Raw genomic sequence first — 126,932 nt, forward strand, 5'->3', positions numbered from 1 at the left:
CTCCATTTCTTTTATTTCCAGTCTAATCTTAATTACTTTCTTCTGTTAATTTTGGGCTCAGTCTGTCCTTCTTTTTCTAGTTTGTTGACCAAAGAGATAGTATGTTTATTTGACATCTTTCTTATTTCTTAATGCAAATGTTTATTGCTGTAAATGTCCCTCTTAGGACTACTTTTGTTTCATTCCATAAGTTTTGGTATATTGTGTTCCATTTTTGTGGAAGCAAAACATTCCATTGTGTGTCTCAATATAGTTTTGTAGTTCCTTTTAATTTCTTCTCTAGTCTATTGATTTTTCAGAAGTGTTGCTGTGAATTTTCCAGTTTTCTTTCTTTCTTTTTTTTTAATTGATTTCTGGTTTATTTCATTGTGGTCAGAGTATACATAAGGTATGATTTCAATCTTCTTGAATTTGCTAAGACTTGTTTTGTGTACTATCATATGAATTATCATAGAAAATGTTCCATGTGCAGGTGAAAAGAATGTATTCTGTTGTTATCATATGGGATATTCTGTGTATGTCTGTTGGCCTACTTAGTCTAGAGTATTTTCAAATCTGCTGTTCTTTATTGATTCTCAATCTGAATGATCAATCCATTCTTGAAAATGGGTACCCAGCTATTATAGCATTTCTGCTTATTTCTCTTTTTAGCACTCTTACTTTTTGCTTTATATACTTAGGTGCTCCAGGGTTAAGTGCATAAATACTTGCAGATGTATATATTTTTGATAAATTGACCCTTTTTTTCATTGTATAGTGATCTTTGTCTTTTTTGTTGTTGTTATCAGTTTTTAGTTTAGTATGTTTCATATGATATAAGTATTGCTACCATGCTTTTTGGTTGATTTGTTTCCATTTTCTTAAAATATTTTCATGTATCCTCTCACTCTGTTTATGTATTTCTTAGCTAAAGTTAGTCTCTTGTGGGCAGTATAACAATGGATCCTGGTTTGTTGGTTTTTTTTTAATCTGCTCAGCCCTTTGATGTCTTTTCTATGGATAATTTTCTCCACTTTACATTAAAATAATTATTGAGAGGTAAGGACTTACAATTGTCATTTTGTACATTATTTTCTGGCTAATTTGTAGATCCAATGTTTCTTGCTCCTTATCATGCTCTATTTTCTTGTGTTTTGATATCTTTTGGTATCAGTATGATCTCTTTTATCAAGTACTTTTGTAAACTTTCTGTTTGTTTTTATTCTGCCCATAAATATTTCTGTTCCTTTGGAAATAACTTGCTATACATAAAACTAACCCTTGCACCAAAGACATTGAACACACAGTCTACACAAGGATGCCTGCATGTAAAACACTCCTTCATAACTACAATAGATAACTGTTTCTCCTAAATTCAGATGCAAAGAAATTTAAGTCAAATGAAAAGGTAGAGAACTACTTGCAATTAAAAGAGCAAGACAAAACTCCTGAGAGAATAAAAGTGAAACAGAGGTCACTAGTCTAGAAGATCCTGAGTTCAAAAGCTGGTAATAAAAATACTAACTAAATTAATAAAGAATACTGATATAAATGCAGCACTGTAACAAGGACTTAGAAAGTACAAAGATAACCGCCCCCAAAAATAGATTATTCAGTTTCTTAGATAAAAAGAAACCTAACCAATGAATAGCAGACTAAATGAAACAGGAAAATGAATAAGTGATTGGAAGTTAGAATAATGGAAACCACCCAATCAGAACAGCACGCTTTCTATTAAAAACATGAAAGCAACATAGGATATCTACAGGGCAATATAAAATGTGCCAATTTATGCATAATAGCAATTCCAGAAAAGAGGAGAGAAAGAGAAGGAGATAGAAAATGTATCTGAAGAATTGTGGCTAAAACCATTTCAGACCTAAAGGAGGAGACATTCTGGTACAAAAAGCACAAAGTGTCCCAGTCAAAATGAACCCAAACAGACACAATGCAAAACATACCACAATTAAAATGGGAAAAGATAAAGAATTTCAAAAGCAAGAAAAGAAAAACAAAGAGTCATTTAAAAGGGAACCCCTAAAATGCTTATTTTTCTACCGAAAACCCCTTATTTCTCTATGGAAACTTTGCACACCAGAAAGGAGTGGTATAACATATTTAAGGTCCTGAAAGGGGAAAACCTCCAATCTAGTGTACTATACCTAGCAAGATTATCATTCAGAATTGAAGGAGAGAGATTTTCTCTGATAAGCAAAAAATGAAGAATTTAGCATTACTAAAAACTACCACAAAAAATATTGAAGTGTGTTCCTAATTGGAAGAGAAATATGAATCTATGTGAAAGGGAGAATCACAATAGGAAGGAAAATATATAGGAAGGATTAAAGATCACTTAAATAAGCTAGTATGCAGATGAAAAAAAGAACAAAAAATTGTAAAAATTGAAAATAACTACAATAAACAGTAAAAGGATAACCATGAAAATGCAAAATATAACATCAAAAAAAAACAAAAACAAAAACAAAAAAAAACACAAAAAACAAACCCTCAAAATGGAGGGGAGGAAAGTAAAAATGTAGATATTTTAGAATGAGTCCTAACTTGAATGACTAGTTTCTTAAGCATATATAGTTGTGGATCAGCATACATGAACCCCATTGTAACCACAAATCAAAATCATAACAAAAGATTCACAAAAACCAGAGACAAATTCAAGCATACTACAAAAGAAACCTTCAAACACAAAAGGAACAACAAAAAGAAGTGAACAAAAAATAATTACAAAAGCAACTGGAAAAAGGGAATAAGATGGCAATGAGCGCAAACCTATCACTCATTACCTTATATATCAATAAATTAAATGCTCTGATCAAAGGACAGAGTGGCTGATAGAATTTTTTAAAAAAGCAATGACTTTTAATATGCTGTCTACTAGAGACTCACTTCAGGGTTAAAGACACACACATACCTAAAGTGAGACAATGGGAAAAGATATTTCATGCAAATGGAAATTGCAAGGAACAGGGGAAGCATATCAGACAATATAGACTTTAAAACAAAGACTATGACAAAAGACAAAGTAAGACATTAGACAATTTTAAAGGACTAAGTTCAAGAAGATGATGTTACACTCACAACAAATATGCACCCAATACAGAAGCACCTAAATATAACTGCAAATGCTAATAGACATAAAGAAATAAAATAACAGTAATACAATAATAGTAGGAATATTCAATACTCCACTGATATCAATGAACATATCTTCCAGACATAAAATTACTAAGGCAACAGAGGTCCTAAATGACACAATAAATCAGTTAAGCTTAATTGGTACCTGCAGAACACTACATTGAAAAGAGCAAAATACACATTCTTCTCAGGTGCACATGAAATGTTCTCTAGGATAGACCACAAGCTAGACAACAAAACAAGCTTCAACAAGTTTACGAGCACAGAAATTTCATCAAGCGTCTTTTCTGACCAAAATGGTATGAAACTAGAAGTCAACCACAGAAAGAAAAATTGGAAGATAACTGGATACCTAAGAACACAATACTTAAAATAAAATTAATCAATGATGAAATCAAAGAAGAAATCAGAAAATATCTCCAAACAAATGAATGCAAAAATACAATGACCCAGAAATCTATGCTAGAGAAGTCTCAAATAAACAACCTAACTTTATTCCAAAGGAACCAGAAAAAGAACAAACAAAACACAAAGTGAATAGAAGGAAAGAAATTATAAATATCAGAGCAGAAATAAATGAACTAGAGACTAAATTAAAAAAAATCAAACTAAAAGTTAGTCCTTTGAAAAGATAAACAAAATTGATAAATATTTAATGAGATTCATCTAGGGGAAAAGAGACAGGACCTAAATCAATAAAATCAGAAACAAGAAGCTACAGCCAACAGGACAGAAAAATAAAGAATCTAAAGAAACTCCTATAAAAACTATATGTCAATAAAATGGATAACCTAGAGGAAACTGATAAATTCTTAGAAAGGTAAAAATCTCCCAAGATTTAACCAGGAAAAAATAGAATATATGAACAGATATATTATCAATAATGAAATTGAAACAGTAATTTTAAAACTCCTAACAAACAAAAGTCCAAGATCCAATGGCTTCTCAGGTAAATTCTACCAAACATTTAGAAAAGAGTTAACACCTAGACTTCTCAAACTATACCAAAAAACTGCAGAGAAATGAACACTTCCAAACTAATTCTAAGAGGCCACCATCACCCCAATATCAAAACCAGATAAAGATATCCTTCTAAAATGAGGAAATTATAAGCCAAGGTCACTGTTAAGCATAGATGCAAAAATCCTCAACGAAATACTAGCAATCAAATCCAACAATACATCAAAAAGTTCATAGAACATGATCAAGTGGGACTTATTCCAGGGATGCAAGACTTTTTCAATAACTACAAATCATTCAATATGATACACTAAATTAACAAATTGAAAAATAAAAACCGTAATATCATCTCAATAGATGCGGAAAAAGCTTTTGATAAAATTCAACACCCACTTACAAAAACTCTTCTAAAAGTGGTGATAGAGGATGATATCAACATGATAAAGTCTATAAATGACAAAGTCACAGTTAACATCATACTTAATAGGGAAAAGCTGATAGCATTTCCTCTAAGATCAGGAACAAGACAAGGATGACCACTCTCACCACTTTTATTCCAAACTAAAACTAGTTTTGGAAATCCTAGCCATAGCAATCAGAGAAGAAAAAGAAACAAAAGGAATCCAAATTGGAAAAGATGAAGTAAAATTATCATTGTTTGCAGATGACATCCTATTCATAGAAAATCCTGTAGAGGCTACCAGAAAACTACGAGAACTCACCAATAAAGTCAGTAAATTTGCAGGATACAAAATTAATATACAGAAATCAGGTGCATTTCTATACACTAAAAATTAACTATCAGAAAGAGAAATTAAGAAAAGAGTACTATTTACCATTGCATCAAAAAGAATAAAATACCAAGGAATAAACCTACCTAGGGAGGTAAAACACCTGTACTCTGAAAACTATACAACACTGATGAAATAAATTAAACACATCAAAAACAGATTAAGAGGTATATTGTGTTCATGGATTGGAAGAATCAATATTGTTAAAATGGCTATACTACCCAAGGCAATATACAAAGTCAATGCAATCCCTATTAAACTAGCAGTGGCATTTTTTTGAGAACTGGAACACATAATTTTAAATTTTGTATGGAAAAACAAAAGACCCCCAAAAGCAAAACAATCTTGAGAAAGAGAATGGAGCTGAAGGAATCATCCCTCCTGAATTCAGACTAAACTGCAAAGCTACAATAATCAAAACAGTATGATACTATCACAAAAACAGACATATAGGTTAATGTACCAGAAAAAAGAGCCCAGAAATAAACACTCACACCTAAGATCAATTAATCTGCCAATGGAGGCAAGAAGATACAACAGAGGAAAGACAGTCTCTTCAATAAGTGGTGCTGGGAAAAGTGGACAGCTACAAATGAAAGAATGAATGAAATTAGAACATTATTTAACACCATATACAGAAATAAACTCAAAATGGATTAAAGACCTAAATGTAAGACTGGAAACCATAAACTCCTAGAGATTAACATAGGCAGAACACTCCTGGAAATAAATCATGGAATGTTTTTATCTCTTCCTAAAGCAAGGGTAATAAAAGAATAATGAACAAATGGGACCTAATTAAAGTTAAAAGCTTTGGCACAGCAAATGAAACTATTGATAAAATGAAATGAAAACCTACTTATTGGAATAAAATATTTCCAGATGATAGGACTGATAAGGAGTTAATATCCAATACATTGAGCAGCTCATACAACTTAACATCAAAACAAAAACCGGACAAATTGATTAAAAAAATGAAGACTCAATAGACATTTTTCCAAGGAGAAAATGCAAATGAACAACAGTCACATGAAAAGATGATCAACATCACTAAACATGAGGGAAATGCAAATCAAAACCAAAATGAGGTATCAGCTCACACCTATCAGGATATGTATCATCAAAAAGAACACAAATGTTTACAAGGATGTGGAGAAATGGCAACACTAGTATAATGTAGTTTAGTGCAACCACTGTGGAAAACATTATGGAGTTTCCATGAAAAACTAAATATAGAACTATCATATAATTCATTTCCACTCCAGGGTATATATCCAAAACCAAAAATAAGAACACTAATTCAAAAAGAACATGCACCCTGATGTTCACAGCAGCACTATTTTCAACAGCCGAGGCATGGAAGCAGTCAAAGTATCCATCAACAAAGTAGTGGATAAAGAATACACTATACACACACACACACACACATATATACACACACACTATATATATATATATATATAGAGTGAGAGAGAGAGAGAGAGAGAGAGCAAGTATAGTACCTAGCCATAAAAAAATGAAATTTTGCTATTTGCAGCAACATGTTTGGACTTGGCGGGTACTATGCAAAGTAAAATAACTGAGATAAAAAGAAAAATACTATACATGTGGAATATAAAAAAATACAAGTAGTGAGCAAAACAAAAAAGAATCAGACTCACAACAATTTAGTGGTTACAAGTGGGCAGATGGAAAAGGGGAAAGGCAACATAAGGATAGGGAATTAAGAGGTACAAACTATAGTGTATAAAATAAGCTATAAGGACACAACAGGGGGAACATGGCCAATATTTTATGATAATAACAAACGGGGTATAACTTTAAAAATCTTTGAGTCACCATATGTACACCTGCTAGTTTTGTAATAGTGTAATCAAGTATACTTTAATTAAAAAATTTTTTTTCAGAGGAAGCAACATGGCGGAGTAGAAGGACGCTTGTAGCTCACCTTCTCCCACAAATACACCAAAACTCATATCTATGGGCCTACTCAGCCAACCAGAGCACCAGCTGAATTCCAACACAACATCACCCTCTTGGAAAGACAGATGCCAAAAATCTGGTAGGCGAAAAGGTCCCGTGGGGAAAGAATGGCAAAGGAGGACTGGCGCTCGTTTGCTGGGTCTCTGCTCTCCAATGGGGAGGCCAACGGGACAGAAGGGGAGCCTCCGAGGCTTGGATTTGCAAGGAGCACCCCTTGACTGAGAGAACTAAGTTAAACGGGCACAGAGGGTCCCCATGACACCCAGCCCAAGTCACGAGACATCAGCTGGGGCCGGGAGAGGCCTCCTGAGCAGGGTGGAGGACGGAGGCAGCTGCACTGAGGTAGCCCTTGGTAACTACAGGGTGCTGCATGCTGTAGCTGGGAGGGGATATGGAGCAGAACCACCTCGTTCCCCCATAAATTGAAAAAAAAAAAAGCAAATCAACAGTGCTGGTGTGCCCTGGGGGAAAGGACACCGTAGCCTTTGTCTCCTCAGACCTGTGCCACCATTAATGGCGCTTCTCATGAGAAGAGAGGTGGGCACAGCCACAGCTGCCATCTCTTCCTGCACCCAGCGCCCAAGCAGCTGCAGGGCCGAGCCCTGAATCTGCACCTGGGAGCTCCGCAACTTCCTAGGCAGGACTGAGTCTTGTTTACAGCCCGAGTCAGATAGGATCTTTCTGCCCTAGCACCTCAGAGAACTCGCGCTGCTAAGACAAACAAGGAGCTGTGTTTTGGTACAGAGCAGAGGCAGGGCCATTTCGCGGTCTTCCCCAAGACCACCTTTGGAGCACCAACCTGAGGTGGAGCAGGCAGCTGCACAGAGCAGCAGGGCAACTGGCACCCAAAAAGGGCGGGCAGCCACCTGCCTTCCTGGCAGGAACACAGCACCTGACCATGGTGCTGGGAGGGGGCGTGATCTGCCCAACTGCTTCCCCTGAGCGCAGCATCTGACTGTGGCATTGGGAGGGGAGTGACCCACCGCACACATGGTAAGAGGTCAGCACCTGATCCAGAGTTGGGAGGGGATGCGATCTGCTGGCGAACAGCCACTGGGAGCAGCACAGTAGAGGGCCTCTGGAAAAGCAAGCTAAGTTCGCAAAACAGGGCAAAGACACAAAGACCTCTCCATAAAATCATTAAGAGCGCACAGTCTCCAGGAGAACTAGATAACTGACACTCCTTAAGCCACAGTGCCAGAGAGATATGAGCAATATGAAGAAGCAGAGGAACCACTCCCAACTAAAAGATCAAGAGAAATCCCCTGAAGGAATGATCAAGAAAATAGACATTGATGGCCTACTAGATCAAGATTTCAAAAAAGGAGTGGTCAAAGTACTGAAGGAACTAAAAGAGAGAGTGTTTAGAGATATAAAATATGTCAAAAATGAAATAGAAGCTATAGAGAAGAACCAAGTAGAATTAGTAACTCACTTGCTGAGATGAGAGCTGACCTAAAGGCTGTACAAAGCAGGCTAGATAATGCAGAGGAAGGAATAAGTGACCTAGAAGACAGGACAACAGAAAGCACCCAATCAGAACAGCTGAGAGAAAAACAAATAAAAACAATGAAAACAATATAAGGGGCCTATGGGATAATATAAAGCATGCCAATCTACACATAATAGGGGTTCCAGAAGGGGAAGAAAGAACAAAAGGGATTGAAAAGGTCTTTGAAGAAATCATGACTGAAAACTTCCCAAACCTAAAGGAGGAATCAGATATCCAAGTACAGGAGGCTCAGAAGGTCCCAAACAGGAAGAACCCAAATAGGCCCACACCAAGACATATCATAATCAAGATGGCCAGAGTCAAGGATAAAGAAATGATTCTAAAGGCAGCAAGAGAAAAACAAAGAGTGAGTTACAAGGGAACCCCCATAAGACTCTCAGCTGATTTCTCTACACAAACACTACAGGCCAGAAGGGAGTGGCAAGATATATTCAAAGTCCTGAGTGAAAAAGAGATGCAGCCTAGGATACTCTATCCAGCAAGGCTATCCTTTAGAATAGAAGGAGAGATAAAGAACTTCACAGACAAGCAAAAACTAAGAGTTTAGCAACACTAAACCCATGCTAAAAAAATACTGACAGGTCTACTCTAAATAGAAAAGCAGCAGAATGCTGCAGAAATGAGAAACTCATAACTGGAAAGGAGATAACTGCCATGAATTCCAAACAGAATAAACACAAAATTGTCAAAGAAGACATCGAAATCATTAAGAGTGGGAGAGGGAAGCAAGGAAAACAGTATGGAGATTCCTCAAAAGACCAGGAATAGACTTACCATATGAGCCAGGAATCCTGCTCCTGGGCATATATCCAGAAGGAACTCTACTTCAGGATGACACCTGCACCCCAGTGTTCATAGCAGCACTATTTACAACAGCCAAGACATGGAAACAGCCTAAATGTCCATCAACAGATGACTGAGTAAAGAACAAGTGATATATTTATACGATGGAATACTATTCAGCCACAAAAAACTGACAACATAATGCCATTTGCAGCAACATGGATGTTCCTGGAGAATGTCATTCTAAGTGAAGTAAGCCAGAAAGAGAAAGAAAAATACCATATGAGATCGCTCATATGAGGAATCTAAAAAAAAAAACCCCATAAATAAAAAACAGAAATGGACTCATAGACATAGAATACAAACTTGTGGTTGACAGCGGGGCAGGGGTAGGAAGGGACAGACTGGAATTTTAAAATGCAGAATAGATAAAGAAGATTATACTGTACAGCAGAGGGAAATATATACAAGATCTTGTGGCAGCTCATAGCGAAAAAAAATGTGAGAATGAATATGTATATGTTCATGTATAACTGAAAAATTGTGCTCTACACTAGAACTTGACACAACATTGTAAAATGACTATTACTCAATAAAAAAATGTAAAAAAAATTTTTTTCAAAGGCATAGCTTTCTTGAGAAAGATCCTCTAGGTTATAGGAGATACAAATACATCTCAAAGAGGCAGAAGAAAGATTCACAAATAAATAAATCCTTTTCAGTAAATGCTCTAAGAAAGTGAGTTGTTTTCAGTTTGCTGTTCTGTTCCTTCATTCTCTTTGAGGTAGGCTAGTTGCTGTATTGTCTGTTGCCTTATAACATGTAACACATATTTTTTGTTTGTTTATAAGAGATATTTATTTGAAGAAATAGTTAAGTCTTAATTTCTATTTACACAGTTTAAATTGCTCACCTAGGGGAAGATCCAACCAGCTGATACTTAACTACTACTATAAAAAATGAATAAAGGAAACTTCATTTAAAATAGAGCTGATAAGTTCTTAAAGGGGGATATATCACTGACCACAACTTAAAGACTCCAACAGAAAAAGAGAAGATTTCCTCTGATCCATCACCAACAAGCTGTCTACTACCTGCAATAAAGAAACACTATAGCCTTCCCCAATTCTCTCCTTTCCTTTATAAAAGTACCCCTCAATCCTCCTCTGTTATTTGCATTTTCCTATAGTGTGCCATAATTTCCTTATCCATAATTGTAATTATCTGCTATTCCCAAATAAACTCAGTTTGGTGGTAAAAAAAAACCAAAACCTGGCTTTTATTTTTAAGGTCAATGTAACAAAATGATCAAAGTGGAATCCAAAGACAAACCCCTGAGGAACTGAAGATCTCCAATACCATATGAGTTACCCACCAGAGTCCTTTGTGCTGTCTGCTTCCATAAGTAATCTTCTTTTCAACTTAGTAACTATCCTCTTGGATTTGAACTCCCTCCTTTTGGGTGAGCTTTCTGACTTTATCCAGGATCTGTTTAAAGGCTTTGTTCTTTCTGGTAAATCCTCATTTAGTTTTATTGTTTGTTTGCGTGTGTGTGTGCGTGTGCGTGTGTGTATGTGTGTTTTAATTCTTTTTGAATAATGGGATCCCTATCTGCTGAATTCTCTCTGGAGGATCCTCTTTCTGGGAGTGTTACATTTAACCTTGTCAGTATTGTATTTAAAAACAATTGTCCCTCCTCACATATACTTATAACTAACTGGACCAACTTAACAAAAAACAATTTAGAACTCTAATGTCCATTATGAGAATCTTTTGATCTCCCTAAAGTTGCTTTTCTTGGAACAAAATTAGGAGACTGCATCTCTAAAATAAAATAACTGAATGGGATGTGTATTTCAATCAGTGTATGGAGACTTCCAAGCATATTCAGGACTCTAAAACTGCATTTTTGACAAAATACCACTTCTAAATTAACCAAACTACACAACTGAAAGACAAAAAAGCTTCTGAGACCAATTACTTCCTCCTCCTCCTGTCATCTTGATCTCTATAACTTTCCTTTTCTCCAAGTTACTCCACTAATTCTTCCTCATCCTAACCCATTAGAAAACCTGTCCCCTTAAAACTAACCCTAATGCTAAGTTTCTACTTTCCTATCTTCTCTAGGCTAAGACCAAACTGTAACCCATGGACAAAGATATTCCTAGAATCACTGAATATTGTCATAGATTTGCCAAGAAATTTAATATACCAACCAGTCTTCTCAGATTTCAACCATCTAGTTCAAATGCTGGCAAAGGCCAGGCCCAAAACTGTTTGAAACAGCTAACTTGGATTATCAGGAAAAATCTCTAGAACTTCAAAAGAAAGTAATGATCAGGCTCAGGCAATCACTGAATGGCTTCACCTGGCATTCCCTCAGGCTTTCCTCAAATCTTCTGATTAAAAGTAAGATTCATGCTTGTACTCAGGAAGACAGACAGCCCACTCGTGATTACTGTAGCTGGCTCTAGTATGATATTTACAGAAAATCCTGACCTTCCCTATATGTTGAATGTATGTATGATTACCTTTATGAATCCATTCAAGCAGCCTTCAACTTATGTCCATTAGTAGGCTGAAATGGGCTCTTTCTAATTAAAGGGACCAAGATGGAATGGGAAATTATGTTCACTTCAGATTTAGCTAACTTAGCAAATCAGCTCACCTTCACCTTATAGAATTCACTTAAAAGAAAAACCACTAAAATTCACAATTTTCAACTCCCAACAAGTAGAGGCCCCTAAACAAAATCAAATCCCTCCTTGTTTCTGACATTACTACAAAAAGCCAAGACATTGGAAGAAAAATTCACACATACTTAAGCACTCCAGTTGTTTTCAGCCCTCTACCCAGCCTTTCCAAATGCCTTCCTAACTCAAAATTTCAGAACTCCAAGGAACTGTAGGGGCTTTTCAATTCTGCTATTACTAAATAGTCCCTGCCTTGGAGTATGAAAATGGGTGAAATATCAAGATTTTAATAAGCCTTAACAGGTTTCTGTCTCTGAACCTGTTTTGTTTAGGCCTTTTGAGAGACACATACCCTTTTCTCATTAGTTCACCTGCCCCTTTCCATTGGAAGAAAGCACCAAACCCTGACTAAACCTGCACACCAACTGATTACCTGGAAAGGATTTCCAGAGATTGAAGCAGATGACAGCCAAATGATGACCAGAACAATCCTGTGTACTTTCTCTTGATGTTGTTCCTTACCTTATTTCCAAAAAGGGGAATATTTATGACTGTTGGATCAGTTACAAAAAAATTCTGATCTGTTCATCATGTAATAATTCCCTTGGTCTTAGGGAATAACCAATTTCTCTTTGATCCCAAATGCCATAATCAATTATACGTGCAAGCTTACGGTTATAACCCACTGGATCGCATTGTTACATCTAGGTGACAAACTTTCTCTAGTCATAAATACATGATTTCAACTGAAACACCTCCAGCTTTGCCAGTCATCATTTAAAATCTATGGTGTTTTGATCTCTTTAGCTGATTGCCTTCAGGTTTGGTCTCCTGGCTTAAGACTATAATGCAAATTGTGGTCATTATTCTGCTTCTCATCTAATTCATTTTAATATAATATTTTAAGCTGTTGTTAAATCTCTGCAAAAGTGACACAACTAACAGGGTGATATTAGTTCTGTGCTTTGAGATGACCTTCAATACTCATGATCTTGATAAGGTACAGACCTAATAAGGGAAATGCCTGAGGGTTCTCCCTTTTACCCATCTTTGTAACTCACATGTGACCTCAGTAGTTTCTAATGTGTACACTCCATCCACTCTGGGACATAATATCCTAGAAAGGTCCTTCCTCATTCCTAGGGAGAAAACATAATTCCATTAAAACTGTATTATATGACTCTTGATCAGCAGTGCTTGTTAAAGGAGATCTTAATCAAAGGAGAAAAATGTGAAAACGAATAAAAGAAATCTCATTTAAAGTGGCATAGGGGATTCCAGAAGTGGGAGCTCTCATGCACATATCACTCACTGCAGTTTACAGACCCTAACAGGAAGAAAGATTTCCTTTTGGCCCATCATCAAGCTGCCCAGTGGAATGAGACCAGAATCTTGGTAGTGTGAAATACTCCTTTTGTCTCTTCTCTTCAATCTGTAACCAGTAAAACAACTATCACTCAACAAAGATGCCTCTGCCCAACAGACCAGTATGCTAGAGAATTCTGCACTTATGTATATATAAAGATGGGTGGATAGTAACACACATAGGAAGCAAAACCAGGACAACAGTGAAAGCATTGCCAGCAGTCTCAGCTTCCCCAGCCACAGAAGCACCCAAAACCCTGCCTGCCCAGAACAATTTCTCCCACCCTCCCACGCTACCCACTCCCACCTCTGGTGGAAGTCTGTGACTCAGAATATCCCAGACTCCCTAAAAGAGTTCATCACCATGGTGTCCCAGGCAGTGATGCAGGCGCCGGCGGCGGCGGCGGCGGCGGCGGCGGCGGCGGCCCTGAAGGAGCAAGCAGTGATAATGAGGGTGCTGAGTGACCCCTCTTTACATAGGCAGTGAAGGGTGGAAAGTGCAAAGGCAACTCAGGTAAGAGAAATGATAAATTTGTACTATAGGGCCTCCCATTGGGAAATAAAAGATGGGCTGTAATATCTAACATGTTGAACTGTTAGAATTTTTTTTAAAGTGTTACCTAAAGAAACAGGTTATGTATTACTACACAGCCACAAAACAGAATGAAACAATGCTATTTGCAACAACATGGATGGAATTAGAGATTATCATACTAAGTAAAGTAAGTCAGACAGAGAAAGACAACAATACATGATGTCACTTATGGGTGAAATTTTTTAAAAAATGACACAAATGAACTTATCTACAAAACAGAAAGAGACTCATAGACATAGAAAAGAAATTATGGTTACCAGGGAAAGTGGGAGGGAGGGATAAATTGGGAGTTTGGGATTGTTTGATACAAAATACTAAGCACAGAATAGACAAACAATAAGGTCCTACTACATAGAACAAGTAACTATATTCAATGGCTTCTAGTAACCTGTAATGAAAAAGAATATGAAAAGAATGTGTATGTATGTATATATATATATATATATACGTATAATTATGTACAAATATATATAATTAATTTCTGTATGTATGTATAACTGTAATATGGCATTGTAAATCAAAAAATAAAAATATAAAGGGAAAATAATTGGCCATAATAAACAAGCATGCTCTACATTATAAGCCAAAAAAAAAAAAAAGGTGTTCACAACTTTAAATATGCCAGCAAATGAACAACTCATGAAGAATCATGAAGAAGCAAGGTAACACTATACCACAAACACAAAATAACAATTCTCCAGATACTTATAGTCATGGAATATTGCAATCCAACTGACTGAGAATTCAGAATAGCTGTCGTGAATTCAAAGAGTTACAAGAAAATCCAGAAAGGCAGTTCAGTAAGCTCAAGAGTAAAATTAATGAACAGAAGGATTATTTGCCAAAGATACTGAAACAATAAAAAAAGAACCAACCAGAAATTCTAGAGCTGAAGAACTCAATAAATGAGCTAATGCCTAAGAAAGCAGAAGAAGTAGAACAGGCCTATGGAAGAGAAAGTTAGCAAGCTCTAAGACATGACACAAGAAATAACACAAGTAGAAGGGAAAGAGACAGTATTTTGTAAATGAGGAAACATGACAAGGACTATCTGACTGATTTACAAAAGCAACCTTACGGTAATGGGTATCATAGAAGAAGAGATGGACAAGGAAGCAGAGAATTTATTTAAAGAAATAATAGCTGAGTACTTCTGAAACTTGGGGAAGGAACTGGATGTACAAGTCCATGAAGTTAAAAGAACACCTCACAGCAGAAAGACCCCCAGAACACATTATATTAAAACTGTCAAAGTCAATGACAAAGAATTTTAAAGGCAGCCAGTGAAAGGATGGTAATCTATTAAGGAACCCCCACTAAACTATCGCAGATTGCTCAGCAGAAATGCTACAGACCAGGAGGGAGTGGAATAACATTCTCAAAATGCTGAGAGATAAAAACTGTCAGCCAAGAATACCCTGCCCAGGAAGGTTATCATTTAGAGACAATAAAAGAGAAGTAAAGGCTTTCCCAAACAAACACAAAAGATGAAGGGGTTCATTAGCACTATTCTTGCCTTCAAGAGATGTTGAAATGAGCTCTTCTACCAGAAACAAAAGGGCAAAAGTACACAAAGCTTTGAGTAAGATGATAAATAAACAGACAGAATCAGAAAATTGCAATTCTGTATTAGACAGACTTTTAAACATTTTATAATAGCATAAAGGTTAAAGGGAGGAAGGGCAGGGAAAAAAACTAAAGCTACTTCAATTTGGTAATAAAAATTAAAAGAAATAATCTGAGACAATAAAAACACACAGGGATAAGAGGAAAATGATGGAACCCCTATAGGTAGATCAAGATAAGACTCTATCAGCAGAAAAGACTGTCCTATCTAAGAGACATTTTATAGAAATTTCATGGTAACTAGAAAACATAAGTCAAAGGCAGAAGCACAAAATGTTAAAAGAAAAAAAGAAACTGAGAAAACCCATCAAAATCATAGAAAACTACCAAACTAAAATGGCAGGAGAAATACAAGGAAAAAGAAACAAGGGAGATATACAGCAATGAAAAACAAAAAATATATGGCAGTACTAAATCCTCATTTATCAATGAGGACTGATGTCACCAATTGGAGACAAAAAGGGCCTGAATAGTTTGAAAAGCAAGACCCAACTACATGCTGCCTCTAAGAGACTAACTCTAAAGGTAAATGTAAGAGAAGGAAGGTGATAACCAATGTCAGTCAAAAGAAAGAGGGTACAGTTATACCCATATCAGACAAAAATAGACTTCAAGTCCAAAAAAAAAAAAAACAACCAAAAAACCAAGAAATAAAATTAGCATTATGTAAAGGTAAAGAAGATAATTCATCAAGAAGACATAACAGTTAGCAATATATATGCACCTGACATGAGAGCATCAAAACATATAAAGCAATTACTAACAGATCTAAATACAATGACAGCAATACAATGATAATAGGAAATTTCAACACCCCATTCACATCAATGGATAGATACAGATTATCCAGAAAGAAAGCCAACAAAAAACAGTGGCCTTAAATGAAACATTAGACAGGTGGACTTCATAATTCATACAGAACATTCTGTTCAAATGCAGCAGAAAACATATTATTCTCAAGTTCATATGAAACTTTCTCAAGAATAGACTCTCTTTTGGGAGAAAAAAAACCCAAGTCTCAATAAATATAAGACTGAAATCATATCAAGCATATATTCCAGTCACAAAGGTATCAAATAAGAAATCAATTACAAGAAGAAAACTGGAAATATATGAAGAATGAGTCACATGCTCCTGAATATCTATTGGGTCAATAAAATACTCAAGGAGGAAATTTAAAAATACCAGAAGACAAATGAAAATGAAAATACAACATGCCAAAATGCATTGGATACAGCAAAAGCAGAACTAAGAGAGACATTTATGGCAATACAGGCCCACCTCAAGAAACAAGAAAAATCTCAGACAAACAAGCTAAACTTAAACCTAATGCAAGTACTTAAACTCCTGGAAAACTGAAGAGGAGGGGATGCTTCTTAACTCATTTTATAAGGTCATTATCACATTAACACCAAAATGGACAAACAGAATACCAAAAAACAAAACAAAACAAAACAAAACAAAACAAAACAAAAATACAGGCCAATGTCTCTGATGAACATAGTTTAAAAAATCCTCAATATTAGCAAATCAAGTACAAAAGTACAGTAGAAAGCTTATATACCATGATCATATGGGATTTGCTCCAGGGATGAAAGGACGGTTCAATATCCACAAATCAACCAAGATACACCTCATTAACAAAATTACTGATAAAAACCACTTGATCCCAGTAAACACAGAAAAAAAATTTGATGAGATTCAATACCCATTTACAATTTTAAAAAATCTCAATAAAATGGGTACTGAAGAAAGCACCGAAACATAATAAAGGCTATATATGGCAAACCCACAGTGAACATCATACACTATAGAATCTACCCCTCTACAATAAAGAAAAGGATAAAAATGTCCATTTTTGCATTACCATTCAATATAGTCTGGGAATTTCTACAGAGCAATTAGGCACAAAAAATAAACAAAAGTTATCCAAATTGGAAGGGAAGAGGTAAAACAATCGCTGTTTGTGGAGGACATGATTTCATATATGAAAAATCTACAGACTCCACCAAAAGATTATTAGAATAAAAATAAATATAGTAATGTTTCCGGGCACATAATCAACTTATAAAAAAGTCTATTGCATTTCTAAAGGTTAATACTAAGTAAGCAGAGAGAGAAACACAATCCCATTTATGACTGGACAAGAAGAATAAAACACTCAAGAATAAATATAACCAAACAGGTGAAAAGACCTACACTCTGAAATTGAAAAAGACACAAATAAATGGAAATATACTCCTTTCTTAAGGACTGGAAACACTGTTAAATTATCCATATTGTCTAAAGCAACATGCAGATTTAATCCAATCCCCATTAAAATCCCAAGGATGTTTTTCAGAGAAATAGAACAAATTTTTTTTCAGTTTACATGAAACCACAGAAGACCCTGAATAGCCAAAGCAACCTTGAGGAAAAGAACAAAGCTAGATTAAGATTCCCTCTGGATATATGCCCAGGAGTGTGAATGCTGGATCATGTGGTAAGTCTACTTTCAGTCTTTTCAGGAATTTCTATACTGTTTTCCTATAATAGCTGCACCAAACTACATTCTCACCAACAGTGTAGGAGGGTACACTTTTTTCCACACATTCTATAGCATTTATCATTTGTGGACTTTCAAATGGTGGCCATTCTGACTGGTGTGAGGTGATAACCTCATTGTAGTTTTGATTTGCATTTCTCTGATAATTAGTGATATTGAGCACTTTTTCTTGTGCCTGTTGGCCATTTATATGTCTTCATTGAAGAATTGCTTGTTTAGGTCATCTGCCCATTTTTGGATTGGGTTGTTTTTTCTTATTAAGTTATAGAAGCTGTTTATACATCCTGGAAATTAAGCCCTTGTCAGTCTCATCTTTTGCAAAAATTTTCTCCCATTCTGCAGGTTGTCTTTTTGTTTTATTTATTATTTCCTTAATTGTGCAAAAACTTTTAAGTTTAATTAGGTCCCACTTGTTTATTTTTGCTTTTATTTCCATTGCCTGAGTAGACTGCCCTAGGAGAACACTGCTAATATTTATGTCAGATGTTTTGCCTATGTTTTCTTCTAAGAGGTTTTTAGTGTCTTGTTTATGTTTAAGTCTTTAAGTCATTTGGAGTTTATTTCTGTGGGTGGTGTGAGGGAGTGTTCTAACTTCATTGATTTAGCTGTCCAGCTGTCCAGTTACCTCCACCCCAATGCTTATAGCAGCACTCTTTACAATAGCCAAGACATTAAAACAAATGTCTATTGACAGATGACTGGATAAAGATGTTGTGGTATATTTATACAATGGAATACTACTCAGCCATAAAAAGAACAAAATAATGCCATTTGCAGCAACATGGATGGATCTGGATATTGTCATTCTAAGTACAGTAAGCCAGAAAGGGAAAAATACCATATGATATCACTTACATGTGGAATCTAATAAAAAGACAGGAGAACTTCTTTATAAAACAGAAACAGGCCCACAAACATAAAAATAAACTTACGGTTAGCAGGGGGAGAAGAAAGTGAGAAGGGATAAACTGGGACTTCAAGATTTGCAGATACTAACTAATATATATATATAAAATAGATAAACAACAAATTCAGTTCAGGGCAGAGATCAGAAATGAGGTACTCTGTGCACTGGGGAAAACTGGCAGAACTGGATAGTTATTTTCAGCAGATTTTATAAGGCCAATTTCTTGTATCCTATGATATCTATAAAAGGACCAAAATCACTAACAGTGACATGCGCAGCAATATGACTAGCAGCAAACTTCTCATGACTAGCAGCAAGCCTCTGCCAAATGTGTGCTTGATTAGACTTACTTCACCAAAATCACATATATACTGACCTGCCAACTACCTCTTCAGAGTTTCTCAGTCAACAAAGTGAAATTTATTTATCAGATGATTAAGGCTTTACTCTTTGAAGACAAGACATTTAAGGTTATTTTTGTCCTTGATAAATCCCTTAAGGAGGCTACACATCAGATTTGGGTGATGGAGACTTTCCTGTGGTTTGGGTTTACAAGGTCTTTTTCTTTTGTTTTATTTATTTATTTACTTATTTTTGTTTCAGGCTTTACTTGGTTGAGCTAATTAGGCTCAGTCTTAGGTCACTGTGGGCTGTATTTACATTTGTGATTTGGAGAAATCTGCAAGACAAAGACAATTGCTTTTAATTCTCCAAAGAACTGGTCTGTCACCTAAATCATATTAAATGATTGATTTGCTGAACTACATTGACTTTAATTTGCTTTTCTAAGCAATGGGATTTCCAACTAAACTGAAAATTAAGAGCTATATGTTCTAGAACTTTGAGTTCAATTTATCAGGCCTTCAAAAGTTTTCACAAATCATTCAACATAGGCCTGCTTTCTGAGTGTACAGGTTAAATCCAGAGCAAAATATCTATTATTGTTTTAGTTAACCCCTGAAATATTAACTATCTTCTTTTCCTTATATTTCGTGGGCTACGGTAACCCTACTGATTTCCTTTAGTATGTTTAATTAATGTCATCTGAGGGGCAGATTCATATTCCCTGTCTTATTATACCAGGCAAGGGAAGCATTCCCCAGCGAGACTAATGTCTATCCCAAACATAATTAGGCATGAGATATAAACATCTTATATAAAGCCTATTTAAATACACCAATTTATATGTGCTTTAATCTCAATTCTACCAACTTAAAACTTATAGTTTCTATTAGGACTCCATCAACAAGCCTGAGTTTTACAAGGAGTCCAAAAATCTATCTTTCTTTTTTTATTCCCCCATCTTTAATGTCTTTTGTATAAAAGGCTCTAGAGTCCCCAGTATGAGGCTGAACCAATGAAATCAGGCCCTTTTGTCAGTATTTTAACTTGTTTAATTGCCCTAGCTGTTGTCCCAAGCAATTGGTGGTAAGATATGAGAATGTAATTTTCTTCAGCCTTTTAAATATATATATTTAAACAGGGATAGACTTGACTTGTTTTGGGCCCTTCAATGTTAGGGACCAACATCAGGTCCCTTTGGCCCACCCAGCTTTACTGTTGTAACAAAATCTTTTGTTTTAAGATCAGTAATATCCATTTTATTTTTCCTTTTATTAATAAGCACCTAAAGATTTTCTTATCCATTAGGAATAAGCCCATTTAAAATTTCTACCTTGTTGGGAAGAAGTCTCCAAATTTTTCTTCAGTTGTTTTCTTAACATTAACTATCCTAAATGTGTTTACTGTCATCTCTTCAGCATAGACCCCAAATAATGCTTCCCAAATCAGGAAGTCTTACTTGGTTTGTTTTAAATTAAGGTAATTCTTTGTCAACCACTATATACATAGTTTATTCTACATTCTAGTTTGATTTTTTCATAACTACCAGTAAAAAAGCTGTTTATAGTTAAAGTTCTCTAAATATTTACCAGTTTAGGAGTTTCACCAATTTAAAGAATCCATCATCTGACTATTAACAAGATGTACTTTAATTGTGACTCAAACCAATAAGACATAAGAGGCATCCCCATAGAGAGTGTCAAGGATATAGATCATACAAGCTCTAGAAAGTTCACTCTCAAAAACTGTCTAAGAAAATAAAGGCCTTCATTATACAAGTTAATGCCAGGAAAGTTAAGTTGGCAAAACCCCCTATGAGTTGGAATACTCAAACAAAAGACTCCTCAGATCCCAGTCTATTCTACTGGCTGTCAGAGATACACCATATGTGTACTTTCTGGATGGCAAAGACCAAGCTCTCAAAACATACACACTCCTAAGTAAGATCATATACAACATTTACATCTCAAAGACACAAGGAGAGAAATGCAAGGTCCCCACCAGAAGAGCTTTTCTCTCTCTTAAGATCAGAAATCTGAGAAAATATTTTATCAAGACAGTTTTCTCTAATTTAACTACATATGCAATAAGAGAGCCCTTATTGATCATTTTTAGGGCAAGATTTTCTTTAATTCCCAGTTAAGGAAGTGCTTGTAAGTATAAGTCATGTTCAGACATAAATCTGGCTGGGGTATTAATGGGGCCTGGCAAACTGCCGTTCCTTTTCTTTTGTTTTGAACGCTTTGTTCCTTATCCCAAAGTCAGTTTGTTGGAATAAAAATCACTCCTCAATTGTGTGATGGGCCAAGTTGTCTGTGAGCTTAACTCCTCTAGGTTTTTCCCTAGAGTTATTTCAGTTCTCTCACGTGTCTTAGTTTCTCCCTCTGGTAGTGTAAGACCACTGTGGATGATCTGATCATTGAGCAACTAATTCTTGGGCATATCCCCAGCAGAGTAAGTTTTTAATTAAAATGAGTAGGTTTTCCTATGGGGATGGCTGCACAGTACAAAGACTTGCCTCCATGACTCCTGCAAGTTTCTCAGATACCTGAGAAAGACACTGCCAGCCTGGAGAAGATGTCCCTTCTTCAGAGCTGAAACCTCTCATGAGATACATTCACTTTTATTCCGAAAAACTCCATTAAAGTAGTCAGTTTAAGGGGAAAATGACATCTCCCACCCAGTCTAATCCTACTTAATGTCTTTGAATTGAGAGAAGTCTTCTGAACCTTTTAACAAGGATAAATCACTCAAGAGTCTAAACTGAGCACAGTATTTCCCAGCATCTTTCAACTAAGGATAACTGAGGTACCTCTTGAAACTAAGTTGCAAAGATAACCTATCCCTCCCAGGAGGAGTTTATCAATAAAACTTAGGATCAATTGCCAATAATAGGAGATCCAAAAACCAGTAAAGTTTATTTGGACTCTCTGAGGAGGCAGGCAGGCCTCCAGTGATACTAAGGCTCCATCTCCTCAAAAGTTCTGGGAAAGAGAGAAGTCTGCTCTGGGGCCTTTCATGGGTCCACAAAACCGGGGGTGGGCGGGGGGGAAGGAAGGAATGAAGAAAGAAAGAAAACCATTACTTTAAAGTTAAGAATTATGTTTTATTCAGCAGGCTTACTGGTGACTTAAATAGGGAAGATAGCTTCTCAGATTGCTCTGAGGTATTACTAGGAAGAAGTAAGAAGGAGCCACCATATACAGTTTTTTTGGGAAAAAAAATCAGAGAGTAGAACATCAAAAGATTACTACTAATTAAGAAAAAGCTCTCTCAAGTTTGTAATGCTTTTCTTTCAGGAGATATGAGTCTAGGCTTATTGAAATCATCCCTTTGATATGCACTTTAATTACTTAGGGTAAGTATCCTGTTTTCCTCCCACCTGAATGCTTTCAGTGTGCCAAAAAAGGGGAAGAGGGGATGGGGAGAGAGTGGCTGCACTGGCTGATTGCTTGCTTGCCTCAACATCTGATATGGATATGGTTAAGTCATGTTCTTCTTCCACATTTCCTTTATTTAAAAAAAATTTTTTTTTCCTTTTAATTTGGGAGACTAATTTCCCTCACCTAATTTTTTTTTTTTTAATTTTTGCGGGGAGGCAATTAGGTTTATTTATGTTTTTCACGGAGGTGCTGTGGATTGAACCCAGGACCTCCTGCATGCTAAGCAGCTCTATTACTGAGCTATATCCTACTCCCCCTATTTCTTTTAAATAAATGCATTTTCTTATATCTGCTTTTCAAAAACTTACTCAGGGCACTGTGGTAACACTCCGAGCGCACTCTAAGACCACAGCCTTGTCCTAAAATTCTGAGAGCTACGGTAAGAACTTTGCTTTTGCCAAACCTGGGCCACTAAGCCCTTCCTTCACCCTTTTCCTGGAAGGCGTCTTTCCGTCGCCCCATAAGCCTCCCAGCAAATGAACAGTGCCTTAAGAATGGCTAGCAACTTAGCTGGCAGCCTCCTCACATCAAGAACGATGGGGCTCCACCCAACCTCACCTCATTAAATCATCGAAATTGGTAATAAAGAACATTCCCTTTATGCTGGTTTCCATACTCAAAACAGGATTCCTAAATTCTAGAAAACGATCACGACCAACAACACACAAGCAAATAAAGCAACTCTCTTTGCAGTGCCCTCTTCCGGGTTGCCCCATCCGCCCAACAAAGGGTCTTTTTGGGGATGCCCTCAATATTGCCTGCACAAATGTCTAAGAAGTCGGCTACGAATAGATCCCTAAACTTTGCCTCACGTTTTACTTTCATCCTATCTGTAGGTATTGTGTAAGCTGAAGTGGAAAGAAGTCCATGCGGCGAGCCCGGTGCTGTTACTGTAATTCTCCTCTTCCCGGCCTGTGTCCTAGTCGGCCGCCTGTCTCCGCAGCCCCGCCCCGCACGAGGGGGCCTGCGTACGGTCAGGCAACCGCCCAGACGACTTCCTTTCTCTCCGGGCAAGATGGCGGGAGGTGAAGCTGCCGTGACTTTGGGCCAGCCGCATCTTTCTCGCCAGGATCTTGCCACCTTGGTAAGGTTTCGTTCGACTATTGGCGTTAACTCAGGAGTTAAATGAGCCTTCAGTGAGCCATTGAGTCGTGGCAGTGACAGGCTATCTTCATCCGGGGTTAGAAGGGAGCCCCGGAGTTAGGTGGTATAAGCAGTGAATGTGCGAGATCTGCGTTGTGCGTGAGGATGTGAAACCTTGGGACTTCGAATCCTCTGAAGGTTTTGGCTGAGAAGCTATTGAGTTAAGTGCTATTAGGGCCTTTTCCTCTGAATAGAAGCGCGTGTTGGCACCCTTCAGTCTGGGAAGGGACTTTTTCCACTGTCCTCGGTATTAATTTTAAGAATTGGGACCCTGGCCTTCCAGATCTTCTAGAGTTACTGGAAATGGTTGTTGTCTCTTTTGTTAAGTATAAAGGGCTTTTGGAACAAATTATCCTCAAGATTCAGATTCAGGAATACTTTCTACAAGAAAGATACTTTTTTGAAAACCGTGGAGAGCTGAATAGATGGTGACAAGCTGTAGATAAAAAACGTGAAATCAGAGTTATGATTTGTGGTATCTGGTGTGATTTCAACTAAAACGTTTCATTTCAGGATGTAACCAGGTTGACTCCACTTTCACACGAAGTTATCAGTAGGCAAGCCACAATTAATATAGGTAAGAATAAATGCATAAACTGGTATCTCTTTGGAGGTTTTATTTGGCTACTCTACAATGATGATTTTTAATCTTTTTGTGCTGTTAACCGAATTAAAGGAAGATTCAGATATGTGAGGAATAGATTTGAGCCCTTATGAGCAAAGCATTTTCTCGATTTGTTGGAAAACAAAGAATGCTGTCCATTCCCGTATGGAGTAGGTGGTTAGAAAGACTTAGATACGTGAAAACATTGTAGTATGCTATATGCATATGTATTCTATAACCTCGAACAAAGTACTGGAAAGTTGCTTATAGTGTACAAAATTTTGTGTGTTTTTCAATTAATGTTTAGAATGAACTTATCTTTTTTAAGATTAATAAAAAGTTGAATAGCTTATGTTAGACTAAATATGGTTTCTGAAAGTCTTAAGGTACATGGTAAGTTATCTTTGATTATGTTTCAGAAAAAGTTTTGTGTTGAAAAGGATATGTGGAGGGAAAAAATGAAATTACTATTGGTTGTAGGTTGGAATATTTACAGTGAGTTATGCCTTTGGTATTTTTAATTGTACTTAAAAGTTTGGTGTAATAGGATGCAAATAAGTTAAACTTTTTGTTCTTTGCAGGAACAATTGGTCATGTTGCCCATGGAAAATCTACTGTGGTAAAAGCTATTTCTGGAGTTCACACTGTCAGATTCAAAAATGAACTAGAAAGAAATATTACAATCAAGCTTGGATATGCAAATGCTAAGGTACAGAGTATTTTGTGGAAGAAGAAACCATTTTCCTTGAATTGTCAAATGTATGGATGAGAATGTTAAATATGCAAATAAATATGAATGTCAAAATCGATCTTTTCCTTGAAACTTTAGATTTACAAACTTGATGATGCAAGTTGTCCTCGGCCAGAATGCTACAGATCCTGTGGAAGTAGTACACCTGATGAGTTTCCCACAGACATTCCAGGAACCAAAGGGAACTTCAAACTAGTCAGGTGATCTTTTTTGTGCCAAACACACTGTTTTGTCTTAAGCTTGTTGAGCTACGTAATTGAAATATTGAACAGTGATTTAAACCTAAGTATGATGTGGGTACATTTTTGCCAAAATGTGGGTAAGAAACCTTGAACATTTTCTAGCTAAGAGATTTACAGTTTACAATAGTTGGTAATAACTTTTTTGAGTGTGTTATTGAATAGTGAAAGATACAAAGATAAATTGAAAGGTCAGTTACTTAAATTTAAGCTAAATCATGTACAGATGTAAAATGATTTAATGTTCCAGAATTAAATCATTATATTTAGTGTCCCTCCCTCCCTGTGTTGCCCCCAGGATTCTTTCGTTTCTTTTCCTTAGAAGCCAAAGATACTCTCTTTAATAGGAGAGAAGCAAAGACATTCTTTTTAATAGGAGAAGAACAAAAAGAAACTCTTTTTCTTATGAGAAGAGCAAAGATATTCTTTTTCTTAGGAGAAGAGCAAAGATACTGTTTTTAACACTTTGGCTTCTCTCCGCCCATCTTTGGAATGTCATGCATGTCTTGATTCTTCGTAAGAAAACCCTGATATCCATCGTCTAACATATATAGATATTAGGATTACCCTAAGAAAGTTTGGATTATGAGGACATGAACATTCAGATTTTGAAAGTGTTAGTAACAGCTCTTAAGGCATAGTGTGTGTGTGGGTATGGGTGTGTGTGGGTCTGAGTGGTTTAAGTGCTAGATTTTCTGCATTAGGTAGGCAATTTCACTTAGTTTTTCAAGGTGCTGGAGATCCTTCAGCAAATTTCTTTTTTAGATGACAATTCTCATTCTGATAACACAGTTGTGGTTTGTTACTAACATTACTCAAAATCTGTTCATTGCTAATACATTGCTCCATACTTTTTTGTTGTAAGCATCCTGTAACTAGAATTATTTATCTTTTTACATGTAATATTATCTTTCATTTTCCAACAGCCATGCTCTATGTTTTTCAGTTTTAATTTTGAAATTACAGAGTCACAAAGTTGGAAAGATAAAATAGAGGACCTATATGCTCTTAACCCATTTTTCCTGCTAGTTACATCAAACTACAGTATAACATCAAAACAAGGAACTCAGAATTGATATGAAGTGCAAGTATGCATGTGTCTTATTTTATCACATGCCGATGCCGATTTCCATAAACATCACTGTTTTCCTGTTACAGAAATACATCACCTCAAAAATGTCTCCATTCTCCTCCTCTATCCCTAACCCCTGGCAAACACTAGTGTGGTATCCTACTATAAGCTTTTTGTTAAATGCACAATATATTGCCTGTTGAAGTTGACTTTTTCCATTCAGTATAACGTGTTTGAGCTCTATCCAGGTTCGTGAGCATTCAGTATTCTTTTTTTTTTTTTTCGATATGCTATTAGCCTACACACAGAGCCGCCTTTTTTTTTTTTTTTTTTTCAGTATATGTGCTGCCGAAGCTAGCACTTTCTTATTTTTAACATACCCTACTACAGTGGTACATTGTTAAGATTGATGAACCTACTTTGACACATCACTGTCATCCATCGTCTCTGGTTGACTTTCAGGTTCACTGTTGATGTTGTACATTGTATTAATTTGCAGAAGGTTGTATGACATGTGTTCATGATTATACAGTGATAGTGGTTTGCTCTAAAAATCCTCCGTATTTCCTGTATTCATCTTTTCCTCTGTAACTCCTGGCAGCTGATTTTTTTTTTTTTTTTTTTTTTGGTCTCCATAGTTTTGGCTTTTCCAGGCTAATAAATTGTTGCAGTCATACAGTATTTAGCCTTCTTAGATTGTCTTATTTTGCTTAGTAATATGCATTTAAATTTCCTCTAGGTCTTTTCAAGTTTTAATGAGCTCATTTCTTCTTAGCACTGAATAGTATTTCAGTGTCTGGATGGATGTATATCACAGCATATTTATTCATTCAGTGACTTAAGGACATATTGGATGCTTTTAAGTTTTGATAGTTATGAGTAAAGCTGCTATAAATATCTGCATGCAGGTTTTTTTAAATATATGGACATAAATCTTGAACTGATTTGAGTAAATAAATACTAAGGAGTGCATTTGCTGGGTCATATAGTAAGAGCATAGATTGATTTTGTAAGAAATCATCAAACGCTTTCAAAATGGCTGTATCTTTTTGCTTTCCCACCAGTAATGTATGAGAGTTCCTCTTGTTCCATATCCTGCAGCATTTGGTGATGTCTCTTTAGAATTTTAGCTATTATAATAGAGTTTTTTGTTTTTTAATTTGCATTTCCTTGATGATGTACAATGTGAGATATCTTTTTATATGATTATTTTCTGTTCGTTTATCTTTGGTTGGGTGTCTGTTTAGGTCTTGGACCTATGTTTAAACTAGGTTAGTTTCTTACGGTTTAATTTTGAGAATGCTTTGTATCTTTTGTATATATAAACTCTTGTTGGCTCAATTGAATGCCCAAAGGCAAGAAAAAAAGAGCCTAGTTTTAAACCTAATACCTTGCATTCAGAAATGTATACTTTTTAAACATTTGTGTATTCTCATTTTAAAATTTTGGAAGCATCAAGTTTTTAGCCATTTGCAGCAACAATTTCTTTCAACAACATTTAACTTTTAGGAAGTCTGACTTGTGTGGTAAGTACTAATTCATCTTAAAGTTGGTTGTTTTTTCTTGACTGTTAGACATGTTTCCTTTGTTGACTGCCCTGGCCATGATATTTTGATGGCTACTATGCTGAATGGTGCAGCAGTGATGGATGCAGCTCTTCTATTAATAGGTAAATAACATCAGAATTGGTTTGAAAAATACTTCTATGGAGCCAGTCCAGGGTGGAATATCTAAAGGAGAACTAGGGTCTCTAATGGCTGTAAAAGAGAACTAACAGATCATCCAAGTTAATACACGTGCTCACCTTCCAGCTATCATGAAATACTAAATAAAGGTGAACCTGGGGCTGGTATCTTGTGAAAATTCTTATAAAGGTATTGGGAAATTTTATTTTTAAGAGAACAGTGCATTTTTTCTTACTGTCTTACTCAGAATTATTTTGTATAGGACTATGTGTTGGGGGGGTGGTATTTTTCAAATGTTTCTGTGCTGTACACTGCAGCTTTGACATAATGAGCTGTTTTTAGATCCACATGTCATTTGTGTGAAATGCTGAAGTCAAGAGCTGTGTGGAAATTTTCAAAGCTAGGATTGTGCTTGCTTTTGTGAGCTGTTGAGATTCTGTTTTTAGAAACAACATGAATTTTAGGGCCAAATGTAAAGCTGGAGAGCAATCTTTCCACACAAGATCACTTTGCTTCTGATAGCAACTGCAAATTCAGGATGCTCCTTAAATCATCCTTAAGGTTCATAACTTACAAGACTTACAGATCTTACTGGGAAAATGTTAAACTCACAGTTGTAATTTATTACAGGAAAAGATATAAAATTAAGGTCAGCCAGAGGAAGAGACATATACATATAAGGTAGAGTCCAAGAGAATTCCAGACATGAACCGTCCATTGTCGTCTTGAAGGCAGGGATTACTGTCGTGGTATAACTGTAACTTTACATGTGAAATTCTGCTAACAAGGAAGCTTGCCTTAGTTTCGTTGTACAGGGGTTTTTTTAAATTGAGGTTCCATTCATAGGTATGAGTGATTAATTACCCATGTGGTTGATTTTAGTCTCCAAACAGAGACCTCATCTCCCCAATCCTCCACTGTAAATCACATGGTTGGTCTTTCTGGCATGGCCAGCCTCTCGAAGACTATCAAGAGGAACAGCCTCACTCTAAAGTAAAGATTTTCTGTAGTTACCTCCTGCCCTGAATAAAGATATTAATATCAAAGATGATGAGAAGGTTTCAAGATACTATATATAAAAGATACAAGAATATATCTTAAATAAGGAATGGGTTCTAGAAGCCTAAGGCAAGGACTAGACTTCTTCTGAGGCAAGGCAAAATGCTTTACTGTATAAGGCTATACTTTTCAATTCAGCAAACATGCCAAGTAGGTATGGTATAAGGCAGCAGCATCATAACTTGGGGGAGATGATTATTGGGGACCTAGACAAAACATACTTCTTTATGAAACATTGTTATTTTGGCAGATAGTGTTTTTACATTTTGTTAATGAATAGCTATGTTTGTTATCTGTTACTATGTAACAACATACCTCAAAATGCAGTAGCTAGAGTAACAAACATTCAATTGCTGTTTGTGTGGCTAAGGAGTTTTTTTGTCTCTTGCTTAGGTCTCATGAAGTTATAGTCATCTGTCAACAGGGACTGCAGTTACCAGGACTTGTCTGGGACTGGAGAGTTTGGTTTTTAAAGTTCACTCAGATCTTGATTTCTCCTCATAGGAGCCTCTTCTTGTTTCCTGTCTCTCCTTTATGACATGAAATCTGTTGTTTTGAGAGAGACATAGAGCTTCCAGGTTGGAAGCCAGAGTATTTGTAACCTTAAATTGAGAACAATATTCTTTTCATTACAAGTAAATCATTAGATGCGTTCCACATTTAAAGGAAAGGATTTCATAAGAATGTGAATGCCAGAATATGGGGTTCATTGAACCATTTTTGTGCTTAGGGCCAGAAATAGAGGTTAAAAATCTGGGAATATCCAGAGAAGTCTGTCATAGAGTTAAAACAGGTACGCAAAGACATTTAGCAATGGTATCCAGCAGTTTGCTTTAATACACCCAGAGGTCTCTTTATTAGGACCCAGCTAATTCTTACTACTCATCTTGTTTGTGTTTTATTCATCATCATTTATTTAGCTGGTAATGAATCCTGTCCTCAACCTCAGACTTCTGAACACCTGGCTGCCATTGAAATTATGAAGCTAAAACATATTTTGATTCTACAAAATAAAATTGATTTGGTTAAAGAAAGTCAGGCTAAGGAACAGTGTGAACAGATCCTTGCATTTGTACAAGGTAAGAATGTGGTAATAGTAAATATTGGGAAGCATTTAATCCAGTTATCTTAATGCAATTCACTTTGAGAAGCATTTAATCCAGTTATCTTAATGTAATTTTCAAAAACAATGTGAATTTATGAGTTACAAGTCCTCTCTCTCCGTACTGCTTAGTGTCTTTGTTGCTTTTAGCCAGCTATCTGATAGAAGCAACGAATTTGTCCCTAAGTTTGATGTACAAACATACATGTTAGGTAGAAGTTATCGTCTATGAATGTTACCAATTGGGTTTCCTTTCTTTTCTAAATGTAAACACATTGTATTTTCAAAATTTTAAACAATATAACAGCTTTTTTTATAGTGATAATGAAAATATGGAACACCATATTTTCGTGTCATTGAAATTAGGGCCATGTTAATATTCTCTGTCTTATTCTAGTTTTAGTATATGTGTTGCCACAGTGAGCGTATGTTTTAAAAACTCTTTCCCAGTGGTAGTAAAATGAATGAGTGTCTTTACTTGTTGATTTGTTTTGTAATTATTCTAACTCTTATCGTTGAGTATCTGTTTCCAGAAATGCAGGTGACAGTGATTTCTTTAATATTTAGTGTTCCTTTATCTAAACGTTATGTTTTCATTTTGGGCAAGACCTGATTGATGCATGTTATTTTTGATGCATGTTATTGTCTTTTTTACTTGTTAGAAAGGCTGACTTTATTAGCTAGATTAAACAATAAAGAAAGGGAGAAGTTATGCTTGTAAAATTTATTTGGTCTGTTCCATTAACATCTTACTTGATACTTAATTGAGGGAAAAACAAACAAAATGTTGTGATCTTTTTAAGCAGGATGATAATTTTCCATTTGTTGCTTACATTTGTAAACAGTTGTCTGGATAAGTACTTTAGTAATCTACTGTAATCTATTTATAAAACATTCTGTAAAACTGATAAATTTTCATCTTTCTGAATTTTGTCTTACAGGTACAGTAGCAGAAGGAGCACCTATTATTCCAATTTCTGCTCAGCTGAAATACAATATTGAAGTTGTCTGTGAGTATATTGTAAAGAAAATTCCAGTACCTCTAAGAGACTTTACTTCAGACCCACGACTTATTGGTAAGGACTTAACCTGTTGGACTTTTAACTATTGACTCAGCATTTCCACATTGTTTATTTGCTTTTTAGGGTATTTGTTATTAATTGATCTTTACACAGAGATGATAATAAATTACAATTTTCATGTACTTTTTTGAATTTTAAAATAGGAAATGAGTTTATGAAAAACAAGAATAGCATTCCATTTTAAACTCATTGCAGTGAAATGAAAATTGATGTATTTTATCAAGATAGATTGATTCTGATATTGTATTTGCAATGACAAATAAAATAGGAAGTTTAACTTTTTTGCTGTATATATGGTATATTACAATATTGAGTAAAACAGTATTCTTTATGGGAAAATAATGTTTTAACAAGAACAGGATGTTAGAACTCCCGTACAAATGATTTCAAGGTACTATTGAAGATTTTCATGTTCCTTTTACGTTAAGTTTATAGTATCAATATTGATGGAATTTCATTAAGTCTGTGCTTCTTAAAAACAAGTTTGTAGAAGACTTCAGCCTTTCTGGGAATTCACTGGAGCTTTCTGTATGTTTATGGACAGTGTTCTGTTTTTTTTAATACTTTTTTCATTGAAGTATATTCAGTATACAATATGTGTCAGTTTGTGTTGTACAGCATAATGCTTCAGTCATACATGAACATACATATAATCATTTTCATGTACTTTTTCACTGTAAGTTATTACAAGATACTGAATGTAGTTTCCTGTGCCTATATAGTGTGAACTTGTTATTTTGTTATGTGTATTAGTTAGGATCTGCAAATCTAGAAGTCCCACTTTATCCCTTAACATTCCTACCCCCACTGGTGACCATAAGTTTGTTTTCTATGTCTGTGAGTCTGTTTCTCTTTTGTAAATAAGTTCATCTTTTTTTTTTGATTCCACATATAGGTCATTTTATATGGAATTTATCTTTCTCTTTCTTGCTTGCTTCACTTAGAGTGACAAACTCCAGGTCCATCCATGTTGCTGCAAATGGCATTGTTTTATTATTTTTATACTTGAGTAGTATTCCATTGTATAAACATACTATAACTTCTTTATCCATTCCTCTGCTGATGGACATTTAGGCTGTTTCCATGTCTTGGCTATTGTAAATAGTGCTGCTGTGAACATTGGGGCACAGGTGTCTGTTTGAATTAGGGTTCCTTCTGGATATATGCGCAGAAGTGGAATCCCTGGATCATATGGTAGATTTATTTTTAGTCTTTTGAGGAATCTCCATATTGTTTTCCACAGTGTCTACACCAAACTGCATTCCCACCAGCAGTGTAGGAGGGTTCCCTTTTCTCCACACCCTCTCCAGAATTTATCATTTGTGGGCTTTTGAGTGATGGCCATTCTGACTGATGTGAGGTGATACCTCATTGTATTTGCATTTCTCTGATAATTAGTGATATTGAGCTTTTTCTCATGTGCCTATTGGTCATTCATATGTCTTCATTGCAGAATTGCTTGTTTAGGTCTTCTGCCATTCACACATATCCTTGGTCAGATTTGTTCCTAGGTATTTTATATTTTTGGATGCAATTTTAAAAGGGATTGTTTCTTTACTTTCCTTTTCTGATACATCGTTGTTAGCGTAAAGAAATGCAGTTGATTTCCTTATGTTATTGTATCCTGCTACCTTGCCGAATTCTTTTGTTAGCTCTAGTAGTTATTATGTGGAGCCTTTAGGGTTTTCTATATGTAGTACCATGTCATTGGCATATAGTGACAGTTTTACCTCTTTTTCAACTTGGATCCCTTTTATTTCTCTCTCTTGCCTGATTGCTGTGGCCAGGACTTCCAAGACTGTGTTGAATAAGAGTCGTGATAGTGGGCAGCCTTGTCTTGTCCCAGATTTTAGTGGGAAGATTTTGAGTTTTTCACTGTTGAATACTGTGCTTATGTAGGTTTGTCATATATAGCATTTATTATGTTGAAATATGTTCCCTCTGTACCAACTTTGGTGAGTTTTTATCATAAATGGGTGTTCAATTTTATCAAAAGCATTTTCTACATCTATTGAGATGATCATGTGGTTTTTGTCCTTTCTTTGTTGATGTGATGTATTACATTGATTGATTTGTGTATGTTGAACCATCCTTGTGTCCCTGGGATGAACCCCACTTGATCATGGTGTACGATGTTTTTTATGTGCTGTATGATTCTGTTTGCTAATATTTTGTTGAGAATTTTTACGTCTGTGTTCATCAGTAATATTGCCCTGTTGTTTTCTTTTTTTTTGATAGTGTCTTTGGCTTTGGTATCAGAGTGATGGTGGCTTCATAGAATGAGTTTGGGGAGAATTCCCTCCTCTTCAGTCTTTTGGAATAATTTGTGAAGGATCGATGTGAGTTGTTTGTATGTTTGATAGAATTCCACAGTGAAGACTTCTGGTCCTGGACTTTTGTTTACAGGGAGGTTTTTCATTACTGATTCTATTTCTCGTGATTAGTCTGTTCAAATGAACTGTTTCTTCTGGATTCAGTGTTTTGTATTATATTTTTCTAGAAACTTGTCCATTTCTTCTAAGTTGTTGAATTTATTTCCATGTAGTTGTTCATAGTATTCTTTTATTTTTTTATTTATTTATTTTTTTTTTGTATTTCTGTGGTTTTGGTTGTGTCTCTCCATTTTCATTTCTTATTTTGTTTGTGTCTTCTCTCTTTTCTCTTCTTGATGAGCCTGGTCAGAGGTTTGTCAGTTTTATTTACTCTTTCAAAAAACCGTCTCAGTTTGATTTTTTTTTCTATTTTTTTAATCTCTATTTTATTTATTTCCTGTCTGATCTTTATTACTTGTTCTCTTCTGCTGACTTTAGATTTTTTTTGTTCTTTTTCTAATTCTTCTAGTTGTCAAGTTAGGTTGGTTATTTGAGATTGTTCTTGTTTTTTGAGGTAGGCCTATATCGTAGTGAACTTCCCTGTTGGAACTGCTTTTGCTCTATCCCTAGATTTTGTGTGGTTCTGTTTTCATTGTCATTTGTCTCAAGGTATTTTTTAAGTCCTTCTTTGATTTCATCATTGACCCCCCCCCTTTTTTTTTTGAAATAGTAGCATGTTGTTTAGTTTATTTCCTCACTTGTTTTTCTGTGGTTCATTTCTATTATCATTCTAGTATCGTGGCATTGTGGTCAGAGAAGATGCTTGAAGTAATTTCTATCCTCTTAAAATTTGTTGAGACTTCTTTTGTGCCTGAGTATGTGGTCTGTCCTAGAGAATGTTCTATGTACACTTGAAAAAAATGTGTAATATGGTTTTTTGGGGTTATAAAGTCCTAAAAGTATCAGTCAAGACCAACTGTTCTATTGTGTCACTTAGTATCTCCGTTGCCTTATGATTTCTTTTGGAAGATCTGTGCAAGGATGTTAATGGAGTGTTTAAGTCTCCTAGTATAATTATGTTCCCATCAATTTCTCCCTTTATGTCTGTTAGTATTTGCTTAATGTATTTAGGTGCTCCTATATTGGGTGCATATTTGTTAACTGCTGTAGTAACCTCGTCTTGTATTGCTCTTTGATCATTATATAGTGTCCTTTACTTTTCTTTATGACTTCTTTTTTAAAGTTTATTTTGTCTGATACGAGTATTGCTCCTCCTACCTTGTCATTTCCATTTGCATAAAATATCCTTTTCCATCCTCTCACTTTGAATCCCTCATTCTGAAGTGGGTCTCTTGTAGGCAGCATATTGTAGGCTTGTATTGTATTATCCAGTCTCCTACTATTGTCTTTTGATTGCAGCATTTGGTTCATTGACAATTATAGTAATAATTGATAGATGTATGTTTATTGCCATTTTCAACTTTACTTTCCAGTTGATTTAATACTTCATCTTAGTTCTTTTGCTTTTTGTTATTCTTTTGTGATTTCATAATTTTCTTTTGTATTATCTTCATTTCTTTTTTTTTTTTTAACTATTGTATGCTTTTGATTTGTGGTTACCTGGTTTTTCAAGTATGTTAACCCCTTACAGTATCTGTTTGCTTTAAACTGATAATTGTGTAGACTCAAACACATCATAAAAAGAATGAAAAAAAATCCTACATTTTCTTGCTACCCTCTCCCACATTTTATGATTTTGATGATCTCTTTTACATCTTCGTGTTTATCTCTTGCAACTCATGGTAGTTATTACCTTTCCAATTATGGTTTTCTTCTTTCTATTGCATCCTACTTCTTTTCCGTTTAGAGTAGAACTTTCAATATTTCTTCTAACGTAAGCTTAGTATTGCTGAATTCTTTCAGTTTTTTCTTCTGTGTGAAATTATTTATCTCTTCTTCTATTCTAAAGGATAGCCTTGCTTGATAAAATATCCTAGGTTGCAGCTTTTTCTCATTCAGAATTTTGAATATATCTTGCCACTCCCTTCTGGCTTGCAGTGTTTATGTGGAGCAATCAGTTGAAAACCTTATGTGGGTTCCCTTGTAGCCAATTCTTTATTTTTCTCTTGCTGCCTTTAGAATAGTTTCTTTATCTTTAACCTTGGCCATCTTAATTATAGTATGTCCTGTTGTAGGTCTATTTAGGATCTTCTTCTTGGGGACCCTATGGGATTCCTGTAGTTGAATATCTGTCTCTTTCTTTAGGTTTGGGAAATTTTTAGTCATCATTTCTTCCAGTGTGTACCTTTTCAATCACCTTTTCTCTTTCTTTTCCTTCTCGGACTCACACCTATTATGTGCAGGTTGGTACCCTCTATATTATGTCATAGGTCCCTTATATTGCTTTCATTAGTTTTTATTTGCTTTTCTGTCTGCTGTTCTGTTGGATGACTTCTGTTATCCTGTCTTCTGTGTCACTTATTTTTTTCTCTGCATTGTCTAGTCTGCTTTTGACTGCCTTTAGCTTGGCTCTTACCAGCCATTGAGTTTTCTGTTTTTAATTGTCTCCTCTTTATAGTTTGTATTTCCTTTTTATAGTATTCTCTGTCTCTACTCATAGTCTCTCTGATTTCCTTCAGTGCTTTTATCACCCCCTTCTTGAAATCATTATTATAGTAGATTGTCAAGGTCTATCTCATTTTTCTTTCTTTCATGAGACTTCTCTTGTTCTTTTAATTGGGAGTGGTTCCTCTGCTTCTTCACTTTACTTTTATTTCTCTGGCTCTATGGATTTAAATGTATCAGTTATCTACTGTGGTCTTGAAGGGCTATTTTAGTTTTTGTTTTGTTTTTATTTAAAGTGGGAGTGTTCCTGTGTAGACTGTATATGTCTAATAGCTTTGTTGGAAGGCTGTTCTTAGTATGGATGGATGATATGTCTTTCTGCATTGGGTGTCATCTCTTTGATTGGGGGTGTGGTTGGTGTTGTTCAGAGCCTGACCTGATTGTTGCTGTTGACCCAGTTTTTGTTCTGTGGTTGTCACAACCTTTACAGGGGCTGGGTCAGCTTCCCTGTTGCTGGAATAGAGGCTTTTAGACCCATTTCTAAGCTGTGGTGTTTAGTAGGCAGGGTTGGAGCGCTTCAGCTGGGAAGAAGAGTCACTGAGTATACCTCTGCAGATGTCCACTGGAAAGTGCCCTCGGTGGTGTTGTCTGTCACTTGTTATGCAGGCTTATAAAGCACTCTTTTTTGATGCTGCCTTTGTCCCTGCCTTATCTATGGGAATGTCTGCATCTGCTCTGGTGTCCCCCAGGTTCCAAGCCCCAGGAACTACCAGTGCAGATCTGCCAAAATCAGGCGTTTAGACCCACCATAGCAAGCATGCAGTCACACACCTGAATCCATGGTAGACCACAGGGTCAGTACAAACCCCAGCCCGCCTCCACGTACGATATGGTACGGTACACCAGCCTGCTATAAATACCTTTACTTGCCCCCATGGTAGGCCATAACTCTGCTTACTGTCTGTTAGTCCCAGAGGTACAGATTCACAAATGCACCAGTGGAGTAAATCCACCCTCTCTCTGTGGGGCTGTATGTATGATGCTTTCTCCTCAGATTATATTCCTCAGTTTGTATGCACCTCTGGTATCTTTTGTGTGTCCAAATTTCCTTTTTTTTAATAAGGACACCAGTCAGATTGGATTAGGGCTCACTTAGTGGCCTCATTTTATGAATTACCTCTTTTAAAGCCCTGTTTCCAAATACAGTAACATTCTGATGTACCAAGTCTACAAGGATTAGACTTCAGTATGAATTGCAGGGAAGGAGGCAATAATTCAGCCTAGAATGGATAGCTTCACTTCAAAACAGGGTTTCTTTTTCTTTTCTTTGTAATAGTTAAAATTGTAATCCCTAGTATATACTTAAAGCTTAACATAATCACAAAACTGATGTAGTTACTTTTATTTTTCCAGTAATGAAGACCACGGTAAGTATTGGAATAATACTTTTCCCTAAGTCTAAGGTATACATTTTAACTGGCTACTTCTGTTAAGGAATAAAAGTTAACTTGGATAAATATATAATTAAAATAATAGGATGAGCTTTATGGTTTCTTTTCTTCCTTGTCCCCTTCCCAGTTATTAGGTCCTTTGATGTCAACAAACCTGGCTGTGAGGTTGATGACCTTAAAGGTGGTGTGGCTGGTGGTAGTATTTTAAAAGGTGTATTAAAGGTGAACTTGATTTTGAACTCTTCTTAACCAGAAAATAAAATACGCTAAAAATTAAATCTAAAAATTAATTTTAAAAATCAGTATTGTTTTGTTTATTATTTTGTATTGTAAGTGTCTTATGTTTAAGTCATACATATCTTATAAGTAATTGCTAGTTGAGTGGGTGTTGTGTTTAGCAATCTGCCAGTTAGGACTTGACATAAATGATAACTGTTTTGATTTTGATTTTTGATTACTCATTTACATGTTTCAGGTGGGCCAGGAGATAGAAGTCAGACCTGGTATTGTTTCCAAAGATAGTGAAGGAAAACTAATGTGTAAACCAATCTTTTCCAAAATTGTGTCACTTTTTGCGGAACACAATGACCTTCAGTACGCTGCTCCTGGGGGTCTTATTGGTAAGGATTTCACTTACATCCATGAACTTTTGTTAGTAGCTATTTATGTTACTTTTTGTAGTGAAATGGATTATCTAAGAGTTTGTATCTCTGCTTAGATATTTTAACTGAATATAGAGAAGCTAGATTGACCTGGAGACAAGTAGTTGAATTGTTGGTTCTAGATTGTAAAATGACTTTTATGTTTGTTAAAAAGAATACGTTTGTATGTAAAGAATACATTTTGGTTTCATGCATAGGTTAACAATAACAAAGTTTTCTGATTTAACATTTAAAATATATCATTATACTCTTTTTATTTACATTGTTCTTTGTTGCTTTTCCTTTAAATTCTTACAAATGAAAAGTTGCCTAAAGTTTGCTTTTCTACCTATTATTGTGGGTGGTTTTTTTTGCTTTGTTTAAATGTGTTGATTTATTGAACAAAAAAATTCGGAGAACATTTTCTTGTAACTTTTTACTGCATGAATGTACAAACAGCTAGGTAGAATGGTGTAATTATAACCCTGAATATCTGCCAGTCGGCGTTAAAAATTATCCATTATATTTCTGTAAAGTAAACACTACAGACTGCGCTTTTCAGTATTTATTAAGACCGAGTATCTTATTAAATGAAATTCATTTTGAGCTAAGCAGGTATCTCATTTTCCTTTATTTATAACTTAAATCAAGAGGATCTTTTTATTATTTAATTTTCCACAACACTTAACTTGTTTCCATTGTTTCTGTAGTTTTTGATAAAGCAGGGATTTTAATTAGGAATTTTATGGAATTTTGATTGTGTAGCTGATACATGGTATGAGTTAACTGGGTTGAAATATATAGATATAGTATGATTTGACTAATTTTACATCTGTGGACATTTTAGAAAATACCAGTTTTGGAGTATGTATTAATATCTTATTGTATATTAGGAGTTGGAACCAAAATTGACCCCACTTTGTGCCGGGCTGATCGAATGGTGGGGCAGGTGCTTGGTGCAGTTGGAGCTTTACCAGAGATCTTTACAGAATTGGAAATTTCCTATTTCCTACTCAGACGGCTTCTTGGCGTACGCACAGAAGGAGACAAAAAAGCAGCAAAAGTAAATACTGTTTATAATTCAGAAACGCAGACAAATCATGATGTTTCAAACCAGTTTTATTTCATTCCTTTGTCGTCACAACAGAATTACCAAAAAAAAAAAAAAAAAAAGTGAATACTTTGGAATATTCTGTGTAATAGCAAGCTGTAAACCAAGGCAGAGTTGGGTTTTTCTCAACAGAAAAAAGTTTTATGTCACATATTACAAAGGCTTACTCTTTCTAGTGTATGTGTAACTTAAAAAAAAAAAGTATGATTTTATTAGCAAAGTTGCATGGAAATAAACATTTACAATTTAGAGAAAGTTTACATTTCATATTTACGTGTGCAAACCATCCTAGCAATTTCACTTCAGAGTTACTATTTTAAACAGCTCTAGGGAAAATGCCATTTAAAAAGGAATGAGATGCGTAATACGTATTTTGACATTAAAAGAGCTAAAGATATACTGGTTAGGGAGAAAGAGATACTAGTTGGCAAAAGAATGATACACTGGGATTTTTATAGTAACAGTCTCTTCTGTATCACATGTTTACTGTCAGATTCCATTCTTCAGTTTTCCTTAGGCTTTTCTACTGGTTGATAACAGTGCTTAAATTTTTACCTTTCTTTCATGTATGCAACCTTGGAATGATTATATTCTTCTCATTACATTATTGAAAATTCTGTGTGTATATGGTCATAAAGTCTCCTTTATACTAGCAAAAAATTGTCATGAAAAAGCAATAGGAAAGAAATTATTTTGAATGTGACTTTTGTGCTTATAAAACTTAATGTTCATTATTTGGAGTTCTTTGAACACTTATTTTTCTTACTATCTGACTTTTTTTAATGAAACATGAATCCCTTAAAAATACTGATGTGAATTTTATCAGAAGGCTGTAAATGTAAGCAACAACAACAGACAGTATGATAGCTAATAATCATATAGTACATGTTATCCAGTTTTACAGAGGCCAGGAACTGTAAGTGCCTAGTTAGTTTACATGAATGGAATTAGAGCTTCATAACCCACTTAATTATATAGTGTGTATGTGTTCTTCTCTTATTGCCCTTTACAGGAGATTTTGTCAATTCTTTTTGCCATAAATCTCTTCAAAATTTTGAGTTTCATTGATTAATCTATACTGTACTACATGGTTTAGAGTTAGACCTTGTGTGTATTCAGTATGTGCTAAATAATGTTTTATTTTGACATCTGTAGGGTATATATGCTACAAATTCTATTATAATGTAATCCTTGGAGAATTTTTTTTCTTCATAGTTTACTTATTTCCAGCATTATTTGGTAAATTCTCACTTTATTTTGGAAAGCATGTGCTTGATTTAAGAGTTTATTCTTTTCTTAATTTACTTCCTTAGGTGCAAAAGCTATCTAAGAATGAGGTGCTTATGGTGAACATAGGATCCCTTTCAACAGGAGGAAGAGTTAGTGCAGTCAAGGCTGATTTGGGTAAAATAGTTCTCACTAATCCTGTGTGCACAGAAGTAGGAGAAAAGATTGCCCTTAGCCGAAGAGTTGAGAAACACTGGCGGTAAGTTTGTCAGTTTTGCCACTTAGTAGTCAGGAAAACAGCACATTTTCTTGTAGTGTTAGTTCGTGATGGTAGATCTACACACAAAAATATACTTTTCCTTGAATTCAGGCGGTTCTAATGATTTTAATTCTCAGCTATCTATTTGGATCAGTGAAATCTATACTCTAACATTGACCTGTAAAGCTACAGATCACTTTTAGTTAAGGTACTGCACCTTGCTTTCCTTTAGTCTCAGACAGAATACATGTAAAATCAAACAATTCAGACACAATATTTTAGTTTCCTTTAACTTTTCATAAACATTCAGTGTTCATATTATTACATGAGCACATGTATAATCATACATCTTAGTTTTTCCTAGACAGCCGAGTAGGTTGCATAACTGGAGTTTTAATATTTCAGTATGAAATATATTTCCTAAGAATAAGGATATTCTTTAAGACAGCTAGTGTAAGAATTTTAACATTGATAAAATACAAAAACCTGCATTACTTCTTTTAATTTGTCACCTCTCTGAACAGTGTTGTTTTTGCATTTTTCTTGCTCCAACCCAGGATTACCTTTCCTTTTCATGATCCCATGGCCTCTTTAATATGGAACTTTTAAAAGTTTTTTTTATTTTAACATGAAATGATACTTAAATAATGCAAGTTAGTTATTGTATAGAATTTCCCCCAATTTAAATTTCGTCTTATTAGAGTTAGGTTGTGTATTATAGGCCAGAATGCTGTGTGTTTCTGTTTTGTCCTTACCAGAAATCACAAAGGCACACAATATCTGGCTGCACCTAATTGGTGAGGTTAATTTTGGTTTATGCAATTGAGGCACCTGATTTTTTTGTTAAAAGTTTCTCTTTTTATGCTTGCACCCTAACAAATAGACTATGGGAGGACCCTTAAGACTGTACAAATACCATGCTTCTCATCAAGTTGTCTCCCTTTTCCTCACTTGACTGTTCCTCCTTGAACTGACAATGATCTTAACTCTGGGGATATCATAATTCTGTACTACTTCTTTATGTTTATCATTTGGCATTTCCTCTCTTCTATTTATTTGCTTATTTAGATACTGTAACGTGGACTCAGAGATGTCTGTTTTGGTCAGTAGGTTATGATCCATTACTGCTTGTTTTTATTTTGATGCTCCTTACCCACAGTGGCCAATGGAATTCTCTTCAACTTTGTTGCTGTATTATTTGGAAATAACCTGACTGTTACTTTTTTGTGTATATTCTTTAGGTTTGTTGTGGTGGTGGTGGTGGTTGTAACCATTGGATTACATATAACATTTTAACATTAAACTATTTTATTCAGAACTAATAACAGCTTAACTTCAGTCACATACAATAGATTACTCTTTAAACATCTGTTCATGTACTTACAGCTATTGATGTGACACATTATATCTTTGCATATTATATGTTCATTTTCATGAATTTATCATTACCTTTTTATGTTTTTGTTATTTAGATTCTGTGCACCAAAATTAAATAATACAGGTTACTTTATTTGTATATTTGTCTTTATTTTCATAGCTTTCTATTGCTGTATGTTATCTTTTAAGTTCAACTTGAAGGACTTTCTTTAGCATTTTTTTAAAAGCAGCTACAGCGATAATGAATTTGCTCAGCTTTTGTCTGTGATAGTCTCAATTTCTTCATTTTGAAAGCAGTTTTTCAAGACAGTATTCTTGGCTGATAGTTATTTTGGTAGTTTTTTTTTTTTTCCTTCAGCACTTTTGAGTATGTCATCCTACTATCCTCTTACCTGCAAAGTATGTACTAAGAAGTCCACTGATAATTCTTATGGAAGCTCCTATATATAGAGAGTCTCTTTTACCTTTGTCTTTGACTTAGGCAGATCACTATGTATCTTAATACTGTTCTCTATGGTTAATGTAGTTGTAGTGTTCAGAGCTTTGTAAATTTATTCATGAGCTTTTTTTCTCGGTTTTGTTAATATTTCTTTAGATAAGCTGTCTGCCACTCTCTCCTCCTGGGACACCTGTGTTGCATCCTCCCAGTGTCCATAAGTCCTTCAGTTGATGTTTTTTTACGTTTAACTGTTTTGTTTTCCTTCTTAGACTCAGTTTCAGATGACCTATCTTCAAGATACATTATCTATTTTCTGATAGTGTTTCAATCTGCTATTATTAAACTAGTGAATTTTTTAATTGTCCTTGTTTTTTTAACTTCAGCGTTTCTATTTAGTTTTTTCTAATGAATTCTCTTTAATTCTCACTTAGTTCATAAATCATTTTGTTTTCTTTAGATATCTGTCATCCTTTAGCTCTTTGAAAATGTTTAAGAGAGTTGTTTTAAAGTGAACCCAAGACCTGTATATCTTTATGATTGGTATCTAGGGATTTACTTTGTTCTCTTGTATGGGACATGTTCATGTTTCCCCATGTCTTTGTGTGCTTTGTATTCTTTTACTTAAAGTTGGGCATTAAAAAAAAACCGCCTCTCCCCTTCTTTGAAAACTGACTTCATGAAGGAGAAGACCTTCAATAACCAACCCAGTTTGAAGGCTTATGATCTTCTCAGGCCTTTCTGGGCATGCATCTTCCCTGGAGATGTATTCTTTTTTCCAGGTTTTCCATTTACACAACTATTTTATATGTCTTAGTTTTCCTTGAGCAGCCCCTAGAGAAGCCAGAACTTTGAAAACAAGTTCTCTTTCCCTTCTGTCTTACAAGAGGAACTGGGAATTGGTTGGCCTCCTCTTGGCTGTGCTGCACTAGATGAGTGAAATGCCGCAAAATTTCCTTTCCATTTGAGTGTAGCTTTTTTTGTTGGACATTTGCTTGGTTGCTGCAGGTTCTCAAAACTCTTTGGTCAATATATTGTTTATTTGTTGGTTCTGTAGAACAAGGTTCTGCAGACTCAAGTCCTCTGTTTTAGCTAACTGTTCTTCTATTATATTCTTTAGAATTGTTTTTATCCCTTTTTGTGGGGTGAGTGGTGGCTTTTGTTCTAGAAGGTAAAATTGAGGTATCAATCCAGTCTGGTCATTGATTCCAGGGAACTTTGGTCCCTCTCCTGTTGAGACTATTATGTTTGTAGATTATCTGTTCTAGTTCTTCCTTTCTTTCTCTTCTCTTATTTCCCTTTAAAGCCATTATAATCTGATAAGGTGCTATGAAAGAGGCATTTTTCAAGAGTAAATGATTGATAATGAGATTTTTTAAATTAAGTTGATGTGTCCATTGGCATCATTCCTTGTCAGAACCTGAAGTGCTCTTGTTTCCTCATTTTGAATAAGTAGGTATTTTTAAAGAAAATATGAGCATTATTTATGATAGCACCTCCTTGTTTGCTTCTCTGTCATTCATCTTGGCCAAAACCCATATATAAGGCTCTAAGAATCTAAGAAGGTAATATGGATCCTTTTTTATAGAACAACATCTCATGGGAATAAGTTTGAATTTAGGAAGAGTAGAGTAAGATCAGTTATATCAGGATTTTGTATTAGATTTTGTATTAATTGTACTGAAACGTATTTAAAATTCACATCTTCTTTTATTTTCACTTTACAGTTTAATTGGTTGGGGTCAAATAAGAAGAGGAGTAACCATCAAGCCAACAGTAGATGATGACTGAAGATTGTCAGTTAAATAATACATTTGGAAGAATTTTCCTTAACAACCTAGGAGTATAATTTCAAAGCAATACTGGGGAATTACTTTAGTAAAAGCTGTAAGGTTATTTTCAACTTCCTGTTCTGAACATAGCCTCAACTAGTTAAATAATAGGATATACAGTAAATGTCGGAATTGGCATATTGGTAAGATTTAATCCACATTTTAGCAGAATTGATTATTGCTAAGTAGTCAAATCTTGCATCTGTTGAAATAAAATTGCTATTAAAGCCAGCTTTTGCTATAGCATACATACCACTGAACCTGTTTGTAATATAATTTTTCTCTTATTTTTTCATGATTCATCTTTGAATTTGTCTGAGCCTGAATGGCTGTTGCACCAGTCAAAACTGGAAGACACAAAATGTCCTTGAAACTAGGTCCCTTTTTTTTTTTCCATACTTCTTATTGCCTTCACTTTAAAATTTAGAATAAAAATCAGTAAGTTTAGAGTAAATTGTCCCTTTAGAGTGTAAGTACTTATTTACATAGACAAACCTTTTCTTCCTTTTACTCTGTTCCTAGACGGGAACACAGGAAGCTTAAACCAGTTTTACCTAACCCTTGCACTGTGATATGCTGTTCTCACTTGTTAATCCTGAAAGTCTTTCCAAATTGAAAAGACACTTTTATGAAATAATCTTAGATAAGTAACAGAGAACCTTTTGTTTCTTATTTTATATTTTATCCTAATGTTCAGTTGATATGGTTAGAAAAATGTATTCTCATATTAGTAATTATTTTCTAACAAGTAGCAAGAATTTTTTATTCTTAAAATATTCACTTGAAGTTACTGATAGTTATCAAAATGGGTATGTTATTTTAATCCACATTTGAAAAAAAAAAGAGCAAGGTACTGATAAAGTAAGCAATTTGCCAAAGGAAGTATTTAGTGATTTATTTTTCTTGGCTCACATACACTGAATTGTTCACTAGTCTGTCATGTTTAAAAACTGAAAATTTGAGATATTATAGATTGAGAGTCTTAAATGTTTTGCAATATTGATTATATTTTTTAAAAAATGTAAATGCAGTATTAACATTTACTCTATTGGGACATAGTCCTACCATAAATTTTGTGTTAAGAATTCCCATAATCTAACCTATGACTGCAAAAAAACCCACCTCGACTATTACACATTTATTGAGTAGTTTGGTTGTGCTTTGCAGTGTTCTGTTAATTTATAGATAGTAATTTGTCACAAAATCTCATTAAGGAAACTATTGTCATCGCTTTTTACCATTGAAGGAGCTGAGGCACAAGGAAGATAAGTTTGTTCAAGTCTGACAGCTAATAAGTAACAGAATTGGAATTAACCGTGAACTCACATGCCTTTCTTGGACTATATATTTTCCAGTTATTGGATGACATGATTTTATATTTGCTAGTGAGATAAAGCTTCATAATGTGTCATTCAAAAGCTTTTTGTTTTTTCAGACTTTTTTCCTGTACTTGTTGTATTACTTGTTCTTTTACTATATTTTACCTTCTTGTTATGTTAATACTTATTTTATTACTGTAAGAATTTCCCTCTGTGATGGAGGATACCTCAGTTTCCCTTTATGGTTAACAGTCTTTGCCTTACACATTTGAGAGTAAATACAGGCAAAATGGACAAAGTGCATCTTTCAGTTTAATGAAATAAATATCTATAATACTGTTTTTGGCTAATAATATCTGTTATTAGTATAGCTACATAGCATAATGTTGGTTAGTACCTCCTTAGCTTACCTTTTAATCTTTGGCCTTTGGTTTCAACTGTAATTTTAGGCAGAAGTAAAATAAACCATTTGGGAGTAGAAATTTATTATTTCCATAGAAGATCAGAGTATTTTTATTTGTGTGAGCACACGGATACCATGAGCAAAAGCACTTTTAAGTTTGGTTTCTAAAGCATAACTGGGACATAACCAATGATGTTTTGTTGGTTCTTTACTAACAAATCACTTTAAGATCTGCTACAGATCATAAGCTCCATGTTTAGAGTAGTGCTTGGCCCATAGTAAGGTCACTGGGAAAGAATGTAGAGTTCTTTTAACATAATCTTTTCTAAAAATTCAGTAATACTGAGTTTTTGAATTATTTTTATATGAAAGACATGCAATTGAAGCATAGGGAGTAAAACTTTGACTGCTTATTCTGTGATTATTCATGGGTATGGAAGGATCTAAATATGGGAATATGGACTGGGTTGGGATGATTTAGTTATTTCAGAAGATAATCATGAAAGGAAAAAAAAAGCATTTACTATCATTTCTTATTACTTTCTCTGAAAAGTCATGAATAGTGAAAATAGTACTTAGGATGGTGATTTCTTGTGTATTTGTCAATGGCCTCTTTCTGTCCGAAGTACAGCCAACTTTTATGTGGGTAACAGTTGAACTAAAGGTCCCCAAACAAAATTAAGTAAAAGGAAAATGGTAACATATGAAGTATATTAGTACTAGTAATGGTAACAGTGGGTGATCAATTATTTGGATTCTACGTTATGTTTCACAAAGAGGGGTCTCTAAATTTCAGTTTGCTTCTAAATGGTGCACAAATAAGTCCAAGACATGGTAGATTTTAGATTTTGAAGTGGAAAAAGTGAAGATGAGAAGTTTATGTACTCTTGTCAACCTTCCTCTCTCACTCCACACTTCAGAGAGACAGTTTTTAAAATGCTTATTTGTATGTGTGCCCAAACTATGGTTAGTATTTCTGCTCTTTTACAAAAAAAAGATGGTATCATCTAAAAAACTAACCATCTCTTATGGAAATATATTGATTAAATGTCCTTCCATTGTTCAAAGAACAGGATGTTAGAAATAAATTCTTACTGGAAAAATTTGAAGTATTGAGAGGAGGAAAGAGCTCAGAAGTTTTTTTTTTTTTTTTTGTAGCAGATTTTATTCTTACAGTGTTGTTACTATTTTCTGACTTCAATGTAACCCTTATTTTCTCAACTTTTTTTTTTATTGAGTTATACTCATTTTACAGTGTTGTGTCAAATTCCAGTATAGAGCACAATTTTTCAGTTATACATGAATATACATATATTCATTGTCATTTTTTTTTTCACTGTGAGCTACCACAAGATCTTGTATATATTTCTGTTTTATACGGTATAATCTTGTTTATCTATTCTACCTTTTGAAATCCCAGTCTGTTCCTCCCCACCCTCTGCCCCTTTGGCAACCACAAGTTTGTATTCAGTGTAAGTCTGATTTTGTTTTGCATTTATGTTTTTGTTTGTTTTTTTATATTCCCTATATAAGCGATCTCATACGGTATTTTTCTTTCTCTTTCTGGTTTACTTCAGTTAAAATGACATTCTCCAGGAACATCTATGTTGCTGCAAATGGCGTTATGTTGTCAGTTTTTATTGCTGAATAGTATGCCTTTGTATAAATATACCACCTCTTCTTTATTAATGGACATTTAGGCTGTTTCCATGTCTTGGCTATTGTAAGTAGTGCTGCTGTGAGCTTTGGGATGCAGGTGTCTTTTTGAAATAGGTTCCTTTTGGATATGTGCCCAGGAGTGGGATTCTTGGGTCATATGGTAAGTCTATGCCTAATGTTGAGGAATTTCCGTACTATTTTCCACGTGGCTGCACCAAACTGCATTCCAACCGGCAGTGTAGGAGGGTTTGCTTTTCTCCACACCCTCTCCAGCATTTGTCATTTGTGGACTTTTAAATGATGGTCAGGAGTAGTTTTTGTAAATTAAATAATTATTTAGACCAAATTTAGGTTAAGTTTATTTTTATTTCTAGTTTGTTGAGGGTTTTCATCTATTAGATTTTTTTTTCCAGTTAATTAAAAAGAAATTAGGTATACTAACTTCTTAGAATAAAGTATTCTCTCTTCAGCATTTTGAATGAATTTTTGTAGAACTGCTTTTATTTTTTGCTGAAATGAAGGAATTCAATCAAAGCCATACATATCATTTGAGTCTTTTTTTTTTCTCTTGCATTTTGTGGAAATGTTTTTACCAGCAATTTAAATTCCTTTCATAGGTGTAAACCTTTCAGATTATGTCTTTCTTCATGGGTGAGTTATGGTAGTTGCATCTCAAAAATTTGTCCATTTAATGTAACTTGTGATTTATTGGTATAAAGTTATTTATGAGCTTCCATCATTATCTTGCTGCATTTGAGCCTGTATTATTATAATCTGTTTCATTCCTGATATTGTTAATTTGTATTTTCTCTTTATTTTTCCTATTCTACTAGGCTAGAGGTTTATGAATTTATTCATGTTATCAAAGAACGAGCTTTTGTTTTTTCTTTATTGTTTTCCTTCTTCATTGTTAATCTGTGCATTAAAAAAAAATTCCCATCCATCTACTTTCTGTAAATCTAATTTGCTCTTCTCTTTTGTTCCCTCAGCTAAGAACTTTGTTTTTTCCATAATGTAAGCATGTAGTGTTACAAATTTCTATGTACTGCTTTAGTTGCATCCCACAGATTTGAAATGTGTAATTTTTTATGTTTTACCTATATAAATTTTTCCCTTTGAGACTTTCTCTTTGATCAGTGTATATTTAGAAGTATTTTTGAGTTTCCAAATATTTGGGATTTTTCCAGGTTTTTTTGTGTTACTGGGTTCTCATTTGATTTCTTTTAATGCAGAAAAGTACATTTTGTGATTTTTATTTTTAAATTTTGTTAAGTTTTGTTTTATGACTCAGTGTGACATATTTGAATGTATTACATGCTTGTGGTGTCATATCTAAGAATATTTTGCTAAATACAAGATCATAAAGACTCATCTTTATAAAGAGTTTTACAGTTTTGGCTCTTATATTTAGATTTTTGACCCATCTGAGTTAATTTTTATGTGTAATATTTCTTTTAATTTGGATATCCAGGTATGCTAGCATCATTGGTTGAAAAGTCTTTGTGTAGTCCTGGTACCCTTGTCAAAAGTCTGTTGATGATATATGCATGGCTTTATTTCTGTACTTTCAATTCTGTTCCATTCCTTAAGAATACAGAAATAAAGCCATATATCTAAAAATTATAGATTTTTCCTTATGCCTTTACCACAGTCTTAATTACTGTTGCTTGTAGTAATTTTTGAAATCATGAATGTCTGTCGTCCTACTTTCTTCATTTTCAAGATAGTTTCGGCTACTCTGTTCCCTGCAGTTCCAGTTTAAAGTACACTTGTCAATTTCTTCAACAAAGTCAGCTTGTATTGTAAGGATTGCACTTACTTACTATGTAAATGAATTTGTAAAGTATTATTATCTTAACAATATTAAGTTTTCCTATCAGAACATAGAATTTTTTTCAGTTGTTTAGATCTTTAATTATTTTCAGAAATTATTGGTGGTTTTCAGAGTACAAGTTTTGTGCTTTTGTTAAATGTATTTAAAACTTTTAAAATTAGTAATGACTATTGTAAATGGAATTGTTTTCTTAATTTCATAATTGGATTTTTTGTAAGTCAGTAGAAATACAATTGACTATTATATATTGATCCTGTATTCTGCAAGTTTACTGAGCTCATTTGTGAATTCTAATAGATTTTTAGTGCATTCCTTAGGATTTTCTAAATACAAGAGTATGTCATCTTCTAATAAAGTTTTACTTCATCCTTTCCAATCTGAGTATCTTTTTGACTAATGCTAGAATTTTTTCATGCCTAACTACATAGAAATACCAGTACAATACTGAATAGTAGTAGCAAGAGGAAATGTTCTTTTCTTATGCTTAATCTTAAGAGAAAATTATCCAGTATTTTTCTATTAAGTAAAATGTTAATGTTGTCTTTTGCTAGATGTTCTTTATCATGTTTAGGAAATTCTTTTTTATTCCTTGTCTTGAAGTGTTTCTATCTTGAAAGGGCATTGGATTTTGTTATGTGTTTTTCCTGCATCTGTCTAGATATTTCCTGCATCTATTTTGATTTTTATTATCTTGATGTATTTCTTTGATTGAATTAAGATTGTACAATTGACCCTTGAACAGCATGGGTTTGGACTGTGCAAAATCACTTATATGCAGATTTTCATCAATGAATATATATATAGTCAGCCTACTGTGTTCACAGGTTTCAAAACCCATGGATACAAAGTGCTGATTATACTATACCATTTTATATAAAGAACTTAAGCATTCAGAATTTGGGGATCTTCAGGGGGTCCTGGAACTTATCCATGGAGCCAATCTCTGGTTGTACACATAGAACTATTTATTTGCTGAGGCTGTCATATAAAGTATCATAGATGAGATGGCTTAACAGAAATTTATTTCTTCATAGGTGTGGAGACCAGAAGTCTGAAATCATGTGTTGGCAGACTTGTTTTCTTCTGAGGTCTCTCTTTGACTTACAGAGGGCCATATGATGCTTTGTCTTCAGACCTTATTTCTGTGTGTGTGCATCCCTGGTATCTCCTTGTCTTAAGTTCCCTGTTCTTAGAACACCAGTCAGATTGGCCACCCAGTTGCCTCATTTTGCTTTAGTTACATCTTTAGAGGCCTTTCTCCAAATTCAGTTACATTCAGAGATTGAGGGTTGGGATATTTCACCTCAGAACAATGTGGTATGTTATATTGATTGATTGTTGAATTTTGATCCATCCTTGTGTTCCTTGGATAAACAGAAGTTGACTGTATTATGTAATCATTTTAATATACTACTAGATTAGGTTTATTGGGGGGTTTACATCTATATTCCTGAGGGCTATTGATTTGTCATTTTCTTGTTTATGTTTGTCTGCTTTGGTATTAAGGGAATGATGACATTATGGTATGAGTTATGAAATGTTTTCTTATCAGTATTTTTGAAAAGTTTAAGGAGGCTTTCTATACTGTCCCCCTTTCATTTTCTGTTGTAGTTATTTGAGTTTTTTTTTTTTTAATCAGTCTCCCTAAAATTTTATAAATTTTACTGAATGTTCAAAGAAATAGCATCTGATTTCACTGGTTTTCTATATTGTTTTTGTATTCTCTGTTCCAGATATTCTGCTCTACCGTGTTACTTTCTTTGTGTTGCAAGCTTTGGGTTTAGTTTGCTTTTTTTTTCCAATTTCTGAATTTTATTGAAGTATAGTCAGTTTACAATGTGTCATTTTCTGGTATATATACAGTATAATGTTTTGCTCACACATGAACATATGTATATCATTTTCATATTTTTGGTCACCGTAAGTCATTACAAGATATTGGATATAGTTCCTGTGCTATGCAGTGTGAACTTGTTTATTTATTTATTTAATATATATTTGTTAATATCTGCAAATCTCTAACTCCCACTTTATCCTTTCTATCCCTTTCCCATACTGGTAACCAAATTTTTATGGAATTTATTGATGAGTTCTACTAGTTTTCCAGTGGCCTCTTCAGGGTTTATAGTATCATGTCATCGGCAAACAGTGACAGTTTTACTTCTTCATTTCTAATTTGCATTCCTTATATTTCTTTTTCTTCCCTGGTTGCTTTTGCTAGGACTTCTAAAACTATGTCGAATAAAAATGGTGAGAGTGGGAATCCTTGTCTTGTTCCTGTTCTTAGAGGAAATGCTTTCAGCTTTTACCGATTAAGTCTGTGGGTCTGTCATATATGGCCTTTGTTATATTGAAGTATGCTTTGTCTATGCCCACTTTTCTGGAGAGTTTTTATCACAAATGGATGTTGGATTGTACCAAAAGCTTTCCCTGCATCTATTGAGATGATCATATGGTTTTTATTTTTCAGTTTGTTAATGTCATGTATCATATATCGATTGATTAGTGGATATTGAAAACTCCCTGAATCCTTGTGATAAATCCCACTTGTTCACAGTGTGTGATCCTTTGAGTGCATTGTTGGAGTTGATTTCCTACTATTTTGTTGAGGATTTTTGCATTTATATTCATAAGTGATATTGGCCAGTAGTTTTCTTTTTTTCTGATATCTTTGTCTGGTTTTGGTATCAGGGTGATGATGGCCTCATAGAATGAGTTTGGAGGTATTCCTTCCTCTGAAATTTTTTGGAATAGATTCAGAAGGTTAGGTGTTAACTCTTCTCTAAATGTTTGGTAGAATTCATCTGTGAAGCCGTATTGTCCTGGATTTTTGTTTGTTGGGAGATTTTTAATAACTGATTCAATTTCAGTACTGGTAATAGGTCTATTTACATTTTCTATTTCTTCTTTATTCAGTCTTGACAGATTGTATCTTTCTAACAAATTGTCCATTTCTTCTGAGCTGTCTTTTCTATTGGTGTATAGTTGCTCTTAGTGGCCTCTTAATGATCCCTTGTATTTCTGTGGTGTTCAGTTGTAACTTCTTTTTCATTTCTGATTCTATTAATATGGGCCTTCTTCCTTTTTTTCTTAATGAGTGTGATTGGAGGCTTATCAATTTTGTCTTTTCAAAGAATCAGCTTTTAGTTTCATTGATCCTTTCTATATTTTTTAGTCTCTTTCATTAATTTCTGCTCTAATCTTAACGTTTCTTGTCTTCTACTAACTTTGGGGTTCGTTCTTCTTTCTCCAGCTGCTTTAAGTGTAAGGTTAGGTTGTTAATTTGAGATTTTTCTTGTTTCCTGAGGTAGGCTTGTATTGCTACAAACTTCCCTCTTAGAACTGCTTTTGTTGTGTCCCAGAGGATTTGGATCCTTGTGGTTTTTTTATTTGTTTGAAAATAATTTTTGATTTCCTCTTTGGTTTCTTCAGTGTTCCATTGATTGTTTAATAGTATATTGTTTAGCCTTGAAGTGTTTGCAGTTTTTGCAGTTTTTTTCTTGTAGTTGATTTCTAACCTTACAGCTTTGTGGTCAGGAAAGATGCTTGGTATGATTTCAGTTTTCTTAAATTTGCAGAGGCTTGCTTTGTGGGCCAGCATGTGGTTGTATGGAGAATGTGCCATTTGCACCTGAGAAGAATGTATATACTGCTGCTTCCAGATAAAATGCTTTATAGATATCAATTAGGTCCATCTGGTCTAATGTGTCCTTTGGACTGTATCTCCTTACTGATTTTCTATCTGGATGATCTGTCCATTGATGTAGGTGGGGTGTTAAGATCCCCCACATTATTGTGTTATTGTCCATTTCTCCTTTTATGTCTGTTAACAGTTGCCTTATATATTGAGGTGATCCTATGTTGGCTGCATATATATTTACAATTGTTATATCTTCCTTTTGGATTGACTCCTTGAGCATTATATGTCCTTCTTTGTCTCTTGTAACAGTCTTTATTTTAAAATCTATTTTCTTTGATAGAAGTATTGCTACTCCAGCTTTCTTTTGCTTTCTGTTTGCATAGAATGTCTTTTACCATCCCCTCATTTTTAACTTGCACGTGTCTCTAGCTCTGAAGTGGTTCTCTTGTAGACAGCATTTATATAGACAGCATTTATGTGGGTCTTGTTTTTGTGTCCATTCAGCCAGTCTGTCTTTTGGTTGGAGCGTTTAATCCATTGACATTTAAGGTAGTAAGTGACAAGTGTGTTCTTACTGCCAACTTGTTAATTGCTTTGGATTTGTTTTTGTCTCTTTTCCCCTTCTTTTTGTTCTTTTCTCTTGTGAGTGATGATTATAGCATTACATTTGGATTCCTTTCTTTTTTGTGTGTATCTGTTTGAGATTTTTGGTTTGCAGTTACCATGAGGTTTTGATATATAGTCTATGTATATACATGATTGTTTTAAATTAATGATCTCTTAATTTCAAATGCATTTTAGATACCTTGCATTCATACTCTCCTTCCCTCACAATTACTGGTTTTACTGTCATATTTTACATCTAATTGTCTTGTGTATCCTTTACCTGCTTATTGTGGATACAGAGAATTTTACTACCTTTGTCTTTTAACTTCCCAATTAGTTTTTGTGCCGATTTCCTGCCTTTACTGTATGTTTGCCTTTACTGGTGAGCTTTCTTTCCCATTTGTAATTTTCTTATATCTAGTTGTGTCCCTTTCTTTTCTACCTGGAGAAATTTCTTTAACATTTGTTGTAAAGCTGATTTGGTAGTGCTGAAGTCTTTTAGCTTTTGTTTATCTGTGAAGGTTTTGATTTCTTCATCAAAAGTGAATGAGAGCCTTGCTGGATAGTGTATTCTTGCTTGTAAGTTCTCCCTTTTCATCACTTTATATATATCGTGGGACTCCCTTCTGGCCTGTAGAGTTTCTGCTGAAAAATTAGCTGATAACCTTATGGGAGTTCCCTTGTATGTTATTTGTTGCTTTTGTCTGCTGCCACTCTTTTCTAATTCCTTAAGGTATAAAGTTAGATTACTGACTTGAGATTTTTTTAATGTAAGCTTTTAAAGGTATAAATTTCACTTGATCATTGCCTTTGCTGCATTCTAATAATTCTTTTCTAATAACAGAACATGAAAATACATGAAGCAGAAGTGACAGTAATGAGGGAAGAAATCATTCAACGTAACATTTGGAGACATTGGTGCCTTACTTCAGCAAAGAGTATAATGACTAGACAGAAGGTCACTAAGGAAATAGAAGATTTGAACACTATGATAAACCTATTAGCTTGACACATATCTCTGGAAACAATCTGGAATCTCAGCAGCAACAGGATATTCTTTTCTTGTCAGGTACATTTGGAACATTCTCTAGGGCAAAACTTAAGCTATTCCATTAAAACAAAATAAAATAATAAAAAAAAAATAAAATATAATATAAATAAAATAGAAAATAAATGAAATAGTAAAGTAAAATTTAAAAAAATACATTAAAAAGGATGGAAACTAAACAATATGTTCTTTTTGCCACAATAGAATGAATGTATTCTAGTTTCTCTGTATTATAGTTCAAGAAAATTTTTTATTCCTTTTCATACTTTTTATTACAGATTACTGCAAGATAGTGAATATAGTTCTTTGTGCTATACAGTATAAACTTGTTCATCTGGTTTAGATGTACTAAAGCAGTATTTGCAGACTTCAGGCTCCCAATATATCCATCCCTACCCCATAAGAAAAATTTTTATGATTGTAGTATTTTTTAAAATTTTGATAGTTTTATTGTTGTCTATTATGTATTCCATCCCAGAGAATATTTCTCATGGTATTGAGAAGACTGTTGCGATGTTTAAAGTCGTGTGTTCTATATGTAGCTTTAGGTCTTACTGGTTTATAGTTTTGTTTAGGGCTGTTTCTTTGGTGATTTTTCTGTTGAGTGTTCAGTTCACTATAGGAAGTAGGATATTGAAGTCACCAACTACTATTGTAGTTCCCCTCAGTTCTACCATTTTGCTTCATCTGTGTGGTAGCTTTATCTGTTATATGTATGTATAAGTTAATAATTGTTACATATCTTTGCCTTATTAACTCATCTCCATATGTAATGTTCTTTGACTCATGTAACAGTTTTTCATATGGTCTCTTATCTGGTGTTAGTATCACCATCCCAATTCTCTTTTGTTTACCATTGACATGGGATATTTTCTTCTTTTTATGCTACACCTGTTGGTGTGTTTAGATCTAATGTGAGTCTCTGATAGACAGGATTATATATATTCTACTTATCTCTGCCTTTTAGTTAGAATTCTAATTCATCTACACTTAAGTTAATTACCAATTAAAAAGGGCTTACCTTTGCCATTCTATTTGTTTTCCATATGTCTTATTATCATTTTTTTGTTCCTCAGAACTGTTACTCAGTTTCCCAAATACTGCCTTTGTTTACTTTAGTTTTTATAGTGTTCTAATTTTAATTTATATATAAATTTTTGTGATGATTTCCCTGGGGATTAAAATTAATATGTTAAATTTAAAACATTCTTACTCAATTTAATTTCATTTTAGGATAAATAGTTTACAAAACTTCTTTTTATAAACAGCCGCATTTCTTCTCTGCCATTATGTTATTGTCACAAATTGCATCTTTATATAATGTGTGCCCTTTAACACAGATTTATAATAAATGTTTTATGCACATGTTTTTAAATTCTATATGGAAAAAAGGGAAGAATAACAAATATACCATACTACTGGTATGATACATTGAGGTACTTACATTTTACCAGTGTTCTTCATTTAAATTTATGACTTTCGTGGGATAAGTCTAACAGCATTCAGCTTTCAGTTTTTATTTGGGAATGTCTTAATTTCTCTTTCAGTTTCCACAGTAGCTGCTCATTATAAAGTTCATCATTCACTGTTTTTTTTCTTTCAACAGTTTAACTATGTTATCCTGCCACCTTGTAACCTAAAGTTTTTCTGAATAGAAGATGGGTGTTAACCTTACTGGGAATTCTTATACGTGAGGAACTGCTCCTCTTTCTCTACTTTGAAAATCTGCTTTGGCTTTGTTAGAACTTGATTATAATATACCTTGTGAGGATCTCTGCATATATTCAGTCTGATGTTTTTTGAGCTTGTATAGATTCCTGTTTTTAATCAAATTGTGGATTTTTTTCATCCTACTTCTTCAAATATGAATAAAATTGAGAAGAAGGTCCAGAGATTTTCCAAGTATCTCCTGCCTCCACACATACACAGCCTCACACATTACTGACATTCCCTACACAGAGGGAACATATATTACAATTGATGAGCCTACATTGATGCATTACCACCTGAAGTCTACATTTTTTTATCAGGGTTAACTCTTGGTGTTTTGCATTCTATATGGGTTTTACAAACATACACTGACATCTATTAACTATTATACTATCATATAGAGTAATATCACTTCCCTAAAAATTGTCTATGCTCCATCTGCTTCTCCCTTCACCATCCTCCCTGGCTAAGAGCAATCTGTTTACTATCTTATTCATAGTTTTTCATTTTCCACAGTATCATAGAGTATCATAGAGTCATATGTAGAGCTAATCATACAGCTTGTAGGCTTTTCTGATTGGCTTCTTTCACTTAGTAATATTCATTTAAGGTTCCTCCATGTTTTTTCATAGCTTAATAGCTAATTTCACTTTAGTGCTGAATGGATAAGTTAACTGAGCCTCATTCACTTACTGAAGGATGTCTTTGTTCTCTCCAAGTATTGGCAATTGTGAATAAAGCTGCTGTAAACATTTGCTTGCAGGTTTTAGTGTGGACATAAGGTTTCAGCTTCTTTGAGTAAGTACTGAGGAGCACAATTGCTGGATCATATGGTAAGAGTGTGTTTAGTTCTCTGAGAAACCACTAATCTTCCTAGCACAGTGGCTGTACCATCCTGTATTCCCATCAGCAGTGAGCAAGAGTTCTCTGTTGCCTACCAGATTTAGTGTTGTCAGTGTTTTAGGTTGTAGCCATTCTAATAGTTGTCTAATGGTATCTAATTTTTAAAGAATTTTTCTGTGATGATACATGATGTTGAGTATTTTTCATATGCTTTTTTGCCATCTTTGTATTTTCTTGATGAGGTGTCTGTTAAGGTCATTGGCCCATTTTTATTCAGGTTGTTTATTTTCCTATTTTGGTTTTACAGAATTCTTTGTGTATTTTGTACAACAGTCTTATTTCCGATTTTTTTTTTTTTTGCATAGCAAAAATTTTTAATTTTAGTGAAGTTCAGCTTATCAGTTGTTTAAATTGTGCCTTCAGTGCTGTATATAAAAATCATCACCATTCACAAGATCATCTACTTTTTCTCATGTATTATCTTCAAGGAACTTTGGCTTTGTTATGCATTTTACATTTAGTGTCTGACCTATTTCTGACTTAATTTTTGTGCTGAGTGTAAGGTGTATGTGTACATTCATTTTCTTGCATATGGATGTCAGTTTTGCTAAGAAATGCTACCTGTCACCTGAGTATTCAGTGAATTGTAATCTTTTTTTGCAATAATAATATCAAAGATCACAGACTACTGTAACAAATATAATAATGATGAAAATGTTTGAGATATTCAAAAATTATCAGAATGTGATATAGAGACAGTGAGCAAATACTGTTGCAAAAATGGCACCAATAAGAACTTGATTGACAAAGGGTTGCCATAGACCTACAATTTCTTAAAAAATGTAATATATATGAAGAGCAAAATAACTAAGCATGCCTGTTTATTTTGTAACCTGTTAGATAGCTTCAAAATTATGAAATCAAACAAGAACTTTGCAAAACAGTAGTCTACTTGGAGTGTACCTATGTTCTGTTACACTCAAACACTTCTAATTGCAACACCCTAGATTTGTGGTCCTTTGTTGTACATAAATACAATCTGGTGGAGCTTTTAAAAAACACACACATATACATATACATATACACACACACATACATATACACCTAGGCTGAGATTACACCCAGATAAATAAAATTAAAATATCTGGAAATCGGATGTGGACAGGTTATTCTGATTTCAGTTTGAAAAACTGCATGAGACCAAGTAGAATATAGGTGGCTATGGGATCTACTGTCATGGCTTGCTTTGGGGTTAATTAAGTTCACAAGGGGACAAAAGTTTTACTATTAAAACTGGAAAGTCCTGAATAGAATGAGAAGACTTCATTTGCACAGGAGGAATATATAGCAACAAGAGATTAATATTTATAATGTATAAAATATTACTACAAATAGTAAGGAAAAGAACAATGCAAGAGATAAAAAGGGAAAAGTTCACTCTAAAGTAATTTCTAGAAGAGGGAAACTATGTAGCTAATGAAAATACAAAGGTTACCAGATTAAAACAACAATTCTTGCTAATCAGAGTTATATTTAAATTTAAAAAAAAATACGAGCACATCAAGAATTGGCCAGAGGCCGTCACTGAGACCAAAATTGTCATAACTATATCACTCCCGTCGTCTCCCATACCAAATATGCCATCCTGTTCAACCTGGCCATATCCTACAACTACACAGTGCCTCTCCGAAATGATGGGAACATGCCCAGTGTGACCAGCAACTTCCAAGATCCCCAAGGCACAAGCTTAAAGTGGCTGAACAAACTGTGAGCACTTTCATTGACTGAGAGGAGTTCCCTTTTGTGGCCTCCAACAAAAATATGAACCCCTCACCCTGAAAAAGAACTGAAAGGACTAGCCAAGGTGTAAGGAAGTACAAACCATCTTATTCTACTGAAGGGAATGAATATTAGTGTTTCTATTAGTATGGTATAGCCAAAAGTGCCAAATCCAGAAATTTTACCTCTTTATACTCCAAGAGGAAGTCTTATAAAATGTGGACAAACTGTGATTTATAACATCTGCTAATATTTTTCAGTGTTCTTTATGTTTGGGCCATTTGTACCATTTGTTAAATGATTGATTCTTGGCCCTAGGAGTTTGAGCCTAGGAATCTGCATCTTTACCAACATAGTTTCTTTGGTAATTTGAGAACTGTCGCTCTTAAGTATAAGTGGTCTGGTTTTGTTTACTTTGTTATGATTGGTTGTACTTATTGCTATTGGTCATTTTTCTAGGCTTCATATATTGATTTTTACTTACTTACTAGTGCTGGTTTGCCATCTCTTGTGACTTATAATTATAAAATATAATTCAGTTAGTGGTGATTTTCAGAAATTAATTAAATAATATGTTATTCAACCACTGTGAAAAATAGTACATGAAAATCACCTAGTTGGCAGTCATGTTAAATTAATTTTATTTCATTTTTTTTATGGATTTTTTTTTATGGATACAAAATTAGAAGGTGCAACTTGATCATAGTGTGAGATAAATGATTAACTTTTATATGCTTAGTGTGATGGTTACTTTTATGTATCACCTTGCCTATGAGAGAGTACCCAGATGCTTTGTCCAACATCATTTGAGATGTTTCTGAGAAGATATTGCTTAGAATGAGATTAAAATTTTTGGTAAAGGAGATTACCCTGCATAATGTGGATGGGCTTGTGTCAGTTAAGGCCTGAAGAGGGAATGGCTGCCTGTAGACTCAAACTATGACTTACCCTGCTGATTTTGAACTTGGCATGGCTCCACCATCTCCTGGGTTATCTCCAAAGTAAATCTATCTTTCTTTGTCCCTGTCTCTGCCTCACTTTCTCACTCTTTACCTCCTTTTGCTTCTGGTGGTTGTTTTCCTTTTCTTTTTTTTCGTATATACAAAGTTGATAAACTGAAGCCTCCATTAAATGGAGCTGAGGGCCAGAAGGGAACGCTCACACTTTGTGAGGATAGGAGAGTCCAACAGGAAGAAGTGAGTCCTATTCTTTCCTGGCAAGTGCTAAGCCAGTTAGAAAGCAAGGACTCTTGTTTATTACAGCCCTTCCAACTTCCCATTCTGCTTCCCTTGCTGTAGAGGTGCTTACACAGGTGCTCACCCACAGTTGCAGACCCTGAATTTCAATTCTTTGCTGATTTCAAACAAGCCCAGCTTTGTTGGAGCAACAGCTGGTAGTCTGCTTCTACTTTGTCAGGGTTAGGGGAGAGTCAATATCTTGGTGGGCTGTGTAGAGACCAAAGAAGATCCCTTATGGCTCCATAACTGATGATCAAAGAGGGACCGTGTACACACTGAATTCATTGTTGCTCACTGCTTTTATCACCAACCTTGGAGTTTGAAGGTGGGTTTTTGTACTAGATCCACACTTATATTGTCTTTCCATTTGAAGCTCTCCAGGCTTTGTTGGAAAGTTTTGGCCTTTCTGGTTAATGCCTGTTTTGTCTGCAAGCAGGCACTTGACTAGCACTTTGGTCTGGTATTGAATTCATACTGTTTCATTGGAACTGGATTTGTTCAACGTTTAGCCCATTCCTTTTTCATTTGTGATTTTCTATGGGAACTCTGCTGAGACACTTTCGACTTGGCTCCTCTGGGATCCCTGACAACTGACTAGTATTAGACCTGGAGTTGCTTGGGAGACTTGAACTGTTTATGCTGTTTGGATTTTAAGCTGTATGAGATATGTAACCTATTTGGGCTGTTCAGGCTGTTTTAATTCTTTGAGCTCTAAGCTATCTGAACTGTGTAGACTGTTTAAAAGTTACTTTTTTACTCTAGAGAAAAACACTTGAGAAATAGGATCCAGGTTATTTAAATATTTTGAGGGCATTCCCCTCTGTCACACCTGTCAATTTTATCTTTAAAAACCTCCTGTGCATTTCTAACTAAGTGGACTGACCTAACCAAAAGCAGTTGAGAACATCAATGGCCAGCAGGGAGAACATTTGAAATCCTCAAACTTTTTGTTTTCCCAAAATGGAATTCTACTATGATAGCTCTAAAATTTTCAGAATTGAATGGAATGCCTGTTTCATATGGTATTTTGAGCTCCCAGAAGTTATCAGGAGCTTATAAGTTACTCTCAGCAAAATGAGATTTTAAGATTACTTGAGGCAGACAAATGACAAAAAAAGAGAAAATGGCTCTGAAAGCTTCAGGCTCCTCTTCCTTGCCTCCTTTGTCTCAGGCCCTGCCTCTAGTGCCATCTTCCTCCTTTTCTTCTCTCCCCCTCCCCATACCTCCACTATGCCCTCAAATCTCTATACTCATTCGCTCACCAAACTTACCTTTTCCCTGAAACCCTCCCTACCTCACCCGTTTACCTCTGTATCTATCAGAACCTTTCCCTTTAAAATTAAGCTTTCTTAGAATCCAGAGCCTCAGCCCTTATCTGTGAGCCACAGTCAGAGATTTTCCTGAAGTAACTGAATATCCTTACAGGTTCACTGAGGAATTTTATATTTACTAAAACTTACCAGTTTGCTTTCTCTGACTTATATCAGCTGTTCATATGCTCATTGGTGAAGGCCAAGTCCAGCACTGCATGAAAAACTAATTGGCAAACTAATGAAAGGTCTCTAGAATCTATCACATGAGAGCAGTTCACTAACTTATTACATAATCAGACTCTTAGGTAATCACTCGGTGATTTCATAGACAAATTCCTAGGGCTTTTCCAAACCCTGTTGATCAGAACAAAATTCAGGCTTGCACACAAAATCTGGTGAACCTATTCATGACTGTTACAGTTGACTTGAGATTATCTGTAAATAAAATTAGCTTCTAATAAGAAGGACCACAGTGAAATGGTGTTACTAACAGTCCTTCTTATTTCTCACAAATCCTGAAGGCTGATCTAGGTGGTATAAACTTCCCTAGAGGCTCCACTTTGTAAAAATACATGGCCAACTCACTTCTTTCCTAGGCTTCCCATGCCTCCTCACAGAAATACAGCATTTGCCTGCTAAAGCTTTTAGCCTTAAGAGACATAAGGTTGCCAAAGAAAAATTGCACTTTGCCAAATCGCAGTTTCAATATTTAGAGCATCTGATACTGGAATAAGGGCTGCACTTGGATCCAGAAAGGCTTCGTGATGTTCTAAGTTTCTCAAAACCCAAAACTAACTGCCAAATATGGATTTTTCTCTGGCCAGTTAGTTAGTGCTGAAACTGGATTTCAAATTTCTCTCTTATGGGCAGCTGTCTACTAAAGGATAACAATCCTGACTCTGTATTATGAAAAGAACCAGATGACGTACCATTCTAGTCCTAAAAAGATAAGAATCCACCTATCGTTCGGAATCCCAATTATTAAATTTCCCTTTTACTTTTTGTGTATAAAAAGGAAGGACATGTCCTTGGGATAGTCATCTAAATACACAAGACCATCATGGACCCATATTATAGCCAGCAACTGGACCAGCAGTCTAAGGATACATACCCACATACCCACACCCCACTACACCCTACTGCCTTGTCTTAGGGATATTACTGCCACTGCTTTTTAGGGTAAGGCAACTAACAAAATAGTTCTGAAATTCTTTTTAACTATTTTGGTACCTTATGCGTTCTCCAGAATTCTCATCACCCTCAACATTTCTTATTCACCTCCCCTCCTATGAAATCTTTGTCCCTTTGTTTACTGCCCCACACATAATTCTTTTACATTGTAATAACTGTGAGCCTGAAACTTCTTTGCTTTGTCACTGATGAAATCACCCATGATTGCTTACTGCTGGCTCCTTGTGAATATCTACAGGAAGTTCCATTGGGTAATTTTGATTTCTCATAATTCACGGATGCTTCTTATTTAAAATGTGACAATGGCAAGTATTGTGCATGGGATGCTACTGCAACTCTTTTTGATGTTGAGGCAGAATCTTTACCTATGGCTACTTGAACCCAGCAGGTTGATACATAGTTGTTACACAGGCTTGTACTTTAGCCAAGGACAAAACTGCTAATATTTATACTAATGGTAGATAATGCTTTTGGAGTAGTGCATGATTTTGGAAGTTTGTGGAAACAACATGGTTTCTTACTTACAGTAAAATTAAAATTTTAAATGGTCCCTATGTCCACTAATTATTGAATGCAATATTTTATCTGCTGCTTTACCTATTAAGATTCCAAGGCATTCTAAGCCTGCTGTCTGGAATCTAAGGGAAATCACCTTGCTGACATTTCGACAGGGAATGTTCTCCTCAAAGGAACTAACAGCAGCCAGACCTCTGTTATGATCCAGAGATATTTCCTCAAATAGTATGTTGGAAAACTGCCATGAGAAGTCCAAAAATTGGCCTCAGAAAAAGAAAAAAAAGACTGGAAACTCAACAATTGGCTTCATTTAAAAAAAAAAAAATTCGAATGCTCTGGCTTAGACCAAATAACAATTCTAAAATTCCAACTACTCAGCATGATAGACCGTTGGTCTACTGATAGACTGATAGCATTCACAAACCAATATTGGTGGTGAAAATTAACAAGGCTGCAAAACTTACCCAGCTCACTTATCTCATTTGTTTGAAATATAGCCTGTTCATACTGCTTCTACACAGTTTAAACTGTCCAATGGACCAGTCAAAGTCTGGGAAATGGATTTTGTATAATTTACTCCATCTCACATACATAAATAGAGTCAGTCTGTATGTTTTCACACTAATTTGAAGTTTGCTTTGTGGACAAACTACTGTGTGTAAAGCCCTTTTGGAAAGATTATTCCTACGTAGGGGACTCCTATTGAACTTCATAGTTATTAAGAAACTCATTTTACTAGCCAGGTTCTGGGACAAGTCTGTGCTCCTTGTCTTGTTTTACAACACTTTCATTGTGCTTACACCCTCAATCCTTTGGTCTAGTTGAGCGCACTAAGAGATTATTCACACAATTGGCAAATTTTGGAGAGCCTCCCCTCCCCCAGATACCTTGGCCAGGAGCATTGCTGTTGGTCCTTCTAAATCTCAGACCCACCCATTTTGGAATTCATAAACTCTCACCCTTTGAGACAGTGACAGGACACCCAAAGCCCTGCCACTTTTGAACTACAACTGGAAAAGAAGAGATACTCCAATATTGCAAAACCCTAAAATAGCCATGGTTTGTAGAGGAATCTTTTCTCAGTGCACTCATGCTCCCAAAACCTTTGAAGACATTAAGCATCACAAGTTGCAACTTGGAGATTTTTTTTCTATTGGAAAAGATACCTTCAGAAAGATTCTCTTCAATCTTGATGGAAAGGAGTATCAAGTACAGCTAACCAACACTGTGGAAACAAACTCCAGGGAATAGGCTCTTTGGTTCAAGGGACACATGTAAAAAAGCACCAAACCCTGATCGGAATTGTACATCATCTGGTAGCCTGAAAGTAAAGATTTCCCAAAAGTGAAGGAGAGCAGAGTTTTCCCAAGACATCCAGACCAGGCCTGTTGGAAGTTTGTCACCAAACCTCAGTGATGACATAACACTTTAGATGGTCTGCAATGTCTATAATCTAGGTTACATGAACTTTAGATAAAAAGTGCCTAAGAATTTTCCTTCCTACCATCGTTGCTCAGATGTGAGTTCAACAGGTTCTGATCTGTACACTTTTCCCTGTGATTTAAGAAAGCACACTAGGAAAGATCCTTCCTGAAACTGAGGGATGAAATGTCATGAAACTGGAAAACTGACTTTTGATCAGCAATGCATTCAAAGGAAAATCTTGATTAAGGGGTGGTGGGGGGAGGAATGTAATATTTTAATAGAAATGTCAGTTAAAGGTGAGGGAGCATATTCGGGAACTCTCATGCACTCCTCTTCTTTCCTGGCGAGAACGCAGGCAATGAAAAGTCATGGAGTCTGTTTACTACAGCCCTCCCAATTTCCTTTTCCTCTCTATAAAAGTATTTTACCTTGCTGTGCTGGGACTCATATGTGGCTCACCATTGTTGCAGGCTCTGAACTGCAGTTCTTTGGTGATCTGGAATAAACCACTGTTTTTGTTTTTTTCCCCTCCTGGAGAAATAACTGGCAGTCCCTTTGCTATAGGTCAAGAGTGGAGAACACTGAGTAATACAGCTATTGGATAGTGAGAAATGGTGTGTTGCTATAACAAATCTTAAACATGTGGAATCATCTTTTGTGAACAGAATCTGTAAAAGCTTTGAGATCCATGTTATAAAGTCTAGATTGCCTTGAAGAGATTGTTGGTTGAAATATGGATAATAAAATTTCTCTGGTGAGGTTATAGATGCTGGAAACTGGAGGAAAAGTGATACTTCTTAAAAAGTGCTAAATGATTTGGCTGAATTGCATTTTAGTTTTTTGTGGAAGTTAGAATCAGTGAGTGGTGAACTTAGATATTTTGCTGAAGACATTTCTTGGCAGAGAATTGTAGTATGCCCTGGTTCTTCTTTGGACAAAGATGGAAAAGACTTCATATTGTCCTTTACTCATGCTGTTTTTGTTACCTTTTTAAAACAGTATCAGATGTTTGATATTTTTAGTGTATAGCTGTCTGATACACAATAACAGCTCTGAAGAACAGATACATTTTAGTAGTAGTAAGTACTGTGCTTTGAAAGGAGACATTCTGTTTTGACAGCATATGCGTTTAAAAGATTCTGCTCTCAATCTCTCTGTGAATTTTCCCTTTGTGTACTTCTTTGACAAAATGAAAGCACTTTATAATGTTTTTACTCTGTTGGGCAGTTTCTTATGTGGAGTTCCATAAAGGCAAACACCAAGCACATCTTTGTTACTCTCTGTGCCCAGAATTTTATATGTCCTTGCCCTATCCTAACATACACAGGATATAGAAGATCCTTTAAAAGCTTTGGATGATCTCAGGTTGGTATTAAAGGTCTTATTGAAACTATTTTTGTATCTTATAATACCAAACAATTTCACACATCTGGTATTTATACTTCTTCATTTTATTATGAGTATTCTATGTTTCTATCTATATGTACTTAGAGTAAAATGACTTGTCATATACTGGTATTTCTTTGCTGCCATCCATAAATGTATTTGAAATACAAATGATTTTCCATTTTTAAAAAAGCTAATGCAACATAGTTAATTTCATCTATACAGTCATCTGTAGAATAATCTTTCTTGAATTCTAATGAAGATTTATTTAACAAATATTAGGCTGTCCCTCACTTGTATCCTATCAAAGGTTGAGTCTTATGTATGAAATACAATGTCAAAGGCTATTTTAAAAATATGTGTCTACTACTCACTTTTGAAATTAGGAAACATCTTTTACCTTTATCCTGTATGGCCAGTTTTCTTAACTGCTTTATACTTATGGTCTTACTAGTATTTGGGGGGATACTGACGTAAGATTTTGTGTTCTGATCATGGTGCTACAGTTCACAGGGTGATGTCAGACCCCTTCTTAATAAACCGTAGCAGTAAATTAGGCCTTTGAAAAATATTTATACACTAGTTGTCATTATTTTGAAATTATGTTAACTATTTTTGAATTAAGCTAGTTCTTTTTCACTTGAAAAATGTTTTATTTACCTTCCCATGAAGTATGTGTTTGAGGACTTGCAACCTTCTTGAAATAGGTCTTCTGTATGTCTTTTCTATCACAGCCTTTTGCAATTTTCTGTAAACAATAAAGATATGTTGTCTTTTGTGATTTCCAAAACAAAATTTACTCACTTGGGAAAAAAAACCCACGCTAACGAGAGGAAAATGATCATCCAGATACTTTCCCAGAGATTATTTCTAACTATACCCTTGTTTTTCTAAAGCATTTCATGATTTTAAGGCACATGAGAGAAGTACAAACTGCACTGGGAGTTTTGAGAATACGTATGATGGAAACTAAAATATTTGGGCCCCAAATTTGAAGAGATTTCTTTACCAGCATTCTATTGGCTTTATACATTTTGTATTGTTACTTTAAAAGACTATTTATTTAGGTCTATATTGGCGAGTATAATGTTAGATTCCAGATTCATGTAGATTAAGACCACACTGACTTTTTAGTAGTATCATAAAAAGTTTAGATCCCTAGTTTAGCAAAGAAAGAGGTTAGAAATTTAAACGGATAAAAACAAAATATATGCTTTTAGAGCTGATAAGTGTCCGTCAATCAAGTAACATTTTCCTTTCCCTTTAAAGACTATTTAACCTTCAAAGTGCTGGTTATGCGGTTTTTTATTTTATTTTATTTTTAATGCACACACAATTCTGCCAGTATGTAAGTATATTAAAGAATGAGGAAACAGAAAAACTCATTACTTATGAAACAAATACACAAGACATATTTCAAAAGGGTCTCAAGTCCTCAAACAGAAGCTCATAGAAAATTCACTATATGTTACAATTTTTTTTCACTGAAATGTGCAAAACGACTTTCAGAGTTTAACCCTTTCCCACATTACGTTCAGGTCAGTTGAGGTCTCAATTTTTAAGTATTAAACGGTTCAGTAGTTATTCTAGAATAACTTATGTCGCCCAAACGCATTTGGAGTAGGAAACCTATTTTCGTTTTATTTCAGTTTTTTTCCATCTTCTCCAGCAACAGGGATGAAGAATACAGATTTACTGCAAGCAGGGGTCTAACGACTTGCAAAGAACTCGACCAGGCACCTCGGCGAAGACAGGCGCGGAAGCACGACAGGACTCCGGGTAGAACCCGAGTCTGGCCAGGTGCGGGCCGCCTGCCTCTCGGCGGGGTCGACGGACCTCGGTTCCGCGCTGGCTTTACGGCCGAGGCAGCGGCATTGGCGCGTATGCCGCGGAAGCGGACGGGCGCGCGGAGGAGTAGAAAAGAACGTTGTCACTAGGTCCGCGAGAGACCCCCACCGCGGCGAGGCCACTGGGCTCCCCAGTCGCGGGGCCTGAGCGGCTTCGACCCGAAACGCCGAGGGACACACCGGGCGAAGGAGGGGGCCTATCTACCCTTCCGCATTTTCCTGGGTCTCTCTCCCGGGCGGTGACGTGACGTGCTGACGGCAGGCCCGTGCCGGGGAGCTGGGCCGCTTTTTGTCAGCTACGAACTCGGCCCCTCCTCCCTCTCTCCGCCCGCCCCACCAGCCGGAGCCTGGCCCAGTGCTTCAGAGAAAGGCCGGCCTGCAGCACCCGCCACCGTCGCCGACTGTCCGTACTCCGGTCCGGTGAGTTTGGGGAGCGGCCGCCGCCGCGGGGCCTAACGCGCGCGGAGGGGCCTGGTCCTGGCCTTGTCGGCGGCCCGCATGGCGCCCTTCCGCGGTAGGCCGGGCCGTGTGGCGCCTAGCGCCGAGCAGGCCGCAGTTAGGCCCCGGGAGAAGCCCGGCTGCCCCGAGCGGCGACCTAGGCGAGCTCTCATATCTGTCGGGATCTGGGGAAGGGTCTCCTGGTCGTCCGGGAGGCGGACGGGGGGCCCTGGTTGGGCGTCGCGGCCTACCCGGGGCACCGCTCGGGGGCGAGGCCTGGCAAGAAGTTGAGGGCTGCAAGCGTGCGGTGAAGGCCGCAGCCGGCCAGGCCGTTTTTCGCTATGTAAATATCGGCGAGGAGGGGAGGGACGGGGGACAAGATGATGGCGGATTTACGCCTGGTGTAGAGAACTGTTGGGAGGGGTTGCCAGGAGGAGTTGCCGGGAGGGGGAGGCGCCATCTTAAAGGCAGCGTTTGGACAGAAAATTCCGCTACAGCCCGTGAGGTGGGGTTAGAGAGTGGGCAGCGGCGGTAGCGGCTCCGTTGACGGCCCCGAAAGCCCGGTACGGCATCGTGTGCGCGCGGAGAGGGCATGTTCGCTCCCCACGGCGGCCATTGCCCTCGCCGCCATGATGGGCTTTCCGGCTACTGGCGCTCGGCAGCAGCGCCACCTTTCGTGACTGTCACCCGTGACTGGCTCTTGTTTCCGTTGCATTTCATCTGAGCTGTCGAATCAGTCCCCACCGCGCGCTTTCTCCCCAGTTGGTAACCATTCAAGAGCTGTTGGGGCGAATGGCTCCTCAAGCATCTGGACTCGTGATGGCAAATGGACCCTAGGGCATTTTATTTTTACCTAAACGGGGTCATTCATACATGACTCTAACGTTGCCTTTCATACGATTGTTTTCCAACAGTTGCTGCCCTGAGTGTCTCAGTGGTAGAAACTTGATTTCATGGGGAGAAGTTCTCACTAGTCTTTTATGCTAACGATTTAAGATTGCTCAAGAGCTGAGAAATAAAAATTTGAAGCTTTTTTTTTTCTGGAAAATTTTTCTTGTAAAGGTGCATTTACGTGATTAGTGATCATTTTGTATGTTAAGGGATGGAAATGCGGTTTTCTTACTGAAGTACGAAAAATTGTGATACATTATTTATGAATTCTTGCAGTGCTGTTTAGATTTTGTCTTACTTGAAAAGTCTTAAGGTACATTTTCATTCCTTCTACTATTTGCGTACTTTTCAACTTTGCTGATTAATTCTGAAGCCTCTGAGATTTGCACTGTCCTAAGAAAGATTGAAAACTTTTCTACACTGGGATGATGGCTGTAGGAGGTTCGCTATTAGGGTTTCACAGGCAGATGAGTTCTCCATTTGGAACATTAGGAAACGGTTCCTAATAAATAGGCCCCTTTTTAGAAAACTAACTGAAAATGTGTCGGACTTCATTAAGTAGAGCAAAGAAAGACCATATTGTAAGGGTAAAAGCTTCTTCAGTTTGGCTACAATGGATGGTGGAGGTAGGGTAGTAATGGAAATTATGGCTAGGAAAGGTAGAGTGTGAAAGTAGCAGAGTAATGGAACACCTAAGCTGTACTTCATATTCATTTGGCACTTCTGGCTCCAACCAGTGGAAAAGTTTCAAAGTTGAGAAACAGTGGAAACGAATAGTTATGTTATCGGTGTTTTTTTTACTAGGAAAATTATCGAGAGTATTGCTGGTTTTTTAATGACTCATCTCTCTTGACAGTCGCTCCTTTTTTCTATCCTAAGTTCTCATAGCGAATAACTTTTTGCTCAGAAGTGTTATACTTCCTGCAGTGAAGAAAATTTTCCTTAACAGTGGTCGAAAATTACAAGTGTAATTCAGGAAGTTGGTTTGAAAAGTACGTTGGAAGAGTAATTCCTAAAAACACAGAGAATGACCTTCATATGGTCTTATGCAAAACTTACTCCTGTTGAAAGTAACTCCCTCATGAAGATAATCTTATTACTACTCTTCTCTAAACCCAGCTTTAAAGCTCATATTTTGATTGATACATGAATGTCCTAGATGCAGGTTTCAGGAAACGTGTTTCCTAGACTGCAACAGTGGTGCTGGATAAGAGATAGTCTTATGTTTATTGTGAAAGGCTGTGTTTGAAAAAACGTTATAAACTGAATTGTGGGAGACAGATGAGAAGCAAGTTACTAAGGCAGCCTAGTTGTTGAGGTGGTAAGGATAAACATAAATTGTAGAAGTAGTTGTTTTATATTTTGACAGCTGGTAAAGACAAAGAACTCTAAGAAGATAGAATTGTATGCTGCACAGTACAGCAGCAGCAAATGTTCCAGTACAGCAACAATGGATTTTCAAGATTAAGATTATATTAGACCCAAGTGTGTAATTAAGAAGCAGGTAAGTGTATAACTTTAAAACATTTCCATTAGAAATGGCTGAATATAATTTTTTTTTGCCTGAAGGCATAGACTTTGATGATCTTGATGATAGGTAGAGTATTTTATTAGAGAATTATTAAATTTATGTGTGTTTTTCAAATAGATCCAACTTTCCTTTTTTAAAAACCATACAGTGCTTTTTGTAAATACTTTCCCTCTGTTGTATTCTCACTAATTAAGTCTTTGTGTTACTTGTATTTGTGCACATTGGCAATTAGAATTACAAACTTTTTTTTTTTTTGTATAATTTTCTTCTCAGTTCTAGTCTTTAAAGTCTTTTTGAAGTCTTCTGTTCTTCTGCTTAACTGACAAAGATCATCTGATATAAATGTTTTCTTCAGTGTGTTGTTGTTCCTCTGTTTCTCCCTAGGCTTTCTTCCATGTTCTTTTGCTGCAATACTCTCCTTCCAAGCCTAGCTGCTCTTTCTAAGTTTTCCCCAACACTGGCTAATTTGTTCTTGAAATTTTCTCAGGTGTGCTCATCATATAAAAATCACCAGTCCTTTCTGTATACCCCACTTATTTCTAAATTCATTATTTCCCAAATCAGGAAACCACCCCACCTCATGTTAATTGATATGTCATACAAAAGTGTTTTGTGCCTTCTTTGTCAGCTGTGTGGACTCTCCCTTGAGGTCAGCCTTCTGTCCTTTTTTGTCTGATCTTTTCACTTGGATTTATGGACCCTTATTATGTCCATCTGCTTGTCTTTTAAGTTTCTCATCTAGAATATATTGTTGCCTACTGAACAACTCAGGTGCCTTCTTAACACTCCACAGTCAATGTCGCTGAAATAAAATGTGTAGGGCAAATATTAGGTGCCCAATAAAATGTATTGAAAAATCTGTTTTTCTGTAGACTCCCTGAAACAACTCCAGCTTCTTCATTTCTTTCTCTGTTGCTTTATTTCTCCAGGCTTGTTCTTCTTTGTCATGTAAAACACTGTAGACATCTTTAATTTAGCATTAAATCTATTATATTCTAACTTTAGTTTATATTTTTTCTTTTTCTTTGAGGTCCTAATTGTAGAGATAGTTTCTTATTCTGTTTTATTCCCCTAGCACAATGATCTGGCACATGGACATTATTTCCAAAAAAAGTCATTTGAATGATTGAATACAGAGATTTATATGGAGTTGAATAACTTTACAACTGAAAATACATAGCTAAATAGATGTTTTTGACAAAAGTGTAAATGTTAAGGAACTACATCCATATTAAAAAGGCAACAACTCAGTCACGAGAGCTCAGGAATAATCTCCCATTTCTGTCTCTCTCTTGCCTCCATATACTTCACCTGATAGGAATGTTGGCAGCATATTATTCTTACCACATTATTTTCAAAACAAAACTTTATATAAATGAATCACTATGCTTTACACCAGCAGTTTACAAAATATTTTAAATTGAGTGTACTTCAATAATATAAGTATTTAAAAAACACTTTATAAAATATAGGTCTGTTAATACTGCACAATATAAAATAAAGAAGAGTTAGTTTAGTACCTGGTTCACTGAAAGAGAAATTTTAATTAAGGACACAAATAATCTATGCAGTCTTGAAGATTTTTTTTAAAGTAGTAACATAATTAACATTAACATACTGAAGATTTAAATCATAAGATACTTCAAAATTACTGAAAACTAGGTACCACCTAGATATAACAGTTATTAAATTATAAAATTTTGTTTTATGTATATTTCATATTTTTTTACTTAAAGAAATGAAATCATTTTAAATGGCCCAGTTAAGAGTTTTCATTATTCAATCTCAATTCTCTTTTTTCCCCAGAAGTAAATGGTATCCATATCTGTGTGTACCCAAAACAGTCTGTTTTTCACCTTTACAGGAAAGATACCACTTTAAATGTATTATTTAATATAGTTTTTAATTCAACTACTTAGTTGACACATCCGTGTTACATTTGGTTCCTAAAATGTGGTCTAGAACCTCTGGGGATCTCCAATACCTTTTCAGGGTGTTTGTGAGAGAAAAAACTATGTATTTTCTTTACTCTCATTCTCCCGTAACTGTTGTATATAGTGGAGCTTTCCAGAAGCTAATGTAACGTGGTCTTTCAGAAAAATTAAATGAAGAAGCAGGTATGGGAATACAACAGTCTTTTAAGCTATACATTAGAGAGATTTGTAAAAAATTTGAATTTTAACTTGGAAAATATTCTAATACAAATGTAATTAATGAGTTACTGACTAGTTTCAAATGAATAGAAATAATCTTTACTTAGATATGATATTTACTTATTTTTAATTATATTCAATTTTATTTTTACAAACACATGCACACAAACACATGTATGTTAGCTATATCTGTATGTTTACAGTTAGATGTTTATAGTGCCACAATCTATAATGTGTTTCTTCCTGTGGGTTAGGGTCCAGAGCTAGACTCTTTGAAATATAGCATGCTTATTGTGTCCAGATAATTTTTTAAATAATAGGATAACTTTATAAACAAAAGCTCTTTGAGATTCTCAAATTTTAAAATTATAATGAAGTCTGGAGATGGAAAAGTTGGAGAAATTACTAAACTACTTTACTCATATACCTTGTATTTTAGTAAAGTGGACTTTGTCTTACTTATCCATTATTGGCTACAGTTAGATTTTCAGTGTTTGAAATTGCAAAATATTGCTGCTCTGAACATCTTTGCACATGTTTCTTCTTTCAGGTTTATGATGTTAATGGATTTGGTATACTGGAGTATCTATGCATTGTGAACTTTACTAGGAATTGCCAAGTTCTTCCCATGGTGGTTTTATTTAGTTGGCACTAAGTTGTTTGTGAGGCTATTGCTTAGTATCATTGCCAAAGATTTAACAGTTTAACCTCTTTCAGTCTTTAAGGGAGCAAATGTTTTCTAATTGTCACTTTAACTTTGCATTGATCAGAATAGTGGTGAAGTGGAGCCTTGTTTTTTTCCCTGTATTTTTGGCTGTTAATTGTTCGTTCACATTCTTAGTCCATTTTTCTTTTGTTTTGTTTTTTATCCAGTTTTATTGAGATATAATTGATATACAGCACTGTATAAGTTTAAAGTATACAGTATAATGATTTGACTTACATCATGAAATGAGGACCACAATAGTTTTAGTTAACATCAGTCAACTCATTTAGATACAAAATTAAATAAATGAAAAAATGCATTTTTCTTTGTGATGAGAACTCTTAAGATTTACGCTCTTAACCTTTCGTATATAACATACAGTGGTGTTAATTATATTCATTATGTTGTACATTACATCTCTAGGAATTATTTCTCTTATAACTGGAAGTTTGTATTGTTTGCCTTCTTCCAGTTTCCCCCTTACCCCCCGTCTCCCACCTCTGGTAACCACAAATCTGATCTCTTTTTCTGTGAGTTTGTTTGGTTGTTATAATTAACCTATTAACACTGTTAGATCCTGTTATACAGCTTAGTGATTTGGTAAATCAGTATATTTCAATATGATCACCAGTATAAATCTGGTTATGATAACATCATTGTTTAAAGGTATTACATAGTTGCTGCCTGTATTCCTCACATTGTACATTTTATAACTGTAACTCATTTATTTTGCAGATGTTTGTACCTCTTAATCGCCCTGACCTATTTCTTTTCTCCCCATACTTCCCTCCCACCTGACAACCACTTGTTTATTGTCTATATCTGTAATTCTTTGTTTTACTATTTTTTAATTTATTTTGTTTTTTGAAATTCCACATGTAAGTGAAACCATACAGTATTTGTTTTTCTCTAATTTACTTCACTTTAGCATAATATCCTCCAGGTCCATCCATGTTGTTATAAATGGCAAGACTTCATTCTTTTTTATGACTTCATAACATTCTATCGTATATATATCATTGTATCATATATATGTATGTATATATGTACGTATGCATATGTTTACTACATGTGCGTTATCCATTCATCTAATACTGGGTTCTAAGGTTGCTTCCATATCTTGGTTTTTGTAAATAATGTGGCAGTGAACATGTATCTTTCCTAATTAGTGTTTTGGTTTTCTTTGTATAAAACACCTATATATGGAATTGCTGGATCATGTGTTAGTTCTGTTTTTAATTTCTTTTGAAGAATTTTCAGCTTGTTTTGCATAGTGGCTGCACCAATTTACATTCCCACCAACAGTGTATAAGAGTTCTCTTTTCTCCACATCCTTTCCAGCATTTGTTATTTGTAGACTTTTTGATGATGGCCATTCTGACAAGTATGAGGTAATAACTAATTAAGGTTTTGATTTGCATTTCACTGGTGATTAGTGATATTGAGCATCTTTACTTGTGTCTACTGACCATTTGTCGTCTTTGGAAAGATACCTATTCAGATTCTCTTCCATTTTTTAATTGGGTAGTTTGGGGATTTTTTCTTAAGTTATATAACTCCTTTTTATATTTTGCATGTTAGTCCCTTATTGGTTATATCCTTTGTAAATATCTTACCACATTCAGTTGGTGGGCTTTTCCTTTTAATGAGAGTTTCCTTCACTGTGTGAAAGCTTTTAGTTTGATGTAGTCCAACATTTGTTTATTTTTATTTTTGTTTCCCTTGCAAGAGGAGATGTATCTAAAAAAATACTACCTATATTGATTTCATAGAGCTTACTGCCTGTGTTTTCTTCTAGAATTTTTATGGTTTAAGTCTAATCCATTTTGAGTTTAGTTTTGTGCATGGTATGAGAGAGTAGTCCAGTTTGATATTTTGCATGCAGCTATCCAGTTTACCCAATGTACTTGTTAAAGAGGCTATGTTTTCCCCATTATATATTCATGCCTCTTTGGTTGTAGTTAATTAGCCATCTGAGCATGGACAGTTTCCATTTAATAACTTGTTGCTTTTACCTTTCTGCTTTTAATATTTTATCTTTAACTTTTTTCATTTTAATTGCAGCATGTCTTAGTATGTTCCTATTTTGTTTAATCCTGTATAGGACTGTCTGTGCTTTTTTTGACTTGGGTGACTGATTCGTTTCCCATGTTAAGGGAAGTTTCTGGCTATTATGTCCTCAGATATGTTCTCTGCTCCCTTTATCTTTTCTCCTAGGACCCCAGTAATGCAAATGTTAGTATGCTTGAAGTTGTCACAAAGTTGTTTCTTAAACTATTCTTACTTACTTTTTTTTCTGTTTAGTGGCAGTGATTTCCACTACTCTTTCAGCTGACTAATCTGTTCATCTGTATCATATAAACTACTGTTGATTCCTTCTAAGTAATGTTTATTTCAATTATTGTAGTCTTCATCTCTCTTTGGTTTTTTATTGATATTTTCTAATTCTTTGTTGAAAACTTTTAACTTCTCACTGTGTACATCCAGTCTCATCCCAAGTTCTTTCATCATCTTTACAACCACTGCCCTGAACTCTTTATTGGGTAGATTGCTCTTCTCCACTTCATTTAGTTTCTCTGGGGTTTTATCTTGTTTCCTCATTTGGAATATTTTTCTCTGTTGCCCCATTTTGCCTAATTTGCTGTATTTATTTCTATGTATCTGGTATGTTGCTTACATTTTCCAACCTTGGAGAATGGCCTTTTGACGGAAACAGTCAATGCTCCTATCAGCACACTCCCCTCTGATCACTAAAGCTATGCTTCAGGGGTACTTCTGTGTGGGCTGAGTGGGTCAGAAGCTCTTGGCTTCTGGTAGGTGGGTTTGGTTTATAGTGTATCTGGCTATGGAGCATTGGTGAGTGTCAGGGCTACTGCTGGCTCATTAGCGGGCTGAGATGAGTCCTGGGGTCCTGGTGTTGGCCAGCTGCTGGGTAGGGCCTGGTCCCCATGGTTGTTTCAGGTATTTGGGTTTCCCAAGCTGAGGGTCTCCTGCTATTGTCAGTGCGTGATCCTACTGATTGGGTTCCAAAGCAGCTGTTGGTTCAGGGGCTGTAAGGCAGCTAGCTTCCTGGTAGGTGGGGCTGTGTCTCATCACTACTAGTTGCTTGGCCTGAGATGTCTCAACACTGGTGCTTACAGGCTGGAGGGCAGGACAGGTCCCAGTGCTAAGCTAGAGGGAAGATTCCAGAATGACACTTGTAAGCACCAGTGTCCATGTTGTAGAACAAGCTCCCCAAAATGGCTGCAACTAGTGACTGTGTCTCCAGATTGAGTTCCAGTTGCCTCCTGCTACTCCAAGAAGGCTCTCAAAGAATAGCAGGTGGGTCCTGGAGCATGTGAGAATCTGTACATGCTTTTTAAGAATGGAGTTTCTATTTCTCATGGCCCTTTGGGACTCCTAGAATTAAGCCCCACTGTCCTTCAAAGCCACACATACTGAGGGCTTACCTGACTCTGGCAGTGGAGCCTACTGTGGTTGCCCTTTTGAAGAATTTCTACAATTGAGATTATCCTCCCATTTGTGGGCCAGCCAGAGGTATGTAGAGATCTTGACTATTGCATCTCCACCTCTTCTGTCTGCCTCATACGGTTTCTTCTTTATATCTTTATAGTTATGGAGGATCTTTTTTGCTAGTCTTCTGGTTTCTCTCATCAATACTTGCAGAGTAGATAGTTGTAATTTTGGTCTGCCCATGAGTGGAGCTCAGGGTCTTCCTGCTGTACCATTTTCTCCATGTTCCACTGACCCATTTTTTTTGGAGGTTGGGAACGGTGTTCCTGAGCTTTTCTTACTGACTTTTAGGTATTATTTTTATGTTCTGTGTAAAAGTGGTTAGGTGATTACACTTCAAACACCTTTTCTCAGTCTGTGACTTGTGTTTTAGCTTTCTTTATGGCATATTTTGTTGAATAGGACTTAATGTGAGGTAATTTTTTTTTTTAAATCTTCATGTATGGCTTGTGCTTTTTGTATCTTGAAGAAATTCTCCCCCTACCACAAACTCATTCTGTTTTTTTTTAAAGATACAGTTTTTAAAGTTTGCTTTTATACGTAGACTATTAATCTATCTGGAATTAATTTTTCTGTATTTTTTGATGTAGGATATACAGTTTTTAATCTCTGTGTGTAGGTTTATTGACTAACATAGCTTTTTCTCTCACAGATTTGTAATTCAGTTCATGAGATGTATTGAATTTCTATATGTACAAGCCTACTTGTACTTTCTCTGTTTTGGTTCTGTTAGTTTGTTGCCTGTCTGAATATCCTGTTTTTAAAAACTCTTAATTTTATAATAAAATCTTAATGTATAGTCTCATCTGTAGAATTTTTTAGTTTTTTCTTCTTTGGCTTATATCAGGCTCTGTATTTCATTTGGAAAATTATTAAATTTTGTATTTGCATCAGATTTTAGAGTATACAGACACATCAGGTATGTTCTTTTAATGAACACAGTATGTCTGGTGGTTATTTTTTTTTTTTTCTGTAGGCTTATGTCCTTTCAGGTGATTTTTTTCTGTTATCATTGTCATCTTTGCCATTGTCATCCGACACTGTGTATTGGTACTGTTCTTAAGACTTCACTGATATAATAACCTTTTAAATCCATATATTCACTTCTTGCAATGATACATATTATTTTGTATTGTAATTTTGATGTAAATGTGTGAAACCTAGGTAATTGAAACCCATAATCTCCTGAGTTTCAAACTTAGCAGAGGCAAGATTTTAAATTTACCAACTTGCTTCAGAATCTGTATCTATACCATACTATATATTGTTTTTCATAGATATGATGGAGAACTTTTGTTATGTCTATTGTGTTATATTGTGTAATTTCTGTTGCCATAGTGAACAGCAATTTTTAAAAACTTGATAACTTCCAGTTACAAGTTATAACAGACTCCACTGACTTGCATATATTGATTATATAACCTTGCATAATTTTTATATACATGTATTTTATAGATTTGGAGGTGTACTTCCCCCTTATATGATAATATCCCTGAAATTCAAGTGTATTTTACAGTTAACAGGGTTTGTAATCTTTGCTGTCAGACAGCAGGCATGCTGTATTTATCACGGCCTACAATACTGTTCATTTTGTATCACTTCAAATGAGTAACAGCCATTATTGGATACTGGGTGTGCAGTTAATACTTGTCAAACAATACTATTGAAAGTAGAATAAATTGATTTTGTAAGAGTTGAAGGAAGTTAAAAAGCAATCAGAACCTGGTTTGACATACATAGTTTAGTCATAGGATACTTGGTTATGTATTGAGTGTGTTGTAATTAAAATTTTATCAAAATTTCCAGTTTTGAACAGAAGCCCCTTAACTTACTTTAGCAAAAATGAAAAAAAGACCTTGGTCAAAAAATAAAATGGCAACATCAAAGTTTGTGAAATATGTGTCATTACTTGAAAGACGATTACACAGATGATAATTAAGGGATCTTCATCATCAACACTATTGTTGTCAGGAGGAGAAAAGTGAGCAGTGGTTTTTCTTAGTTGTATGTAAAGTAACGGTTCATCTAATAATTGGGAGCATCTTTAGATTCTGTGAAATCCATTAGTAATACTAATTAGTGATCCTTTTCATCTTGTCTGTAGTTGTATTTTCTGTGAATAGTGATGTTGATACATTTTTTTAATGGTCTAGGTGCTTTAAGGCTGTTCTTCCAGTGTTTTGTCTTAAATGTTGATGCTATAGTGTTCCCTTTGGTAGATCCTCTTTTAAGTTCTTTTATAGTGTAAAAATTTTTGTCATAAGGAGGAATTGAATTTGGTGGATGCTTTGACTTGTATCTGTTGATTTTTTTTTCCCTTTTAGTCCATTAATGGGCTGAATTTTATTAAGTTTTGTAACATTAATTCTCTTTGAATCCTTAGGATATTTACTATCTCTTTATATAAATATATAAATATATCTACATTGCTATAATGTGCCCTTGTTTTCTCAAGATCTTTTTAAACACTGGCTTCTAAATTAATGATTCTACTTCTGTCCTTACAGTTATTTTCTGTAAATGTTACACATGCTTAACCTGATTTCAGGCAAAGTTAATTAGCATCTATATCTTCTTTTTAAACTTCCATTCGAAGATATGGTTTGCTGGCCAGAGTGGGGAAGAAAAGGAATTTTAAAATTCACTGTACCAGATAATAAGATTGTGTGAGGGGTGGATAAGGGGGGAAAAAAGAGGTCAGGACTTTACTTAAGATGAACGGGATTTAAATTAAATTTAAAATATTAGAGGAAAACTAGATGAATAGAAGCTAAAAGTTTAACAGTGAGTTTTTTTTAATGTAAAAATACCTACATATTCATTCATTTTTTAAAGGATTTTTGTATGGAAGGAGGCTAGACTGTGGAAATTTAGAATTAAAATTTTATAACATGTAGTGACAAAATAGCCTGATATTTTATCTCTGTGAATAAAATTTTAAAATTATGAAATCATATTTGTCTTTAAAAGAAAATTTGATTTAGTTGTAATTTTAACAGTGCACTAATTTTCCAGATGAACAAAATGAATCAAGTGGTGAATTGTATTTTGGCATTATTTTCTGACAAAATTGTATGCTAGCACAACATGACATTTCCACTTTATATTGGAATTTCTCAGCATGATCATAGGAGATGTATTTAAGGACATTGTCAATTTTCTAAGACACTTGTTAGAATATGTGGCTTAATAGTCATATTCTCTTTTGAAGAAATCTCACTCTCATTCTTGTGGATTTTTTTTCTTTCTAAGTCAGTGTCCATGACTCTGACTAAGTATTTCTTTTTCATTTTTGCCAACTTTTTATACTTTTTTATGCTTTACATTTTCACTGTAAAATATAATCCTTTGTGTTTACTTTGTATTATCATTATGTTTAAAGATTATCAATCATTTTCACTAACAGATAAGTTTTGAGTGGAAGGCAGGATTTACAGTTTATAAGGGAGAAATGTTGAAGTTCACTAGTAGGTGAACTCCAGTTTTTGTTATTCACCTATATTAAATTATTATATATTTTTAAACATATGCATGTTGTTACTTTAATGGACAAGATTTTAAAATGTATGTAAACAGCAGTCCTGATTTTTGTTTTGTACATTCCCTGATATGTGTGCATGTAACACTTTAGAGACCGCTGGCACATTAAATAGTCATTTGTAAGACTTTTGCTTTCCTCTACAACTATTTTTTTTTTTTTTTGCTTTTTGTTTTTGTTTTTGTTTTTTTCCCCCAATGTTTCTGTTAAAACTGCTGGGACTCAGATAATGAATGTTCAAAAATTTTAAATAGGCTTCAGAAAGTACTGTGAAAAAAATTAAATTAGAGAATAATAGTATTAAAAGGATTAGAAAGGTAAAATAGTTAAGATATATATGAGAAATTGATTATTTAAAGTCCTTCTTTGCTCTTGAGCATGCATATTTCTTAACTTCCAAAGTTTCTATTTCCTTAATTGGAAAATGGGCTTGGTAATATTTACCATTAGTTTGGGTAAAGATTCAGTGAGATAATTTACGCAAAAAAACCTTATACAAGTTTTGTCAAACAACAGATTATCTACAATTGACAGCTTTTTTTAAGGGTGAAAACAAGAGATTAAAATAAGCATGGATACAAGTGCTAACACTGGATTTTTATTTTTGACTTTGTAAAAGTACCTAGTGGTAGATGAACATTCAGTACTTTTAACAAAATAATCTAAGTTCTTTTTCACAAGTCGGTATTATATTAAATTTAAGGATTCATAAATTAAAGTAACACATTGAAATAGTTAATATTTAAAGATGTCAGTTCTCCCCAGATTGATCAGTATAGAATAGTGCAATCCTAGTTGATCCCAATGGAGTTAAAAAAGAGAATTTAAATATATGGTGATAAGGAAGAGAATACCACGTATATGTATAGATCTTAAAAATATCATATAAAATTCAATTGAGATGTATAAAACTCATAAAATATTGACAGAAAGAATGGGTTATAAATGTTCATTTCCAGTGTCATTCCATTTTTACATTACTGGTAAAAGTATATAAATTTTTAAGAGCTTTTTGTGGAGAGCTTCTTACCAATATCTATCAAATTTTTACATGTTCAAAGTAATGTGACTCACATGACCTTCTTTAAGTATTTTTGATAGAATATTCACCAAAATGTGAATGACAACAGCAAAGATCAAAATGTTCTTGACTAATTACACTGTTGCATACTGAAATATTGAGACAAATGTAAGCAATATTAATGTCTCTTGTTTTGAACTTGACTAATAGCATAGCTTTAACAAACTGAATCAGCTTGGAAGACAAATTATAAAAATTACTATACTTTTCAAAGATCTAGAAGGATATTTAAAATCTCTTATTAATGACTTTTATCTGCTGGGGACAATGAACACTCCTGAAAAACATTAAACTTAACAATGGTAAAATGTAGATATAGTTTATTTCAAGATGCAATATTACTTTATCTTGAGAAGTTCATTGTATTGACATCAAGCTATTAAACACTATTTTAAGGTGTTTGATATTAACACTCAGTAATATACACATGCACTCATGTGACTAACATAATTTTGTTAAATGGCAGAACTAGTGACACAAAAGCCTCCCTCATATCCCCATCCCGGTCAGTTTTTCCTCCTTTTTCAAGAAAGAACCACTATTCTTACTTTTATTTCCATTGATTTTATTGTGAGCTACAAATGAATTAAATCATACTGTGTATATATAGAATATATATATTTATTTATATAGTTTGTGTGTGTGTGTATATATATATATATATATTTATTTATTTATTTATTTATTTATTTATTTATTTATTTATTTATTTATTTATTTATTTATTTATTTTTTTGACAATCTGGCTTTCCAGAGCAGCATTATGCCTGGAAAATTTATCATGAAACTGCATGTAGCAGATCATTCTTTCTCATTGTGCATACTATTTACTTATAAACATCCTTATCTAATTTGATGTTGCTTAACTTTTGGGTTCTTTGTCGGTTTTGAAAATTTCAAAGAATACTGTTGTAGAATGTACATGTACATGCTTTGTTGCCACTAGTACATGTTCGAGTTACATGCGTATATGTAAGAGTGTAATTTGCTAGGATTTTAAATGAATGCAGAGATTAATTTAGGGGGAATTGACATGCAAGTACTGTGTTTCTAGAGCAAGGCAGCTCTTCATTTGTCTTTCAAAGAATCTCAGTAGAGTTTTTAGTTAATACTGCCAAAGGGATATTCCATGAAGTGTTACATAAAAAAAATACCATCTTAATGTTAATTTTATACTACTATTCTCTTTTGAATTCGCTATAATAGTATTTTTGTTGATCCTTTTGGATTTCCTGGATATATCAGTTATAAATTAGAAGTTTGACTGTATAATCATGTATTTATCTTACCTAATTGCATTGGTTAACAATTCCAGTATTAAAATAGTGCTAAAGGGCATCTCAGTCTTTAACTTTTGTGAAAATGTAGTCTTTTATCCTTAAGCTTAATATCTGCTGTTCTAACTTTAAAGTGACAGTAATATTTTCCCTCTATTTATATGAACTGATTTGATTTGTGTTGCAGAAACATTTTGGTAGCATATTGGATTGGTTTTGAAATTCTGTATATTTATATTCACGTACACACAGTTTCATTGTGTTAATAACATTTTTTATTCCATTGGAGTGAATATTTTATTTACTTTAAGCAAAAAATCAAAGTTGAATTTCAACTTTTCAGCATTTTTTGAGATTAACAGTTTTTTCTCTTTCAGTTCCTAAATTGGCTCCAGACCTGACTTCTTGAATAACCTTACCTTATCAAATGGTGTATGTGTGTGTGTTTTTCTCTTTTAGACTATGAATCACATTTGCAAATACTTGAACTCAGGTCGTAAGTAATGAATTTGGGAATTGGTTTAAATTATTGTGCTAAGTTTTGGCTTTAGGAATTTATTGACTTTGCCTAAAGAATTGTGAAATGCTCTAGAATAATTCATAAATCTTTAGAATTATCTGTTTCTGGAACTTGTGAAAAAATTTTCCTGTGAAACCATTTGGGCTTTAGGATATTTGATATGCTAACATTAGAGGTTAATTATTTTATTTTTATTTGAATTTCCTAACTCTTCACAGGTTAATCCTGGTAATTTGTATTTCCCAGTAGATCTTTTGAAATACATTTTCTTCCAGTGTTCTAGCATAGAATAACAAACAGTACTAAAAAGCATTCTGTCCTATTTATGGTAAATTTTAATTTTAATATTCTTATTTGTACTTTTTGAGTACCTTTTTATGTTACTACCTTTTAGTTTTTTTTGTTGTCTCTTCTTCACACCTTACTCCAAAAACAGAGAAAATTTTTAATTTAACAGCAGATAAGAAATTAGCTGAGTCCTTAGCTTTGCTCTGGAGAATTATTAAATAAGTACTTGCTATTACCCTTTTAAAGTGATATAGTTTTCCCTTATGAAGAATCCTGTTGTGGACAAATTTATTTTAATTTCTAGCAGTTTGAATGATTCTGTCTACCTTGTATAATACCTTGTTTTGTTTTTGTTTTCTGAGTGTGACTTAAGGAGGGGAACTTAAAGTAATAGTTAAGAGCATTAATGTTTGGAGATAAAAATCAGAAAAATAATTTTTGCATACATGTTAGCAAGCATATACTTCATCAAAAACGTTGTGGTAAACAAACACTTTGTTGAAATGTACCTAGAAGAGATCATGTAAAAGTGTCTAGGTATCAGATTCTTTAAAATATAAGTAAATTGTAATTACTGTCTTAACATAGATGAAATATTGCTAAACTCTTAACATTTTATGATATTTTTCTTGTTTTACAGAATGGAAAAAATATTTTTGTGTATTTCCAAAATTTTATCCAGTCCTTTATTTTCATTAGGACTGTGAATTTTTCTCAGAAAGTTCATGATCTGAATTTTCAAGGCATAAGTGTTAATTTTTCAGATCATGGTCCTTGCAACTGGAGGGAGGAAATCACAATGAATTTGAGGTGATATAGGTTTGAGGTAGAGTACTTTCAGGGCATTTGATAGCAGACAACATCAGGATTTGTTCATCTCATTTTAAAAGTGTTGCTTCTCTGGTTTATTTTGCTTATTTTATTTAGATTCAGTTGATGTCTAGGGTTAGTTTGTACAGTAAAGACATGGACAGTTTCAGTTAAACCGTCTAACCATGTTACTTCACTTTTATCACAATCATGAGACCCTTTTTGGAATATATTCCATTTAAGAACATGGTCTTTTTCTGATTGTTGGAGGTAATCTTAACTGGCAGTGCTAATGGAGGAAAGACTACTAAAGTAAGCTGTAGCCATCTTTGGAGTAGAAAAAATTTTCTTTTGCCTGTTTCAGTTTTTTCAGTCATAAGATGGAGGGGAGGAAGAACTAGTAAAATGCATTTTTGAACAAAGATTTCTCATGTTAGTAAAAATATTACAGATAGGTACCTTTCTTGTAGGTCAGACTATTTAGTAAATGCATATGATATAAAATTGTAATTGACTCTTACATTTGAAGGTTTTGAATTGAGTAGGTGTCTTTGTAGGATACTAGAGTGCACCTCAGCAGTTAAGAGTAGTTTCTCACTTGCTTGAGCTCTTCTTTCCTCCTTTTTATTGTCAGAATTCAGCTACCTGTGGCATACATGACTCATTGTATAAACCAGTTTGCTCTTACTAGACAGTAAGTCACTATAAGTAGCATCTTACTACATGTGTAAATGTTTGTGCAGTTATTGATCCTAATTATGACAAGTAAATAGGCATAATTCCACTTCAGAGACCTTACCTCCCAGAAAACTCCAAGTTGTCAAATGCCATAATAGAAGTTTTAAGAAAGCACGAAAGACATGTTTGAAGAATGACATGCTCCATTCAGACTGCAAAATTGGATAGTAGTCAGTAGATCTATTATTTACCTTTGGTTACTATTGTAGAGCACCCTAAATACTGGGGAACTGATGAAGTATTCTGAGCAAGGGAGTGTCATGATCACTGCTGTGCTGTATGAATGCTTCAGTACTTGGCATCAACCCTATCTTGTTATAGGGTTCCTAGTCTTTTTTTGTGGGAGTGACAGAAAGAAGCAAGGTCATTTGAGAGCATGTTTTTATCCCTCAGGATCAGGAAGTAAACAGAGTTCAGAGTGAATGGAGATGCTGGAAATAAAAGAAAGGAACAGGTAATTCAGAAGTTGTGAGAGAAGGAATGAACAAGATCTGACATCCCAACTGACAGGAAAAAAGAAGAGGTCGTACTGATTGTGTCTAGAAGAGATTGGGTTTTATCCATGTGAAATATTCAGTAGGTAGTGTGATAGGTCCTAGCCTAGTCTGAGTGTGATGATTTGGGGCATTATCTTTTTGTACATGGTAGTTGAAACCATAGCAATAAAGAGAAAACAGAAGAAGAGAGGACTGATTGCCTAACCCTGGCTGGGCAGGGTGTGAGGGGTGGCAGAATAGCCAGAAGTTGGGAAGGTGGGAAGAAAACTAGCATGTCACTTTAAAGAGACTGAGAAAGAAAGTAATTTCAAAATTGAGGGAATTCTTTCTCAAACTAATGCAGTAAATGAGAAAAAAAGGTTATTCTACAGATTAACTCCCCCTCCCTGAGCCTTTATTGAAATGACTAACATATGACATATAAGTTCAAGGTGTACAGTGCAATGATTTGATGTCAGTAAACATTGTGAATTGGTTGCAAGGTTAGTTAACACCTCTCTGTCATCACATGTGTGGGGGATCCCTAGGGTGGGGGTTAGGGGGTGATAATATTAAGATTTACTCTCTTAGCAACTTTAAATGTATAATATAGTAGATAACTGTAGTGGCCATTCTGTATATTTGATCCCTGGGACTTAATCACCCTTTTAACTGGAAGTTTGTACTTTTTGACCAATATCCTCCTATTTTCCTGAAATCTCCTTCCCTTGGCAGCCATTATGCTGTTCCCTGTTTCTGTGGGATCAGCTTTTTTAGATTCCACGTGAAAGTAAGATCATACAATATTTGTCTTTCTTTGACTTGTATCACTTAAGGTTCGTTCATGTTTTTGCAGGTTGTGAGATTGCCTTCCTCTTTATTACTGAATCATACTTCATTGTATTTACATATGGTCATACCTTCTTTTAGCATATTTTGCTTTTTTTGCACTTTACTAATAACTGAGGTTTTTACAAATTGAAGGTTTATGGCAACCGTGTATTTAGGAAGTCTGTTGGGATCATTTTTTCCAACAGCATTTTGTCATTTCAGGTATTTTTGTCACATTTTGGTAATTCTCTGAATATGTCAGAATTTTTATTATTTTATGGTGATCTGGAATCAATGATCTTTGATGTTACTATAATTGTTTTTGGACACCATAAATAGCACCCATATAAGATGAACTTAAAAAATGTTGGGTATTTTGACAGCTCCACCTAAAGACCATTTATCCTTCTGTCCCTTTCCTCAGGCCTCCTCATTCCCTGTGATACAGCAGTATGTACTAAAATAACACCAACATGAAAAGATGCTCAACATTGCTAATTGTTACAGAAGTGCACATCACAATGATATATCACTTCATACTGATCACAATGGCCATCATCAAAAAGTCTACCCACAATAAATACTAGGAAGAATGTGAAGAGAAGGTAACTTTCCTTTCCTGTTGATGTGAATGTAATTCGATGGAGCTATTGTGGCCAGTATGGAGTTTCCTTGAAAAAACTAAAAATAGAGTTACCATATGATCCAGCAATTCCACTCCTGAACATATATCTTGAAAAGGTGAAAAACTAACTGGAAAAGACACCTGGACCCTGATGTTCATAGCAGCACTATTTACAATAGCCAAAACATGGAAGCAACCTAAGGATCCATCAACAGATGACTGGATAAAAAGGGTGGGATATATATACACACACACACCCAATGGACTGTTACTCAACTATTAAAAAAAAGAATGAAATGTTGCCATTTGCAGCAACATGGATGGACCTAGAGATTATCATATTAAGTGAACTAAGTCAGAAAGAGAAATACAGATGTGATACGATATCACTTATATGTGAAATAGAAATAATAATACAAATAAACTTGTTTATAAAATAGAAACACACTCACAGACATTAAAAGCAAATTTATGGTTACCAAAAGGGAAGGGGGTGGGAAGGGATAAATTAGGAGTGTAGGATTAACAGATGCACATAACAGCATATAAAATAGATAAACCACAAGGATTTGCTCTGTTGTATAGAGAACTACACTTAATATTGTGTAATGACATATTATGGAAAGTAATCTGAAGAAGAACATAAATATGTGTAGATGTATGTATGTATAACAATCATTTTTTGTACACCTGAAACTAACACGATATTGTAAATCAACTATGGGTCAATTGAAGAAAAGAAAAAGATTAGGCCAATTAATAACTCTACAGTGGCCTTTAAGTGTTCAAATGAGAAGAGAAGTTAGTTGATACAACAAACTTTATTGTTGTCTTATTTAAAGAAATTTTCATAGCCCTTCAGCAAGCACCGCGCTGGTTAGTTAGCAGCTACCAAAATCAAGGCAAGACTTTTAACCAGCAAATATTATAACTCACTGATGGTTGACATTTTTTTAGCAATGAAGTATTTTTAAATTAAGATACATATATTTTGTTTCAGACATACTGTTACTGCACACTTAATAGATTGCAGTACAGTGTAAACATGACTTTTATGTGCACTGAGAAACAAAAATTCTTGTGACTTGCTTTATTATGGCACTCAGGAACTGAACCCAAAATATGTCCAAGCTATACCTATACATATTTTCTTTACACATTCATCTGTTTATGGATGCTTAGCTTTTTCCCCGTATCTGGGGAAAATAATTGCAGACAATATAGTGGTACTTCCTTCTCTGAGATTTCACCTTCTAGGATTTCAGCTACCGATAGTCAGCCATGGTCTGAAAATATTAAATGGAAAATTCCAGAAATGAATAATTCATAAATTTTAAATTGCATGCCGTCCTGAGTAGCATGATGAAATCTCTTGCTGTTTTGCCCTGTCACAGCTGTGACATGAATTACCCTTTTGACCAATGTATCCCACACCTTAGTCATTTAGTAGTTCCTAGGTTATCAGATCTACAGTCTCAATATCACTGTGCTTGAACTCAAAAAACACTTGTTTAACTTAATAATAACTTCAAAGCACAGAAGTAGTGATGCTGGCATTTCAGGAATGGCAAAGAGAAGCCACAAAATGCTTCCTGTTAGAGAAGGTGAAAGTTCTGTTATAAGGTAAAAAAAAAAGTGTGCTTAGGTTACTAATAACTACAGTAAGAGTGAATGTTCTATCCATGAAATTATGAAGAAGGAAAAAGCTTGTCCTACTTTTCAGTGTCGTACCTCAGACTGCTGCAGATAAGTTGCAGGCACATTGTATGAATAGCACTTAGTTAAGATAAAAAAAAGCAGTTAATTTGTACAGTAAAATATTTTTGAGAGCACATTCACATAACTTTATAATGTGATTTTTCTATATGTGGTTATTGTTTTACTCTGACTGTGTCTGATTTATCATTTACACTTTATCATAGGTTTTCACAAATAGGAAAAAAACAGTATGTGTATGGTTTTGTTCTGTCTGCACTTTCAGGTATTTTCTTGGAACATATCCCTGCATCTAAGAAGGGAAATCCTGCACTTTAGTAAACATCAGAGTGCAGCTGTCTCTTTGACATAGTAATTTTATTTCCTTTGGGTATATAACCATAACTGGACTTGCTGGATCTTATAGTAGTTCTATTCTTTGTATTTTGAGGAACCTCCATACTGTTTTCCATGCTGGTTGCATCAACTTACATTCCCACCAGCAGTCTGCAGGGGTTCAAGGGAACACTTACAATTTCTTCTCATTTTGATACCAGCCTTCTAACAGATACGAAGGTGACATCTGTAACAGTGCTTTTTGTGTCATATCTAGAAAAGCTTGAGAAGACCAATGTCATGGAGCTTTTTCCTCTATGTTTTTTCCTAGGGGGTTTATGGCTTCAAGTCTTATATTTAAGTCTTAGTCCATTTCAGGTTAACTTTTGTAAGTTAGAAGTCCATTTTAATCTTTTGTGTATGATTGTCCAGTTTTCTGAACCTTCTCTAAGAGACTGTCCTTTCCCTATTGACTGTTCCTAACTCCCTGGTAAATTATTTTGAAATATTTGCATAGGTTTATTTCTGGGTACTTGATTCTCTTGTGATTTCACACAAATTTCAGGATTGTTTTTTCTGCTGCTATTTCTGTTTCTACTGTGAAAACTATGATTGGATGTTTTAATAGAGGTTGCATTGTATCTATAGATGGTTTTGAGTAGTATTGATATTTTACAGTATTAATCATTCTTATCCATGAACACAGGTTATCATTCCATTTACTTGTGTCTTCACTTTCTTTCATCCAGTCTTGTTCTTTTCAGTGTGCTGAACATTTTTATTACCTTGCTTAAATTTATTCCTAATCATTTTAAAGTTTTTGATGTTATTGTGGATGGGTTGTTTAGTACACAGAGACTCAGCTGACTTTTTTATGCTGTTATTGTATCCCTGTAACTTTACTGAATTTGTGTTTTGTTGGAGTTTTTAGAATTTTCTATGTATAAAATGGTGTCATCTACTGATAGAAACAAATTTTCTTTTCCTATTCTGATGCCTTTTCTTTTTCTTGCCTAATTGGACTAGTTAGAACTTCCAGTGCTATGTTGAATGAGAGTGGTGATTGTGGGCATTCTTGTCTCGTGCCTGATCATGGAGAAAATGTTTTATGTTTCAACACTGAGTATATATTAGCTGTGGACTTACTATATATGTTTTTATTCTTCATTTTGTTACTGTGGTGATTCTTTTATTGTGCAGTTGAATTTAGTTTACTAGAATTTTATTAAGAATTTTTACATCTATATTTATCAGGGATAAAGGCCTTTAGTTTTTCTTTCTTATACTATGCTTATTTAGCTTTAACATAATGGTAATGATAGCCTCAAAATAAGTTTGGTAGTGTTCCCTTTTCTTCAGATTTTGGAAATAATTAAGTTGGAGTTATTCTTTTTCATAAGTATTTGATAGAATTCATCTGCCAAAACTGTTCCTGGGCTTTTCTGTTTTGGTAGGCTTTACCTACTGATTGAGTCTCTTTACTCACTATTGAGCTGTTAGGTTTTCTGTTTCTTCCTGATTCAGTCTTGCTAGGAATTATGTTTCTAGGACTGTGTTCATTCTTCTGTAGGTTATCCATTTTGTTGGCATGTAATTGTTCTTAATGATTGTTTTGTAATAATTTATCTTGAAGAGTATTCCATTTGTGCTTGAGAAGAATCATCTAGCATACAGTTCAACTTCAACATTTCCTTGTAGATTTTCTGTCTGAATGATCTATCTGTTGTTAAAAGTTGTGGTATTGAAGCTCCCTATTGTTACTGTATTGTTTTTTCTCCCTTCAGAATCATTAGAATTTGCATAATATATTTAGGTGGTTCAGTGTTGAATGCAAGGTTCAGTATTGGCTGCATGGCTTATGTTTATGATTTGTTGTATCGTCTTTATTGTTATATAATAAACTTGTCTGTCTACCATTTTTGATGTACAGTTGATTTTGTCTGATATGTGTTGCTACCTCTGCTCTCTTTTGGTTTCCACTTAGAAGGAATATCTTTTTTTTATCCCTTCACTTTGAGCCTGTATTTGTCCTTACTGCTGCAGTGGGTCTCCTGTAGGCAGCATATAGTTGAATCTTTTTAACTACATCTAGCCATTCTTTGTCTTTTGATTGGAAAATTCAATCTGTTTACATTTAGAATAGTTAATGATACATAAACTTACTAATGCCATCTTACTGTTTTATGAATGATTTCTGTTTCCTTTGTTCTCTCCTTATCTTGATGCTTTCCTTCGGGAACTGGCTATTTTTCATAGTGATAAGTTTTGCCTCTCTTCTGTCATTTGTGTGTCTACTACAGGTTTTGCTTTTCAGTTTCTGTAAAACTTAAAAATTTTTAAGTTATGCGTGTCATACTCTTTTAAAGTTCAGTTGCATACAGAATTTCTGTACCTTACTCTCCACATTTTATGTTTTTGTTGTCACAGTTTACCTTTTTTACTATATATCCACTAACAAACTAGCTGTAATTATTTTTAATACCTTTGTCCTTTAACTTAGGACGGTTTATTATTGCTTATAATTTATATGTCCTTCAGAAAAGGAGGAAAGATAAAGACTTCCCAAACAAAAGCTAGGGGAGTTTGACCTCACTAGACCTGCCTTATAAGAAATGCTGAGAAGAGTTCTTAAGGCTTAAATAAGTAACAGTTAATTAATAACATGAAAACATAAGAAAATATAAAGCAGAGCAATAAAGGGAGGTCTACAGTCAAATTCAGAATAATCTTAAGCTATAAAATTAAATCCTAGCTTGCAACATTTCTGCTGAGAAATTTACTGATAACCCTGTTGGGGTTCCCTTTTAAGAGGATATTTTTTCTCTTTCTGTTTTTTAGGCTCTCTATTTCTCTTTGATTTTCAACCACTAATTATGTGTCTTGGAGATGATCATTTTAGATTGAAATTAAGGGTATTCATGACTTGGATGCCAGAGTTTCCCCAGTTTGACGTGAAGTCCTTAGCCATTATTTTCCTAAGTGTGTTTTGCCCTCTTCTCTGTGTTCTCATTTTCTGGGACTCCAGTAGTGTGTGTAGGTTGTTTCATTTAACGATATGCCCCAGTAAAGTAAGCAGTTTTTCTCTTTTTCATTCTTCTTTTCTCTGTTTGCCTCTGACTGAATTATATCAGAGTACCTGTCTTCTGCTTCACAGATTGATTATTCTGCTTAATCCAGTTTGCTATTGATACTCTTTTTTGCATTTTAGGGTCCCCCTCCCCCATTTTATTTGCTCTATTCTCCAGTTTCAGAATTTGTGTTTTGGTGGTTTTTTTTTATGATCTCTGTTTCAAAGTTCCTGTCTTGTGTATTGCTTTTGTCATTTTGTAATTGTCTGTGTTTTCTTTTAGTTTGTTGAGTTTTCTTAAAATAAGTACTTCAAATTCTTTATGGCAATAATTGTCTAGTAACTAACCCTAAAGACATAGAGGTCTGCAATTTGTGTTTGTGTTTCAGTGGTAGTGTGTTGTGTCCTTGATTTTTCAATATCCTTGAAGTCATTTTATGTCTGTCATTTTTTTCCCAGTTGAAGAATTAGTCATCTCCTCTATTCTTTATTTAATGGGCTTTGGAAGAGAAATACCTTCCTTCTTTCATATAAGGGATTCTGAGGCTTTCTCATACATTTTCTATGCATATACCTGCTCCATCCTTTTTGGTCTCTCATTTGAGGGAGTTCTTAAGATTGTATTGCCTTATTTCTATTCTGCAAGGCCAGCTAAAGTGTTGAGAGCATGTTTGCTTTACCCAAAGTGGTGCTGAAACTCCTAGTTTATGAAGTTTCTCCTGATCTAACAAAGTCACACCTGCTCTTGCACCATTGGCAGTGCACACAGGGAGCCAACCATGGGATGGGAGTGTGTAGGCTAAGCCACATTGGGGTGGGGGAGATAAGCAAGGAATCCTCAGCGGCTCATTGGTGGGTTTCTGATAGAGTCATGAAGCAGATAGTAGGATTGTGTTTCTTTAATGCCCTCCAAGAGCCCTGGCTCCTGTTCTCATGGCTCCTCCCTACCCCCAGTCTTGCACACCTCATTATTCCAGATGTGGTGAAAGAAGTAAATCTCTTTGACAGTGTCCTGCATGAATGGGGAAGCTAGGCACTCATTTACAGGCCAAGAAGGACTCCCTTGACACTGAGCTGTGCTGCTTTGGGAAAAGTGAAACTATTTTTCTTAACCATTCTAATGGATCCAATCTCAGATATTTTTGCTTAAGGGAGTGCTGAGATTTCTCCACTGAATTCCTGAACTTCTCCGAAGGCTCACTTGTCCATGAATAGTTGTCTCAGTCAGTGTTCTTAGGGGTTAGGACAGTAAAACTTTTTTTAAAAAACCTCTTATTTCACTGTGGTGATCCAAGTTGAACTTTTGTTAGAGATAATGATACTGATTTTTGTAGGGGAATTTGAAGATACCTTAAATGTAAATCATTTTTAGTTTTAACTGTGCTCACAGATATTTTCTTATTTATTCTTTTATATTTATACTTTTAAAGAGGGAAAGTAGGTACATGCCAGAGAGTTTTGGGGAGAGGAGGCAGTGACAAACTTACTTAGAGCAAGAATCTTTTCTGTTTTTTAATAGTTGAAAAAATATTTGTTGAGGTACTCATCATGGCCTTTTTATTTGAGACATTTTGAATAAATGTCATAAAACACACTATTTCATGAAAAAGGATTGTATTATGTCTCAGTGACATGTTAGAAATTAACTTTGTAATAATATAAATTACAATTGAGTTTCTTACTTTCATATTCCCTTAAGGATTATATAATTTAATATCAAACATCAAGACATATGTAAAAAACCATGACATATGCTAAGAAAAACCAGTAAAGGGATAAAGTGCAATGAAAATGTAGCGGAGGGAGGGATTGCTTCTAGCATTTTCTTGGTATGGGAAGGACATGTAGGGTATAAATTGAAGCATAGATGATATAGAAAGTTCTTTGACATGGAAGAAATCTGAAAGCAAGTATGCAGTTTGGGTCTTACAGAGATGGTGGCTATTTTGTTTGGTCGAAGAGAGAGAGAGAGAAAAACAGAAATTGAAGGTGGTGGTAGAGAGGAGGGGAACATCAGTTGAAGGGAAATTTTTAGAATAGTAGAAAGGTAGTTAGAACCAAATCTTAGAGGCTTGTAGGACAAAGACGTTGGATTTTATTTGGATTCAGCAGAGGGCCATTAAAAAATTGAATTGAGGTCTGATATCATGCTTTAAAAAAAACACTCATTTTTACTTGTGTTAAAATGTACTCAAGATTTATTTTTATTATTTAGCGCAAGATATCAGATATGAAAATGGTATGAAGGAGGAAGTCCATACTCACAGATAAAAGAGTAGAAGGAGAAAGGCGTGTCATTCCATTAAGGGCCAAATAGGGGAAGGAAGCAGAGGAAAGGGGAGAGCTTTTATTTGGTTTCTGTGAGGAAGGAATGGGCATGTAGATATGTTAAGGTGAGGATTGGGTAGTTTGAACAATTTAAGTGTCTCTGAGCTGTAGGAATTGTCCCTAGTTGTGTGGTTCCTTGCCCTGGGTTATTTTAGGGTAGAGGAAATCTTGGCTTAGTATGTAAGTTTAATGGTTGGGGGTGTAGATTCTGATTGGTTAGTTTGTATATCAAAGATGTGCTCACAGGGAGACTGTTGCTGTCAGTAGGATTTACCTAGCTCTGGGAGGGGCAGTCCCTGTATAATCAAGACCTGGAAAGAGAGAGCATGATAAGTAGAGAAAATAAGAAAATATAATCAGTATACCTCATTACTTGAAATTTTAACAAGCTTTCATTTTCTGTATTGTCAACAGAAGTGATAAAGATTAAAGAAGCTACATCTAATAGTGTTGAAGGTGAATTAGAAAGTGAGAAAGTGGGTATGGAAAACCAATTGGAAAGTTTGTGTTGTGCTTGCAACATAAGTAAATCATGGCTCCTAATAAACCTCCCATTTTTGCTCCCTCTGTGTATTCACTTGCATGTCCTAGGTTTTTGGATTCTTTGTATTTTAACTTTTTTTTTTTTTTAATGGTTGTTTCTTCTGCTACCCTAATGGTTTGAGATATCCTATAGATGAATATTTTGACTTTATTGTGTTCAAAGATGAATTTATTTAACTTTTTATACCTGGTACCAATTTATCTGTGACTTAGAAGATACAATATACAGTGAGAATTATTTCTGCTGTCAGAAGTTCAGTTAAGGTCATTGTAAGCTCTGTAGAAGTCTCAACACAGAAATTTGAAATGTTTGCCATTGTAATTTTGAATTTTTACCATTTTATTACTTATTGGCAGGAAGATTATAGACTATATTAAATTTTTTTAAAATTTCTCTTTATTTTCTTGGGTCATTTTCTTTTTTAGGATCGTTTTCTCTATTTGTTTATCTTGATTTTTTTTTTTTAAATGGAGGTACTGGGGATTGAATCTAGGACCCTGTGCACACTAAAAATGTGCTCTACCATTGAGCTATATCCACCCCTCTAGACTTTTAAATTTAAAGATATAATAACATCTTGCTGGCATTTCCTCAGTAAACTACAAAATATGTTAAACTGGAACCTTAGAGTATTGTACTGCTGTTGGAGAGGAGGCAAGAGGGAGTTTTCTGCAGTATAAGAAATGTTCCATGTATTACCCTGAATAATGCTAATACAAACTTACACTTAAATAAATTCATGAAGCTGAACACTTAAGATTTATATACTTTAATACAACAAACTAGTGAATATAACAAAAAAGAAGCAGACTCACAGATATATGGAACAAACTAATGGTTACCATCAGAGAGAAGGAAAGGGGAAAGGCAAGGTAGGACTAGGGAATTAAGAGATACAAACTACTCTGTACAAAATAAATATACTACAAGGATATATAGTGCAGTACAGAGGATATAGCCAATAGTTTACAATAATTATAAATGGAATATAATCTTCAAAAATTGTGAACCACTGTGTTGTACATCTGAAATTTAATATAATAATTGTACATCAACAGTACCTCAGTTTAAAAAGAGAAAAAAGTTTTTAAAAAAGCATATGAGTAGGATATACTGTAATTAAAACAAACAAAAATTTCCCAAACACTGTCAATGTTTTTCATTTAACTGCCCTTCCTTATGACATAGGTGCCCAAGTATTACTGGAAATCATTATGTTCACTTTTATTTTACAGTGATAGGTTTTTTGATAAATTAGGAAATACGAGCATTTCCAAAATGTAAACATTATGATGACATTTTAACTATGTGATATGAAAAAATTAATGTTTGGTATACTTTATTCCCTGGTTTAGGAGCTGTGACTAATGAGAATCAAAGGCCATGGATGAAGATGAGCTTGAATTACAGCCACAAGAGCCAAACTCATTTTTTGATGGAATAGGTATATCTGTTTCTTGGGTTGTTCCACTTTCCATGTGCCAAATTCCTTGTGCTTGTCAAGAGGATGAATTGCTAGATCTCATATTGATTCATACTTAGGTATCTTGTTACCCTGTTAAAACCTCATTGTCAGCTCATAATCTTGTTAGTTGCACATTCAGTATCAGAATCTTACTGTTATCTTCACTCTCTAGGTCCTGTTAGTTCTATCCTTGAAAGTTTCTCCTTTATATCTGCTCATAGTGAATTTCTCTTGTTGCTTTAATACATTTCCACAGATTTAGTGACCTAAAACAGTATCAGTTAGATACCTCACAGTTTTGTAGGTCAAAAGTTCAGATACAGTGTGGCTTAATTTAGTCCTCTATGTAGAATTTCACAAAACCAAAACCAAGGTGTTGACAGGGCTGCTTTCCTTTCTGGAGCCTCTGAGGGAGAATTCTCTTTCAAGAATACTCAGACTGTTGGCCGTATTTAGTTTCTTGTGGCTGTAAAATGGAGATTCCTACTTTCTTACTGACAATTAACCAGGGCTGCTTTGTGTTTCCAGAGGCTCATGATTTGAATCTAATGTTCCCTGCTCTCATATTTCCTTCACTCTAGTCAGAAGCCTATCCAAGGTGATCTACATACCTTACATTTATTACCTTCATTACATCTGTGGGGTTTCTTTTACCATGTCACACAGCATATTTGCTAGACCCAGGAATTAGGATTTAGTTATCTTTGGGGGACTAGTCTGCCTATCGCTGTCTACATGTTGGTCCCCAAACATTTATGTCCCCTCCAAATGTAAAATCCACTCATTCTTTCCTGAGGCTCTCAGATTCAGCATCCAAAATGCTCATTTGAAACTAAGTGGCTCAGAAATCTGAAATACCCTGAACTTTATAACTGAATTCACTGTTAACATGTTTTGCTTTCTATGGAATTGCAGGTTACAATTTTGCTAAGCTTCCTGCCACAACATAACAAAGATATTCTTTCCTTTAGTGTGGAATAATACGTTTCTCACTACCTTTTGAGTCCTTAACTAGTGGTGTTCTTAAGGTCTAGATTTGTATTAACTTCTATGTGCAATGACTCAGGTGTTCTGTAAGTCCATGTTTCTTCCTTCTGAGTTTCTAGTAGCATGAATTCTTCACATCCATATTTCTGCTAGGGGTCTGTTCAAGGGAATATTTGATTCCAAAGCCACTTTACTTTTGTAGGTATTTGTATAGCAGCATGACAATTTCTTGTACCAAAATCTGTATTTATTTGTTACTGTGCCAAACATTAAAGAAACCTAGCAGTTTAAAACAATAAAATCTATTGTCTCACAGTTTCTATAGATCAGAAGTGTGGCATGGCAAGACTGGGCTATCTGGTTTGGATTTCATACTGCTGAAATCAAGATGTCAGTAGGGTATTGTTCCTTTCTAGGACTTTGGGGATGAATCTGATTCTAAGCTAATTCTGGTGTTAGGCTGCATTCACTTCCTTACAGTTGTAGGATGAGGCCCCCGTTTCTTTGCTGGTTGTCAGCTGAGGGGCTGGTCTTTGCTCCTTGCAGCTGCTTGTATTCCTTCTTAAGCTTTCCATGTGGCCTCCTCCAGCAGTAGTGAATTAAGTCTCCCTCATACTTAACGTAGAATGTTTTCTACTTAAACTCTCTAATGCTGGGGACATTTCTCTGCTTTAACAGTTTATGTGATCAGATTAGACCCACCTAAAGTATCCGGTAAAAACACTGTATTTTAAGGTTTGTAAGTTTAATTATACTTTCTAGAAAGTATTTGTGGCATAATCTGTAATGTGATGTATTCAGAATTCCAGTGATCGGGGCATGGACATTTTGCAAGAAGGGTAGAGTGGAGTAGATGGGCTGGTCCATATTACTTTCCATGCCAGTTTCTCCCCTTAGCCCAGGTACTATTACCTCATTCTTAACCTATAATACTAAATTATTTTCCTGACTGTTAGTTTCTTTAATTAACTATATCAGTAGAATACTCATCATAAAATAACACATGGATGATGTCATTTCTGTGTTCTCAGCTGCCGAGGAGATAAAGTATAAACCCAAGGTCCTCTATGTTTTGACTGTGTCATACTTATACAACCCTGTTTCTCAGAAGGCTTCCCCAAAGTAGGCAGATGGAATCTTGCCTTATTCTTCTAGGTGCACAAGGAAAATTATATTTATGAAGTTGTAAAAAGTGTTGAGAATTTCAGATTACCCCATGATTCTAAGTACATAATATTGTAAAGTGATTACATTTTATAATATGAAACTTACTAGTACACAATTACTCTTATAAATTAGGATTTTAAGGATTTTGCTCCTTGAATTTTATGTGATCATTTTGCTATATATTAAAGCAACAGTAACTAAGTACCAAGAAACATAAGGATTTTTAATATGCTGTACAAATCCTGTGTGTGGGAGCAGGGGTTAATTATTTCTTAAGCAGTTTAGCACAGTCTTTGCACTCATGTTTGGTATCCAGTTTGATAATGGTAAATGCATCTTTGTTCACTTGAACATAATGAAGTATATTTATGTGCTTAAAAGAGAGACTATAAGTTCTTTAGAGGAAAATGCACAATATTTACTAGTTTAAAGCTGCAAGCAAGGTCACAAGCTTAGTGGTAGATTGAAGGGCTGTTTCATTTTAGCCTGTTTGTTAACCCTATGGTGTTCTTTCATCTTTCAGCAAGTCTCTTAATCTACCGGGTCCTCCATTTTCATATGTCCTAATAATAATGAAACCTTTTGTTACAGTGTTTCAGAACACTTCCCTTACATTTCCATTTGATCCTCACAGCAGTCGCATGAAATATGCACAGCAGATATTACTGTCCTCATTTTACTGATGAGAAAACCAAAATTCAGAGTTTTAAATGTCTTGCCCAAGGCCACAAAAGTGTGTGTGAACCCTTCTGTCTGATTTAGACATTTTGATCAGTGCTCTTGACACTAAGTACTTTCATGTTCATGTTTTTAAGATGGATATTAAACTCATCTATTGCTTGATGTGAATTTTTACAGACGTTAAAGAAAAATCACTATAAAAAATTTTGTAGAAGTTCTATAAAAATGAAAGAAAACATTCTCTCATTGTTTCTGTATGTAATTCAAGTGAGTATTAACTGACTTTAAACACTTTCTACAACTTTTATTATTCTTTGGCCCTTGTTGATCATTTTTGTTTGTTGAAGAATTTCTGACAGCCTCGTCAGTGATACAGTTATTTCTTTAATTCAGTTCTCTGAGTCACAGCTGAGTAGCATTTTAGGTAAGACTTCCATGTTTTTGTTTGTTTGTTTCTTTTTCTGGACTAGTAAACAAGATACTAGGTTTGTTTTATTTTATCTTGTGTTTATTTCTTTTCCCATTCATGGCATTCGTTCAGTAAGTACTATGTGGTATGCATACAGCCGTGTGATCTCGGTGAAGTCATTTAATTTCACTGGGCTCCAGCTGATTCACCCCTTTACCTTCATTTCTTAGCTGCAGAATGGAGTAGAGTAGAGTTTTGTATATTTTGAGAAACTGCCTTGGAGTTGGCGGGGGAGAGCATGGGAAAAGACTAGATAGAGGTAGAGTACCCCTGGTAAACTTGGTCAGGTCCCACAGTAAGTACTGTTGCAGTTGCACTTTTTTTCATCTTATCTTTCCACAGAAGTCCTTAACCACTTGTCTTCCTTTCTCTGTAACTGTGGGCTTCTACCCCTCTTTTCATTTATGCCCTAGTCCTTTTGTATCCTAAATTCAGAGGATAATTTCTGAATTTCCAGGCATAGGTAAGGATACTGATGGAATATTACACCAGAATAGAGTGGGAGGATTAAGAACGATGAAATTTAAAAAGGAAAGGAGGAAAAGAAATATGTAGGGATGATTAAAAGAAGAAAACAGATGTACTGAAGGAGTTTCGGGGGAACTGATGTACTGAAGGAGTTGAGGGGGAAGGAAAAGAAATGGAACAGATATGAAGGAAAATGGTTCATAGGTTTCCTGAAATTGTGTTACTTGCTTAATTTTCATAATCATCCCTTAAACTTTTGTTTTAGTTGCCTGGGAACTTTAATGTAATATTTTTCATGATTTTTTTTTTTTTGTATAACTGCCTCATTTTTTGTTTTTCTAGTATTTCTTTACCCTTTAATTGATTAAGGTTGAATAAAAACAGTGCTGTGTTAAACTTTTGTGTTTTCTTATATGAGTCAAAAATAGATCCCCTTTTTATTTCTTTAATCTGCTTTATGTTTCAGAAAACTAAGGTATAGTCTGTTTTCCTGGTAGAAATTAAATAACATTTACATCATTTGAGATAGCCACAGATACCTATCTGAAATTTGTCATTTTAATTTTTGTTTTTTTTTTTAAGGAACTGATGCTACACACATGGATGGTGATCAAATTGTTGTGGAAGTACAAGAAACTGTTTTTGTTTCAGATGTTGTGGATTCAAATATTACTGTACATAACTTTGATCCTGATGACCCAGACTCAGTTGTAATCCAAGATGTGATTGAGGATGTTGTTATTGAGGATGTGCAGTGTTCAGATATCTTAGAAGAAGCAGATGTGTCTGAAAATGTCATCATTCCTGAGCAAGTGCTTGCTTCAGATGTAACCGAAGAAGTTTCTTTAGCACAGTGCACAGTCCCAGATGATGGGATATTAGCTCCTGATATTATTTCAGCCTCAGTGTCTATGCCAGAACACGTCTTGACAAGTGAATCTATACATGTGTCTGACGTTGGACATGTTGAACACATTCATGATAGTGTAGTTGAAGCAGAAATCGTCACTGATCCTCTGACAACTGATGTAGTTTCAGAAGAAGTATTGATGGCAGAATGTGCCTCTGAAGCAGTCATAGATGCCAACGGGATTCCTGTGGACCAGCAAGATGATGACAAAGGCAACTGTGAGGACTACCTTATGATTTCCTGTAAGTCTTGGGGTACAGTGATTGTCAAGAGGTTTTTTTTTGAGACTGTCTTTTCTAACTTACATCATAGTGGTATTTTCTTGACTTACACTTATATAAAATTAAGGTAAATGTGATAAGCCTGTTTGCCTAATGAAAAAAAGTTAAATGGTACATAAGGAAGTAATAGAAAGATAAAGGCTGAGAAAAATAGGACTGAACTGTATAAAATCATGAAGGATGTGTTTAAGCAGTTACCTGCCTCATTAGAATCACCACTGATACTTGAAAGAGTTTCAGCCTGGGAAAAAAATCTGTCTTTATAATGCAGTCACTTCTATGCTTATTGCCTTTCTCCCACATCAATGTCTCTTTTACCTTTAAAGTGATAATGATATTAAAAATAAATTTACTTTTGGTTTCGGAATTACATCAGTTTAGTGCCTGGAAATAAAGTAGTCTTGTACAAAACCAGAAACAACTAATTTATGTAGATTTTAGATTGATTAGAAATCTCGTATCATTGGTTCTACACTCTGCTCACTGCTCTTTATGCAGTGGCTTTCTTGATTCTGTTTACTTTTTTATTATCCAGGACATAATTAGACATAGTTCTGCATATATAGGACACATCATACTCATAATAATTTGGTTAGTAGAATACTTGATAGATGTCTCAGATCTAAGTTCACTTTTTTTTTACACCTGTATTGTGGTATGGTTCCTATACAGTAAACTACACATATTTCACATGTACAATTTGATGAATTTTGATAGATAGATACATCTGTGAAACCACCACCACAATCAAGATAGCTAACATTTCCGTCACTCCCCCAAGAAATGCAACTTTTGAATTCCCAGTTTATCCCTTTCCACCCTCATTACCCCCCTGGTAACTGTAAGTTGTTTTCTATATCTGTGAGTCTGTTTCAGTTTTGTAGATAAGTTCTTAAGTGTCTTTTTTTTTTTTTTTTTTTTTTTTTTTTTTTTACTTTTCACATATAAGTAATATCATTTCACATTTTTCTTTCTTTCTGGCTTCCCTTAAAATGTCAATCTTCAGATCCATCCATGTTGCTACAAATGGCATTGTTTTATTCTTTTTTATGGCTGAGTAGTGGTATAAACATACCACAACTTCTTTATCCAGTCATCTGTCAGTAGACATTTAGGTTGTTTCCATATCTTGGCTGTTGTGAATAGTGCTGCTGTGACTATTGGAGTACAGATGTCTTTTTGAATGAAAGTTCCCTCTGAATATATGCCCAGGTGTGCAACTGCTGGATCATAGGGTAAGTCTGCTTTTAGTTTTTTGAGGAATCTCCATACTGTTCACCATAGTGGCTGAACCCAACTACATTCCCACCAACAGTGCAGGAGGGTTCCCTTTTCTCCACAGCCTCTCCAGTATTTATCATTTGTGGACTTTTTAATGATGCCATTCTGACTATTGTGAGGTGACACCTCATTGTAATTTTGATTTGCATTTCTCTGCTCATTGTTAATTAGCGATACTGAGCATCTTTTCACATCCTTGTTCACCATCTGTATGTCTTTGGAAAGATAACCTGTTTAGATCTGCCCATTTTTGGATTCGGTTGTTTTTTTTTTTTTTTAAGGGGTATGATCTGTTCATATATTCTGTAAATTAATCCCTTGTCAGTCTCATCATTTGCAAATATTTTCTCTCATTCTGTAGGTTGTCTTTTCATTTTGTTGATGGTATCCTTAGCTGAACAAAGCTTTGATGTTTAATTAGATCCCATTTGTTTATTTTTCTTTTATTTCCATTACTCCAGGAGCTGGTTTAAAACTATATTGCTGTAATTTGTGTCCATGAGTGTTCTGCCAATGTTTTCCTCTACGAGTTTTATAGTACCTGGTCTTGCATTTGGATCTTTAATACATTTTGAGTTTATTTTTGTATATGATGTTAGAGAATGTTCTAATTTCAGTCTTTTACATACAGGTGTCTAGTTTTCCCAGCACTATTTATTGAAGAGACTGTCTTTTCTCCATTGTATTTTCTTGCCTCCTTTGTCATAGATCAATTTACCTTAAGTGTGTGGGCTTATTTCTGGACTTTCTATCCTGCTCCATTGATCTGTGTGTCTGTTTTTCTCCAGTACCATATTGTTTTGATTACTGTGGCTTTATAATATAGTCTGAAGTCAGGGCACATGATTCCCCCAGTTTCATTCTTTTTCAGGATTGTTCATTACATTTCTAGGGTTGTAGTTTGTTAGCTAGTTCCATCATCTGTCTTCTGGGTTAAATATCTTGGTTATCCTAAATCACCAAATATAGGACAACTAGGATATTTGGAATCAAGGTTTATGTGTAAATGGAGTTCAGAGTGTTCTTGTTAACTGAATATAAGTGTTTTCCTCTTGTGTCTTTGAGCATAGCACTGCAAAAACAATTGAAGAAATTTTGGGGGCAGAGAGAAAGGCATGTAACTACCTCCTGTGTGAGCAAGTGATCATCCTGGCCCAGCTTTGTAATAATGATAATTTTCTACATTCAGCTGAACTTGCTTAATAATTATCAGGGATCTGATTTTACTCAGTAAATAGTGAATTCTGTCTCTGCGTAAAAGTTTATTTTAGATACTGTTGAGGTAGTTAATAATAACTTACACTTTCTGGCCTTGAGCTTGTAGTCTAAAGAAAAGGAAGTGTTGGTAGTATTTATCATGACTAGTTCAGGATTTGATTTTAGTATAAATTTAACTATTAATTTTTTAAGATAATTTTATTCGGAGATTTCCATTTTCTCAGTATTTTCTTGTTTCTGCCTTCTAAAATGCTTTCTATAAGGCTGTGTTATAATTTAAAACCTTATTTGGGCAGGAAGGGTGGTTGGGACCTATTTTGGTAAGTATGTAGAGGAATTATGGCCTCATCTCATTTTATACAAAGAAAATAGATGGTATTACTGATAGTCAGCTACAGGGCTTTTAATAATAGCATGAGAAATGTAAATATCTCAGTTCCTTTGATACATTTAGCATATAGATCAAAGAATGTAAACAGACATCTGCTCTCCTCTTTAGAAATTTCAGTAAGTTATTGAATCTAAATGCCTAATAGTTTGTATAAGTGTTTAGTGTTCATCTTGGCAAGCTTCTTGCCTCTGAAGACCTTTCTTAATATAATAACAAAAAGAGTTCTCATTTTCTGTAATGTCATAGTGATGTATCTAGACAAATGCTCATTGTTACAGCGTGGCTCATTGTTACAGGATAGCCGCAGTATATATAATCTTGCAGTCTAGATGCTACTGATACTTTTAAATGATTGTCTTCTTGAGGACAAAATCTGATGCAACTTATTCATTAGGCATCCCCTCCATCAAACCCTCTGCATATAATGTGTGAAATATTTGTTTAATGAACAAGTATACTAATTTTATAAGTAAAATTCTATGAATATCATACATTCTACAAGGCCATCTAGTTTATGTTATAATCTCCTGATGTTAATTTCTAATTAATTCTGACTTTAGTTATAATGAACAGTGAAGAAAAAGAAGTCCAGTGAATGAGTGAATAAATGAAGCCCAAATTTTCATAACTGATATTTCATGCTAAGCATGCACTCTGCTACTGAAGCTATACCCCCAACTCCTGTTTATTTCTTCTAGTAGTTATTAGAATAGCACGGATAGTAAAATGTTTATTGCACTTATTTTCTATTTTTAATATATGTATTTATATTTTCCTTTGTTCTGTAGCTAATTATTGAATATGTATGAAGCTTACCATTCTAAGCTCCCTAGCAGCTGTTTTTTCATTTTCTTTCTCTTTTTAAACTGGTAAAACCAAATTAAATTTTGGAGTTTTAAAATAAGTATGTACAAGGAAATATTTCTGGGAAGTGAAGAAGAATATTTTAAGGGATATGTGTTGATCAGTTTTCTGAACTTTGTTCTGATAAAATTCAGAAAGAGGATTTTGTTTATCAGACTATAGTGATGCTTTTTACATAAGGACTCTAAAATGTATTTAGAAAATATAAAACAGGTATACAGTATATCAAAAGAAATACTACAAGGCAATAATAAAAGGAGGTAAAAATTAAACTTAGAATTTAGAAAATAAGCTGAAGGGAAAAATAAAAGTATCAATGTAAATACCACCATAGAAGCAATAATAAGAATAAATCTATTACCAGGGATCTTGAGATCAAGCTGCAGAAAAATGCAAAATGACATGTTAAAAAAAAAAAAATTAAACCTGACCTGATTATAGAGGAAACTGATGGAAACAGGAGCCAAACTAGGAGATAAAACTCACATAACAGCAAAGAAGAAAACAATGTGACAGAAAGTTATGGGAGAAAAACTTCCCTAATTACTAATAAAAACTTATTTTTTTAGAAACAATGAAAATACTAGTAAAAACAATGTCAAAAACAGACTTTTCAGAACTGTGGTAACTAATTAAAGCCTTTTGCAGCATTACAGGGAGTTTTATTCAAGGAAGTAAACTAAATCTTGGTAAGAACAGAGAGCTTTTTGGCCTTTTAACTTTCACCATTCACATATTCCCCTCCCAAGGTAGACTTAAATCCAACATCCTTTATCATGGTAAATATCAGTTGCCTGGCAGCTTCTGAAAGGGAAAGAAAGGTGTTAAAGCTCCTTGAAGTTCCATTTCCAGAGAATTGTTACTTGATATCTGCGTGATGGTTCCTCACTGGAAAGGCTATCTTAATTTCTTCTGGACTCTGAGGTTGCCTGTTATGAACAGCCTTTTCCATGGAGTAGTTGTCAGAGAATATTAGAGGCATTACTGAATATCACTGCCAACTGAGGCAATAGCTTCAGTTAGGGCAAACAGTAGACATTATAACCAGAAAGTTTAGGGAACCTGTGGAATGAGATGTCCATGAGGAGCTTTGAAAAGCTACGATGTTGTTCTGAGAACCTTGATTATGAGAATGCCCAGGGCTTTGCCAATGTTATGGAAAGACCTGGCAAGGTCCTGAGCAAGTATCTTTGGCTAACCTTGAAATTTTGCACAAGAAGGAAGTAGAAGTCAGTATGGAGTATGAACTGCCAGACTGAATGTTAAAGATGTGTTTCAAAATGCTGACAGAGACTCTTGGGAAATATTGGAAGTATTACTGGTACCACGCATCTATGGAGATCTTAATCCATTCAAAGTTAACCACTTAACCTGACTAAGCAGAAATTTTATTAGCCACACAAAGAATACAAACTGGAATTTGTTCAGAAAAGTCACTAAACAAGCAGCAGGAACAAACTCTGGGAAAGAGAAAGCTTGATTTTTAGAGTTGCCATGTTGTATTATTTAAAATCCTTGGTTTTCAACAAAAATTGAAAGACATGCAGAGAAACAAGATATCATGGCCCAAACAGAAAAAAAAAGAGTAGTAAATAAAAATTCGTCCTGAGGAGTCTCAGTGAACTTAAAAGATTTTATCGGTGGGGAGGAGGGGTAATTAGGTTTGTTTGTTTATTTATTTATTTATTTTTAGAGAAGATACTGGGGATTGAACCCAGAGCCTCATGCATGCTAAACATATTCTTAACCACTGAGCTATCCTGTCCCCTCCATGAACTTTGAAAGATTTTAAATGAGCCAGTTTCAGACTTGTTGAAAGAGCTAAGGGAAACCATATGTAGAGAACTAAAGGAAAGAGAATGCTGTCTCACCAAACACAGAATATCAGTAAAAATAAACTAAATAAAAAAGAACTAAATAGAAATTGTGGACGTAGAAGTGATCTTTTCTCAAAAAGACAAATACCTGTTTGCTTACTAGGAAACGTGGAAGTTAGAAGGCAATCAGATTTATTTAATATGCTGAAGGAAAAAGTGGCAATCAAGAATTCTATATCTAGCAAGAGCTCTAAAAATTAAGGAGAAATTAAGACATTCCCATGTGAATCAAAAAAACCTTCAATAATGCAGACTGAGCAGTATTGACATAAGAATAGACATCTCAATCAATGCAATAGATTTGAGAGTCCAAAAATAAACCTTACAAGTGTGGTCAGTTGATTTTTCACAGGAGTGTCAAAGAGGGTTTGGTGGAGGCAAAGAAGAATTTCTTCATCAAATGTTGCCAAAATAACTGGATGTCTAGTTATGAAACAATGAGGTTGGGCCACTGCATCAAAATACACAAAAATTAATGTAAGACTTTCATGTAGGATCTAAAATTCTAAAACTCTTAGAATAAAATTCTAAAACTCTTAAGTATTCTTAAACTTGGATTATTAATAACAATGGTCTCTAAGATATAGCACCAAAAACATGAGCCACGAAAGAAATAATAAACACAGAGAACGTGATCAAATTTAAAAATGTTGTTTCAACGACACTGTCAAGAAAGTGAAAAGATAATTCAGAATTGGAGAAAATATTTGTAAAATGTGTATCTAAGTGTCTAGGAACCAGGATATTAAAAAAAACTTTCACAACTTAACAATAAATAACAACCAAATTAAGAAATAGGCATAGAATTCAAGTAGACGTGTCGCCAAAGGAAAAAGTGAGCATGTGAAGGATGTTCAACATTATTAGTCATTAGAGGAATGCAAATAAAAAGCAAGATAAAATACCACTATAAACACTCACTTGGTGGGTATTTAAAAAAATGGAAAACAGCAAATGTTGGCAAGAATGGGGAGATTTTGGACTTCTTAAATTGCTGGCAGGAAGGGAAAATTGTGTAGCCAATTCAGAAAAATTCGGCTGTTCCTCAAAAAGTTAAACGTAGAATTATCATATGACCCAGCTGTTATTCTGCTAAGCATATACCCAAGAGATTTGAAAACATGTCCACACAATTTTTTACACAAATGTGCACAGCCGCATTATTGATCAGTTGATACATTGACTTGAAAAATGTATTAGCACCATACAATGGAATATTATTTGCCCATAAAAAGAAATGAAGCATTGATACATACCACAACAGCAAAACATGGTTGAACATGGAAGTATAAGAACTGTATGGAATGTCTAGAACAGGTATATCTATAAGGACAAAAAGTAAATTAGTGGTTGTTTTCTCTAACTATGGGGTAGATTGAAGAAAGGGATTAACAAAAGAGTGCAAAGATGCCTTTAAACTTTCTTTTGACTGGTCAGCAGTTATCTCTTACATCATCAGTTTCTCTCTCACCCTCTATAGGAATATTCCATTCAGCAAACAACCTTTCTTTTCACTCTTAAAATAATAGCAAAGGAACCAGTTTCTCTTGATCGCACTTCTGCAAGCTACTACTTCACTTATCCAGTTCTCATTCACATTCTCCAGCCTCACTTCAGTTAGGCTTTCATTTATTTCTGTGTAAAAGGTAAGATAAAATATTCAGAAGTACTAAAGAAGTTGTAAAATGATGTGGAAAAGATAGTTATTAGAAGCAATCTTAATTTCCAGAAATTATGCCTTCTTACTTGGAGAGGCTTTACTCTGAAACTAAAGTTCTTTATTACTACATTTTAAAAAATGCAATTGTGTTGAAATTCATATATCTTATTACTCCATTTTATACAAGTCTTCTTTGTTCAAGAGTTTTATGGTTTCCTACAAACTGACATTTGTAAGAACATCTAGTATGACCTTGTAAACATAGGACATTAGGTTTTTCAGTAGCTGTATAGAATCACTTTTTACAAACTTGCCAAAAAAGGCCAGCTTCATCCAAAAAGTCCTTAGAGGTTAGTTCTCTAAATAATCATAAATTTATTCTGGATACTTCTGCCTGATTTACTGAGGTCTTCACCTTCTAACACTATCTCAGTTTCCAAAGTCACCTTTACGGAGATCATTTTAATTAGGTCAGTCAGCAGGATACTTCATAAAAATATTTAATTTTGAAAAAAAAGGCTAAGTACATGTCAGACCAAAATTAAGGACATGATGCCTATTTTTCCTGACAAACTGTATTTGTTAAATGTCAAGATACCTTTAGATCTTTAAATTCAAAGTTTAGGAAAGGGGTGTATGTGCGTGTGTCTGTAGGTATGTGTGTATGTATGTGTGTGTTTATAATTGCAAAGAGGTAAACCAGTTGGGCTTTTTGAACCTTTATATCATTAAGTATCCTCTTGTACCAACTCAATCTCCCTCGCTTCTCAACTTTAACCCTGTATGCATTCTCTTACTTTCAAACCAAAGTCCTTGACTCCTTTTGTGTATATATGGTTGCATATATATGGTTGAAGCCACCACTCAAGATTTTTATTTTCCTGCTTTTTGTATTTCTAGTTCCTATCCCACCCTGTCCCTGAAAACAAGTTAGCCACGTTGCTATTCATATTTACTTACTGTCCTCAGTTCTCAAAAGAAACAATGTTTGTCCTCCTATTTAAGGATATTTCCTTCATGTTTACTCTTAGTTTCATCTTCTCCCTTTCCTTCTGAGATCTTGATCCAGCAGTTCACCATGCCCACTGACTCTAGCCTCTCACTTTATTACTCCCACAGACTTTGAGCATGCTTAAATATTTTTACAGTTAAACAGTAATCTCCTTGGTCCTACAGCCTATTCTGATTACTGCTCCTTCATTCTCCTTTTTTAAACTAAACTTAAAGAAGTTTATATAAAATTCTCAACCCACTTCAGTAAGACCCCATACAGCATTCACTAAAACACTTTTCATCAAGAACATCAGTGACCTCTGGTTACTATCAGCCAGTGCAGACATTTATCCTTTATTTATACCTGTTGTATTACACACACACACACACACACACACACACACACACACACACACACACACACACAGATTTACACATTTGTAAGATGTTTGCAGGTTGCTGTTTGAAAGCAGTTTTGTGTAAGTAATTTAAGATGGGGATGGTCTTGATTTGTAATAAGTAACAAAATATTTTCACTTTTTAATGCCACCTTTGAAATAATAAGAACAGTCTAATTCTGTGTAAGAATTTGAGTAGACAAATGTAATTTTTGGATCTTCTGAAGGATATGATGAGGAATTTGGAGAGGTATTTCAAAGATACTAAAAACCTAAGTTTTATCTTTATAAGCCACTATTAACAATTTAAGACATAAAATTACTTAGTAGTCAAAACTATTCACCACAGCCTTAGCTGAGGTGTACTTGAGTCGTGAACATACTTATCGTATCACTAGTCATGGAAACCAGCTTTGGTTAATTATGCTATTCATTGATTTTCAGAAAAATCACTATTTTCTTTATGAACTTAAATCTCATAGAATATATTGCTAAAACACTAAAAGTTTGATCAATGTTAGTTGTGCATCACATGGATTAAGTTTTGTGTTCTGATTTAGGTCATTAGTTGTGTAACTTCAAATAACTCATTCAGCTTCCGTAAATAATCAGTTTGCTGTTCTTTAAAATTTTGGCAATACGTTAAAACCTCCCTTGTTAAGTACATAGTGCCTAAGTTATTAGTATTATCACATTGAAAAATAATCATCTGTTCATTGTCTGTTTTCCTGTAGTTAACATGATTCTATGACTTTACCTTCTAGGTTACATGATTTTTTTTGTATTTTATTTGTGTTTTTGGTACCTAACCTAAAGTATGACTTATCGTTGTGATTCATTGTTGAACTGAATAAAATAAAGCAAAATAACCAAGAAGGATAACAAAATACATCTAGCAGGGGAGCACCAGAACTGAAAAAGGAAATGAAAAAGGCTTGATGAAAGTATTGAAGATAAAGTAAATCAACCTCCTTCTCTGGGCTTTGGATCTGCTTCCCTTTACTTGATCTTCAGCTCTTTCAGATAGACCAGTTGTGTCTAGAGCAGAGAGAACGTTTCTTTGGTTTTTCTCTCAACATCAGTAAATCCAGTTTTTGAGATGAGTTTAATTGTACCAAGTTTATATTAGTTGCCGCACTTCTTTTGTGTCAGAGATAACAGTGAGTTGCATAGTGAAAGAACTGGATGAAATATATTTTTGGTGTTACTACAATCCAGAGTATTTTTTTTTTTTGAGACTTTTTTCTTTTTTTAATTTTGTTAATTTTCCAGGTCTTGGGCATAATGCTGCAGTTATTTTCTTTGCTTCTGTTATAAAGTTTAAAATATGAAATGTTTGCTCTATATTCCCTGTGTCTCTACTGTTGGGAATCAGTGCTTTTAAAATTTTTTTAATGCGACCAGTATATGAGCTTCTATTGGAAAGTAAGGATTTATTTTCCAAAAACATGAAAGAGGCTATGTTAATTAGGTTCATGACAGTATGTTTAAGTACACATTTACTGCATTTGCAAGCAGTGATCCAGACTCATTACTTTTATGAATGTAAGTATGTGTGTGTTTGTGTATTATGTGCTGTCTGTTTGTATGCGATTTTACATTAGACAGTTTGATATTTACATTGAGCATTGCAGTATACCTTTTTGAAAATCATATTTTGATATTTTAAATATATAATTCTAGTAGAAACAGATAGGATCAAACAGAACTAAAAAGTAGTGAACATAGAGCTGGTAAAATACTAATATTAGAGACTAGTGTTTGCTGATTTTATACTACTAAGATATTTTCCATTAAGACCTTCAAGAATACAATAATGCTTTTATCTTATGGATATAAGTATATCCAGGGATAAAGTGTATCATTTCATTACTTGTGTTATTTTTCAAGGTTACCAGCAGTTTAAGTAAAATATTTTTTCCTTAATATTTCATCCCACTTTTAGAAAACTTCCAAAAATGTAATGTGTTTCCTGCCTTTTTTAGTGGATGATGCTGGCAAAATAGAACACAGTGGTTCATCTGCAATTACCATGGATGCAGAGTCAGAAATCAGTCCTTGTAAAGTGGATGGCAGTTGCCCTGAGGTCATCAAGGTGTACATTTTTAAAGCTGACCCTGCAGAGGATGACTTAGGTAAGTTGCAGCCTTCAGTGATTATTCATCCTGTCAAACACTTTCGCTTAATTACTTTTGGGTGGTTTAGCCAGTGAGACTATTTGAATTGAGGATGGCTTTCAAACAGATTTTCCACGTATTCCTATAAAAGTGTTGGAAGAGCTAATTACTTCTTAAGGTAAAACAGATGGAAATAAAGTTTGTCGAATAAATTCTTGGAGCTGTCATCTTCCCTGATAGGTGGCACTGTAGACATTGTGGAGAGTGAGCCTGAGAATGATCATGGAGTTGAACTGCTTGATCAGAATAGCAGTATTCGTGTGCCAAGGGAAAAGATGGTTTATATGACTCTCAGTGACTCTCAGCAAGATGATGAAGATTTAAGTAAGTAGGTGACCTTTTTGTGGGAGAGAATATTTTTGTATGCTTTTAATTTTTTCTTGTTTTTTAAATTGAAGTATAGTTTACAGTGTGTGCTTTTAACTTTTTTTTTAATACAACCAATATTTGAAGAAAATAAGCAGCACTGTGGTAGACAGTGTATTGCCATATTCCAAAGAAGAGTATCAGTGACTGTTAATACTTAAGATGCCATTTTGTAAACAAATTATGGTAATAGCCAAGAAAGGAATGATTCATTGAATAAATATTTATAGAATATTTACCTTGTGAAATATTCTAGGCATATAACACTGAGCCTTCTATTTATTAACTTAATTCAAATAAATATATCTATCGTGTCTAATCTATAAACTCAGTCACAAAACTGGTTCTGTTAATTTTGTACTTAGATGTTGCTGAAATTGCTGATGAAGTTTATATGGAAGTGATTGTAGGAGAGGAAGATACTGCTGTTGCAGCAGCAGCTGCAGCTGCCGTGCATGAACAACAAATGGAAGACAGTGAAGTGAAAACATTCATGCCAATAGCATGGGCAGCAGCTTATGGTAAGTTATGTAAGAGTTCAAAGGATTGAGGTGGTTCTTGAACATGAATTCATTATTGAAAATAGTTTCTTTGGTCTTAGATTTCAGAAATACAAATCACCAGGATAGTGATGTAAGCAAAAATAGAGAAAGATGATAGGATAGATACAGTCTACCTTTTGCCTTTAACTTTAATAGGAATTTTAATCATGCCTAAATTATTTAGAAATATATAGGCTTTCAAGCTGAAATTTTTTTTCTTGAGGTATCTGACTCATGACCTTTAAGTGAAAACAAGAGAATTCATGAGGGAAAATGCTTCTAGACTTGAAAGCTAAGCATTTTCTATGATCTTGTAATACAGTTATGCCCAGTAAAGCCCATTACTGAGATAGGGAGTTTCTGTCATTCATGAGTATCATGGCTTTTCATTGTTGTAGTTAATAAAGAATCCCTAGTTCTTTATAATTTATAATACTGTATAATTTTGTTTTTTAATGCACGTTGTTAGGTAATAATTCTGATGGAATTGAAAACCGGAATGGCACTGCAAGTGCCCTCTTGCACATAGATGAGTCTGCTGGGCTTGGCAGACTGGCTAAACAAAAACCAAAGAAAAGGAGAAGACCTGATTCCAGGCAGTACCAAACAGGTGAGGGCACACAAGTTCCACAGCACAGCGTGCTCTGCAGTCTCTCAGATGAAACTCTAGTATGTATCCACAAAGGCATTGTGATAACATTTTAGATGCTAGAATATGTGTAGCTTTTAGTATTGAATTTGAAAATACAATTTTAAGAATTCAGTGATATTCATGAATGATTTCCTTAGATAAAAAGAATTAGGTTTTGAATCAGAAACTAATTCAGGAAAAAGAACTAAAATAATCAGGTTATTTTAGTGGAAATGCAAATAAATAACTAAAATATGTTAACTTTAAGTGAACAAATTTTAAAAAGCAAGCATCAGCATAAAGCAGGCATGATTCACAGAGGAGCAGTACAAATACTTCATTTGTTCATTGAACATATTCCTCTTCTGTAGTCTTGAATAGTTATTTACATAGTAAAACTTTTATGGGTGTGGTTAAACTCTCCTGTAAGTTGGCTTAAATTTGGCTTGGCATAATCAAAACTGAAATGTTGGACTTCATTTTTATGAGCGATTTTCTCTAGATACTTTATGTAGTTTTAAATTGCTGCATTGTTTATTTTAAACTGGGAATGAGATTGGTGCAATCATACTGATGTTTCTGGACCAGATTCTCTTTATTACTAGTTTACTAAATCTTTTGTTGAAAACCAGTAAAAGAAATGTTAACCTAATGTAGGAGTACTTACAAATAATGTACAGAACACATGCTTTAAATTGTTAAAAGAAACCAAAGCAGGACTTGGTTTGATCACTCATGCTTCTCTTTTCCTTTCTTAGCAATAATTATTGGCCCTGATGGACATCCCTTGACTGTCTATCCTTGCATGATTTGTGGGAAAAAATTTAAGTCACGAGGTTTTTTGAAAAGACACATGAAAAACCATCCTGAACACTTTACAAAGAAGAAGTACCGCTGTACAGACTGTGATTACACTACCAACAAGAAGATAAGTTTACACAACCACCTGGAGAGCCACAAGCTGACCAGCAAGGCAGAGAAGGCCATCGAGTGCGATGAGTGTGGGAAGCATTTCTCTCATGCTGGGGCTTTGTTTACTCACAAAATGGTGCATAAGGAAAAAGGAGCCAACAAAATGCACAAGTGTAAATTCTGTGAATATGAGACTGCTGAACAGGGGTTATTGAATCGCCACCTCTTGGCGGTCCACAGCAAGAACTTTCCTCATATATGTGTGGAGTGCGGTAAAGGTTTTCGACACCCCTCAGAGCTCAAAAAGCACATGCGAATCCATACTGGGGAGAAGCCGTACCAGTGCCAGTATTGCGAATACAGGTCTGCAGACTCTTCTAACTTAAAAACACACATAAAAACTAAGCATAGTAAAGAGATGCCATTCAAGTGTGACATTTGTCTTCTGACTTTCTCCGATACCAAAGAGGTGCAACAACATGCTCTTATCCACCAAGAAAGCAAAACACATCAGTGTTTGCATTGCGACCACAAGAGCTCGAACTCAAGCGACCTGAAACGACACATCATTTCAGTTCACACGAAGGACTACCCCCATAAGTGTGACATGTGTGACAAAGGCTTTCACAGGCCTTCTGAACTCAAGAAGCATGTGGCTGCCCACAAGGGTAAAAAAATGCACCAGTGTAGACATTGTGACTTTAAGATTGCAGATCCATTTGTTCTAAGTCGCCATATTCTCTCAGTTCACACGAAAGATCTTCCGTTCAGGTGTAAGAGATGTAGAAAGGGATTTAGGCAACAAAATGAGCTTAAAAAGCATATGAAGACACACAGTGGCAGGAAGGTGTATCAGTGTGAGTACTGTGAGTATAGCACTACAGATGCCTCAGGCTTTAAACGGCACGTTATTTCCATTCATACGAAAGACTACCCTCACCGTTGTGAGTACTGCAAGAAAGGGTTCCGAAGACCTTCAGAGAAGAACCAGCACATAATGCGACATCATAAAGAAGTTGGCCTGCCCTAACGATACTTACACAGACGTTTGTGAAGATATTGGCCTTAAAGGAGGAAGTTCATTTTAAAGCCAATCAGTCTTGTTCACATACACAATACTGTACATTGATTTATGCTGTGTACAAATAGGATTAGTCCTTCTAGTTAACTTTACATTGTACTCAGTAGGGTGTTCTGAATTCTATTCAGTTTGTTTAATGAGGAAAAGTAGCAACAAACAAGTTGCTTTAAAAAAAAAAATCCCTGATTCTGTATTGAATTTGTCAGTCTTAGAAGTTTTATTCTTTAAGTATTTGCTTTATTCACCTTGATGGTACTCTTCTAAGACCACTAAAACATTTTTAATAACGTAAGATTGGTAACTCTAAAAGTAGTCATTTTGACTAATTTTCCCCCACAAATTTTTTGCATTAAAAAGGAACATCTGCTAATATAAATGGGAGATTTTACTGTCAGATCTACTTTGAACATGAAATTCTTTTCCTTGTCTTGCTTGACATTTTTCAATCACATGACCATGAAACTTTCCGTTTGAATCTCTACATTAGCTGAATATACAACGTTGACTAGGTTTGTTTTAATTTTTCAATTTGTCCAGTAGGCAAAATACACTTCTTTTGACGTTCTTTGTAGTATTTACGGTTTTTCCCAGCACAGCACACTTCTACAAATTCTGATTGAAAGGTTTTAAATATTCCTGTTTTTTTATTCTTCTGTTCTTTGTTTTAGAATAGTTGTGTTTGGCAAATGAGACATACTAGAATTTTTTTAGTCATAAATGTAGCTCATATGTTTTCATGCAACTGGATGTCTAAGTGTACCCTGCATTTCACATGTGTCTGTGTGTTGCTTATTTTATATACTTAAACAACACAATCCCAAATTTTAAGTCTATGATGAAAAGTATTAAGTGTATAATAAATTAAAAGGTCCAGGGATGTAAGAAGGAGCATTTTTGCCAGGTTACTATTTAGAGAGATTAAAATTTAGATGAAGAATTTGGTGGAGGAAAAAGATACTAGTATTTTTATAAAGTAAAGATATTTTCTTTTAAATATCTTTGGTAACTGGAAAAGAGAAATTAAGATATTTCCAGATAGAATGCTTTCATACAGCTCATCTTGATGAACCTTAACATTTTCTGAAAAGCTAATGAATATCCAGATGTAAATGTCTCAGTTTTCAATGAAAAGTCTAAAAAGAAACTCTCTTCTTACAAAATAAGGGGGACTAAGAGAAATAGTGGCTCTATATACCAGAGAATGGGTGCTAATTAAACTTGGCAAGTTCAGCCTGCTTTTTTATTTCTTAAGAGAGCAAACATGAAAAGGATTGAACAAACTCAAGTTGATTTTGATTAGAAGGTAAAAGTTTAAAGTACATTAAAAATAATGGAGCTTTACTTGAAAACTCTCCAGGTGTTTCACAGTTTTGTTTTTTCTTGACAATTGATATATTTTAAGTAGTGCGTCGTAAACATAGATGTAAAATGAATTCAAAGTTAGTTAGAATTTGGTTTTGTTAATACAGATGTTTAAGAACAGGAAACACTTTTTAGGCTGCATAAATTAGCTCTTGGCACATACCTCCTGGCACATTGTGGGAGATTAGAAATATTTCTTCTCATGTGATAGATACCGTAACTTCATTATGGTGCTTTCTTCTACTCCTGCTGTAAAGGTTTTACCTTTTGCCTTTCTCTGTGCCATTAATATTCATAATCAGAAGTTGTATTATTAAGGTTAGGAATCTAAGTATTTGGGGTTTTGACAGCCTCTAAAGGCTAGATTAATTTATTTCTAAATCAAATGCTTTAGGTACATAGGAATTTAAACCTAATGCCAGCCAAAGTCACAGAACAGATTTTGGAAGCTTTGCCTTATTGGCCCGCATATATATGTTCCGTACTTTAGTGTCCATTGGTTGTCCTGTTCTTAAAAACTCATTTTCACATGTGAAACTCTTTAAAAATCTCCCTGTAATTTGTTTTTTCCCTAAAGTAATATAAAAGGAAATGTTCAGTGAAAGTTTACACTTAAGAATTTTTGAAAGCTCTCTAAAATTAATACAGATAAATAGCTATTATATTTTAAAAATAAACTGAAAGCTAAAGAACACAATACTTTACATGCTTCATGTTTCTCACGTATTCTGGAGTCATACACAGTTTTTTTTTTTTTAAAGCACAATATTGAAACCTTTAAAACTTATTTAAGGATTTGGTCATTAATATGGTAAAACATTTGTCTTTATAAAGAAAAAATGAGATTGTACTTACTGTTATGTACTGATATTAGTTGAAGCTGTTTTAATTCTTAAAACAATTTGATTAGCAAAGCTAAAAAAAGAAGTTGGATATTTCAGTTCATTTTAGAGAGGTACCAGTTTTTAGAAGAATATAAGTTATTGTTTTGTTGAAATAGCCTGTTAAATATTGTATGTTCCTTCCTCTATACACATTGTAAAATACTTAAAGTAAAATACTTAATAAGAAATTCATATAGAAAAGCGTGACACTATTGTAAATGTGTACTTGAGAATAACATGCAAAAATAAAAATCAGACTATTTTCCTCTTAATCAGTGTTTAGTCTGTTTCATACTAGTACTAAGTTAACGTTCTTTTCTTAAGAAAAAAAGTGAGATTTTGTTAAATTCAGTAAACATAAAACATGGACTATTTTTGTTTCCCTATTTCTTAATTATTTCTGTGTAGCAGTGGAATGAACGCAGAATGCTTAATTGATTTTAATTTTTTTACTTGGATGGAAATGTTTATCCCAAGAGTTTTGTAAGTAAATTTTAATAGTAGTAAGAGTAATTGGTGAGTAATAATCCTTTTGATCAGCATGTCCTTGAAATTCATTTTTTTCTATTATCTTTATGAAAGATTTGTTGTTTCAGTACCTCCACTTCTTCTGAGGTAAATTTCCCATGTATAAACTGGTTATTTAGACTAGTATAGATCCACAGCAATCAGTGATGATGATTACTATTTTCATAGCAAAAGACCCTACCTTTCTGTGGCAGTTTGGAGGTCTCTTTTAGTCACTAACATCCTATAGTATGGGTTACTGTCCGTAAACATTAGAAGCTAGAGAAGAATTATCAAGAGTAATCTTAATCCATTCAAAATGCTGTAACAATACCATAGACTGGGTAACTTATGAACAACAGACATTTATTTCTCATGGTTCCAGAGGTCAGAAAGTCCAAGATCAATGCACAAACACATTTAGTGTGTGGTAAGAGCCTCTTTCCAAGTTCTTAGCCTACCATCTTCCAGTTGTGTCTTCACATGGTAGAAGGAATGAGGGAAGTCTCAGGGAGAGTACTAATCCAAGTCGTGAGAGGTCCACCCTCATGACCAAATCGCCTCCCAAAGGGATGGCATCCTTTGGGATTAGATGGTCCCATTGAAAATATAAGAATTTTAGGGGACAATGAACAGTAGAGTTTTAGACAATTGAGACATTTAAATTTTATTGAGATAAAATTGTCATGATATAAAAGTCACTCTCTAAAAGTGTACAGTTAGTGGTCTTTAATACATTGACAGTGTTGTGCAACCATCACCTCTATTTAGTTCCAAAGAACCTCTGAGTTTAAAGATAGTGTCTGCAAGACTTCAACTATATAGGAAAATGTGTTTGCCCAATACTTTAAACAGTAAATAAGGAAGATATGAATTAATAAAAGATGGTGAATTTCACTTTGACAAATAAGTTAGAGAACACAGTAACAATAACTTATAGGATACCTTATAGATAACTGGATTTATGATCCCTACTGATCAGATAATTTACAGCCCTGTAAATCTCTGGAGTCTCAGTTTTACAGATTTCCTTTATTCCCCACAAATTGTAGGTTTTGTACAAGGATCTTACGACCAATCAATATCTTAAAGATGTGCTATTTCAGAGCAGCAGTCTTGAAGGGTGGGCCAGGACTTAACAGCATCAGCATTACTTGGGAACTTGGTAGAATTACAGGTTTTGGGGTCCACTATATACCTACGACATCAAAAATTGCATAGGGCCCAGTAATCTTTTTTTATTGTAAAAAGTACATTAAAATTTATCACTAAGTGTACACTTCAATAGTGACAATGTTTTGCTGATATTTTGTTGACAATTTCCATCAGGATTACTGGTCTGTAGTTTTTCTTCTTGTGTCTTTCTCTTGCTTTGGCATCAGATAATGCCCCTTCATAGAATGAGGTTCAGCAGTATTCTGCATTTTGAGTATTCTTTGAGAATTATTTGTGTCATTCTTTCTTAATGCTTTGTAAAATTCACTAGTGAAGCCATCTCATTTTGAGCTATTCTTTGTTGGGAGGTTTGTTAGTAACTGAGTTTAGTCTTTGCTTGTTACTGATATTGAGATATTTATTTATTGGTTATTTTTGCAAGATCATGTGGTAGTTTCAATTTTTAAAACATTTTAAATTACAGTCTTATTAATGTACAATATTGTATGTTATAGGCATGCAATATTATGATTCATCATTTTTTAAGGTTGTAGTCCATTTATACTTAACAAAACATTGGCTGTATTCCCTGGGCTGTGCAGTATATCCTTGTAGCTTATTTATTTTATACATAGTACTTTGTGCCTCTAAATCCTATATCCTTACAATGCCCCTTTCCCTTTCCATCTCCACACTGGTAACTACTAGTTTGTCTCCTCTATCTTAAGTCTGCTTCTTTGCTACATTCACTAGTTTGTTGTATTTATTTTATTTATTCTTGATTTAGTTCTGGTAATTTATACATTTCCAGCAATTTGTTTTTCTCAGTTGACTAAATTGCTGGTGTTGAATTTTTCATAATATTAAATCTTTTTTCCCCCTCATATGTAACGTTCAGTAATAATGTTCATACTTTCTTTACTAATTTAGGTAATTTAACACTTTTTTCTAATTTTCTTAATCTACCTAATGTTTCATCAAATTTTTTTTAAAGCATCAACTTGGATTTGCTAACTCAATTGACTTTTTGTTTCCAATTTTATTTATGTCTGCACTATCCTTCATTTTTTTCCTTCTTGCATTACATACAGTTTGCTGTACTTTTTCCTTAAAGGTTACATAGTTTATTGAAGAACTTTTGTTTTTTTTTAATATAGGTGTTTATAGCTATAAATGTCCTTTTTACAGCTGTTTTCTTTACATTATAAGTTTTGGTATACTGTGTTTATTTTCATTTGACTCAAAGCTTTTTTTCTAATTTCAGTATTTTTTTCTTTTGCTCACTTAATATTATGACATTTATTTTCTATATTTTTGTAAATTTTCCAGGTTTTTCTTTTTTTCTGTTAATGATTTCTGGCTTCTTTCCATTGCAGTTGAAGAAGATACTTTATATGATTTCAGTTTTGAAAAATGTTTTTTGGCTTAAGAAATAGTCTATCCTAGAGAATTTTCCATGTGCACTTCAGGGGGATTATGTTAGTTTGCTCTTGGAATTAATGTTCTGCTTACAGCTATATAAGTCCTGTCTTTCTTTTTTCATCTTTTTAAAAATTTATCTATTATTTAATATGAGAATTAAGTATTTATTATTATAGAACTGTTTCTCCAATACCACAATATTTCTTTTATATAAAACTGGGGTTCTAGGGTTGTTTGTTTTTGGTGTGCATCTGATTGTCATATCTTCATAACTGGTTATTGGTTAATTTTTATGTCAATATGTAATGCCTTTTGTCTCTTCTAACAGGTTTTCATTTATAAAAAAAAGAAGATAATATGTCCAAAATGGATTCGCGTATGCTAAGTCGCACATTACCTAACGAAGGTTTAACTTAATTACAGCTTTGACTCTCCCAGATGTGGAAACTTAAACCAGTACATTAGGAATCACCTGATCAGCAGAATCTCCTAGATACACCCCACCAGCTGCTAAAGTACAGTAGCTTATAATAACCAACTCTCTTTTTTTTTTGCCTACTGTAACTTTTTTTTTAAATTGAGTTACAGTCATTTTACAATGTTGTGTCAATTCCCAGTGTAGAGCACAATTTTTCAGTTATACATGAACATAGATATATTCATTGTTACATTTTTTTTTCAGTGTGAGCTACCACAAGATCTTGTATGTATTCCCCTGTGCTGTACAGTATAATCTTGTTTATCTATTCTGCATATACCTGCCAGTATCTACAAATTTTGAAATCCCACTCTGTCAGTTCCCACCTCTGCCCCTTGGCAACCACAAGTTTCTGTTCAATGTCTGTGAGTCTGTTTCTGTTTTGTATTTATGTTTTTTGTTTGTTTTTTAGATTCCGCATATGAATGATCTCATATGGTATTTTTCTTTCTCTTTCTGGCTTACTTCACTTAGAATGACATCTCCAGGGACATCCATGTTGCTGCAAATGGCGTTATGTTGTCGGTTTTTATGGCTGAGTAGTATTCCATCATATAAATACACCATTTCTTCTTTATCCAGTCATCTGTTGATGGACATTTAGGCTGTTTCCATGTCTTGGCTATTGTAAAGAGTGCTGCTGTGAACACTGGGGTGCAGGTGTCTTTTTGAAGTAGGGGTCCTTCTGGATATATGCCCAGGAGTGGGATTTGCCTACTATAGCTTCTTTGTTCCTTCTCCTTTCTGCCTATGAAAACCTTTCATTTTGTACAACTCCTTAGAACTCATTTCTGTCTGCTACATTGGATGTTGTCTGGTTTATGTATCATTAACTAAAGCCAATAAGATCTTTAGATTTCTCAGTTGGATTTTATTTTTAAACAGATTTTTGCCTAATTCTAGTATAGATACCCTAGCAGCTTTTTGGTCATGATTTGCATGAACTATCATTTTCCATAGTTTCATTTCATATTTTTAGATGTATACTTAATCTGTAGACATCATATACCTGGACCACTAAAAATATATTTAATACATAGTAAGTGAAATAAATATAATAATAAAGTTTAATGATCAAACTATATGCAGTTGGTGTGTGTCAGAAGTAAGGCTGCTATTTCCCAGTTGTGTCAACATAAGCTGCATCTTCAGTGAAATGCAGAGGACAATGAGTAGAGTTGTTGAGGAGGTTAAATATATTTTAGGAGAATACCTGGCAAAGTAAGAACTCAGTGAATGTTCTCAATTATTGGGCAAAGATGAACAGTTCCTTTGGCTAAGGAAGGCAAGAGGAGCAAATTATTGCTGTTGGTTAGACTTTGGATGCTGGTTTACTCCCCTTACCCCTTCCTCCCAGGAATAACAACCCCCTCACATTTTTTCCTAGTTGTCAAAGTACACTGGTACCCATTCTTTTTCTGTCTGTAATCCTCATGAAACTCTTGTAAGGTAGTTCGGACTGTCTTTGTCTCCCTTTTGCAGATGAGAAACTAACCCAGATGGGTTAAAACAGTTGCTCTTATTTCATCTGGGTGCTTTCAGCTTAACAAATTCATGTGTAATTCCTGACATATCCCTATGCTTTTCCATTCCACTGGAAAGCATTTGATGCTATGCAGGCATTAAGAAGGTTAAAGAGAGTTACATATACTTGGTGTAGAAAGATTTCTCTGATGTATTGCTGATGAAAAATATCAGGTTGTAAAGACTATTTATAGTAATAGTCTGTGTATGTTTACACAGGTAGAAAGTTGTCAGAAAGGCCACACAGGAAACTGTTAACAATTAACTGGAATTGAAGGGTAGAAGTCTTTCAAATGTATCCAGGATTTAACTTTTTAGGTATGACTAAATGATGACACATGAAGTCAGGGACCTTGAAAGAAGAGCATTACTAGCAGTCCCCAAGAGAAAGGGTAGGATATTGGTGATTTATAATAAATATATGTTTGGGTTTTGTCCTGTTTCTGACACAGAGCTCCCCAAATCCTGAAATTTAGTAAGTGATAAGAGAGATAAAATTGTCTTGATGTTCATAACAAACTCATTTCAACCACACTGGAGGTTATGTTAATGAGGTGACTTTTAGAAAGAACCTAAGATTGAGGAGCTCCCTTCCAGGAGGAGACAGGTTAGACATTGAGTTCAGTCACCAATGTCCAGTGCTTTAATCATCAGTCATACATATGTAATGAATCCTCCATAAAAACCCAAAAAGATGGGACCCAGGAAAGCTTCCAGACTGTTGAACGCTTGGCAATTTGGGGGAAATGGTATGCGCAGAGAGCAGGGTAGCTCTGTGTCCTCCCCACATACTTTGCCCTGGGTATCTCTTACAACTGGCTATTCTGTTTTTCTTTGATAATAAACTAGTAATGTTGTAAACAAAATCTTTCTAAGATCTGTGAGCCACTCTAGCAAATTAATTGAACTCAAGAGTGGGTCATGAGAACCTCTAGTCTTCAGGTCAACCAATTGCTCTGAAGAACAGTAGTGACACCCTGGACTTGGGATTGGCATCTAAAAGATTGGTAGGGTTGGGAGAATCTTAAAGGACTGAACACTTAACCTGTGAGCTATGAAGTTATCTCCAGATAGACAGTGTCAGAATTGGGTTAAATTGTGGGGCATCCAGTTGATCTTGGAGAATTGTTTGGTGTGTGAGGAAAACTCAAATACATTTAGTCAGAATGTTCAGTGTGGATATCGAGAGTGGAGGAGAAACACAGAAGTGTTTTTTGTCCTGCAAGGGACACATCACAACACTCTGGACCACATGGAGAAGTGCTAGGGTTGGTAAGCAGGCAGACAGAGCAAGGTGAAAAAATGGTGAGAGCTTTTATTACTGTAGAAGTGGAAAGTTGTTAGATGAAGTCTTTGATTAAGAACTGAAACATAAATGTTGGGGTTTGTGTTTAGAGGTTTACAATATGATTTCCATGCTTCTGTGAAAACCCATTATGCTATGAAGAAACATGATGTTTTAGAATCATATCAAGCAAATTTTGGGCAGATAATAGTAGACACTTCCAGAGAGGACACGTTGCCTTATGCAATATAGAAAATATTTTCTTAACGAGGATAGAAAGGAGAAACACCAGTTAAGATACAAGGAGTTTTTTGGAGAAGGGCCAAGATGGCGCAGTAGAAAGATGCTTGTAGCTCATTCTCTCACACAAATACACCAAGACTGATATCCATGGACCCACCCATCCATTCAGAACACATGCTGAACTTTGACAAAACATCACCTTCTTCAGAAGACAAAATACGCCACTAATTTGGTAGAAAAGGGGGGAAAAAAAGGGAAGAAAAAGGAAAATAGTGCAGGCCCAGTCCTGCAGTGAGGGACCCACAAAGGAGGAATAGCTTGCTCAGTCACTGGGTCTCCCCTCTCCAACAGAGTGGTCAGTGGAGCTGAGGGGGAAACTCTAAGGCTTGGATTTGTACAGAATAGGCCTTGACAACAGAACTAAAATAAATGGACATAAAGTGTCCCTGCACAGAGCACTGAGATCTGAAACAGACCAGGGGCATGACCAGAGAGCTTCTGGAATTAGCAAGCAGAGTTCATGCATCAGGATGAGGGCAGGAGCTGCAACAACTACAAAACAAAAAGGAGGCCCTATACAATAGCCAGGGCAAACTCTTGCCACCAGATCACTGGCCACACCACCAACCAAAGGGATAATAGGCAAAAGGCACAGAAGGAAGACTTGGCAACCACCCATGTATAAGAAGGACCTCTTGACAAAATTATTAAAAGCTCACAGTCTCCTCAGGAACACATCCACTTTTTTTCTTTTACTTTTTAAATTTTTACTTAAATTTTTTTTTTTACGTTTCTATTTTTTAACCCCTTTAAATCTTATTTTAAAATATTTTATTATTTTTTAAATTTGTCTCAATTTCATTTTTCTTTTTTTCTGCTGTTCTTGATTATATCTAGTTTTCAATTTTTTTCTTCTTTTAATATTTTTAAAAATTTCTCTCCATTGGATTTTTGTTTCTCAATGATTTGTTCTTCTGTTATTGATTACACTGTATTTTCAAGTATTTTTTCTTCTTTTAAATTTTTTTTTAGTTTTATTTCTGCATCTGCTTTAGGTAAATAAATAAATAAATTCCTTAAGGACCATGATACATAACTGATACTCCATAAACCATAGTGCCAGATAGATACAAGTAAAATGAAGAAGCAGAGGAACCACTCCTAATTAAAAGAACAAGAGAAACCCCCTGAAAGAATGATCAATGAAATAGACATCGATGGCCTACTAGATCATGATTTTTAAAAAGTAGTGATCAAAGTACTGAAGGACCTAAAGGAGATTGTGTAAGGAGACAGAGAATATGTCAAAAAGGAAATTAAAACTATAAAGAGGAATCAGTTAAAATTGGAAAACTCATTTGCTGAGATGAGAGCTAAGCCAAAGGCTGTAAAAACTAGGCAAGATAACGCAGAGGAATGAATAAGTGACCTAGAAGACAGGACAACAGAAAGCACCCAATCAGAACAGCTGAGAGGAGAGGAAA

General features: G+C 34.8%; 2 protein-coding genes across 4 annotated transcripts; both read left to right on the forward strand.

Moving 5' to 3' along the window:
* Positions 1-23,644: 23,644 nt before the first annotated feature.
* On the forward strand, positions 23,645-46,286 carry LOC102504218 (eukaryotic translation initiation factor 2 subunit 3, X-linked). The gene is made up of 12 exons (XM_006193195.3): positions 23,645-23,762; positions 24,335-24,398; positions 25,007-25,134; positions 25,255-25,376; positions 28,062-28,156; positions 30,152-30,310; positions 31,275-31,409; positions 37,871-37,965; positions 38,219-38,363; positions 39,278-39,447; positions 40,809-40,981; positions 44,522-46,286. The coding sequence occupies exons 1-12, from the start codon at positions 23,694-23,696 to the stop codon at positions 44,583-44,585; spliced, it is 1,419 nt and encodes a 472-aa protein (XP_006193257.1). The 5' UTR covers positions 23,645-23,693; the 3' UTR covers positions 44,586-46,286.
* A 7,052-nt stretch (positions 46,287-53,338) lies between these two features.
* LOC102509477 (zinc finger X-chromosomal protein) lies at positions 53,339-119,106 on the forward strand. 3 transcript variants are annotated; one of them, XM_032475350.1, is made up of 9 exons: positions 53,345-55,156; positions 68,206-68,803; positions 97,125-97,213; positions 101,589-102,158; positions 112,865-113,014; positions 113,237-113,380; positions 113,788-113,943; positions 114,434-114,574; positions 115,354-119,106. In XM_032475350.1, exons 3-9 carry the CDS (start codon positions 97,153-97,155, stop codon positions 116,535-116,537), a joined length of 2,406 nt encoding a protein of 801 aa, XP_032331241.1. In that variant the 5' UTR covers positions 53,345-55,156; positions 68,206-68,803; positions 97,125-97,152; the 3' UTR covers positions 116,538-119,106. The 3 variants fall into 3 exon arrangements, with proteins under 3 accessions (XP_032331243.1, XP_032331241.1, XP_032331242.1); XM_032475352.1 differs by lacking the exon at positions 114,434-114,574 and having other exon boundaries at positions 53,339-55,156; XM_032475351.1 differs by lacking the exons at positions 53,345-55,156; positions 68,206-68,803 and adding an exon at positions 71,088-71,216.
* Positions 119,107-126,932: the final 7,826 nt, after the last annotated feature.

Source organism: Camelus ferus, chromosome X, assembly GCF_009834535.1.
Source record: "Camelus ferus isolate YT-003-E chromosome X, BCGSAC_Cfer_1.0, whole genome shotgun sequence".
NCBI lineage: Eukaryota > Metazoa > Chordata > Mammalia > Artiodactyla > Camelidae > Camelus > Camelus ferus.

What these genes read in the sequence shown, in the direction of transcription:
- LOC102504218 (XM_006193195.3), top strand. Translation starts at nt 23,694, where the DNA reads ATGGCGGGAGGTGAAGCTGCCGTGACTTTGGGCCAGCCGCATCTTTCT. An exon ending in GGGAACTTCAAACTAGTCAG is followed by an intron (nt 25,377 to 28,061) that starts GTGATCTTTTTT and finishes CTTGACTGTTAG; the next exon opens with ACATGTTTCCTTTGTTGACT. An exon ending in TGCAGCTCTTCTATTAATAG is followed by an intron (nt 28,157 to 30,151) that starts GTAAATAACATC and finishes TCATTTATTTAG; the next exon opens with CTGGTAATGAATCCTGTCCT.
- LOC102509477 (XM_032475350.1), top strand. Translation starts at nt 97,153, where the DNA reads ATGGATGAAGATGAGCTTGAATTACAGCCACAAGAGCCAAACTCATTT. An exon ending in GGACTACCTTATGATTTCCT is followed by an intron (nt 102,159 to 112,864) that starts GTAAGTCTTGGG and finishes TGCCTTTTTTAG; the next exon opens with TGGATGATGCTGGCAAAATA. An exon ending in AGCATGGGCAGCAGCTTATG is followed by an intron (nt 113,944 to 114,433) that starts GTAAGTTATGTA and finishes GCACGTTGTTAG; the next exon opens with GTAATAATTCTGATGGAATT.